Raw genomic sequence first — 144179 nt, forward strand, 5'->3', positions numbered from 1 at the left:
ATAATATGAAATTTAGGAAAAAATAAATGTGTATCTCCCCTCTAAACAACAAAAAGAGCCATTATTTGTTCGGGACAGAACCAATAACCTCCATGTAGCTTCCGTCTCCTGGAAAAGATACAATTACCTCAAGTTTACAAAAGGCAGATTAAAGTTAGGTACAATATGAGTGAAGGCCAGGTTGTTGAAACACAAGAAAGAATCATTGAAATGAGTTTATAACTTTCTCTATTTAAACCCCTTTCATTTAATAAAATGAGACATACTTTCAAACTTTCAAAGGATCATAGACAACAATTAAGATGGGCAAAATTTCTGATTTTTAATAAGGTACAAAAGTGGAATAAATAAATAATAAATACAACTTCATACAAGGCAAATTTCAGAATATACAAACTGGCTAATTAAAATTAATCTTCTGATATATATTATAAATAATTATGAAATTGTTACTAGATAAACCCTGAGGAAGAAAATGGTAAACACTGAGTACACAGGCTTTGTTAAGACTTGGCAGTTCTGGACTGAGTGCTGCTGGAGAAAATTCACAAACCTATATAAATTTGAGCGTTTTCTTCCTCAACCAAATCTTTTCTACTGTTGAAAAGCTGTCTGTGTGTCCCCAGATATGAGATGTACCCCGTCACGAAAGAACACACGTCTCCACATCACTTTTTCCTTTCTAGGTCTCTCTTTCTTATTTATATTTAATAATAATCTAATTTCTTGAAATTTCCTTCTTGCCTACTTTACTTCATTTATTTGTCTTTCTCTTCTCAGGAAAACCTTCTCATTAAAAATTGAAACCGAGCAACTACATGTTTATAAATACCCAGCCTGGCGCATTCTTCCTCTCCCCTATGTAGAAATCAGCTTTAGCTTTTTCCATAGAATTCTCTTTTTGACTCTTTTTTTTTTTTTTTTTTGAGACAGAGTCTCGCTCTGTCGCCCAGGCTGGAGTGCAGTGGCGCCATCTAGGCTCATTGCAAGCTCTGCCTCCCGGGTTCACGCCATTCTCCTGCCTCAGCCTCCCGAGTAGCTGGGACTACAGGTGCCCGCCACCACGCCTGGCTAATTTTTTGTATTTTTAGTAGAGACGGGGTTTCACCGTGTTAGCCAGGATGGTCTCGATCTCCTGACCTCGTGATCCGCCCGCCTCAGCCTCCCAAAGTGCTGGAATTACAGGCGTGAGCCACCGCGCCCGGTCTTGACTCTTAAACTCGAGTAAGAAAGAATGTGTTGGGGCATCTTGTATTACTGTATCAAACCCTTCTTCCTACATGCCATGATAATCTCTTCTCCATAGAGAACAGGTTTGTAGGGAAACCCATTGATGGCTAGTCAATGTTAGTATGTATTTTCTAACTTTCTATATTTTCTCAAGACCAGTTTTCAGCAACTTTAGGAAATTTAAAATAGTAGATCATTTATTATTTTAGAATAGATCCATATATCATTTTCCTAAAGTAGGCTATTGTTCACAAGGTACACCTAAAATAAAATTCCAAGTCTTCAGTATATTAAAAAAGGTAATGTGGGGGATAAAATGACAAATATTACATATATGTTAAACATTAGAACCCCACTTTTGACAACACATATCCAAAGACTTCATAAACAAAGGACATCTAAAATACATTGATAAGTGGCTTGTCACATAGAGACAAATGTTCAGCCTGCAGTAGGAATGTAAATTTTACAAACCAATATAAATTATAAATGAAATTATTTATGTAAAAATTTTGATGGATAGAGCAGTGCATTGTAATTCAAACTTAGTTGTTTTTGCTGTTGTTGTTCCCCTAGTATACACTATAATGGTTTAGGAAAGGAAAAGGGATAGGCTTTTTTTTTTTTTTTTTTTTTTTTTAAGTAACAGCACAGATAGTAGCTATTGCAGTCATCACAGTGATATTATATTATCTCTGCTACAATTTAATTCTGCTGCGTTAGCATGAAAGCAGCCACAAGCAAAATATAAACAGGCTGTCATGGCTGTGTTCAAATAAAACTATTTGCAAAAAGAGGCACATGCTGTATTTGTCACATAAGCCATAGTTTTCCAAACACTGATTTAGGACTGTAAAATGTTTTGGATCTATAAAGAACTATTTATTACTCCTTGGTCATTATTGCACCAAAATAATTGTGTTCTTATAAATGCTGTATTGGGAAATCCTGATATTTTGAAAAAACTTTTTTTTAACAATGATGCTATTCCTAAAATATTAAGTATTATGTTTTTATATATATTTTGTAAAATTAGGACATGTGTATTGCTGTAACTTCTTGATATTTGCCATGATTGTATTAGGGAGTTTCACAATGTTTAGGCTAATTTTGCCATCAAAGGATATTTGTTTTTCCTGGGCTACTTAACATTTTCCAAATATTATAGCATATTCTGGTAAACTTGGTAAGGCTCATTAGCTAGATTTTAAGTTCCTTGAACACAGGAGGGAGTATATATTATAACTCTCTGATATACCACATGGTAACTACTACACAATAATGCTTGATGGAACAATCATTGATTTAAGAGTAATTTTTCCTTTTAGGTCTCTAAAAAAAGCAAGGATCTTCTATTTTGGGGCAGGGGTTTAGTATCGATGTTATTTTTGTATGACAATAAAAAGAAGAATATCCATTTTGAAATTTCAAGCCACATAAATATAATCAGAAAACAGTCAACAACATAATTCTAAGGTAACTATTGAAACAATATTACATTGCCTAATTATGTGTGCCAATTTTTCTGCAATATTCCATCTTTAATTTGTGGCAGAGGTTAATAAAATAACAAAAACGACAACACATTCCCAAGATTTACTGTAAATCATCTCTACCAGAGAAATATTCATATATATTTCATCTAAATTATTGCAGAATACAGATTGCTTTGTTCTCCTATCTGAATTCAGTGTTACAGTTACAATAAGCTTGTCTGTTTTGAAATGCTGAATTGTCCTGATTATTTCTACTCTGGAGTTAAATGCATGTAATGTTCATCCATTAAGAGGTTTACCCCTCAGGCAACTTCTTATTAACTTTGTTTCTGGTGATCTTTTGAAAAATTGCTATACAATCTTTGTGACAACCTTTTAGAATGACTAAAAATTAAGTTCTAAATAGGACTTTAAGGCAATTTTATGCATATGCAAAGAATCATCCTTATGGGCCTTTTATGTTGAGAATACCTGACTTTAGATATCAATTATATTGTATTTATTTACTGCTGTATCTATATGTTGCATATATGTATGTATGCTCATATTTCCTGTGATTAATTTAAGACTGGATATATTGCTATTCTCTAAAATTGTTTTAAAGTAATTGATAATAAATTTGAAGCAATCAAGAATACATTTCCAGTCAGTACTTCAAAAAACATAATGTCTCATCTTTGCTTATTTTATAACAAGTGTGCAAGAAAAACAATATTTGCCTATTTAAATTGGGTGTATTTTTAATTGTGTGACTCATTAGGATAATTTAAATAATTTCTAGTTTTCTCCTCATTATGGTGTACAGATTTAACATCAAATATTTCAGTGAAACAATAATTTAAAGCTCCAAATCAGTTTATTGTTTTATATCTATTTGTGTCAATGCAAATGGGCAGAATATGCCAAAGAGAGAAGCTTAGGCTGACAAAGCTGTAAGTGGTCAGAACTGAGCCACTCTTTCTCCTCTATGCAGCCATAAAAAATGACAAGTTGAGGGGAGGAGCCAAGATGGCCGAATAGGAACAGCTCCGGTCTACAGCTCCCAGCGCCAGCGACGCAGAAGACGGGTGATTTCTGCATTTCCATCTGAGGTACCGTGTTCATCTCACTAGGGAGTGCCAGACAGTGGGCGCAGGTCAGTGGGTGAGTGCACTGTGCGCCAGCCGAAGCAGGGGCGAGGCATTGCCTCACTCGGGAAGGGCAAGGGGTCAGGGAGTTCCCCTTCCAGGGGTGACAGACGGCACCTGGAAAATCGGGCCACTCCCACCCGAATACTGTGCTTTTCCGACGGGCTTAGGAAACGGTGCCCCAGGAGAGTATAGCCCGCACCTGGCTCAGAGGGTCCTACGCCCACGGAGTCTCGCTGATTGCTAGCACAGCAGTCTGAGATCAAACAGCAAGTCGGCAGCGAGGCTGGGGGAGGGGCGCCCGCCATTGCCCAGGCTCGCTTAGGTTAAAAAAGCAGCCTGGAAGCTTGAACTGGGTGGAGCCCACCACAGCTCAAGGAGGCCTGCCTGCCTCTGTAGGCTCCACCTCTGGGGGCAGGACACAGACAAACAAAAAGACAGCAGTAACCTCTGCAGACTTAAATGTCCCTGTCTGACAGCTGTGAGGAGAGCAGTGGTTCTCCCAGCACGCAGCGGGAGATCTGAGAACGGGCTGACTGCCTCCTCAAGTGGGTCCCTGACCCCTGACCCCCGAGCAGCCTAACTGGGAGGCACCCCCCAGCAGGGGCAGACTGACACCTCACACGGCCGGCCAGGTACTCCAACAGACCTGCAGCTGAGGGTCCTGTCTGTTAGAAGGAAAACTAACAGAAAGGACATCCACACCAAAAACCCATCTGTACATCACCATCATCAAAGACCAAAAGTAGTTAAAACCACAAAGATGGGGAAAAAACAGAGCAGAAAAACTGGAAACTCTAAAAAGCAGAGTACCTCTCCTCCTCCAAAGGAACGCAGTTCCTCACCAGCAACAGAACAAAGCTGGACAGAGAATGACTTTGACGAGCTGAGAGAAGAAGGCTTCAGACGATCAAATTACTCCGAGCTACGGGAGGATATTCAAACCAAAGGCAAAGAAGTTGAAAACTTTGAAAAAAATTTAGAAGAATGTATAACTAGAATAACCAATACAGAGAAGTGCTTAAAGGAGCTGATGGAGCTGAAAACCAAGGCTCGAGAACTACGTGAAGAATGCAGAAGCCTCAGGAGCCGATGCGATCAAATGGAAGAAAGGGTATCAGCCCTGGAAGATGAAATGAATGAAATGAAGCGAGAAGGGAAGTTTAGAGAAAAAAGAATAAAAAGAAACGAGCAAAGCCTCCAAGAAATGTGGGACTATGTGAAAAGACCAAATCTACGTCTGATTGGTGTACCTGAAAGTGACGGGGAGAATGGAACCAAGTTGGAAAACACTCTGCAGGATATTATCCAGGAGAACTTCCCCAATCTAGCAAGGCAGGCCAATATTCAGATTCAGGAAATACAGAGAACGCCACAAAGATACTCCTCGAGAAGAGCAACTCCAAGACACATAATTGTCAGATTCACCAAAGTTGAAATGAAGGAAAAAATGTTAAGGGCAGCCAGAGAGAAAGGTCGGGTTACCATCAAAGGGAAGCCCATCAGACTAACAGCGGATCTCTCGGCAGAAACCCTACAAGCCAGAAGAGAGTGGGGGCCAATATTCAACATTCTTAAAGAAAAGAATTTTCAACCCAGAATTTCATATCCTGCCAAACTAAGCTTCATAAGTGAAGGAGAAATAAAATACTTTACAGACAAGCAAATGCTGAGAGATTTTGTCACCACCAGGCCTGCCCTAAAAGAGCTCCTGAAGGAAGCGCTAAACATGGAAAGGCACAACCGGTACCAGCCACTGCAAAATCATACCGAAATGTAAAGAACATCGAGACTAGGAAGAGACTGCATCAACTAACGAGCAAAATATCCAGCTAACATCATAATGACAGGATCAAATTCACACATAACAATATTAACTTTAAATGTAAATGGACTAAATGCTCCAATTAAAAGACACAGACTGGCAAACTGGATAAAGACTCAAGACCCATCAGTGTGCTGTATTCAGGAAACCCATCTCACGTGCAGAGACACACATAGGCTCAAAATAAAAGGATGGAGGAAGATCTACCAAGCAAATGGAAAACAAAAAAAGGCAGGGGTTGCAATCCTAGTCTCTGATAAAACAGACTTTAAACCAACAAAGATCAAAAGAGACAAAGAAGGCCATTACATAATGGTAAAGGGATTAATTCAACAAGAAGAGCTAACTATCCTAAATATATATGCACCCAATACAGGAGCACCCAGATTCATAAAGCAAGTCCTGAGTGACCTACAAAGAGACTTAGACTCCCACACAATAATAATGGGAGACTTTAACACCCCACTATCAACATTAGACAGATCAACGAGACAGAAAGTCAACAAGGATACCCAGGAATTGAACTCAGCTCTGCACCAAGCGGACCTAATAGACATCTACAGAACTCTCCACCCCAAATCAACAGAATATACATTTTTTTCAGCACCACACCACACCTATTCCAAAATTGACCATATACTTGGAAGTAAAGCTCTCCTCAATAAATGTAAAAGAACAGAAATTGTAACAAACTGTCTCTCAGATCACAGTGCAATCAAGCTAGAACTCAGGATTAAGAATCTCACTCAAAACCGCTCAACTACGTGGAAACTGAACAACCTCCTCCTGAATGACTACTGGGTACATAACGAAATGAAGGCAGAAATAAAGATGTTCTTTGAAACCAACGAGAACCAAGACACAACATACCAGAATCTCTGGGATGCATTCAAAGCAGTGTGTAGAGGGAAATTTATAGCACTAAATGCCCACAAGAGAAAGCAGGAAAGATCCAAAATTGACACCCTAACATCACAATTAAAAGAACTAGAAAAGCAAGAGCAAACACATTCAAAAGCTAGCAGAAGGGAAGAAATAACTAAAATCAGAGCAGAACTGAAGGAAATAGAGACACAAAAAACCCTTCAAAAAATAAATGAATCCAGGAGCTGGTTTTTTGAAAGGATCAACAAAATTGATAGACCGCTAGCAAGATTAATAAAGAAAAAAAGAGAGAAGAATCAAATAGATGCAATAAAAAATGATAAAGGGGATATCACCACCGATCCCACAGAAATACAAACTACCATCAGAGAATATTACAAACACCTCTATGCAAATAAACTAGAAAATCTAGAAGAAATGGATAAATTCCTCAACACATACACCCTCCCAAGACTAAACCAGGAAGAAGTTGAATCTCTGAATAGACCAATAACAGGAGCTGAAATTGTGGCAATAATCAATAGCTTACCAACCAAAAAAAGTCCAGGTCCAGATGGATTCACAGCCGAATTCTACCAGAGGTACAAGGAGGAGCTGGTACCATTCCTTCTGAAACTATTCCAATCAATAGAAAAAGAGGGAATCCTCCCTAACTCATTTTATGAGGCCAGCATCATCCTGATACCAAAGCCTGGCAGAGACACAACAAAAAAAGAGAATTTTAGACCAATATCCTTGATGAACATTGATGCAAAAATCCTCAATAAAATACTGGTAAACAGAATCCAGCAGCACATCAAAAAGCTTATCCACCATGATCAAGTGGGCTTCATCCCTGGGATGCAAGGCTGGTTCAATATACGCAAATCAATAAATGTAATCCAGCATATAAACAGAACCAAAGACAAAAACCACATGATTATCTCAATAGATGCAGAAAAGGCCTTTGACAAAATTCAACAACCCTTCATGCTAAAAACTCTCAATAAATTAGGAATTGATGGGACGTATCTCAAAATAATAAGAGCTATTTATGACAAACCCACAGCCAATATCATACTGAATGGGCAAAAACTGGAAGCATTCCCTTTGAAAACTGGCACAAGACAGGGATGCCCTCTCTCACCACTTCTATTCAACATAGTGTTGGAAGTTCTGGCCAGGGCAATTAGGCAGGAGAAGGAAATAAAGGGTATTCAATTAGGAAAAGAGGAAGTCAAATTGTCCCTGTTTGCAGATGACATGATAGTATATCTAGAAAACCCCATTGTCTCAGCCCAAAATCTCCTTAAGCTGATAAGCAACTTCAGCAAAGTCTCAGGATACAAAATCAATGTGCAAAAATCACAAGCATTCTTATACACCAATAACAGACAAACAGAGAGCCAAATCATCAGTGAACTCCCATTCACAATTGCTTCAAAGAGAATAAAATACCTAGGAATCCAACTTACAAGGGATGTGAAAGACCTCTTCAAGGAGAACTACAAACCACTGCTCAAGGAAATAAAAGAGGATACAAACAAATGGAAGAACATTCCATGCTCATGGGTAGGAAGAATCAATATCATGAAAATGGCCATCCTTCCCAAGGTAATTTACAGATTCAATGCCATCCCCATCAAGCTACCAATGACTTTCTTCACAGAATTGGAAAAAACTACTTTAAAGTTCATATGGAACCAAAAAAGAGCCCGCATCACCAAGTCAATCCTAAGCCAAAAGAACAAAGCTGGAGGCGTCACACTACCTGACTTCAAACTATACTACAAGGCTACAGTAACCAAAACAGCATGGTACTGGTACCAAAACAGAGATATAGATCAATGGAACAGAACAGAGCCGTCAGAAATAATGCCACATATCTACAAGTATTTGATCTTTGACAAACCTGACAAAAACAAGAAATGGGGAAAGGATTCCCTATTTAATAAATGGTGCTGGGAAAACTGGCTAGCCATATGTAGAAAGCTGAAACTGGATCCCTTCCTTACACCTTATACAAAAATCAATTCAAGATGGATTAAAGACTTAAATGTTAGACCTAAAACCATAAAAACCCTAGAAGAAAACCTAGGCATTACCATTCAGGACATAGGCACGGGCAAGGACTTCATGTCTAAAACACCAAAAGCAATGGCAACAAAAGCCAAAATTGACAAATGGGATCTAATTAAACTAAAGAGCTTCTGCACAGCAAAAGAAACTACCATCAGAGTGAACAGGCAACCTACAAAATGGGAGAAAATTTTCGCAACCTACTCATCTGACAAAGGGCTAATATCCAGAATCTACAATGAACTCCAACAAATTTACAAGAAAAAAACAAACAACCCCATCAAAAATTGGGCGAAGGACATGAACAGACACTTCTCAAAAGAAGACATTTATGCAGCCAAAAAACACATGAAAAAATGCTCACCATCACTGGCCATCAGAGAAATGCAAATCAAAACCACAATGAGATACCATCTCACACCAGTTAGAATGGCAATCATTAAAAAGTCAGGAAACAACAGGTGCTGGAGAGGATGTGGAGAAATAGGAACACTTTTACACTGTTGGTGGGACTGTAAACTAATTCAACCCTTGTGGAAGTCAGTGTGGCGATTCCTCAGGGATCTAGAACTAGAAATTCCATTTGACCCAGCCATCCCATTACTGGGTATATACCCAAAGGACTATGAATCATGCTGCTATAAAGACACATGCACACGTATGTTTATTGCGGCATTATTCACAATAGCAAAGACTTGGAACCAACCCAAATGTCCAACAATGATAGACTGGATTAAGAAAATGTGGCACATATACACCATGGAATACTATGCAGCCATAAAAAATGATGAGTTCACGTCCTTTGTAGGGACATGGATGAAATTGGAAATTATCATTCTCAGTAAACTATCGCAAGAACAAAAAACCAAACACCGCATATTCTCACTCATAGGTGGGAATTGAACAATGAGAACACATGGACACAGGAAGGGGAACATCACACTCTGGGGACTGTTGTGGGGTGGGGGGAGGGGGGAGGGATAGCACTGGGAGATATACCTAATGCTAGATGACGAGTTGGTGGGTGCAGCGCACCAGCATGGCACATGTATACATATGTAACTTACCTGCACATTGCGCACATGTACCATAAAACCTAAAGTTTAATAATAATAAATAATAATAAAAGAAGAAAAAAAAAAAAAAATGACAAGTTCATGTCCTTTGTAGGGATGTGGATGAAGCTGGAAACCATCATTCTCAGCAAACTATCGCAAGGACAAAAAACTAAACACCGCATGTTCTTACTCACAGGTGGGTATTGAACAATGAGAACACATGGACACAGGAAGGGGAACATCACACACCGGGGCCTGTTGTGGGGTGTGGGGAGGGGGGAGAGGGGAGGAATAGCATTAGGAAATATACCTAATGTAAATGACGAGTTAACGGGTGCAGCACACCAACATGGCACATGTATACATATGTAACAAACCTGCACGTTGTGCACATGTACCCTAGAACTTTAAGTATAATTAAAAAAAAAATAGAGTCCTTGCTTCATAGGAGTGACTGGCAGTTTGGAGGAAGGCCCAAGGTGAATGAAAGAGTTGAGGACAGTTTGGGAGCACAACAACCAGACCACAGGATTATGAAGCCTAAGCAGTCTGAAAGTCTTAGGGGAGGTGAAAAGAAGAGTAAGTGGCAGGAGATAGGGGTTACTTTTAATATATAAGGATCCAAATTCGTTATTGTTCATGTATATATTAAGGTTCATCCTCTATTTGGTTCTGATAACACTCTTTCTAATTGCACTTAATCCTACGTCACAAGTGCTGCTACTGTGTTGAGGAGGATAGATAGCACTGTTCCAACAACTTCAAGATAATTCATTTGTTCATTTGCTTATTCATCAATAGGTTCTGTCGAACATTTCTATAGTCCACGCATGGTGTAAGTACTAGGATGAAGGCTTTGTTTAGTCAGAGAGAGACAGACAGAAAAGAGAAACAACAATTATAATTCAGTTTGCTCAGGACTATAACATGCATACAGAGATGTCTAAATACAGATGAGGTATCTGCTAACTGGCAGGCAGAGAAGGATTCAGAGAAGAGGTGAATTGAATTCTGAAAGATTTATCTGAAAGTACATGTTTAAGGTTGGTTCTTTAAAGTTTCAAAATTAATACAAATTTATCTTTGTATACACCTGCTATATTCAAACTAGCTTTTGTTCTCTATTCCCACAACAAAATGTGTGCAGGGGTACCCACGGTAAAATAATGCACATTCTCTAACTCCACCTTACAAATATACATTAAACCTCTTTTTCCAGGAAAACTCCCTAATTCCAATATTATTAAACTCACATTAATACATAAAAAAAGTTGACTTTCACATAGGATAATCAATCATCTGCCACTAAATTTTCAACAAATTTTACAAGACAACATATAGATTGTAAATAATTCCATAGCTGTACTAGGTATTTCAGAAACAAATTCACCATATACAATATTGAAGAATTTTCTCCTCAATACAGTGTTTATGATACTGATTTAGAAATCCCCCTAATGCCTGAGGCATGCTTTACTGCGTAGAAATGTTCCCACTGATGAGGGAAAGAGAAAGTTATACGTATTAACCTGACAAAGAGAATATTCACAATGACTTTAAGAGTCAACCTAAAAGGTTACATCTTATCTGCCTCCTTATATTTGTAGATACTTGGAGCGAACCTTGAGAAAGATGAGTTTTATGAACTAAAAAGCTGAGCAGTACAAGCAAAAAAAAATTAAAAAATAGTGGGAGGTATTTGCTTAGTTACATCAAACTCAAGTGGATGTTTGTTACAGTAGTTATTACCACATTGTGCCTCTATGACTGCATAATTCATTAAATTTTATTTGTATGTATGATTTGTCTAGAGCCAGTGACATTGTTAATAATTAATTGTAAATAGGTTTGTGTTTATGTTCAAATAATATATATAAGTTAAAATAATATAGAAGCTTATATTAATTTGCATTAATAAAATATCAATATAAAAATAGTTTAAGGCCAGAAAAGATAAATTCAAGTAGTTAGAAAGAGGATATTAAATATTTCTAATCAAAAAATCATAAAAGTTTGAGATGATGAATATGTTAATTGCCCTGATCTGATCACTGTACACAATATCACTATACTCCATAACTGTATAATAATTATGTGTCAGTTAAAAATATAAATTAAAAATACTAGAGCTTACGAACAGGAAATAAATAAGACTACTGGAATTGTTTTATTCATTTTTGAAGAATTAATACATTGTTCAACTTTGAGACATAAAATATTATATCTGTTATCACATTTTATAACAATGTGCCTTCTGAATAAAATTTTGCTCTGACTTAAAAACACTGGATTTACATATCTCCCTTACTACGCAAAAGGGCTGCCATAAAGAACCACACCATCTAGATGGAAACTCGGAGTTTCTTCCTCTCTTTGTTGCCCTTAAATAGAAATTGCTTCATCTTTCTTCCTTCTGTGCTTTTCAGTGCCACAGTCAGTTCTGTTACAAGTCAACAGAGCAGTGAAGATGCTGGTCTATTGTTTAGAAAAAAAATAATCCTCAAACAGTTATTTATCTTCATTATATTTCTTGTTTTGGATAGCAGCAAAAACTTCAACATGGTTGTATACTTTGTACTTAGATCATGGCCAGAAAGGAGACAAGCTGAGAATATTTTATTGTCTTCACAAAGCTAGAGATCATATTGAATAATGAAGAGGTAAGTCAAATCTGAAGAACGACTTAAAATTGTAAGGAACTTTATGTTAGTAACACTACTTATTCTGCAATTATCCAGGATAATTTTAGCAGATGGGAATGATTCCCCGCTCCCCGACTGAAGAACAAGAACATAGGTATTCTTGTATCGTAAAAGTGACCAGTCGTGAGTGTAGTTTGTAATAGTATTTTTAAATGCTTATTACATTTTTAATGATTAAATGTATATGCTGGTGTTCAGTTCCTTTAAAAAATTTTTTAATCCATGCAATCTGACTTTGAGAGCCATCTGCTATATATCCCCTTTCAAATAAACCAAATATTAAATTGAAGAAAATCTCTTTCCGGTAAGATCCAGATTTAACAGAGCAGGTAAACTAGGAATAAAAAAGACAAAATCTTCAAATGGTAGAGGGTGAGAAGGTCAGAGGAAGAAGATCTGAAAAGTAGTGGATCAGCAAAATAAAATATCCAAGAGTAAGCGTGCCTTGGAAGGTAGGAACTGTGGTTCTCTTGGAAACACAGGGCTTGGACAAGTCTCCTTGAAGCTGGCTGAGGGCTGACAGAAAAAGAACAGACTGCCCAGAAAGACCAAATTTAGAGTCCTTTATAACAAGAGGACAGAGCACTTGAGCCATGAACACTGAAACAGGAGGCTCTCTCATTTTCCTTTCTGCCCAGGTAAAGGCACCTAGTAGTGCATGGGAAGAGATAAACAATTGTCATATAACCCTCCTATAGCTGATACAAACATACAAGAAGAATGTGAAACCAAACAGATGAAATGTTTAACTAATTTTACCAAAAAGCTAAGAGAAATGAAAAATAACACAAATAACAAACAAAAACAAAAGGTCTCAGAGTTGAGAAAATCAGACAAGAAGAATTTGTTTAAAGGAAAACTGACATACTCAGAGAAAAATTATAAAATGAAAAATTTCAATATATCATAAGTGGAAACTAAAAGGCATATGAAGATCAAACTTATAGCACAAAAAGTGCAGTAATTAAAAGAGAATAGAAAAGTGGAGGAAATAAACATGAGCAAAAAATAAACGAAAAGCCTTCAGGGTGAAAATCAATGATGTAGAAGATGGCCAAACAAGGTTGTATTGGGACTGGCTACATGATTTGTGGGGCCCAGCAAAAAATGAAAATATGGCACCCTTGTTCACAAAGTAGGAAAAAATTACTGTTAAAGGTAATGTAACATGAAGCTTTTATGATTTCTCTTGACGTCTCTTTCTCAACCAGTGTTGGTGTTTTTTATTTGCTACTTAATGTCATGCTCCCCTGGGCACGCGGGTTCTGGTGAGGTCAGTGCAGACTTTCACAGTGACTGGAAGCCATCAGGCACCTTGTCAATAGTGGTTCATTGGGTGGGATCCCCTGCTTTGTAGCCGCTGAACCAATAAGCTTCCTAGGTAGGCAGGGAAAATCCAATTTGGCATCACTTTTTCCCATAACCAGTCCTTCTAACTGGCAGCAGAGGGGTTAATGCATGAGTATGCTACCTCCTTGCCAGACTCACTGGGTAACTTGGACGGGTTGGCAAGAGGCTTACCCAGCCAGTTGCCTGTCCAATGCCCCATGGTGTTTCTGCTCCTGCCACACTCCGAGATCCAGAGATGCATGTGTCTGATGCTGACTTTCCCTGATTCTGCTCTGTCTGATCAGTCCCCTGCCAAGTGCAGGGACTGCAGCAGTCATTTGTGTGTGGGGAGAGATGGCTGGGCTGTGCAAGGGGAACAGAAAGATGGAGAATCTGATGGCCAAGAACCCATCCCAGGAAGTCAACTGAGGCCTCAAGGGCCCTACACATTCTCCATTGTCTGGTCTGACTTCACTTATTCAATACAAAGTAAAATATAGAGTCATTAAGACATCAAGGACAGCCAAATGCCAAGAATGAGGTCCTTCTAAGCGTGGGTTTCTGTACAATTGCATTCACTGGACACCCACGAAGCTGGTTCTAAATGGGATATTAATAAGTGGAGTCCCCAAAACAGAAAAGCAGAGAAATAGGACACAATATGCCCTTAAGAGAATAATTATCTAAAACTTTACTGAAAATAATTGAGCCTACATACAAGAAGGCAGAAGGTGTAAATGAGAAATCAGCCCATGATATTCAACAGTAAGACACGGACTCAGTAAATCTTCCCAAGTTTCTCCTAAGAGTAAGAAAATCAGATTGTCATCAGATTTCTGACAGCAACATTTTATGCCAGAAAGCAAGAAAACAATATTTACAAAATAGCCAAAGAAACAGAAATGTAAGTCAAGGATTTTAGATTCAGCTAGGCTATCCTTCAATAATAAAGGGCACAATAACATCAGTTATAAATATGCAAAATTTAAAGGAATATTTGTATCTGGCTACAATTCTATGATTTAGAATAAATCAAATAAATATTTCATGACCAGCCAATATGCTAGGCCACACAGGATTTTTAAAATTATCCCTGTCATCTTGTCAATGTTTGCTTTACTTATTTTGAGGCTCTGCTATTAAGTATATAAAAGTTTAGAACTCCATCATCTTTGTACATTTAATATTTTTCATTTCTTTACCAATTTGCTAAGTTGTATCAATTGTTAAAATATAAACATTGAAGTAAACATTTTTTAGACTACTATGGAGCTCTGAGACTTTATGCTATGTCATAATTTTAGATGAACTGTGGTGTTACAGTGAGAATCTTCTTAATAACAGATTCCTACTCATTGGTGGAAACAAAAAATAAAACGATTGAACTCATGGAGATAGAGAAATATTTTTAAATGCTCTGTACTGCAAAAATTTTATATTTTATCATATTTCCATTAAACTTCTGAAGTACAGCATATAAGAAAAACATAATGCAAGTTAAACAATGGGTCTAAATCATAAGCAAAAGTCTCATAAATTATATTTATATTGTTAAATTAAGGGACTTCGTTCTACACGAATTCTCCAAATGTATGTATACTCTCTCTGTATATAGATTTAAAATATTCAAGCATACCATAAATAGATATACACTTTTTAACTTGTATTTGTTTTAGGAAAAATAATTCTGATTACTGTATAGGCTTCAAATACATGACTGAATTTTTAAAAAGAGTTTAAATCAACTAAATTACTCACTAATCATACTTCTAATGATTTCCTCATGGAGTGACATTTATAGAAAATGTCAAAAGTGTTAATTTGCCAAAAGAAAAATTAGTAATGCTTCTTAACTCACTATACATTCATTCTAAATCAAGCTGTTTTATGTTAATAAGAAAACGCCATGTACATTATATTTTAGACATGCAAGTAATTCCATAAGGCAATATGAGATTGGTTCTACAGAGTAAAAATAATGAAAACAAAGGATCAACTTCATAATGTGAGTAACTATTTAACATTATATATTGCAATCTCCATCTTTAATTATAGCCTGAAAATTGTTTTGAAATTCATACTTCTTTCAATTTAAAATAATACATTTTAATAAGCCACTATGTTTAAACTTTTCAATTTAAATAAGAGGGAATATTATATAACACAAAATGTTAAAGTTATTCTGTTTTCATGTTCAGTGAAGTATGGCATTTTTATATTTTCCTTAGTATGATATTTGGAAAAATAAGGAGAAGCTCAGATTTATGAGGAAAATTAAGATATGTTGTTACACAATTTTTATTTTTCTTAGTAAAAACTCTGTCTTGGTGGCTGTATTAGTCCATTTTGTGTTGCTATAAAGGAATATGTAAGGCAGGATTTACACAGTTCTTCGGGCTGTAAAAGAAGCATGGTACCGGCATTTGCTTCTGATGATGGCCCCAGGCTGCTTCCACTCATGGCAGAAGGTGAAGGGAAGCCAGCAGCTGCAGAAATCACATGGTCAGAGAGGGATCAAGAAAGATGGGAGGGGAGCAGTGGCAAGCTCTTTTTAAACAACTAACTCTTGGGAACTAATAGAGTGAAAACTCACTCACCCCCATCCAGGAGGGTATTAATCTCTTCGTGAGAGATTTGTTCCCATGACTCAACCATTAGGCCCCACCTCCAACACTGGGGATCAAATTTCAATATGAGGTTTGGGAAGACAAATATCCAAGCTGTAGGAGTGGCTATATATATATTTTAAACTAAATTGCTACAAAGAAACATATTTTTTAGTAACATGATACAACTTAGAATGTTCCAGTTAATTAAATGTAAGTAGATGTAAAAAGTTTATTGCTTCAATATAATTAATCTTTCCTAAGGTGTTCCAGCCATCAAAATAAGTAGTAAAGCAGTATAGTAGGTGGAGATTTTGTTAATGGAATAAGAAACTAATTCATAAACAATATCATCTGTTTTATTTTAACATAATTATTCCCATCAAATTGAAACCATAACTTTTTCTCCTGATGGAAATTAAATGTTACAGGAAGTGATGTGGACATTACCATCACCCAATATCTGAATCCTTTCCTATGCATGGTCAGCAAACTTATTTGGCTCACTCATTCTTCCAATTATAAAAATAAACACCAGATACTCTTTTTCTTCATAACCCTCAATGTCTAGCCCAGGCCAAATGAGGGGTCAGTGATGTGAAGAAGAAGGAAAGTTGTGAGAACTTCATTTTGGCTAGAGTGCTACAAGCACCACATTTCACGAACAGCAGGCAAGCTTAATGGAGTGGGACTGGTCTGGCTGTGATAGAATCAGGTAATGGCTTTAGATTTTCAAAATACTCTTATGTCTTCTTTTGATAAGAGTCTGTTCATGTCCTTTGCCCATTTTTTACTGGGATTACTTTTTTTTCTTGTTGACTTGTTGGAGTTACTAATTGATTCTAGACATTAGTCCATTGTGAGATACATATTTGCAAATGTTTTCTCCCATTCTGGAGGTTGTTAACTTTTTTACTGTTTGCTTTGTGATGCAAAAGCTCTTCAGTTTAAGTCCCATCTGTCTATTTTTGTTTTGGTTGTATTTGATTTTGAGGTCTTAGTCATAAATTATTTGCCTAGGTCAATGTGCAGAAGAGATTTTCCTATATTTTTTCTAGGATTCTTATAGTTTCAGGTCTTATAGTTACATTTAAGGCTTTCATCCATATTGAGTTAATTTTTATATGGTAGGAGGTAGGGGTTCAGTCTTATTCTTCTGCATATGGCTAGACAGTTTTCCTACCACCACTTATTTAATAGGGAATCTTTTTGTCAATAGTATCAAAGATCAGTTGGTAATATGTATTTGGCTTTATTTCTGGGTTCTCTATTCCATTTCTACTGGGCATCTATTCAAAGGAAAAGAAATCATTTTATCAAAATGAAACCTGAATTTGTATGTTTATTACCAAAGTATTCCTAATAGCAAAATCACGGAATCAAACTGAGTGTACATCAGTGGTTGACTGGATGAAGAAAATGTGATTTATATATATATATATATATACACACACACTATGGATACTATATAGCAATAAGAATAAGTGAAATACTATCCTTCACAGCAACATAGATGGAGCTAGAGGCCATTGCCTTAAGTGAAATAACTCAGAAACAGAAAATCAAATACTGCAGGTTCTTACTTAAAAGTGAGCTAAATGATGGGTAATTATGGGCATAAAGATGGAAATAATATACATTGGGGTCTCCAATGCCGGGGGGTGAAGGGGAAAGTGGCACGGCATAGAGGGTTAATAAATTACCTATGGGATACGATGGTCACAATTTGGATGATGGGTTCACTAGAAGTCCAAACCTCACCATTATGCAATATATTCACGTAACCAACCTGCACATGTACACCCTGAATCTAAAATAAAATTAAAAAACAAAACAGCAAATCAACAATGAAAATTATTCTATGGTTTAACACATTCCCTGCCAGTGACTAGAGAAGATGCAAGGAATGCTCCAGCCCCTAAGAAATGTTCTGTTGGTTTTCAGGACCTCAGTCAAAAATGTTTGAGTACCACTTAGGGCTTCAGTCCTAGCAAAAAAAATTGAGTGAAAATTTATTTTAAAGGTGTTGTTTTGCTTTATATGCCAGACATAAATTAGGAAAGGTTTGAAAATGTCAAATGCCCTTTATAATCACCAAAGCTGTGAAGTACAGAATCATGGAAAATGTATACTTTGGGGTCAATATTTCTTTGAAGCTGAATTTGTACAGAAATAAGTATGCCTATTCCCTCATGGGCATCACTTACAATACTCTATTGTGTGTTCAGAGCCTTTCCTCTATGATTAGTTCTAAGGGAGTATCTCCTAGATCTTTTGCAATTACACATTAATTAACGTATTTCACACATTGCTACAATACAGACCGCAAAACCACTTAAAAGTATTGAACCTCAGATTTCCACACTCCTATAATATTTGGGGGATGCTCCAGTTGAACTTGCAATCTATTCCAACTGAAGAGAATGTGCTGTGTCTTAATGTAAGGAATACAGTCTAGCTTTTCAAATATCTTCCATCTGACAATGTGTGAGATAGATGCATTAATGCATAATTGCAAAAGAACTAGGAGATGCCACTCTGGAACTAATCATAGAGGAGTGGCTCTGAACACACAATAGAGTATTGTGAGTCTAAAGAGATTATTTTACAAATTAGAAATCTAATAGCTGAGGATATTACATTGCTATAATACGGACCACAAAACCACTTAGAAGCACTTCAACCTCAGATTCCTACACTCTTTCTATGGTATTCCCATGATGCTCCAATTGAATTGCAATCTATATGAACTACAGACAATGTGCTATGTCTTATGTAAGGAATACAATCTGGCTTTTCAAATATCTTCCATCTGACAAGAGAGAAATTTGTAAATTTAAAAAACTAAAAAGAAAAGCATGTTATATATGAATGACATAGCTATATTCTTTTTGAAGACATTCCAAAACTAACAGAATAATTAAAGGAAGTAGCTGAGAAGAGTTAACATAATTTATCCAGAAGTAAAGAATGTTTCACATAGTTTTAAAAAATTAAAGCAAAGAATGATCAAGAATGGCTGAAAAGGAGATGGGCATTCCTACTAAAGAAGAAACAATGAGAATGTGTGCCATATCATATATGTATATTCATGTTTTATCTAATGACCTGCTTGCTCTTTCCCTTCACCCATCAGATGCCCTTCCCTACCCTTACCCCTGCCAATACAGCACAAGCATACTAGCAGAGGAACAGGACACTTGATCAATTTTCACTTACTTAGCATATTGAGATGGGTAGGAGTAATTAACTACAATTTGGGTCCTGTCAGGACACCTACTTTAGCTCGGAAACTGCTGCACCCTCACTCTAATTACCTCATTGATCATCATCTCCTTGTATACTTAAACTATGTCGGTAATGAGTGGGCAGCTGTTAAAACCATTAGGCAAAAAATCTGCCTGAAAAATTAGCCTTATTTAAAGCTTCAAATGACATTATGTGCAAATGACATTCTACCAATCCGTAAAGTATACTAACTGCCTCAGATAAAGGTCTTCTCTGGGTAAACGCTCAAAATAAATTTAAAAGGCAAAAGTCATCTTTTCAGTCCTGCTGGGGATGGTGTAATTATAACAGGAACTGTTGGCCAATTTGAAAGTATCATGGATCGAACTACCATCCTTTAGAAACCTCGTACTCATTTCAAGTCAAGGAGAGTTGTGGCCACTGTAACTTAAAAAGGCCAGAATAGTGGGAAGGATTTTCCAAAATGGCCCTAAACCATCAAATGGAGGTCTCTGACCTTACACCACCAAGATCTGCAGACATTCAGCCAAGTATTCAGTACAATTGCTTTAGATGCTAAGAATGGCAGTTAATATTTTATGATAGAGGTTCTCACAACTTTCTGCATGGTAGTGATAACAGCTGGAGGTGTGTATGTCAGCCACGACCCACCCTATCTCAGATCAATCAAATTACATTTTTAGTCATTGGGACCTTCCCGTGACTATTTACTGCATCTCATCTGATGAGCAGCCAGGACTGAGAATATTACTTTAGATTGACTAAAACTAAGCTCAAACACCTTTGGCTAAAATCAGTGACCCCAATGTATTACCTAATAGAAGTCAGGAACAAATATCCCATTAATACCACATATTTTTACTTTCCATCCATTTAGTTTTAAATATTAAAATCTCATTTTCCAGAAGAAAAAAATACATTATCAAGGATAAATCAGAATCTTCATCATAGAGAAGGATTTTTGAATTCACTTTTTGGGTAAGGCAGTTGAAGAAACTGAGTGGTTAGGAGGTCAATAGGTAAAAGAAAATGAAGAGGGAGTAGATTTAGTATTGAATCTACTCAGTAATGTGTGGACTCCTCTCCTCTGCACAAACTAAGTACACACTAATCAAAATCCTATAACCAGCAGTCTCAACACAGCCAGTGTAGAAAATTAGCTTCTGAAGGTTAATGTTCATATTAGGCCAGATATAAGCAGACTAACTGAATAGAGGAATGGCAATGGGGTCATTTTCCTTTTAATTTAAGGGAGCCCGTGTTCGTCACGTTAATGAAGAATTCGCCCAGAGATTAATGTGACCAATCTATTCATGTTTTTCTGGTTATCATTTACATTTCATTTATAAGGAAACCAATTAAAATAACTTTGATAAGATCAAAATCAGAATCTACCCACCATGTTTAGCATTTAAAAAAAAATTCTCCCATTTAGTTGACATACTTAAACACTGAGCAATGTTCTCTTAAAAAACCTATGAACATTTTCCAATTTTCAGCACCACAAAAATAAAAAGTAAATTACAACAAAAACACAATGTTAATTTCAAGCTCCATTAGAAACACAAGGTGGGGAAAATCTACTGTTTTCCAATTGATAATGATAAAATTAGTAGGGAACCAAATCCCATTTAAAGTCTTGAAAGGGGATTGCAAACAAAAGGCAGCAAAGAAAAAAAAATCATCTATGAAAAACTATTTGACTATCATTTTAAGGCACATTATGTCACTTAATGGAAATAGATAGCACTCAATTTCATCAGCTTCCATAAAATGAGGTAATGTGCTGTAAAAGTAAAGCATTTGTAGGGAAAAAAATCACAATTTAAAGTTTGATGCTAACTAAATGCTAAAACCCTGTATAATATCTTTGCTGCATGTTGATGTATTCAATGCTATGTTCCACTGCAAGCCTGAATTACTCAAGAGATAAGGTTTCATGAAAATAAGTAAGTTTAATTGCTCTATTTAATAAGTATCTAAACTTTTTCTTCAGCTTATTTCTTTAATTATCTAGATAAAGTGGAGGATAAAATTTAGTATGAAAGAAATAATTAAACATGAATAACTATGTTACAAAGTGATAGTAATTTATTTTCAACTGACAGTAATTAACATCTATTATAGAGGTCTTTGGTGAAATTTTCATTCTATATCTCATGTACGTTAATCATACACTTCAATGTGCATTTTAAAGATGCACATTCTCTATGTTCAAAAGGCATTCTCAATATACTATTCTTTTTTAAATAAAGTAAAATTTACAATAGTTCAGAGATTAACAATGTTAAACGAAATGATGCTAGGAAACTTACACTTTCTGAACTGAGGATGGAACCATCCAGTGACCTTTATAATCAATGTAATTGGTGAAGTCTCTTAGACAGTGGAAAGATGCTACAGTGCATCAATGTCTTTAGTGCTAGGAAAACTCTACCTTCTCATACAGATTGCAAATATAACCTTTCTTCAAGAAAGTATGCTGATTTAAAATTCTTGCAACTAAAAAAGCTTTATTTAAAAATGGTCATTCATATTTTATTCCACCTTAAATCTAAATATTTAGTTTTTTAGAAAACCTAGTTTCAGATATAAAGAATGTAGCATTGGCTCTTAGGTGATATTGACTTCTTTATATAAACTTATTAAAAGGATGTCAGACTAAAATATATTTTATACTTGTTCCCTATTGCATAAACTTCATGAAAACACAGGTGTTTATTTTATATATATATATATCTTATATATATATTATATATTTTTTTATTATACTTTAAGTTCTAGGGTACATGTGCCCAACGTGCAGGTTTGTTACATATGTATCTTATTTAGTAAATATTCTATTGGTTGATGCAAGTGTCAAGCTTTGGTGAGAAAAGCACCCTCTGATTACTTCTAAGGGAGAAAAACGAAGAATAGTTGATGTAATTTGCTTATTTTATGTCAAAATATTTTCACAGTATTTTCTTTTTTTATTTCTATTTTTATTTATTTATTTATTTTTGAGACAGGGTCGTGCTCTGCCACCCAGGCTTGAGTGCAGTGGTACTATCATGGCTCACTGCTGCCTCAACGTCCCGGGCTCAAGTGATTCTCCTGCCTCAGCCTCCCTAGTAGCTGGGACTACAGGTTGTGCCACCATGTCTGGCTAATTAAAAAAAAAAAAAATTCTAGAAACAAGACCTCCCTATATTGTTCAGGCTAGTATTTTCAATTATGTAAATACTTTATAGATCCTGTATTTCCTGTGGTTTTCATCTTTTTCTTTATTTGTTTGTTTTTTCTGTGTTTTACTTCTTAGAAATCTGAGGTTCTTTTTGGTCCCAATCCTATTAATTAGTGAAGAAAGAAAGCAACAACTAAAACATACGTATTTATTCTAATCAGTCAATTTTGATCAGGTCCAATATTTCCAATGGTCTCTCAAGGTATATATCACTCTTGTTTGAAGGACTTGCATAAATTCTCACTTTTTCAGGTTCCCATATTCTTTAGTGTCTGTCTTTAAGGTGGTGTTCCAAAATACAGGTGTGACTTCAGGGTGAGGAAAAAGCATGTGTCCTCAGCTCATGTTTTCCACTAGCTCCTCATTAGTTGGCTCCATGATCTGGTGACCACCAAGATTTGACTGGATATATAAGACTGTTTTGGGGAGGAAGGTACAATCTTGTGGTACTCACTGCTGGAATTTGCTTTCTCATCAATTGCTACCAATCTCAAAGTTCCCAGACACTGTAGATTCTTCCCAGTTTCATCACTCTACCAGCAGACTGACCTTCTCAGACCCGTAATGCGGTGACTCAGAGGGTGTCAAAATTTTTATATCTTAGGGCACTACGAGTTGGCCACAGGGAATCAGGAAATGCTATGAGTGTTATTCTATTCAACTTCAGTAAACATCTCAGCAACATCATTTCTTTCCTCACTTTTTTAAAGAGGTCTCTGTTTCGTGTTTCTCCTACAGATTTCTTCTGACATGTTCATGAGAGTATGCCATTATTCCACAATTCCCAGACCTCCTTTACACACAATATTTCTAAAACCCATCCATGTTCAGGCCTGGGGGTGGGACTGGGAGTGGTGGGAAAAGCAGGCATTGCTTTCCCTCATTTTTTTTAATTTTCTTCCGTTCATTTAAACCACATTCACCTGGAAGTATCAAAAAAAGAGTATGCCATCAGGAGCAGTATATAAGAATACTGTGAGCTCTTTAGTAACCCACTATAGCTGAAGGTTGAAAAAGCCCTTTCTAGTTATATCATATGGAAACCATGTAGGCAAGATGGGGCCCCACATTCCTCCAAACAGGGCCTAGTGCTCCACCAAACTCCTAAAACTTGGTGAAGTTGCCCCCAAGCTTCCCAGAGTGAAGGTCAAAATATTGTTATGTTTATAGTAATAACTAAAATTTCCTTATTTCATAAGAATAGCACAAATATTGGGGATATCTGGTAGCCCGAATCAAGCTATCTGGTATCAAGCTATCTGGTAGTTAGAGAAATTCATAAAGCACCTTTAAATATCCCTCAGCTCCAGCCCCTCTAATGCCCAGGAAGTCACTGAGGTACAGTCACTTCACACTGGGCTCTTTGCTCTGAGAATAAAAGCCGCAGTTTGGTTTTCCCATGGTGGAAAGTCCCAGAAGTAAAAGCAGAACTGCTTTATTTCTGGTCCTCAGGGTCCTGACCCATGCTGTGTCCTACCTTTATATCCACTATGGGTGGTAGTTCCTTAGTCCTGAAGCAGCTGCTTATGTCCAGTGTTTTACAGAGTTCTAGGCTTCCTCCAACAGATTTTGCCATTTGACTCTGATGAGTGTTCCTTTGTCCAGTCTAAGACAATATCTACTCAATTGCAATCACCTGGCCAGCAAAAATCTCTTAGCCAAAGTATCGCCTTTTGACTCTGCTCACTGGTTCAGTATTTCCAGACATATTTGACTCCAAGTTTTAACTCGATTGGATCAACTATATTGTAATTTGCTATTTTATCCCTGATTGATAATTGTTTCAATATGTTTTATAATTCTACTTAATTGAAAGTAAAAATGTTGAATATCAATTTTTGTAAATATTTAAGAAAGTGGAGTTCTCCAAGTCATAAAATATAAAGGTAGAAAGATGAGTTTTATCCTTAACTGGTGATAATTTCAACATGTTTCTCAAGTCTTCAAATATTTAAGAAACAAAAGTTCTTCAAGTTTTTGCCGAACACACACATACTTAGAATAAGAATGCCAAGACAGTTGGCTTACAGATTGGAAAAAAAGGCATGAAATGATTTTTAAGTGCAATTAGCATGATTGCCTACATAGAAGATCCAGAATAATATACCATAAAATTTCCAGAACAAGGTGAGTCTAGAAAATTTGCAATACACACAACAAATTTCAAAGCAACTGTATTTTACCTATACTATCAATAAATAACTTGGCAACCAAATTTTAAAAGTAACATTATAACATGATCAAAGCACATGGAACTTTCAGGAATAAATCTAACAAAAATGTATGCAAGATTTTGCCTTCTCTCTTTTTCTGAAAGCCATTTATTTCTGGTTTTATTTACAACTATAGGAAAACACTCTATTATAGAATATTGCTTTTTAGCTTAGATATATCTGTTTAAATACAACTACATAAAATAAGTTAGACATTTAATGAAACGTTCTTATAACAAAAGAAAATCAAGCTTATAAGGCGAAACTAAACCTACCTAAAAATATATTCTGTTGGCTGGGCGCGGTGGCTCACACCTGTAATCCCAGCACTTTGGGAGGCCGGATCATGAGGTCAGGAGATTGAGACCATCCTGGCTAACACGGTGAAACCCCCGTCTCTACTAAAAATACAAAAAGGAAAAATCAGCCGGGCGTGGTGGCGGGCGCCTGTAGTCCCAGCTACTCGGGACGCTGAGGCGGGAGAATGGCGTGAACCCGGGAGGCGGAGCTTGCAGTCAGCCGAAATTGCGGCACTGCAATCCAGCCTGGGCGACAGAGCTAGACTCTGAAAAAAAAAAAAAAAAGAAAGAAAGAAAGAAGAAAAACATATTCTGTTGCTTTAATTAATACATTCTAAGTTTATTGAAAACCTCCTTACAAATTTTCTATATATCATGTAAGTTCAAAAAAATAGAGATTTGACCCATTGACATAAAAGCATGGGAATCATATCCAGTGTATCTTCTACAAAATATGAGCTCCTTTGGATAATGAATTATGCCTAATTCATATTTATTTGACCTGAATTCAACACATTTTTTGGACCATGTAAGGCACCTAATAAACCTTACAATAATTCATTGCTTTGCAAATAACATTTTATGTTCAAATATATTCTTTAAAACTTTGAACTTCTCTATAACGTAGTGTTGCACTTGAGGTATTTGGCTATATGTTAGTCATTTGTCATTATCCCCTTTAGCTCTTAGAGTGCCCATGATATGCTTTGAAGATGCATGCTTAACTGATGTCTGTTGACTAAATAATTGAAACAGTGGTTACTTTGGCTAATCATCATTAATAACATTATATGTTTGTATTAATTTGTTTTCACACTTCTATAAAGAACTACCCCCAACTGGGTAATCTATAAAGAATAGAGGTTTAATTGTATCATAGCTCTGCATGGCTGGGGATGCCTCGGGAAACTTACAATCGTGGTGGAAGACAAAGGAGAAGCAAGCACCTTCTCACATGGTGGCAGAAGAGACAGAGCGCAGGGGAAATTGCTGCTTTTAAACCATCAGATCTCCTGAGAACTCGCTCACCATCACAACAGCATGGAGGATACTGCCTCCATGATCCAGTCACCTCCCATCATGTCCCTCCCTTGACACCTGGGAATTAGAATTCCAGAGGAGACTTGGGTGGGGACACAAAGCCAAACCATATAAGTGTTAATCTAGACAGAAAAAATGTCAACAGTTGCTGTGAGCCTCCTTCACAAAAAAACACAATAAAATTAAAAAATAAAAGATAGGGAACATTTCAAGATTGAAGAAACTCTTAGAAACTCTCAATCAATTTTCAAGGGAGACTTGACATGGCAAAGGTCAGGAAGTCAGGGAGGGAGGCAAGATGTCCGAGTCACAAAGAGTAAAATGTCAAGTAGTAGTAGGGCATAGATATTGAGAGCTAAAATCTTATGAGAAAATAAGGTCAAGCAACAAGTTTTGGTAACAGGAAGCAGACAGGTGGAAAAATGTTGACAAAAGTCCAAGTAGAAAGTGTAAGGAAAGTACAAACATCAGGACTACAATAAAGGGGTGGAATGAATTTTTTATAGTGTTTCTCTCTGACTTCTTGGAAGTGCAATGACCAACTTAAGTTAGTAAACATCCCTAAACCTGGAAAATTCAGCCAAGTTGAGAGACACTTTCTCTCATAGTTTATAATGTTAATATATGGAGGAAACAGTGTTTGAGGTTGTTCTTCCCTGCAATTCACTGTTATAAACTATTTTATAAAAATGCCTTAGTTTTGAATAGGTGACAATAAAAACACATAGTGAGAATTTTTCAACTGCAAAGACATGGAGCTGTACATGAGCAAGGAATTTGGTCCTCTAACTGTTAAGAATTTAAAGAGAAAAATATTTTAATAATTATGGGCAAACTCTTATTAAATGTAGAGAACAGTTAGTTAAACCAAGCACTGCTGTGTATGAATTAAATACTAATGTAACTTTTATATTTATAGCTATTGCCAATTTCTGTTGACTTTACCTCAGCAGCATATATCACTATACCTATATATCCCACTTTCAGATTCTTTCAAAAATTATTTTCTACAAGGTTGTTAGACTAATTTTCTGAAGAACAGTATTTTTAAAAATCACTTTTTTGCTAAGAAGCATGTGTGGCTGTACAATGACTAATAGAAGGTGTTCCATGACCTGGCCCTAGCTAATTAATCACAGGTTATTCTCCTATTCATTTCTACTTACTTTATATTCATTACAAATTTCGTGGTTTTCCTTTATTCCCCTTACGTTTCCCAACCTGTGCTTAATGCTCTCTCCTTCCACTGATCATTTTATTATATCCGATTCTCATTTGCCCTTAAATCCCATCTGGAAGCCTCAGTATCCGTAAAATTGATTAAGTATTACCAACATTTAAGGAAACCATATTATGTTTCCTTAAATCTAAAATATCTACGAGTGCTTTATATTTTGTATTTGCTATAAAGCTCATCGCAGAACCTTGCAAATACTGTTCAATGTGAAATTACAGCAAATAAGTGTTTGACTCAAATCATACGGCTTTTAATTTTGTACAACTCTTCATTTAATGTCCTGCTTAATTTCTGTTCATTCTCTTAATAATAGAGTGCTGTCTATTTCAACATGTCTTATCTTAGATTATCTGTTAATGAATGTCATAAAACATTTTGAGTACCTTGAGAACAAGGCTTAGGACTAATATAGGATCGTATCCCAAATCTATCTCACTCTATTCCAATAAGTCCTACAATGTAAGCACTCAGGAAATGCTGAATAACTGCATCAATAAATTTCCTGCCGACAATGTCTCATGAGTAACAACATCATTTCAGAGTACTGGATCCAAAAATAGCCAGGAAGTTCAAAGAGTAACAAAAATTCCTGGCTAAATAATTTAAATCCTTTCAAAATTGGTTTTTAAATTCCCCTGTTGTGGAACATGGGTTCTATAATCTTTATAGATTACCATGCTGTTCCCTTTCCAACCTGGTATAATGGTAATCAGTTATACCTTTACACAGCAGAAATGTTCTTAAGAACATTAGGATTCTCTATTATCTACATAATTTTTCTTTAATATTTGGAAACTACTTATATGTGTCTGATAATCAGTGCTAGTGAATGACAAAACTAATCAACATATAGTGTGTAATAAGTATGAAAAACTTATAAAATAACTCAGTTTAAGTTGATAAATCCCTTCCCTGCTCCTATCAGTTAGAAGTTGTTCTAACTAATTTAGTGATTTATTGTATAAAATAATAGTCTATAGTAATGTTGGAAAATTGGATGAAAAAATTACACATTCCAACCCCTAATTTTATGACATTTAGCAAAAATTATGTAATTCCACAAATGTTTAAAATCTTAAGGGCAAGTCATCTACACAGAATTAAGACTCATTAATGTACATAATTTTTATATCCATTTTTCCCTTTCTTTTTTGATATTGCCATTCTTTGGTTATCAAGACTCAAAATACTAGCATTTTTGTTCTCTCCCCATTTTCCTAACTTATCATCTTTTAAAATTTAACACATTTCTTAGAATTGCTCCTAATTCTTGTACAATCAATTAACTGAATCCATACCTTTCTTAGTTCATAAATAAGATACTGTAAAAACATTCTTAATTTATCTTCATTTTTCTTCAGTTTGTTGTTGGTAAGTTAATAATTCTTAAATTTTGAAAGTGCAAGTACAATTCAAAAACACACAAAACTTACTTTTTGTTCCTATTACTCATATTCTATATACACCTGACATCATATCTGCCTTCAGGCTTATGTTAACATCTTTGTTTTACTCTTTTCCTTGCACTAGTGGTAGGTTTAGCTACAATTGATACAGAATTTAAAGTATCAGTTGTTTGAATAAGGGAAGTATAATTATTTCTCATCTGAAAGTCTAAGTGTTTCTCAGTGGGTAAACCTATCCCCGAAGTTCAAGAAAATTAAGAGGCTGAAGAAAGAGGCTGACATATCCAGTTTTTCAGGTAAAAACAAACACACACACACACACATTTAACTGGGATTTACAAACAGAAGCCATGTCCATGTCCGAGTCTTCGGAGTCAGGGAGACAGGCTGGTGGATCCCCACACCATTACCTTCCAGACCCAGGGCTTACATTTCTAAGAGAAAGAATATACATGATTCAGAAGAGATGTGTAGGGCAATTGAAGTAGGATAACATCAAGATTGTTTTGATCTAAGGGAAGGACTTATGATAAATATATGCCCTTACACAAGGAACAGTAGATAAACTGGAAATCTTAGAGTCTTTTCCAGAACTGGGTTTCATCAGAAGTCAACATGGCGGATTAGCATCCAAGATGGAGTTGCTTTGGATTTCACATTAGGCACACGGCACCCAAAGTTAACATGGTTCTCCATTTTAACTTAGATCCAAGCATGCACGGCATGTCTCTATTCCAACGGGAACACATTGTACTAGTTGGCTGGTTCAGTGCGGGTGTTTATAGCCACGTGTTAGCCAGCATGGAGATTTTAAAAATAGAAAGCAAAAAAGCACCATTTTTTTTTAAGGATATGTCCACAAAATTTCAAAATCCAATTCTACTTATGGCATTTTAATCATCATGGAGTTACCTGGCCACACCAAGTGGCAGAAGAACCTGGGGAAGGTGTCCAGCTAAAAATAGTAGGTGAATTATGATAGAAAAAGGACAAATGTGATACTGGGTTCCATTAGAAATTTCAGCAACATACTTTTATTTGCTCAACATATTTGGTTTTTTTTACTAAAATAAGTTCCATAGCTCTCTGATAGAGATAAATAAGTTGGACATAGAACTGAATTTGATCATTGTCAGATGTTTGTCAAAATACTTTGGCCTGAATTAATTTATCTTAAAAATGGAATTACGTGGCTAAATAATCTTTAAACTAGCCAGTTCTAAAACACCGTGATTCTTCAACTATGTCTATTTCGATACTTCAACAGAGGCTTAACTATTTTATCTGCCTCTCTAAATACTTACATATTTTTAAAAGCTTTTATATTATTTAAAATATGATCATCTTGGTTTTTTCTGAAAATAAAATGTGTTGTTAGTTCAGAAAATTCTACTTTTTATATCTCCTAAATTATCTATTCAATGAAATAATAATATTTGTTAATTCACAAATATATATTGACCATTCAATGGGTTCTAGCCACTTTCGGAAAATACGGAAGTACAAATAAAACAGACTAGTCCTGGCCTTCACAGAAATTACAGTCTAGGTTTAGGCACTCGATATTACATAACTGTGAAGGGAGTGCATGTAATAGATGGCGGTAAGGATGAAGATACTCTGAGAAAGTGATACACAGTTGAACACAGGCCTAAATTAATCAAGGAGATTGTTCAGATGGGTATTTGAAGGAAGATCCATCTGGGCCAAAGGAACAGGAGCTGTCAAGGCTCTGAGCTAAGAGTGGGCCTGCTGGGAATATTATTGGATCAGAGGATTGTGAGGACTATGATCCTGTAAAGCCTTTTAGTTTTGATTTTACTCTGAGAGAGATGAGGAGCCATTGGATGTTTTTAAGGAGAGGAGGAAAGCATTTTGAAATAATCAGTCTGTGTCAGACTGATAAGAAGAGTAGAAAAGCAATGTAATGCAAGACAGGAGCTGCAAAACCCTGGAGACTTTTAGAAAAGAGAGAGGAAAAATAATATTAAGTACACAGCAAATGCAAGAAAAACCTATCTTCTATCTGTAGGTGTTTGAAATCTGAATTTTGGGATAGAAAATAGTATCACCGGAGATGATTACAGGGATCACCATGTCCTTGAGGATAGCCAAGTATTAATAGTGGTAGAAAAAGAGGTTGAGAAAGCAAATCAGGGATTAAAATTTAGGATGTCTTGTTGAGCAACTGACCCACTGTTCCAGCAGACTCCGTGGAATGTCTGGAGATGTAGGAATGCTTGTGAAAGTGGCTCATAGTGAGAGAGGCACTGAGCTATATGGGATAAATGCCTGCATAGATAAGGGATAACCTGGGAGCCTAGGGCTTCTTGGAATGTGGGGCACATCCAGGTAACTTCTTATAGAAGGATCTCTTAGGCAAATTATGACGGCAAACCTAAAACTATATGGTAGAGTGAGTGGAAAGGCAGTGTCTTAGCAGTAACTAACAGAGCTTGAAGAGTCTCTTGGTTGCACTAGTAGTTTCAAGATTGTGGTGCTGGGCTGAGTGCAGCAGCTCATGCTTGTAATTCCAGCACTTAAGGAGGCCAAGATGGGTGAATTGCTTGAGGCTAGGAGTTTGAGACTAGCCTGGAAGACATGATGAAACCTTCTCTCTACTGAAAATACAAAAATTACCTGGGTGTGGTGACATCCGCCTGTGGTCCCAGCTACTTGAGAGGCTGAGGCAGGAGGATTACCTGAGCCTGGGAGGTTGAGGCTGCAGTGCTCTGAGATCACACCACTGCACTCCAGTCTGGGAGACAGAGAAAGACCCTGTCTCAAAAAGAAAAAAAAAAAGATTGTGGTGTTGAGGCTGAGCAGAGGTGCAGTGTCAATAGGACACATATGGTGCTTCCTAAGGGCCACCAAATCCTCTATGACAGATTTTCCTCATAGTCTGTGTTAACCATAACACAGTTATGGTGAGTGTGTTATTAACTAACACACCAAATTAGTCAACCGTAACTTATCAATAGGAAAAAAACATCTTTTAGATTCATAAATAAAATTATACTTTAAATAATTTAAGAGAAAAGGATGCAGAATTTAAAGAAATTCTTCCATTACCATGCAAATTTGATTAATTATAGCCAATTATGAGTACATTTAGCATTATGAGTCATAATAATCCACATTATTAATATTTAATATGACAGCTGCAAAGTTATCAAAGAAAATACAGTATTTTTTTGTCTTTGGTTTATCAGCAAAAGAGGTCAAGGTTTAAATGAGCAGAATAAATTGATTTTAAGCTCCAGCTCTTCCAATAAAAGTGCAACCTAATTAAGTATAACAGCTACAGCTTTAGACAAATGTAAAACATTCAGTAGAAATTTTGACAAAAATGTATTTACCACAAATTGGATGTAGCTGTGATGTGTGAAGATAGAAAGAAATGTAATGAGCTGTTAACAGACATTTTTAACCAAGGAAATATGAATTGCATTTGACCACATTTTCCATCTGTTAAGATGAGTTATGTAAGAGCTGATAAGCAGATGAAGCACCATAGTCTGGCAGGAAGTTAACTTAAATTATGTGCACCAGTGAGGAAAGCTACTCCTAAAATCCAGTGAATCGATTCAGAGATCATTTCTTTTCTTTTTGCGTACTGAATACCAATGGCTTTCCAGAACATAAGCAAAAAAATGTTGCCCCAGACTGAGCCAGGCAATTGCCACTGGCATGCAGACTACAGTGATTTTGGAAATCACAATAGAACAAAAGAAAGTAGCAGACATGAAACCTTTACATTTTCATGGCATATCCTGCATTCAGTGTGTTTATTCTCATTAATAGTAAATTTGGTAAGTCCAGACTTTTCTTCGGATTTAATTTAAGTAATAAACATGCTCCAAATGAGCAGTGGGAGAACTCTTTCAATGCCAATTTTAAGTTCCACTGAGATTTTAACTTTGCTTTTAGAATGGAAATGTATTAATATCTACTTAAACAGCTCTATAAGTTATTTTCACTTTTTATTTTGAAATAATTTCAGAAATAACTATAAAGTGTTTCTGTGTACCCCTTACTCAAATCATCTAACATTAGCTACTTATAAAACCATGGTACAGTGATCAAAACTAAAAAAATTAACATTGATAGAGTACTATTTAATTATTAAACTACAGATTACAGTAGGATTTCACCATTTTTTCTACTTTTTTTAACTCTTTTTTTTGTTTGTTTGTTTGTTTCAGGATCCAATCCAGGGTTCCACATTGCATTTAGTCATTTTTTCTCCTCCAATCTGTAACAGTTTCTGAGTATTTCCTTGTCTTTCATGACCTTTACACTTTGGAGTACTGTTAAGTATAAAGTATAAACAGTACTGGACTGGTATTTTGTAGCTACCCCTTAGTTCGAGTTTGTCTGATATATTCTCATTATTAGATTGAGGTTATGTATTTTGGAGAAGAACACCGCAGAGTTAGTGTGTACTTTCCAGCATACCATATCTAGTGGCACATGAAGCCAATACTTCATTATTACTGGGGATGTCAACCTGGTTCATTGGGATTGAGGTAATGTCTGCCAAGTTTCTCTACTGTAAAGTTACTATTTTCCCTGAGTAATTAATAAATATTTTAATTAATGGATATTTTGAAGCTTTGTCAACATCTATGTCTGCTTAAAATTTTGAAGTAATAGAACAAAATGTACATAAGAACCTATCAAAAATATAATTTCCAGAAAAGAATAAAAAATGAGACAAATTATACATTTTAAAATAATCTCATGGCTAAGATAACATAACCAAGAGTTTTGCACTCTACAGGATAATTTTTATTTTTTATCTCAGCGGATTTAATTTAAACAGTATTCATATTATATGAATTAGCATTTGACAATGGGTATCTCTTAATTAGCAAACTATTTTCCATCAAAATCTGTATTTTAAACTTCCTTTGAAAAAAATGAGAAAATCTTATAATCCTGAGCTCATATTATGTTTTAAGCTTAATTGAGGGATAATTGATCTACAAAAATGCACATATTTAATGTTTATATTTTGATGAGTTTGGATATATGCATCCTTGTGTGTTTTCATTTCTTTCTGTTTCGTGGAAAGAACACTTATGTAGAGATCTACTCCATTAAAATAATTTAAAGTGCACAATACCATATTGCTAATTATAGCTACCATGTTGAACAGCAGATCTTATAACTTATTCATTTGTATAACTGAAACTTCATATCCATTGAGCAATATTGATGAGTCTATATTTTAATAATACCATACTTTTCTATAGTTGAGTTCTGGGTTTTATTCTACATTTTTCCACAATTATATAGCATCAACAAACTGGCTCATTTATTTGTTATCTTTTTCAAATCTCTAGGCATTTGTGTTTCTGGTCCTTGATGCTGAGAATATGAGGGAGGGTAATATTAATCCACTATTATAAACACCATTAAAGGAAGCCACTTGTTTTTTGTTTGTTTTGTTTTGCTTTGTTTTGTATTTAAAAACTCCATGAAAAAGAAGGAAATAAGCTATTTTGTAACTATCATATATCACAGTTACATAGCTGGAATATCACACTAATTTCATTACGCTATTTTCTCACAAAATTCCATTTAAAATAGTTGGCTATTTATTTTTAAGCATTTTATCCAAAAGAGATTTGAACAAAATTTAGCCACTGCTAATGTTTAAAATTCTTGGGTAACTGATAACAAACAAAAGGTTTCATGAATTTACAAAAATTCTAACAGGAAATTGAGGAAGTTTGGGATGCAATTAAAATGGAAACAGCCGCTAACTAAAAATTAGGAGAAGTCCCTCTGTCAGCCAACGCTAATCAACCTCGCCTCCTACAAAATGCTGCCCTAAAGATCAAAGACACTTGATGGAAAGCCATTAATTGAAAAGAAATATGATGTTACAGAAGACAAGTTTAACTTCTTAAAGTAATCCATTTAAAAAATCAAAGTTATAATTAGTGGGTCAAATGCCAAACATCCTAAGTATTATCTCCCTAAAGATGTTAAAGATGACACCATCCCAAAAGCTTTGTAAAAATACACAAAGATATTTTAAGAATCATAAAACAAACTCCGTTTGAAAATTTTTTTACATAATAATAACTATTATAAAATAGATACAGGAGAAAATAGAGAGATGATTTCGGACCAGAAAAGACTTATAGAAAACACATTTTTCAGTATTATAATGGCACTCCATCTATTTCTCATTGATGAAATGGAGATACTAACAGTGTTGTTTTGGGGATTGGATGAGTTAATATTTTAAAGCATTTTCAACAGGATAAGTAGTTATATAAGAACTACACAATTCATGACTAAATTCAAATTTGTTCTGCATTTTTCTAGGCATTAAAGATATAATAGTGAATAAAGCAAAGTCAGACAGATGATAAAGAAAGAAAGGAGGTGATGCATGAACACAGGCATTAATCAAAAAGCAATGAAGTTATGGTAAAGGACAGAGGACCTTTGGCATTGCCATTGTTATTTGTCCAGGGCAGCGGGAAATGTTTAATCATGTAGTGCTTGAAAAGAGATATGCCAGATGTGAGAGGGCCACTCAAATATCTGTTTCGTGAGCTTTTTGGGCAGAGAAAGGGAAATTGGAGCAAGATTGAAGGACTGAAGAATAACAATGAGAGCTGCATGGCTGGAAAATAGCACGATGAGGAAAATCCAAGAGAAATGATGTTATAAATGGACCAAACCACGTGAGGACTTTCATATAATCTAGTTTATAATATGAGTTGATAGGAAGACCATATTCCCACTTTTATCACAAAATTATTATGCAAAACTGAGTAATATTAGTCGATTTATTGTGGGAATTTTGAGATTTAGTTCACTGTAGACAACAACATGACTATGCACTACTATTTAAAAGGTGGAAAAAAAATACCTGGAGCCCTTCCCTCTAGCCTCAGGGACACCCAAAGATTGATTCTTGATTGTATTTTTCTTGCAATAACATAAGGGTCCCTTACCATACCCAACAATCGCTCAATAACTATTGAATTAACAAGAATAGATGAATCGACTCAAAAATAATTTGAGGAAGTTTCTCAACAAGAACCAATAAATAATAAATGAGTTTCTATACATAATAGACTCATAAATATTTATTACCAGACACTTCCAAAACTACTCTTTCTCTGATCTTATTAGATCAAACAGACTTTTGATTAAAAATTGAGCAATCAATATGCATTTAATAAACAGTGGTTCATTATATAGCACCCTAACTAACTACTACAGATGTAAAAAGTTGAGTAATGACTGCCCAAAGAGGTCCACATCCTAATTCCTTGGTAAATATGTTACCTTATGTGGTAAATATGTTACCTTATGTGGTAAATATGTTACCTTATGTGGCTAAAGGGATTTTTGCCTTTAGCAAAATATTTACCACATATTATGTGGTAATATGTTACCTTATGTGGTAAATATGTTACCTTATGTGGCTAAAGGGATTTTTGCAGATAGTATCTAATAAGTATTTTGAGATGTAGAGAATATCCTTGATTATTTTGATGACCCAATGTAATCACAAACATCCTTATAAAGAAAGAAAGGAAGTTCAAAGTCAGAGACAAGGATTAGAAGATACTACACAGCTGGCTGTGAATATGGAGGTTGTGGCCACGAAAAAAGGAATTGTAGGGGGCATCTGGGAGGTCAGAAAGAAAGAAAAAACTATTCCCCTAGAGCCTGGAGAAGAAACAGAGCCTTCCAGAAATTTCAGTTTTAGGATTTCTGACTTCCAAAGCTATAAGATGAAAATCTTGTTTTAATTGACTACATTTTTGGCAATTTGTTAGAGCAGCAATATAAATGTAATATAGCAGTTAAAATAAAAATGTTTAAAGATTGGGCTTTTTCCATTTTTAAGATATAATGGAAGAAATAAAATTACTTATATGGAAAACTGAAAGCAAAACAAAACAAAAATATTAATCCAATTTCCTTATTTATAAATTATGAGGATTGGAATATTTATCTCTACCAACTATAACATTTTATTATTCTAATGTTTGCCTCTTATTTGATAATCCAAAGAAGGGTGACTATTCTGTCTTTTCTCATTTTTCTACAGCTTTCCAAATTTGCCATGTAATTATAAGAACTGTATTGTAATATTTTAATTTTAGTTATTCTTACATATCATCTTCTCATTAAATTTAGGCTTTCAGTAAATATTTCTGAAACAAATCCAAGTGTTACAGTTCACCAGCAAATGAAAGTCATATCCTCAAAACCAAACCCATCTTCTGCTTAACTCATTTGTTTCATCTGGCGTCCTTAATTTCTTACTGTAACTTTCAGTCTCCTAATTTTAAGAAATTATTTATTGCCAAGCATCTATTTCCTACAAATTATTTTTTCAAGTCAAGTAGTAAAAGACTATATTTAATTAGAATTGCCATGTACTTATACTTTATAACCAGCAGTAAATTAAACTGCCTAAGTGAATCAAAGGGAAAATCCTGATAGAGAAAGAAAGGTTAGCTCTTCAAGCCCAAGTTTCACAATAAGCTACCAAAAATAATATTATTTAAACACATCAGTTGTTTTAATCATTATAAATTTTATCATAAAATAATTGTCCACAAAATATTTGGTGTAGATGGAGAATTTTTAGGCAGAAAAGTTATCTGTTAATAGAATTAAATTTTTAACAGAAAGAAAATAAATTATCTGTTCTGAATAAAAATGTTCATTATCAACATAGAATAATTTTTAAATTATTTTCATAGGAAAAAAAACCTGCATATTGAATATAGGATGACAAATAATAATTAGTTTGTTTATCTGATGTACAGTAAAGCCTCTAAAAGTAAGTAATCTTATGGCCTTTCAAGCTCTTAAACTCTTAAAATGGTCTCTTCTTGCTTATTCTATTTCATCTAGTGTCTCCAAGATTTTTGATTACAGATTTTTTTTCAAAGCATACTCATTGACATCATTCAAGAAACAATGTTCTTCAGACTGAAAACTTGGGAATAGGTAGATAATTCTGTGTTTTTCTATAATTACATGTTTAACTTTGTTACACAGATATACACATGTACATGCTATACCCCCAGTCACTGCAAGGAAAAATGCCTAAATTTTACTTCTTAATCCACAGCACCTAATATTGAGCTTAGTGTCCACTCAAAACCTCACTGAATGAATTACAGCTGGGATTTATATTCAGGAGATCTGGGGTTTCATTTTAGTGTATATCAATTTTTTGGGAATTCACTGATTTCTACATAATCCCACTGTATAATGAAATGCAAGAAATCTAAGAGATGAATGAGACTTTGGTAAGTATTTCTTTTTTTTTTTTTTTTTTTTTTTTTTTTTTTTCATGTAGACTTTATGTTATTGAACGAGCAGTTATAAATTATAAAACATCTTTGCTGACTGTGTCAAATATTTTTTTTTTTTTTTTTTTTTTTTTTTTTTTTTTTTTTCCTGTTTATTCACTTTAGGTTTAATTATACAATACCAGAACATATCTGACAACCTGCTTTAGTCAAGTTCTATACATTTAAAATACTATAGGTGATGGATGGAGTTGGGAGTTATTATGAATAAATATATATCTTGACACCTTATTACTCATGCACAATTACTCTATGTTTATTTTCTTTTTTTTTTTTTTTTTTTAAATTTATGAAGTATTTATTGATCGTTCTTGGGTGTTTCTCGGAGAGGGGGATATGGGAGGGTCATAGGATAATAGTGGAGAGAAGGTCAGGAGATAAACACATGAACAAAGGTCTCTGGTTTTCCTAGGCAGAGGTCCCTGCGGCCTTCTGCAGTGTTTGTGCCCCTGGGTACTTGAGATTAGGGAGTGGGATGACTCTTAAAGGGCATGCTGCCTTCAAGCATCTGTTTAACAAAGCACATCTTGCACCGCCCTTAATCCATTTAACCCTAAGTTGACACAGCATATGTTTCAGAGAGCATGGGGCTGGGGGAAAGGCCATAGATCAACAGCACCCCAAGGCAGAAGAATTTCTCCTAGTCAGAACAAAATGGAGTCTCCTATGCCCACCCCATTCTACACAGACACAGCAACAATCTGATCTCTCCTTCCTTTCCCCACACTTCCTCCCCTTCTCTTCAACAAAACCGCCATCGTCCTCATGGCCCGCTCCCGATGGTCGCTGTCTCTTTGGAGCTGTTGGGTACACCTCCCAGACAGGGCAGCCAGGCAGAGGCGCTCCTCACGTCCCAGACAGGGCGGCCGGGCAGAGGCGCTCCTCGCTTCCCAGACGGGGCCGCCCGGGCAGAGGCGCTCCTCTCCTCCCAGACGGGGCGGCCGGGCAGAGGCTCTCCTCACATCCCAGACGATGGGCAGCCGGGTAGAGGCGCTCCTCACATCCCAGACGGGGCGGCCGGGCAGAGGCGCTCCTCACTTCCCCGACGGGGCCGCCCGGGCAGAGGCGCTCCTCGCTTCCCAGAAGGGGCCGCCCGGGCAGAGGCGCTCCTCGCTTCCCAGACGGGGCTGCCCGGGCAGAGGTGCTCCTCACTTCCCAGACGGGGCCGCCCAGGCAGAGGCGCTCCTCACTTCCTCCCAGACCGGGTGGCAGCCGGGCAGAGGTGCTCCTCACCTCCCAGACGGGGCGGCCGGGCAGAGGCGCTCCTCACCTCCCAGACGGGGCGGCCAGGCAGAGGCGCTCCTCACTTCCCAGACGGTGTGGCGGCTGGGCAGAGGCGCTCCTCCCTTCCCAGATGGGGCAGCCAGGCAGAGGCGCTCCCCACTTCCTCCCAGACGGGGTGGCGGCCAGGCAGAGGCGCTCCTCACTTCCCAGAGGGGGCGGCCGGGCAGAGGTGCTCCTCACTTCCTCCCAGACGGGGTGGCAGCCGGGCAGAGGCACTCCTCACCTCCCAGACGGGGCAGCCGGGCAGAGGTGTTCCTCATCTCCCAGACGGGGCGGCCGGGCAGAGGTGCTCCTCATCTCCCAGACGGGGCGGCCGGGCAGAGGTGCTCCACACTTCCTCCCAGACGGGGTGACGGCCGGGCAGAGGCACTCCTCACCTCCCAGACGGGGCGGCCGGGCAGAGGCGCTCCTCACCTCCCAGACGGAGTGGTCAGGCAGAGGCGCTCCTCACTTCCCATATGGGGTGGCGGCCGGGCAGAGGCGCTCCTCACTTCCCAGATGGGGCAGCCAGGCAGAGGCGCTCCTCACTTCCTCCCAGACGGGGTGGCGGCCAGGCAGAGGCGCTCCTCACTTCCCAGACGGGGCGGCCGGGCAGAGGTGCTCCTCACTTCCTCCCAGACGGGGTGGCGGCCGGGCAGAGGTGCTCCTCACCTCCCAGACGGGGCGGCCAGGCAGAGGCGCTCCTCCCTTCCCAGACGGAGTGGCCAGGCAGAGGCGCTCCTCACCTCCCAGAGTGGGCGGCCGGGCAGAGGCGCTCCTCACTTCCCAGAGTGGGCGGCCGGGCAGAGGCGCTCCTCACTTCCCAGAGTGGGCGGCCGGGCAGAGGCGCTCCTCACTTCCTCCCAGACGGGGTGGCGGCCAGGCAGAGGCGCTCCTCACCTCCCAGACGGGGCGGCCGGGCAGAGGCACTCCTCACCTCCCAGAGTGGGCGGCCGGGCAGAGGTGCTCCTCACTTCCCAGATGGGGCAGCTGGGCAGAGATGCTCCTCACTTCCTCCCAGATGGGGTGGCGGCCAGGCAGAGGCGCTCCTCACCTCCCTGACGGGGCGGCCGGGCAGAGGCACTCCTCACCTCCCAGAGTGGGCGGCCGGGCAGAGGCGCTCCTCACTTCCCAGAGTGGGCGGCCGGGCAGAGGCGCTCATCACTTCCCATAGGGGGTGGCAGCCGGGCAGAGGCGCTCCTCACTTCCCAGATGGGGCAGCTGGGCAGAGGTGCTCCTCACTTCCTCCCAGACGGGGTGGTGGCCAGGCAGAGGCGCTCCTCACCTCCCAGGCGGGGCGGCCGGGCAGAGGCGCTCCTCACCTCCCAGGCGGGGCGGCCGGGCAGAGGCGCTCCTCACCTCCCAGAAGGGGCGGCCGGGCAGAGGCGCTCCTCACTTCCCACATGGGGTGGCAGCCGGGCAGAGGCGCTCCTCACCCCCCAGACGGGGTGGCGGCCAGGCAGAGGCGCTCCTCACTTCCCAGATGGGGCAACCGGGCAGAGGCGCTCCTCACTTCCTCCCAGACGGGGTGGAGGCCAGGCAGAGGCGCTCCTCACTTCCCAGACGGGGCGGCCGGGCAGAGGCGCTCCTCACTTCCTCCCAGACGGGGTGGCGGCCGGGCAGAGGCGCTCCTCACCTCCCAGACGGGGCGGCCGGGCAGAGGTGCTCCTCATCTCCCAGACGGGGCAGCCGGGCAGAGGCGCTCCTCACTTCCTCCCAGACGGGGTGGCAGCCGGGCAGAGGCGCTCCTCACCTCCCAGACGATGGGCGGCCGGGCAGAGGCGCTCCTCACTTCCCAGATAGGGTGGCCGGGCAGAGGCGCTCCTCACTTCCCAGATAGGGCGGCCGGGCAGAGGCGCTCCTCACTTCCCAGATGGGGCAGCCGGGCAGAGGCGCTCCTCACCTCCCAGACAGGGCGGCCGGGCAGAGGCGCTCCTCACTTCCCAGATAGGGCGGCCGGGCAGAGGGGCTCCTCACATCCCAGACGATGGGCGGCCAGGCAGAGACGCTCCTCACTTCCTAGACGGGGTGGCGGCGGGGCAGAGGCTGTAATCTTAGCACTTTAAGAGGCCAAGGCAGGAGGCTGGTAGGTGGAGGTTGCAGCGAGCCGAGATCACACCACTGCACTCCAGCCTGAGCACCATTGAGCGCTGAGTTAGCGAGACTCCGTCTGCAATCCCAGCACCTCGGGAGGCTGAGGCGGGCAGATCACTAGAGGCCAGGAGCTGGAGACCAGCCCGGTCAACACGGCGAAACCCCGTCTCCACCAAAAATACAAAAACCATTCAGGCGTGGCGGCGCGCGCCTGCAATCCCAGGCACTCGGCAGGCCGAGGCGGGAGAATCACAGGAGCCCGAGGCAGGGAGGTTGCAGCGAGCCGAGATCACGGCAGTACAGTCCAGCTTCGATAACAGAGGGAGACCGAAAAAAGGGGAGAGGGAGAGGGAGAGGGAGAGGGAGAGGGAGAGGGAGAGGGAGAGGGAGAGGGAGAGGGAGAGGGAGAGGGAGAGGGAGAGGGAGAGGGAGAGGGAGAGGGAGAGGGAGAGGGAGAGGGAGAGGGAGAGCGGGAGCGGTAAGTATTTCTTATAACACCTCCTTAGCAGGTGTATCACCCGATGCCCTGAGATGAAGTGGATTATCTTCATGTCCCAAGGAGAACATGGAGGGAAAAGCTGAAAAGGAACTGTATTATGAAACTACGTTTCATAAACTTGGTGATACTACATTCTACAATATAGGATATAACTACTGCTGATTAACCTGGAAAATGTTCATTTACTTTCCAGAACCAGAAAGTAAATCAAAAATTATAAATAGAGAACAAAATAATAAGTAATTAATCAAGGTCTAGATTTTGCTATATTTATACATTGAGGTAATATCAAAAAAATTAGATTTCACAAACTTTTAATATATTATTTGTAGTATTATAGAGAGTTAAATATTGCCACTTGGCTCACAAACTTTTAATATATTATTTGTAGTATTATAGAGTTAAATATTGCCACTTGGCTTTGCTCATTAATATTTGTTTTATTTTGCTCACAAGCCACTAAATAAAAGAAATATAAACTAAAAAAAAAGACCACAATGATTGTTAAACAAGTAGTAAAATTTTACCCTTATTTTATAAGAAAGAATAATATGCAATTTTTATTTACTTTCAGATTACTGAAATTTATGAGGCTGATAAGAATATTTATTTAAAACATCTTCTCTCTACTTTTTCCTAGGAGACATAATGCATTATGAGCAAGATTAACTAGATGAAAGAGACAGAATCAAATAAATATAGAATGCAACAATGCTAAACTCGTTTTACTTTGATGAGACACATTGTGAACACACTACTTGAAAGTAGAAAATTGACATTAATCTACAGATACACAACGTTACTCAGGAAAACCTAGTTGTAGGAATTCATATTAAATATGACTAATTCAAATTGAGTATGCACATAGCCATGATACAGCGATTACACTCTGGCATAAATATACGAAAGAAAACTCTCACTGGTCCATAAGTGACATGAATACAAATATTTATGCAGTATTACAGTGTACCCTTAAACAACACGGGTTTGCACTGTGCGAGTCCACTTATGCATGAATTTTTTTCAATAAAAGTTGCACCGAGTGTCCCTGCCTCTCTTGCCTCCCCTTCCACCTCTTCCAAATATTCTGCTCGTGCCAGCCCTGAGACAGCAAGACCAACCACTCCTCTTCCTCCTCCTTCTCAACCTACTCAACGTGAAGATGATGAGAATGATGACCTTCATGAGATCCGCTTCCACTTAATGAATAGTCAATGTATTTTATCTTCCTTATGATTTTTTTAAATAACATTTCTTTTTCCTCTAGCTTACGTTATTGTAAGAATATAGTATAACACATAGACATACAAAGGATGTTTCATCAACTGTTCGTTATCAGTAAGGCTTCTCGTCAACAGTACGCTTAGTAGGTAAGTTTTGGGGGAGTCAAAAATAATATGGAAATTTTTGACTGCCTAGAGATTAGCACCCCTTTCCCCTTCATTGTTTAAGGGTCAACTGTATTTTGTTTTGTTTTGTTTTTAGAGACAGAGTCTGGCTGTGTCGCCCAGGCTGGAGTGCAGTGGTGCGATCTCAGCTCACTGCAAGCTCCGCCTCCCGGGTTCATGCCATTCTCCTGCCTCAGCCTCCCGAGTAGCTGGGACTACAGGTGCCCGCCACCACGCCCGTATTTGTATTTTTAGTAGAGATGGGGTTTCACCATGTTAGCCAGGATGGCCTCCATCTCCTCACCTCATGATCTGCCCGCCTCGGCCTCCCAAAATGCTGGGATTACAGGCGTGAGCCACCGTGCCCGGCCAGTTCAACTGTATTTTTCATGGTGCTTAGTTGGAGGCTAGCTATTCATCTGGAAGAGTATATAACTTATATATGACATATTGCTTAGTGAGAAACAAAAATGTATTGAATATACACATGGCAACACGGCTGGAGTTGATATAGTTCGGTGTTAGTGAAAAAGAAACAGAATCCTTATGTGTATGCATATCTATGATCTGATCTTTAAAAATAAATTTAGAAATTATATGATTCTATAAATACTAACACATATATGATTCACTGAAATTAAAGATGCAACACTTCTATAAAAATGCATAAAAACAAAAGATACATATTAAACAAATATATTGTTAATTATATATGCGTGAATAAGTTATTAAATAAAAAGAGAAAGCAATGTTTCAGGGTTGATATAATGTGACAGAAATGTAGGAATGTGATTATTTCCACCACCTCCTACAGTTTTTTATAAAAAATAATTTTCATGTATAAGGAAGGTGGTGTTGATTCATTTATTAAATTTATGTTTATTAAGCTTGCAATGTGTGCTGTGTCTCATTCTACATGCTGGAAATACAACAGCAAATCACAGACAAAAATACCTTTATTGATAGAATATTAGTTACTGAGAACTTAATAAAACTACTAAATACTAATTTATAAATACTTGAAATTTATATTGTATTTTTAAATATTGCTGAACCATTCAAATGGAAAATTTCAGTCTCTTGTTTATAAAATTATTTTTAACGATCAGATCACAGTCATCATGAAAGTAAAGATTTGGCCAACAGAGAATATTAGGGTAGACCTAGAATATGAGCCTTTGGAGACAGGCATTTAATAAATATTTTTTGAGTGATCGATAATTTTACCACTCAACTTTTAACTATAAATGCATAAATAATACATCATTAAAAAGGCCAAATGGGTAAAACTATGATAAACTCTGGAGATTTCAATTTACTAAATGGAATTGTTAAAGCTCAAAGAGGAAAATTTAATTTTAATTGCAGAATGTAGGAATTTAGCTTCATTTTAAAAATCAGTCCAAGTTACTCAAAAGCTAACATCAATTCAAAGAAGACTATTTCACACTGAGAGTCTTGAGCTACTGAGTTGCAAATTCATAAGGAAGACAGTGACCATTTGTAATAGTAAAAGCAATTACGACGTAAAATTAGGTATATCACGAATACTTTTTGCTTTCTACTTACATTTTTGTTCTTCAGAAAGTTTACAGTAAATAAATATTTTAATAGATTATTTATAATAACATAAATAATATGAAAAAGATAAAATCCAGAAGTAGCTTTCTGCATTGCTATAACGATTTGCTGAGCTCAGAGTTATATATTGACTCAATAATTATAAGGTTAATGTTTGTCATTTCAATGCATCTTAAAATTGACAAAATCGTTGATCAATTCAATCACAATTCAAAAGGAACAAGTTTCAATATCCTGTAAGGCTGCATTTCAACAAATCTCTTTAGGCACACTACAGTTTAAGTAAACCAAATGATGACCTAAGGCACAATTGATTAAAGATTATATAAGGAAAATGTTATTTTCTAAAAACTGCATTTTTCATTGTGATTTTTGTTTATGTGAATGGTGCAATTGTGTGTGTGTGTTAGTTATGAATTCAGTACTATGCTTTATTTTATTAATTTGCATTCCATCTTGCAAACAGATACTAACACAAGGCCTTGGGTATAGGTAGCTATTTGGAAGATAATACAAGAGGCCAGAATACAAAGGCGGGAACAGTGCCAGTAAAGCAGATGAAGCCGATAAAGTACTCATCACTGAGTTAGCCAGCAGTGTGGTTATGTCAAGTATTAAGCTAATCTCTCTCAAATCCAAGTCCACTCTTGCATACTATAGTGGGACTCCACTATAATAGTGGACTTGGATAATAATGCCCCTTCAGTAGTCTTATTGGCAGAGGCTAACAAGAAGCAAGCTGACAAAAAAAAAGTGCATACTATAGTGGGACTCCACTATAATAGTGGACAAATCCACATTTATGTTTTGTCAGCTTGTTTCCTGTTAGCCTCTGCCAATAAGACTACTGAAGGGGCATTATAAGGCTGGATGGGGAAGATGGCACAAGAAGCTGTAGTTATACCCTGGAAGCTGTTTCAGTCTGTAACATCTGGTATCTGTAGTTATTCTATGACTTGTAGAACTAGCCTAACTAAACACCCTTCAGACACCGGTACCACCAGAATGTGTTTCCCTAGGATAAGGGGAATACTTTCTATTCAGCAGGTACAGTTAGCTTGATTTCACGATGCTCTTCAAAATTTCAAGACAATCAAAGATCCTGTGGACAATTCTGTCACAAGGAGCAGAAAAGTTACAAATACCCTTGCTGTACTTCCCACAGAAAGGCAAATGATTATTCTATTTTCTGAAGGGATTTGAAAGAATACATTTGCCAACATCAACTTGCATGTCCAGTGCCAGAAGCTGTGCTCATCTCAGTAGGGAAGACGTATCCAGCACCATGACTGCAATTAGAGCAACCACTTGGTTAAGATTACAGCAGTTCATGGATTTATGCCAAAATCCATTTGGTAGTTGCAGGGGTCACACAAGTGGTATAAAAGGAACAATCTATCTTTGAGAGTGTCACTATCTGCAACTCCACTCGGAATGAGGAATTGCTCTGATTTACCATCATGCCTAGGGTTGAGAGGGCAGTTTCTGGGACATCCAACTGGCCTGTTCTATGATGACAGCTCCTTCTCTACATGAAAAGAAATTAACTTAACAGCCCTGCCAGCTGCTAAGTATACTTATCCCAATTATGCACTTGAGTGCCAGAGCAATCATGAGTGTATTGCTGTGAGTCAGGCTCCAGCCAGGACTCCACTCACACATGGGGTCCCTAAGCCTCCACTCCAGCTGGATGGCCATGCTGGCATTTGGGGCCCCTTCTGTCTGTATCAGCTGCCCTCAAAAAAGCCTGGCCTTCCTTTTTCTCCATGTGTACAGCCAAGCTGACAAATAGGCACACATAAATTTAGGTCACATTTCGAGGAGTATCTATCGCTCATATTTAAAATGGTATTTCAGTTTCCTTTTTCAAAAGGAACCACCAAGCCACAATCAGTGATCCACGGATCTAACATCTGAGATAGTCTAGAAACTAGGCAGGGAATCACAATTTTGACATAACTCTTCTACGTAGCAGTAGTTAATTTGTTCTACTTGTACAAGGTAAGGAGCATCCCATTCAGCTGCTCATCCATGTCACCTCTAGGAATACCAAGTTCCATTAGAGATCACCGTGGACCCCTGCAGGCCACACTCATTGCCACTCCAACCTTGTTGACAATGTCAGTAATTATGAACACCATGCCTCTGACAGGTAAGTGCCACCACTTGGACTCTGCTCATTTAGCATTCTTTCATTTTCACCGACCTTAGCAAGCCCAGTTCTATATCAGAATCTGCTACAGTGAAACCCTGGCCTATAGGGGACAACCATCACTGGGCTTCTCAAAGATTCTGGTGCCCCTTGTCAGTACCCTACCTTGCAATTCCCATTTTGTAACATTAGAACCTGTTTAACATGTCTTTTCCAGATTCTTAAATTTCAAGCCACAGGAGAGAGCCTCTGTCGCAATAAATTATTTTCTATTTAGCCTTGTAATGCACTCAGCCCCAACTCTTCCCAATGGCCTCATCTAATAACTTCAACTTCCACTGTAAGCTGAGTAACCCCATTATGTATGGGGAAAATCCTGAAAATCTATCAGTAAATAGTTATTTTATTTTGTATCAATGTTTATATTTCTTGGATGCAGCTATCCATAAACCTTACTCTAGTTATTGGTCTGAAATAATCATGACAGCCAGGCAAGAATCATGAGGAAAACAAGTGTTATCTTGCAAGGAATGCATCTTAGTCTCCAAGAAATGAGACACCCTTTTGGCCCTAGCAGTGCAGAAGGATTTACTTTGGCTTTCTCAGGATTTTAAAGAGCATCTCTGGATTCAACTTTTATCAGATTCATTTCCCAATCTTTTTCCATCTTGATACTGAGGTTTCTTCTCATCTCATATCAGGGCTCTAATTTTTGTGCAGAAGACTTTTGGAGACTGTGCATTTATTCACCCTTGAGGTTCTTCTATCCCTATATTTAAATCCTAGGCTCAGTCTTCATCACTGTTTACTCTCTATCTGCAAGAGTTGAGGGTCTCTATAAATCACTTACATGGAGATCTTGTGGTTTTCACAGTGTCCACAGAGTTGATAGTTATTGGCTTTAACCTGACATTATTGCTTTTCAAGGCTTCTAGGGCCATTGATAAAGAACCCAGCTTCACAATGTTAATAACTACTATGACCTCCATGGCATTCAAGTGCTAGCACTACCACATAAGCCACAGCTTCCTCTTCTACCTATATCTACTCCTGATTCAGCATAGGGAAAAGTCATCACATTTGTGTTGCTAGAGCACGCCAGAGTTTACACCACCTTTGGTACCACAAGTCAATTGTCTTTTTTTGTCTGGCAGGTTCTGAGTCATCTAGGTCCAGAATCTCACCCAATAAATGGCTTTCTTGGGCCAGTTCCATTATAACAATCATATATTTGATTCAACCAGAAACAGAGTGTAAAACAAGGATTTAGTGTCAAGTCTAATATTTGGGAGGTAATTTCAGGAACTGGAGGAGACCATGGGGCAAGTGAAACAGGGAAGGAGGAAAAGATGCTAAAGCATGTTACTGATTTGCCACCACTGCGGGCGAATGGCACCCATTCCTGTGAGGGATCCTCTAAGTATTAATACAAGAGGCATCTTAACACTTTTACTCAGAAAGAGTAGTGATAAGTTTATCCATTAATACCCATTCTATTTAACTGATCATTGCCTCTGGGGGTCTTAATTTTCCCAGGTTTTCAGGTCTGCTTCCTTGTCTGCTTCCTTGTGCTGACCAAAATACTTTCTTTGACTTCAGGCAAAAGAAAAAAAAAGGAGCAGAACTGGCATCAGACACTGCTACTGTGGCACTGAGATCCAATGAGCAGAGGGAGATATGAAATTTGGCGCTAAACTAGTAGATTATAAAAATAACAGCTGAGCAAGATGATATATAAATGAAGAGCCTAGAAAGACACTAAAATTCATGTAAAAATATATTGCATGATGAAAACAATATTTTAATTATATAGACAAAATATATAACTTTCACAAGATAATTCTATAATTAGAAAATCATATATTTGTGACTTGATATTTAACTCTCTCACCACTTTGGAGAAAAGTAGTAAAAGTCACTGCAGTGGTTGTGATATATTAATGATATATGAATTTATTTGATTGTATAGTTTTACGTCACAACTTTGTCCTATACTTGAGTATAACAGTCACTGTCATTTTCACTTATCTCTAAAATAGAAACACTTTAGAACATACACAAACTCAATAACATTATTAACATTATAATAAAATAATTCTAAGATATTATTTTTCCTGAACATTACTATATATAAAATTGATTGAAAGCAGTTTTTTACAATGCTAAGTATTTTTAATGAGGCATGACATTCCTGAACAAAATATTGGTGCCTAATTTGTTTTTTACAAATAAAACAGGTAAAATTATATCTAACTATTTTAAAGTAATGAACCTACAAGTTACAATATAAATGAGAGGAAGGATAAATAGGAAAATCATCAAGAGAAAGATTAGGAAATGTGCCCAAGGTTAAGAGCCTTGGAAGTAGTTCTAATATTTGAAACCACTTCTGACTCTCGAGAAAATTGACTTGTATGCCTGTGAAAGAAAAATATAATCAGAAAGAGCACAGCGGGAAACAGATAAATCTTTTAGAAAAAAAAGCACATAGTCAATATTTAGTAAGACTTTATCTGAAGTCCACAAGAGGAAAGAATGTGGGGATTGAGGATTAAGAAATATTCATACAGCAAAAACACCAAGGAAAATAATATTGACAGACCACTATTGATGTATTTCAAATCCTAGTAAAAGAAAAAGAAAAAAGAAGGGGTCAAAATGTAACAATAGGATAAAACAGGACTGTTATATAGACTGTATTATGCCACATATTATAAGGTAAAACCAGTATAGGCTTCTAATAATAGAAAATATATATATATATATGTTTACACACACACGCACACACACACACACACACACATATGGAATTTGTATTTTACCTATGACTGAACAAAGCCACAAATAGATAAAATGCAGTTGCTATGAGTTTCAGCCTAAATAATGTATTTACTCAGTGACAAATTATAAGAAGGTTTAACTTATCAAAATATAGATCAAGAACTAACATAATAAACAGGCAGAACCTATGCACTAAGAAGTCTTCAGAAAAGAGCTGAGTGAAGAAAGAGATTGTTTAGAAGAAAAAGTTCCAATATTGTTAAAATAACAATTCTTCTTTAATCCAAATTCAATGTACTTCCAATATAATTTTATTTAAATTTGAAAGAATGTCCTAAAGTTTCCCTCCTAAAAAATATTAGGATAGATACAAAATATTTTCAAAACAATTGAGTAATAAGACTTGCTCCACCATAAAAATAATGAATTACAAAATTAACTACTATGCAAGTAGTTTAGTGAGGAGCTTTGACATAAATTCCAGTTTTTTATAAAATTATGTCACATAATGAACACAGATTTTGCGATTAGACAAAACATATTCTATTCAGAATATGATGCTGAGACACTTATATTTTTGTTACAAAAAAGTATGTACTTGTTTTGGTTGTGATTTTGGGGAAATGCTCATTTCTGGCCCAGAGTCTATAAACAAATATTTTTCCTTTGCTTACCAGATTATTTAATAAATTTATTGAAGTCTGTAAAGTTCTGTTATCAGTAAGGTGATGTAAATTTACTAAAGTAAAACAGTTTGGCTTTTTTTTTGAAATGTCAAGTTGAATTTAAGAATGTAATTGATTTTCATGACATAAATTTAAATAATTATCTGCTACTAGTTTCTTCAACTACCAGCTTATAACTGTCTGAATGCTGTTGATATTTTGATATCTGTATTCAGCCCAAGTTTTAAAAATAGTCTAGCTTTGTTACTTGGGCACACTATGATATATCCTATGTAGTGTAAAATTTGTAACATTTAGTTTCCACTGGGTTAGGACACACTTGGACAGAAGTAAAAAGAGTTCACTCTTAGTTCTGCACATGGAAGCAATAGATTAGACTTTAAAGAGGCTAAAATATCTGGTATACTACTTTAGACTCTGTGTGGTTGACCTACAATAAGCTACAAAGTAACCAAAAGTCTATGGAGAATTTGATAGCAACTCAGAGATGTAAACAGCTTAAAAATTGTCAACAGCATACATAAAGCAAGAAAAACCCAGATAAAATAAAAATCAGTGACTTTTCTTGGATTCACCAGAGAACTAAGTTTGCAGGGAAAACCACCACTGGGGATCTAGAAAGACAATTTCAGAAAGATAGAATGAAGATATTCTTAACTAGAGCAGAAGCCAATGAATCTATAAATTAATTGGTAATAACATTAAATAGTAATTTTGACAAATTGCTGAAGGCTGAGTATAAACTAGTAGGAGAGTAAAGACGCAGACTCTGTGAATAGAGAAGTTACGGAAGTCCAAATTCAAGGGAGAACACCAAACACAAGAAGACTAAAGAAATTTGGTCTGGCATCTAGAACTACAAAAATCATGAAACAAAACACAACTCCTAGCCAGATTAAAGTAAATCCTCACATTAGAGGCCTATTTACTCAGAATATTACCCAATATGACATATACAGAACAAGACAACCAAACATACAAGGCACACCACATGCAACAAAAAGCAATCTAGAGAGACAAAACAAGTATCAAAACCAGACGGTGATATGACACAGACATTGGGATTATCAGTGAATTTAAAGTAATTACAAATAATATGTTAAAGTTGTTAATGGAAAAAAAATGGATAAGCCATAAGAACAAATGGGTGAGGTAAGCAAGGAAACAGAAACTCTAAAAACAAATCAAAAGGAAATGCTAAATTAAATATAACAGTATAGATGAACAGAACAGCACTGTCAATCAACTTAATCTAATGACCATTTGTAGGCTAGTACATTCAATATCAGCAACATGTAGATTCTGCTCAAACTTGTATAAAACAATCATCAGGATAGATCCCATTATCAGCATAAAACATATCTTAACAAATATAAAATAACAAAAATTATTAAAAGTAAGTTTTCAGAAAACAATGGAAATGAAATGGAAATTAAAAACAAAAATACAGCTAGATAATACCAAAATACTTGAAAATGAACGACATACTTCTAAATAACACATGGATCAAAGATGTCTCATTTTTTAAATGATGAAATAAATGAAAATAAAAACATAAAAATAAAAATGGTGGGATCCAGTGAAAGGGGTACAGGAAAATTTATAGAATTAAATGTATAGAATACAAACAAAGAATAGCTAAAATCAATAATCTAAACTTCAATCTTATGAAGAAAAGTACTTGACTATCCTCCACAAAATAGAGATGACACAAATTACCAGAATCAGAAATGAAAGACAACCATTGTCTTAGTCCATTTTCATACTGCTGTGAAGAAATCCCTGAGACTGGGTAATTTATAAAGAAGAAGAGGTTTAATGGACTCATGGTTCCACATGGCTGGGGAAGTCTCACAATCGTGGCAGAAATGGAAGGAAGAACAAAGGCAAGTCTTACAGGGTGGCAGGCAAGAGAGTGTGTGCAGGGGAACTGCCCTTTATAAAAACCATCAGATCTCATGAGACTTATTCACTATCACAAGAACAGCATGGGAAAAACCCATCCTCATGATTCAATTACTTCCCACTGGGTCACTCCCATGACCTGTGGGATAATGGGAGCTACAATTCAAGTTGAGATTTGGGTGGGGACACAGCCAAACCATATCAATAATCTCTACTGATCTCAAGGACATTAAAAGGACAACAAGAAAATACTACTAACAACACATGTCAAAAATTTAAATAATTTGGATGAAATAGATTACTTTCTTGAAAGGAAAATGTGAAACTACCAAAACTCACACAAGAGAAATAGATAACTTGAGTAATTATATATTTGTATATAAAATAAATTGAAATAATATTGCCTTTCCAAAAAAAGTATTACCAAATCCAGATTATTTTACTTATAAATTATTCGAAATAGTTCAATAAGAAATTGTTCCAAGTATTAAACTCTACCTGTAAACAGATGCAGAAGAAACATTTTCTAACTAAATTTTTTAGTCTAGAGTTACCCTACAATCAAAACCAAATACATGCAATAAAAGAAAACTACAGACAAATACCTCTCATAAACATAAGTGCAAAAGTCCTTACAAAACATTTATAAAAGTGAATCCAACAACGTATAAAAACATCATGCACCACAAACAAGTGAAATTTATATTCCAGGTATGCAAGGATAGTTCCACATTTGAAAAATTAATCAACGTAATCAGTTATATCAACAGACTAAAAAAGGAAAATAAGATGATCATATTAATTAGTACAGTAAAAGAATAAAACAATCCAAAACTAATTAATGATAAAAACTCCCAACAACTTGAAATAGAAGGAAACATTTTCAATTTGCAAACAAATAAGCAAAACAAAATTAGGGAAACACCATTTATAAAATAATAAAAAACAAACTAAACAACTACAACTCACATTATACTTACTGTTGAGAAATTGGAGAGTTTTTCACTAAAATTGAGTGTTAGGCAAGAAAGAAATAATACTACCTTTGTTTACAGATGACATGCTGGTCCATGTAGAAAATCCCAAATAGATGACAAAAACTCCTGGGAAAAAAAATAAACAGGTATATGAAGGTTGCAAAATACAAGGTTAATATACAACAGTCAATTGTTGATGTGAAGTCTATTATCCCACCCAGAAATCTAAGCTACACTTAAGACTTGCTGGAGAGAAAACGTATGTGATATAGAATTTATAGGTTAACTTGAAAATCCTCTGTGCCTTCTTTCTTATTGCTCTTACCTTGAATTTTCCAAGAAGAAAAGGCCTCCCATAATACATTTTAAACAAGCTATCAAAAAAATAGCATGAGACTATGACTCTGAGAATGCAAAAAAGGGAAGATATTTCACTCTTCCTAAATAAAAGAGAAGACAAATCTTTATAACAGGACAACCAGTATCCATGTTTCAATGGAAATAACTTGTTACTGTAAATCTATGACATAGCCCTTGTTATCTGCAAAACAACTACCATTTTCAGGTCAATAAATGTATATAGTTTGAATTGTAGAAAAAATAAAGAAATTAACAAATTATGTATTTAAGTACCATTGCAATGACAAAAAATAAAATACATAGAGATAAACCTAACAAAATATGTGAAATATTTGCAAGCTGAATACTAGTAAACATTGATAAGAGAAATAACAGTTTATAAATAAATATCCATAGACTGGAAAACACATTACCGTTAAGGTGTTGATTCTACCCAAAGTGATCTACAGATTCAATGTATTTCCAAAGCCCCCACAGGTTTTCTTTGTAGAAGTTGACTTTCTGATGTCAAAATTATAAAGAACAGTAAATAAATATAAAGACTAAAACAAGCTTGGAACACAAGATTAAAACTGCAGAACTTAAACTGCCTCCTGATGTGAAGATTTTTATAAAGCTATGCTAAGACAGCATGGTGGTGCCAAAAGGACGGGCAGGTTGACCGATTTAAGAGAAGAGAGAGTCCAGAAATAAACTTACACATGTAAAGTTAATTTATTTTGACAAAGATGCCAAGACAATTCAATGGATAAAGTCTAGAATAATAATTAAATGGTGCTGGAATAATTGAAAATTCACATGTAAAAAATAAAACAAATTATATTCACACCATAAACAGAAAACTTCAATGGATTATAGACCTAAATGCAAAACCTGATAACTATAAATCTTTTAGGAAAACATATTTTACCCTTAATGTAGACAGAGATTAAAACTACTTTTTTTGTTGCTCAAAATGTTAAACAAAATAAAAAGACTAAAGTACCTCAAGAAAATATTTGCAAATCACATATGTGATAAAGTTAGCCTGCAGTATAGAAAGTACCCTCATAACTCAATAATAAGGAAACAGAAAATACAGTTTAAAATGGGCAAAAGATTTCAACAAACATTTCACCAAAGAAGAAATACAGATAGTAACTAACAACATTGTCATTAAGCAAATGAAACTTAAATGGCAAGACACCACTACAAACCTAAAAGAAGGATTAAAATGTAAAGAAATTAAAAGAAAGCAAGACAAAACACCAGAAAACTGACAATGTTGAGTGCTTTTGAAGATACAGACAAACAGGAACTCTCCCGCCTTGTTGGTTGAAATGCAAAATGTACAGCCTTTTTGGAAAATAACCTGGCAGTTAAAAGTTAATCCTACACTTAATATACAACCAAATAATCCCACTTGTAAGTATTTACCCAAGTGGAATGATAACCCACATTCATACAAAAACTGAACATGAATGTTTACAGACACTTTATTCTTAATCACCAAATATCAAAAATAATAAACGTCCTTCAGCTTGGGAATTGATAAACAAATTGGTACCTTCTCCAGTGGAATACCACTCAACGGTAAAAAGAAACAGACCACAGAGATACACAAAATGTTGATGAACCTCAGGTGTATTCTAAAAAGCCAGACACAAAAGCAAAACCATCAGAAGAAATGTCAGATGAGCAATTACCAGTGACTGAGATTGGGATGGCAGTTTAGTCTTGAAAAGGGGCATGAGGGAACTCTTCAGCGGGAGGGGAGGATAAAATATTATCTATGTTAATTATGGTGGTTATATGACTGTACTTATTGCTCAAAATTCGTAGAATCATACACTGAAAAAAGATAAATTTTACTGTATATACATTTGATCTCAGCCATACTGACATTTAAAAGGCTCACTGACTAGTTTAAAGTGTGCATGAAGGGGTCCTCTTTATTAGAACTGAAGCACCTAAGCACAGTCACCTTTGACAATGTTACTGCATTTGCTGCTCTCCTTGGCAGAAATGTATTCTCTATTCATCAGGTGACATCAACTCAGCTTTGCTTGGCAAACTACTGTAGACATTTGAGATGCTGCCTGTTCCCCTGTGTCCCATTCACTACAATATTTAATTTCTGCTTGGGGCAGGAGTATGGCATTGAATGTTATCTTCATATCCAAATGGAACGCAAGCCTTTATTTTCAGTAATAGGAAATGAGCATGTGATAGTTAATTTTAAGTGTCAACTTGACTGGATTAAGAAATACCTAGAGAACAGGTAGAGCTTTGTTTGGAAGTGTGTTTGTGAGAGTGTTTCCTGAGGACACTGATGTGTGAGTCTGAGTGGACTAAGTACAGAAAGTTCACCCACAATGTGAGTGCTCACCATCCAATAGGCTGGAGTCTCTGATAAAACACAGAATAGTGCAAAGGTGAATTGGTCTCCCTCTTGGAGCTAAGATACACTCTTCTTCTCCTGCCCTTGGAGATCAGAACTCTACAGTCTCTGACCTTTGGACTCCAGGACTTTCACCAGCACCCTCAACATTCCCACTGGGTTCTCAGGACTTTATAGTTGTACTGAGCCATGCCACTGGCATCCTAGGGTCTCCAGCTTGCAGATAGCCTGCCATGGGACTTAATCTTTGTAATAAGGTGAGTCAATTCTGCCAATAAACCTCCTTTCATCTCTATCTATCTATCTATCTATCTATCATCTATCTATCTATCGAATCTATCTACCTACCTACCATATTAGTTCTGTCTCTCTGGAGAAACCTAATACAGACTGAAACTTTCAAAAAAGTGTTTAGTTTGCATTTCAGGTAAGGTCTCAACAGTCCAAGAATCAGTTTGTTAGGGTGGGCTAAAAGTAATTAGGGCTTTCCTAGCACCTGGAGATGCTCCTCAGGCTCCCTGCTGACTCTGGAGTGGGAAAATTTCCCCATTGATGTGGAAGGCCCTACTTCCTTCAATCCTAACTTTAGAAAGAGAAACTTTCTCCTTGTGTCATATGTGTTGACAGCTTGAAAAAACATACACCAGTACATTAAAAATGTATTCAAGGGATAGTATTTTATGTTATTTTATTTTAGCTTATTTGTATTTTCTGTTTTCCCCTATAGTGAACATATATTGCATTTGTAATAACAACAAAAATGAAACAGAGAAAGAATAATTTAGGATAGATATTGTCCAAGTTTTTATGATGATCTAAACACATAATGCTCTGTTTTGTTCTTTACTGGTAATGTTTAAAATTGATATGAAGCAATTAAATGTAGATTCAAATAATTAAATGAAATAATCTTTAGTGTGTAAATAGGTTTATATTTTAATTATCAGAAGCTATTCCCCCATTCAAACTAGCAGAATGAAAAATAATGCAGATGCTTTTGCTGTGTACCAATACATTATTTTTGTTTTAAAGCTATAATTACACCAACTCATACAAAGAAAACACCAACGAAAGCTCAATCAGTACTGACACAACATGCTAAAAGCCACATAGTGACTTGGCTGCCTTTTACTAAACTCCAAAGCATTGTTTGAACCCCAGCAGAACATTCACTGTTAGTGTTCTTAAGTGTTTTTCTCTTAATAACTGAGAAGTTGTGTTCTGCCATAAGTCCACTTCATTAGTATTGGAACATTTTCATTGGTTTCTAAACACTGATTAGAAAATACAGTGCCTACTTGTGCGACATCATTAGCCTTAACAAATTATAAAGACTGCTTGAAATCCTGAAATCTACTGAAACCTTTAGGAAGAGTGTGTGAAGGGAAGCCTTAAACCACCATAAACATGCATGTTGTGTTTGTTAATACTTCCCCAATAGGAACAAAGAAGTGCAAAGTTAATGCCAGTCTTTAGGCTCCTGTTTGAGCCTAGAAAGGGATGAGTAACTATAACAACAACAACAATTAGTCTTTATTAATGCTACTATTATTGATTCTTAACTTGCCGGTTAAAGAGCCATGAATATCCCAGTACTATTTTTTACCAAATTATGAGCAGCTTATGATAACAAGGGACAAGACACCACTTCCACCCACCAATGGGCCACTCTGGATAGAAAAGGAAGGCTGCTTGTATGGTTTTACTTTCTTTTTCTTTTCTTTCATTCTTTTTTTTTTTTTTTTTTTGAGATGGAGTTTCACTCTTGTCGCCCAGGCTGGAGTGCAATGGCGCAATCTCAGCTCATTGCAAACTCTACCTCCCGCGTTCAAGCGATTCCCCTGCCTCAGTCTCTCGAGTAGCTGGGATTACAGGCATGCGCCACCACGCCCGGCTAATTTTTTGTATTTTTAGTAGAGACGGGGCTTCTCCATGTTGATCAGGCTGGTCTCAAACTCCTTACCTCAGGTGATCCGCCCACCTCGGCCTCCCAAAGTGCTGGGATTACAGGCGTGAGCCACCGCGCCCAGCTGCTTATGGCTTTATTTTCTAAAAAAAAGTGATTTCATTTCTGTCATCTATGACTCGTATCATCTCTATTAAATAACTATTATTATAACCACTTCATATCAAAGGCATTCATTCACTCATGTAAGCATTTCAAGGGCAGGAATTATTGTCTATTTGTTGCTCTGTTTTATCTTGAAACTCTAGAGCTGTATATGGAACATAGTTGGCACTCAATAAATGTTGAGTGAGGGAACTTGCATGCCAAGAATCTATGTAATTTACCCAAGATCTCACAGTTATTAACTCATGTGGCAAGAGGCCAAACCAGTTATTTTTAAATTTAAATTTTGAGTCCTTCCTATTATAAAATAAAGCATTACATTCATAAAGAGAATAATTCATAAGGAGACTAATTATATACCCCTGGATTTGAGAAGAATACCATTTCCAAAATCAGAAAAAAAAAAACAAACTGTTTAAAAATATATGGGCTTACATGACAACATTCATTCACAGGACACTATAAACAATGTTAAAATTTATATGGATTGAAAACTATTATTTATTACATAAAAGATGAGCAAAAGGCTCATCGCTGTGATTTGTACAAACCTTAGGTAGAAGAAAATAATAATGTAAACAATTTGATTAAAAAATTAATAGAAGATGCAAATAGGAATCCACCAAAAAGTAAATTGCCATAACCTATAAACATATGAAATAATTATTCATGTTATAAATTGTGTTTTAAAAGAAAATTTAAGCCACACTGAAATATCAATTTTATGTTCAAGATGAGCATAGTAACAACCACGAATAAACAAATAATGGAATCTACTGTTAAAGATGATTTACATACAAAATTGAGAGTAAATGAATTGCTTATATAATCTGGAATTATCTATTATCATTTTAAAAATTATAAATTACATTTGCCTCTGTCTTCCATTATTGGTTTTCTATTGTGTAGAAAAAAATATTAAAGTATATTAATTTAAGAACATGAAGACTAAGATAGAATTTCTATCATTTTAAAATTACGACGTTTAAACTGCTATTACACAAAACTGTTGATAGAGGGTTTCATATTAAAAGTTTTAAATTATTAAAATAATATGAGTGTTCAAACTGTAGTGTACTTAAATTTTTACTTCTATGACATTGGAGAAATTAAGGAGCAATATCAAGTACTTAACTTTAGTTACTCCAATTGGTGAAGGGACATGTTAAGTAAGTGAGATGAACGTTTTCGAAGATGGCCGAATAGGAACAGCTCCGGTCTACAGCTCCCAGCGCGAGCGACGCAGAAGACGGGTGATTTCTGCATTTCCATCTGAGGTACCGTGTTCATCTCACTAGGGAGTGCCAGACAGTGGGCGCAGGTCAGTGGGTGAGTGCACCGTGCGCCAGCCGAAGCAGGGGCGAGGCATTGCCTCACTCGGGAAGCGCAAGGGGTCAGGGAGTTCCCTTTCCAGGGGTGACAGACAGCACCTGGAAAATCGGGCCACTCCCACCCGAATACTGTGCTTTTCCGACGGGCTTAGGAACCGGTGCCCCAGGAGAGTATAGCCCGCACCTGGCTCAGAGGGTCCTACGCCCACGGAGTCTGGCTGATTGCTAGCACAGCAGTCTGAGATCAAACAGCAAGTCGGCAGCGAGGCTGGGGGAGGGGCGCCCGCCATTGCCCAGGCTCGCTTAGGTAAACAAAGCAGCCTGGAAGCTTGAACTGGGTGGAGCCCACCACAGCTCAAGGAGGCCCGCCTGCCTCTGTAGACTCCACCTCTGGGGGCAGGGCACAGACAAACAAAAAGACAGCAGTAACCTCTGCAGACTTAAATGTCCCTGTCTGACAGCTCTGAGGAGAGCAGTGGTTCTCCCAGCATGCAGCTGGAGATCTGAGAACGGGCTGACTGCCTCCTCAAGTGGGTCCCTGACCCCTGACCCCCGAGCAGCCTAACTGGGAGGCACCCCCCCAGCAGGGGCAGACTGACACCTCACACGGCCGGCCAGGTACTCCAACAGACCTGCAGCTGAGGGTCCTGTCTGTTAGAAGGAAAACTAACAGAAAGGACATCCACACCAAAAACCCATCTGTACATCACCATCATCAAAGACCAAAAGTAGATAAAACCACAAAGATGGGGAAAAAGCAGAGCAGAAAAACTGGAAACTCTAAAAAGCAGAGTACCTCTCCTCCTCCAAAGGAACGCAGTTCCTCACCAGCAACGGAACACAGCTGGACGGAGAATGACTTTGACGAGCTGAGAGAAGAAGGCTTCAGACGATCAAATTACTCCGAGCTACGGGAGGATATTCAAACCAAAGGCAAAGAAGTTGAAAACTTTGAAAAAAATTTAGAGAATGTATAACTAGAATAACCAATACAGAGAAGTGCTTAAAGGAGCTGATGGAGCTGAAAACCAAGGCTCGAGAACTACGTGAAGAATGCAGAAGCCTCAGGAGCCGATGTGATCAAATGGAAGAAAGGGTATCAGCCCTGGAAGATGAAATGAATGAAATGAAGCGAGAAGGGAAGTTTAGAGAAAAAAGAATAAAAAGAAATGAGCAAAGCCTCCAAGAAATGTGGGACTATGTGAAAAGACCAAATCTACGTCTGATTGGTGTACCTCAAAGTGACGGGGAGAATGGAAAAAAGTTGGAAAACACTCTGCAGGATATTATCCAGGAGAACTTCCCCAATCTAGCAAGGCAGGCCAACATTCAGATTCAGGAAATACAGAGAACGCAACAAAGATACTCCTCGAGAAGACCAACTCCAAGACACATAATTGGCAGATTCACCAAAGTTGAAATGAAGGAAAAAATATTAAGGGCAGCCAGAGAGAAAGGTCGGGTTACCATCAAAGGGAAGCCCATCAGACTAACAGCGGATCTCTCGGCAGAAACCCTACAAGCCAGAAGAGAGTGGGGGCCAATATTCAACATTCTTAAAGAAAAGAATTTTCAACCCAGAATTTCATGTCCAGCCAAACTAAGCTTCATAAGTGAAGGAGAAATAAAATACTTTACAGACAAGCAAATGCTGAGAGATTTTGTCACCACCAGGCCTGCCCTAAAAGAGCTCCTCAAGGAAGTGCTAAACATGCAAAGGCACAACCGGTACCAGCCACTGCAAAATCATGCCAAAATGTAAAGACCATCGAGACTAGGAAGAGACTGCATCAACTAACCAGCAAAATAACCAGCTAACATCATAATGACAGGATCACATTCACACATAACAATATTAACTTTAAATGTAAATGGTCTAAATGCTCCAATTAAAAGACACAGACTGGCAAATTGGATAAAGACTCAAGACCCATCAGTGTGCTGTATTCAGGAAACCCATCTCACGTGCAGAGACACACATAGGCTCAAAATAAAAGGATGGAGGAAGATCTACCAAGCAAATGGAAAACAAAAAAAGGCAGGGGTTGCAATCCTAGTCTCTGATAAAACAGACTTTAAACCAACAAAGATCAAAAGAGACAAAGAAGGCCATTACATAATGGTAAAGGGATTAATTCAACAAGAAGAGCTAAGTATCCTAAATATATATGCACCCAATACAGGAGCACCCAGATTCATAAAGCAAGTCCTGAGTGACCTACAAAGAGACTTAGACTACCACACATTAATAATGGGAGACTTAACACCCCACTGTCAACATTAGACAGATCAACGAGACAGAAAGTCAACAAGGATACCCAGGAATTGAACTCAGCTCTGCACCAAGTGGACCTAATAGACATCTACAGAACTCTCCACCCCAAATCAACAGAATATACATTTTTTTCAGCACCACACCACACCTATTCCAAAATTGACCACATACTTGGAAGTAAAGCTCTCCTCAATAAATGTAAAAGAACAGAAATTATAACAAACTATCTCTCAGATCACAGTGCAATCAAGCTAGAACTCAGGATTAAGAATCTCACTCAAAACCACTCAACTACATGGAAACTGAACAACCTGCTCCTGAATGAGTACTGGGTACATAACGAAATGAAGGCAGAAATAAAGATGTTCTTTGAAACCAACGAGAACCAAGACACAACATACCAGAATCTCTGGGATGCATTCAAAGCAGTGTGTAGAGGGAAATTTATAGCACTAAATGCCCACAAGAGAAAGCAGGAAAGATCCAAAATTGACACCCTAACATCACAATTAAAAGAACTAGAAAAGCAAGAGCAAACACATTCAAAAGCTAGCAGAAGGCAAGAAATAACTAAAATCAGAGCAGAACTGAAGGAAATGGAGACACAAAAAACCCTTCAAAAAATTAATGAATCCAGGAGCTGGTTTTTTGAAAGGATCAACAAAATTGATAGACCGCTAGCAAGATTAATAAAGAAAAAAAGAAGAATCAAATAGATGCAATAAAAAATGATAAAGGGGATATCACCACCGATCCCACAGAAATACAAACTACCATCAGAGAATATTACAAACACCTCTACGCAAATAAACTAGAAAATCTAGAAGAAATGGATAAATTCCTCAACACATACACCCTCCCAAGACTAAACTAGGAAGAAGTTGAATCTCTGAATAGACCAATAACAGGAGCTGAAATTGTGGCAATAATCAATAGCTTACCAACCAAAAAAAGTCCAGGACCAGATGGGTTCACAGCTGAATTCTACCAGAGGTACAAGGAAGAGCTGGTACCATTCCTTCTGAAACTATTCCAATCAATAGAAAAAGAGGGAATCCTCCCTAACTCATTTTATGAGGCCAGCATCATCCTGATACCAAAGCCTGGCAGAGACACAACAAAAAAAGAGAATTTTAGACCAATATCTTTGATGAACATTGATGCAAAAATCCTCAATAAAATACTGGCAAACAGAATCCAGCAGCACATCAAAAAGCTTATCCACCATGATCAAGTGGGCTTCATCCCTGGGATGCAAGGCTGGTTCAACATATGCAAATCAATAAATGTAATCCAGCATATAAACAGAACCAAAGACAAAAACCACATGATTATCTCAATAGATGCAGAAAAGTCCTTTGACAAAATTCAACAACGCTTCATGCTAAAAACTCTCAATAAATTAGGTATTGATGGGACATAGCTCAAAATAATAAGAGCTATCTATGACAAACCCACAGCCAATATCATATTGAATGGGCAAAAACTGGAAGCATTCCCTTTGACAACTGGCACAAGACAGGGATGCCCTCTCTCACCACTTCTATTCAACATAGTGTTGGAAGTTCTGGCCAGGGCAATTAGGCAGGAGAAGGAAATCAAGGGTATTCAATTAGGAAAAGAGGAAGTCAAATTGTCCCTGTTTGCAGATGACATGATTGTATATCTACAAAACCCCATTGTCTCAGCCCAAAATCTCCTTAAGCTGATAAGCAACTTCAGCAAAGTCTCAGGATACAAAATCAATGTACAAAAATCACAAGCATTCTTATACATCAATAACAGACAAACAGAGAGCCAAATCATGAGTGAACTCCCATTCACAATTGCTTCAAAGAGAATAAAATACCTAGGAATCCAACTTACAAGGGATGTGAAGGACCTCTTCAAGGAGAACTACAAACCACTGCTCAAGGAAATAAAAGAGGATACAAACAAATGGAAGAACATTCCATGCTCATGGGTAGGAAGAATCAATATCGTGAAAATGGCCATCCTTCCCAAGGTAATTTATAGATTCAATGCCATCCCCATCAAGCTACCAATGACTTTCTTCACAGAATTGGAAAAAACTACTTTAAAGTTCATATGGAACCACAAAAGAGCCCGCATCACCAAGTCAATCCTAAGCCAAAAGAACAAACCTGGAGGCATCACACTACCTGACTTCAAACTATACTACAAGGCTACAGTAACCAAAACAGCATGGTACTGGTACCAAAACAGAGATATAGATCAATGGAACAGAACAGAGCCGTCAGAAATAATGCCACATATCTACAACTATCTGATCTTTGACAAACCTGAGAAAAACAAGAAACGGGGAAAGGATTCCCTATTTAATAAATGGTGCTGGGAAAACTGGCTAGCCATATGTAGAAAGCTGAAACTGGATCCCTTCCTTACACCTTATACAAAAATCAATTCAAGATGGATTAAAGACTTAAATGTTAGACCTAAAACCATAAAAACCCTAGAAGAAAACCTAGGCAATACCATTCAGGACATAGGCATGGGCAGGGACTTCATGTCTAAAACACCAAAAGCAATGGCAACAAAAGCCAAAATTGGCAAATGGGATCTAATTAAACTAAAGAGCTTCTGCACAGCAAAGGAAACTACCATCAGAGTGAACAGGCAACCTACAAAATGGGAGAAAATTTTCACAACCTACTCATCTGACAAAGGGCTAATATCCAGAATCTACAATGAACTCCAATAAATTTACAAGAAAAAAACAAACAACCCCATCAAAAAGTGGGCAAAGGACATGAACAGACACTTCTCAAAAGAAGACATTTATGCAGCCAAAAAACACATGAAAAAATGCTCACCATCACTGGCCATCAGAGAAATGCAAATCAAAACCACAATGAGATACCATCTCACACCAGTTAGAATGGCAATCATTAAAAAGTCAGGAAACAGCAGGTGCTGGAGAGGATGTGGAGAAATAGGAACACTTTTACACTGTTGGTGGGACTGTAAACTAGTTCAACCCTTGTGGAAGTCAGTGTGGCAATTCCTCAGGGATCTAGAACTAGAAATTCCATTTGACCCAGCCATCCCATTACTGGGTATATACCCAAAGGACTATAAATCATGCTGCTATAAAGACACATGCACACGTATGTTTATTGCGGCATTATTCACAATAGCAAAGACTTGGAACCAACCCAAATGTCCAACAATGATAGACTAGATTAAGAAAATGTGGCATATATACACCATGTTATACTATGCAGCCATAAAAAATGATGAGTTCATGTCCTTTGTAGGGACATGGATGAAATTGGAAATCATCATTCTCAGTAAACTATCGCAAGAACAAAAAACCAAACACCGCATATTCTCATTCATAGGTGAGAATTGAACAATGAGAACACATGGACACAGGAAGGGGAACATCACACTTTGGGGACTATTGTGGGGTGGGGGGAGGGGGCAGGGATAGCATTGGGAGATATACCTAATGCTAGATGATGAGTTAGTGGGTGTAGCGCACCAGCATAGCACATGTATACATATGTAACTTACCTGCACATTGCGCACATGTACCATAAAACCTAAAGTATAATAATAATAATAATAATAAATAAAAAATAAAAAAAGAACGTTTTCATATATGCTTTGATGGTTTTGATAAGTATATTTAATACACATAATTTAAATTGGCTATCCTTTTATTTCCTCCTATTAGCCAGACATTTCATGTGCTCTGTTTATTCTTTTAACTTTATTCAATCGAGAATTATTAGCCAAGTATTTCAGAGTAAAAATTTTAATTACATTATCTTAAAGATGTTAAACAATGTTTTTCAAGACCACAAAAAAAGAAAGCGTATATAATCACATCCAATTCTATCTCCTCCAAAGTTAACTTTAACAACTATAGCCTATTGTGGTATTAAAATGTACTAGCAATCAGTTCTGAGTAATGTGCCTAGCTGTGGATAAGAGTTTCCAGTTCTGGTTAAAGAATTCAGGTTTCAATTAAGGTGGAGTAAACACCCTCCACTCAATCCTTTCCACTGATTACAAACTAAAAACCCTGGAGAGAGTGCATAAGGCAACTCTCCGAATTCATTGCAAGGTAAATAATAGCTGGTAGATTGGACAGGCAAATCAAAATTCAAATATGACAGGTAAGCCTCTTTTTTCTTTTGTTCTTTCTTTTTTTTTTTTTTCCTTCTCGTGTCTTCCAAGTTAGACTCAGCATAACCCAAATCTGGAAATGTGCATCAGGCAAGTGCAGAAAAAGATGCAAGATAAACTCTCTCTGGACAGATATCTGAGCAGGGGCCCCTGTGCAAAACAGAGAGATTAAAAACCCCGGTGTTTGTTCTGATTTTCTTCTTTTTGTCCTACCCCAATGCAAGCCCCAGTCTTGATGCTCCACTTCTGTGATGGTAGCCGGGCACTGCAACAGTGACTTTGAAGGCACCTGAAACTGAGAGAAAATGAATCCTCCCTGACCAGAGAAACTGGGGAAGCGGACCCCTTGATCTGAAGCGTGTAGGAAGAATCCCTGGTTCTTATTCCCCTCTCCTTTCTCCCACTATTTCGCCCCAAATGCAGGTAAAGTAACCAGATGTTGAAAAGGATGCAGGTTGGCAAAATCTTGGCTTTCTAGCTGTAGAATTAAGGAAAAAGATTGGGGAAAGCCTTGGGAGATGGAAAGTCTGAGGCGAATCATGAATAGGAGGGAGCTCTCGAAAGTGATTCCATAAAGTTGTTTATGAAGTGTCCAGCACCCTCAAGGTATAATGCATGAAAATATCCCCAAATAGCATACCACCAACTTTGAGAACTGAACTGTGATGTAGACCACCACGCAGGTCTCAGACTGGACCCAAGCAGGTGCTAACACTGGCCAAATCAGAGGAGCTCAGAAAAGCTTTGAAAACTTCATCTATAGAATATTAAATGTAAAGTGAAAAACAAAAACAAAAACAAAACAAAACAGAAAAACCTTAGACCAAGATGATTCACTGATGAATTCTACCTAGCAGTAGAAGAAAAAATAATATTCATGACATTCATGACATTGTCCAGAAAATATAAAAGCAAGATTTCTTCCCAATTTATTTTATAAGACCAGGGTTACTCTTATCATAAAACAAGACAAAGGCAATCCAAGGGCTGGGGCACTATTGACTAATAACTTCCATAAACAAAGATGAAACAAATCCTTTAAAAATATTGTTAATTTTAATCTAGCAATACATAAAAATAACACATCATGAATGCAAGGGTGGTTCAATATTTTAAAAATATTATCAATGTAGCTCACCATTTAAATCTTTTAACAACTAAGAAAAAATATACACACATTAACATGTGGATAAAATTGTTCAACAAAATTCACATGCATGATGATAAAAAAAAACCTAGAAAAGAAAGACCCATTCTTGACTTATAAAAGAAGATTTACGAAAAAAATCACAGCTAATATCACACTTAATGATAATATTTTTTTTCTTTTTTTTTTATTTTACTTTAAGTTCTGGGGTAAGTGTCCAGAATGTGCAGTTTTGTTACATAGGTATACACGTGCCATGGTGGTTTGCTGGACCCGTCAACCCATCATCTACATTGGGTATTTCTCCCGAGCCACCCACCCCCAACAGGCCCCAGTGTGTGATGTTCCCCTCCCTGTGTCCATGTGTTCTTATTGTTCAACTCTCATTTATGAGTGAGAACATGCAATGTTTGGCTGTCTATTCTTGTAATAGTTTGCTGAAAATGATGGTTTCCAGCTTCATCCATGTCCCTGGAAAGGACATGAGCTCATCTTTTTTTTGGCTGCATAGTATTCCACAGTGTATATGTGCCACATTTTCTTTATCCAGTCTATCATTGGTGGACATTTGGGTTGGGTCCAAGTCTTTGCTTTTGTGAATAGTGCCACAATAAACATACGTGTGCATGTGCCTTTATAGTAGAATGATTTATAATCCTTTGGGTATATACCCAGTAATGGGATGGCTGGGTCAAATGGTATTTCTAGTTCTAGATCCTTGAGGAATGACCAGTGATGATGAGCATTTTTTCATATGTCTGTTAGCTGCATAAATGTCTTCTTTTGAGAAGTGTCTGTTCATGTCCTTTGCCCACTTTTTGATGGGGTTGTTGTTTTCCTATAAATTTGTGTAAGTGCTTTGAAGATTCTGGATATTAGCCCGTTGTCAGATGGGTAGATTGCAAAAATGTTCTCCCATTCTGTAGGTTGCCTGTTCACTCTGATTATAGTTTCTTTTTTGATTTTTTTTTTTTTTTTGGACTCTCGCTCTGTCGCCCAGGCTGGAGTGCAATGGTGCCATCTCGGCTAACTGCAAGCTCCGCCTCCTGGGTTCACGCCATTCTCCTGCCTCAGCCTCCTGAGTAGCTGGGACTACAGGCACCCACCACCACGACCGGCTAATTTTTTGTGTTTTTTTTCATTATACTTTAAGTTCTAGGGTACATTTGCACAACATGCAGGTTTGTTACATATGTATACATGTGCCATGTTGGTGTGCTGCACCCATTAACTCATCATTTATATTAGGTATATCTCATAATGCTATCCCTCCCCACTCCCCCCACCACATGACAGGCCCTTGTGTGTGATGTTCCCCTTCCTTTGTCCAAGTGTTCTCATTGTTCAATTCCCACCTATTAGCGAGAACACGCAGTGTTTGGTTTTCTGTCCTTGTGATAGTTTGCTCAGAATGATGGTTTCCAGCTTCATCCATGTCCCTACAAAGGACATGAACTCATCCTTTTTTAGGGCTGCATAGTATTCCATGGTGTATATGTGCCACATTTTCTTAATCCAGTCTATCATTGATGGACATTTGGGTTGGTTCCAAGTCTTTGCTATTGTGAATAATGCCGCAATAAACATACGTGTGCATGTGTCTTTATAGCAGCATGATTTATAGTCCTTTGGGTATATACCCAGTAATGGGATGGCTGGGTCGAATGGTATTTCTAGTTCTAGATCCTTGAGGAATCGCCACACTGTCTTCCACAATGGTTGAACTAGTTTACAATCCCACCAACAGTGTAAAAGTGTTCCTATTTCTCCACATCCTCTCTAGCACCTGTCGTTTCCTGACTTTTTAATGATCGCCATTCTAACTGGTGTGAGATGGTATCTCCTCCTGGTTTTGATTTGCACTTCTCTGATGGACAGTGATGATGAACATTTTTTCATGTGTCTATTGGCTGCAAAAGTGTCTTCTTTTGAGAAGTGTCTGTTCATATCCTTCGCCCACTTTGTGATGGGGTTGTTGGTTTTTTTCTTGTAAATTTGTTTGAGTTCTTTGTAGATTCTGGATATTAGCCCTTTGTCAGATGAGTAGATTGCAAAAATTTTCTCCCATTCTGTAGGTTGTCTGTTCACTCTGATGGTAGTTTCTTTTGCTGTGCAAAAGCTCTTTAGTTTAATTAGACCCCATTTGTCAATTTTGGCTTTTGTTGCCATTGCTTTTGGTGTTTTAGACATGAAGTCCCTGCCCATGCCTATGTCCTGAATGGTATTGCCTAGGTTTTCTTCTAGGGTTTTTATGGTTTTAGGACTAACATTTAAGTCTTTAATCTGAAATTATTCCAATCAATAGAAAAAGAGGGAATCCTCTCTAACTCATTTTATGAGGCCAGCATCATCCTGATACCAAAGCCTGGCAGAGGCACAACAAAAAAAGAGAATTTTAGACCAATATCCTTGATGAACATTGATGCAAAAATCCTCAGTAAAATACTGGCAAACAGAATCCAGCAGCACATCAAAAAGCTTATCCACCATGACCAAGTGGGCTTCATCCCTGGGATGCAAGGCTGGTTCAACATATGCAAATCAATAAATGTAATCCAGCATATAAACAGAACCAAAGACAAAAACCACATGATTATCTCAATAGATGCAGAAAAGGCCTTCAACAAAATTCAACAGTCCTTCATACTAAAAACTCTTAATAAATTAGGTATTGATGGGACGTATCCCAAAATAATAAGAGCTATTTATGACAAACCCACAGCCAATGTCATACTGAATGGGCAAAAACTGGAAGCATTCCCTTTGAAAACTGACACAAGACAGGGATGCCCTCTCTCACTACTCCTATTCAACATAGTGTTGGAAGTTCTGGCCAGGGCAATCAGGCAGAAGAAAGAAATAAATGGTATTCAATTAGGAAAAGAGGAAGTCAAATTGTCCCTGTCTGCAGATGACATGATTGTATATTTAGAAAACCCCATCGTCTCAGCTCCAAATCTCCTTAAGCTGATAAGCAACTTCATCAAAGTCTCAGGATACAAAATCAATGTGCAAAAATCACAAGCATTCTTATACACCTATAACAGACAAATAGAGAGCCAAATCATGAGTGAACTCCCATTCACAATTGCTTCAAAGAGAATAAAATACCTAGGAATCCAACTTACAAGGGATGTGAAGGACCTCTTCAAGGAGAACTACAAACCACTGCTCAATGAAATAAAAGAAGACGCAAACAAATGGAAGAACATTCCATGCTCATGGATAGGAAGAATCAATATCATGAAAATGGCCATACTGCCCAAGGTAATTTATAGATTCAATGCCATCCCCATCAAGCTACCAATGACTTTCTTCACAGAATTGGAAAAAACTACTGTAAAGTTCATATGGAACCAAAAAAGGGCCCGCATTGCCAAGACAATCCTAAGCCAAAAGAACAAAGCTGGAGGCATCATGCCACCTGACTTCAAACCATACTACAAGGCTATAGTAACCAAAACAGCATGGTACTGTTACCAAAACAGAGATACAGATGAATGGAACAGTATAGTTTCTTTTGCTGTGCCAAAGCTCTTTAGTTTAATTAGATCCCATTTGTCAACTGTGGCTTTTGTTGCCACTGCTTGTGGTATTTTAGATATGAAGTCTTTGCCCATGCCTATGTCCTGAATGGTATTGCCCAGGTTTTCTTCCAGGATTGTTATGGTCCTAGGTCTTACGTTTAAGTCTTTGATCCATCTTGAGTTGATTTTTGTATAAGGTGTAAGGAAGGAGTTCTTTCAGTTTTCTGCATATGGCTAGCCAGTTTTACTAACACCATTTATTAAATAGGGAATCGTTTCCCCCTTGCTTGTTTGTGTCAGGTTTCTCAAAGATCTAATGGTTGTAGACGTCTGTTGTTATTTCTGAGCCCTCTGTTCTGTTCCATTGGTCTATATATCTGTTTTGGTACCAGTACCATGCTGTTCTGATGTTTTTCCCTTAAAAGCAGAAATAATGCAAGAATACCTTCTGTCAACACCACTATTCAATACTGTACTGAGAGTCTTAGCAACTGGAACAAGACAAGTAAGTGAGTTTATAAAAATTATATACACCAAAAAGAAAAAATAAAATTGTCTTTATATGCAGGTGACAAAATTGTCTCTGTAGAAAATCCCCAAGAATTTACAAAATTACTTTTGAAACTGGTAAGTGAATTTAGCAATGTCCCAGACACAAAGTTCACATAAAAAAGTCAATAGCATTCCTGTATGCCAGTATTAAAAATATATAATCTGACATTTAAAAATAATGTTATTTATATACCCCCAAAATTAAATACTTACGTGTAAATTTAACAGAATATTGTATATATTATGTATGTATATATATGTAGAAACTATATATATATGCAGGTTCTATATATGTAGAATATATGTAGAACCTATATATGCAGAAAATTATAAAACAATGATGAAAAAATCAAAGAAGATCTAAATGAGTGAAGAGATTTGCTGACAGTGTTCATGGATTAGATGAATAAATATCGTTTTTTTTTTATTTTGAGAGAAATGCTCTTGCTCTGTCACTCAGACAGGAGGGCAGTGGTGGGATCAAGGCTCACTGCAACCTCAACCTCCCAGGCTCAAGTGATCCTCTCACCTCAGCCTCCCAGGTAGCTGTGACTACAGGTGCAAGTCACCAGGCCTGGCTAATTTTTTTTTTTTTTTTTTTTTTTGGTAGAGACAGGGTCTCACCATGTTGCTCAGGCTGGTCTTGAACTCTTGGGCTCAAGTGATCCTCCTGCCTCAGCCTCCAAAATTGCTAGGACTAAATATCGTTAAAATGTCAATTCTCCCAAAGTTGATCTATATACTCAACATAATCTCAATCAAAATAACAACAAGCTATTCCAAGATACTAACAACTTGATTTTTTTTTTTTTTTTTTTTGAGACAGAGTCTTGCTCTGTTGCCCAAGCTGGAGTGCAGTGGCTCAGTCTTGGCTCACTGCAAGCTCCGCCTCCCAGGTTCACGTCATTCTCCTGCCTCAGCCTCCTGAGTAGCTGGGACTACAGGTGCCCACCACCACGCCCGGCTAATTTTTTTTTTTTGTATTTTTAGTAGAGACAGGGTTTCACCGTGTTAGCCAGGATGGTCTCGATCTCCTGACCTCGTGATCCACTCACCTCAGCCTCCCAAAGTGCTGGGATTACAGGCGTGAGCCTAACAACTTGATTTTTTAATTTATGTGGAGAGACCAAAATATTTGAACAGCCAAAACAATTTTTTAATTGATACATAATTACTGTATATATTTATAGGGTGCATGTGTTAATCAGAGCACTCATATTAGCTAATTTCAGCTTTTACTATAAAGTTACAGTAATCATAACATCATAGTATTGATGAAGGAATAGATACATAGATCAATGAAGATCAATGTAAATGAATAGAACATCCAAAAATGGATCCACCTAAACATGGCCAATTGACATTTTAAAAATGTGTAAAGAAGACTCAATGGCCTAAAATATTTCTTTTTTCACTAAATAGTGCTGGAAATAATGGACATCAGATGAAAAACAATGAACCTGGAGCTATTTTTCACACCTTATACACAAAGTTAACTCAAGTAGGTAATAGACTTGAATACAAAATGTAAAACTATAAAATACAAAAATAAACAGGAGATGATCTTCACAATGTTGCCTTAGGAAAATAATTCTTCAATATGTCATAAACACGGTCTATAAAATAAATAAATCTATAACTTTCACTTAGGCACATTTAAAAAGTTTGCGTTGTGTCAGACATTGTGATATAATAAAAAGTCAAGCTATACTTGGAATAAAATATGTGCAAATCATAGAGATTTTAATGAACTTGTGTCATATATATATGTTTTTTTTTTCTAGTCATAAAAATGGGAGAATACATGACAATCGAATACTATGCTGTCATAGATTAATGTTTAGCTATTTCACAGAAATTGAAGTCCATCTCCAAGAGTTTTAGATTGCCAAGGATTGTTCTGTGCCTGATTAGTATTTTAAAAGACACAGTCACATGTGATAGCATGTGAGTGTTCTGTTTCGTGTGATACATATAGTCCTGATGAAAGTGCTATTAAAGATCACATCATATGGATTATTAAAAGCAATGATAGTGTGATGACTGCAGCAGTTGCTTAGACCTGGCAATATGAGTGGGAGAAAGCTCTTTCTCTAGGTAACTATTGCTCTCATTCAAACATAGCTGCAGGCTCTTACACTTTGAATCACCTCATAATACATTTTAAACATAATGAGGAATAATAGAAAAGGGAGTTATTGAACTTATAATAATCAAGTCAGAAATGCCTCAAGTAGACTCATTTTAAATTACTTTAAGGAATGTGAGACTATGAGCTTCCTTAACAATATAAAATTTCCTAATCAATGAGTCACTGCTTGAATACAGTAGCTATGTTGCCACATAATCAGATAAGAATGCGTATAAAAATGTTCAGGGTGTGTGATGTACTAGGCATGTTGCATATATATGAAAAATGAGAAGTATAAAGTATATAATACATATTTATATGGAAACAAATCCTCTGCCTTCGAGGTATTCTTAAATATCCATATCTTGTAGTTATAATGTATCTCTTGAAAATCTAAAATTTTATTTTCCTTCAAATTATCCAGACATTTAATCTTCTTTAAATATAAATGTAAGTTAAGAAATTATTCTACAATGTGTAAGTGTGAACAACTACTGATAAGTCAAACACATTATTTTCATTGTGAACAGTTTCTCTAAATGGTCCCTACCTTCTTGCTCCTATTGAAACTCGAATCTCCCCTGAGGATGCTGATTATCCAACAGGCTTCTCAGGGATGCCTGTGCTTTCCTCCCCCACTCCTCATACGCCTAGGCTTGAAAGTGACGGATGTGACTTCTTTGTTCTACATTGCTTTTCCTAGAGCCTTCCCTCTCCGCCTTCAGCTTGGACTTTCATATCATGAGTCAATCTTTTCTTGTTGCCAGTAGCACTGACCGTGGTTTGCTCCTCCTTATTCCTTGAAATCTTATGTCTGTGCTCACTCTATGTCTCTCCAACGCAACTTTTAAATCCTTCATTATTTCACTGTACACCTGTGTGGCCTTTCCAAATCCTGGAATCTATGTTATTTGGCACCTTCAAACTCACCTGAGAAGATTAAACTGAGGAAATAGGAAACAGTCCTCCTTAACTGTCACTTTGATGCCTGTATCTTATACCTCATCACCATTAATGTCAAAACAACTACAGTCCCAGCCACCAAAATCTTTCCCAAATAGTCCTATCGCATAAAAATCGAAAAACTGAAGATCTCACAAGCTCTTACACTCAAATTGATACACTTATATTTGACATTTTTCTATTACTTATGGAAATAGTACTAGGAAAAATGTATAAGTGTACCAAAATTACACTCAATATTGATACACTTATATTTGACATTTTTCCTATTACTCTGAATAAATCGTGAGTAAATCTAGTGAAAATCAACCTCCTATTCATATATTCTGTTTCTGTCTCACATAGTCCATGATAATTCCTAGCAATTATCTTTTCTCTCTCCTTCATCTGTAATATATCTTTCCCTTACATCAACAAACACCTTGTCAGGCCTCCCTAAATAATAATAAAAATAATAACCATAACCTCAATCTCCACTTCTTTTTCCAACAACCATCATATTGCTGTTTCCCTTTACAGAAGAACATCGCAAAATTGTTTTTGTCCTCTGTTTCCAAATTATCTCTTGTGTCTCCCCTAAGGTCACCAGTGTCTTCCATATGTTCAAAACCTGTAGTCAGCCCTCAGTCCTTATTTGCTTAACCTTTCAGCAGTGCTTGATGCCGTTGATCAAATTTTCATTTTTAATATTTTTAGTCTTGATATCCAACTGGTCATATTTTCTGGGAACTGTGTATTATTTTCTTCTTCTAGTTATTGTACACAAATGACTTCTAAGTTATTATTTTGGTCCTGCACTTCTCTGGATTCCCCAGACTATAATATCTGATTTCTACTTTACATTTCTATTTTAAGGCCAAATAGGCATCTCAAACCTAACCTGGGCCATCTCTTTGAGAACCTTCAATATTAGTGTCTTCTATGTGATGCCACTGGCATTCTGGAAGCAACATGAACAGAATGGTGAGTGAGCATCTCAGGGCTAAGGATTATGGTCCTTAATCTCACCATTTCAGCTGGGTACTCACGCCAGCTGAAATGATGGCTAGAATCTCTCAGTTCAGAGATGCTTTCTACCAGTTCTCTCTCTAAACTTTAGAACAGGGGCAGAGGGCAATCCCCAGAAGTTGGTAAAAGGCTGGAGATGTGGAGCTCTAACTCTGCCAAATGATGTGCCCCTGTTCCTCCTTATTCAAGTCATGCCTCTTTACCTTCATTTTACAGAGGTGATAGTTGCCACCAGTTCCTGTGACTTTTGAGTTTTCTGCCATTTAAATACATTTGGTCCTAGTTTCCAAACTTTTTCACTATATGGAAAAGTCATTAATGTCAAAATAACTACAAAGCCAACTAAACTAAAAAGTCAACTAAAAAGTCATTTAGTATTAAGCCAAGTAAATGACCAGTTATTCATCTTCTACCCTATTTCCAGAACTCTGCTGCTGTTGATTTCTTTCTTTCTTCCCTTAATAATATATTTTCTTAATAATATCCTTTCTTAAAATGGAAACAATGAAAACAAAAATAACTTTTAATAGGGTTCCTGGAAAGAAACAAAAATCAAATTGATTAATATGTATTCATTCCACCATCTTAATCCAAAATTGGAATGATCAGTTTTACATTTAGAAAGCTACTAAAAATGATACAACCACTTTAAGACCAAAAAAAAAAAAAAAAAAAAAAAAAAAAAAAAAACTTCCTACTACAATGTATTTGCTGCAGTTCTCATATTAATTATTTCTTAAAACCATGTAATTAAACATTAATTACTGGAGTTGGAAGAAATAATCTCACGTCACACATAACTTTAAGTGAAGACAGATTGTATATCCTAAAAGTCAGAGGGAATTATTAGACAAATTGGACACTTACTGCTTTTCATATAGAAAGAACTGGATAAATATCATCTTGCTAAATTAACTAAAGAATAAAGGAAAAATGTTATTTTGTTGGTGACTTTTTATTATTCATGACTTGAATTGGTATGCATAAGAGCATATTAATTGTGTAAAACAAGATTTTCATAAATTTTTTCTAATATTCACAATTTTGCAAAGTTGGTAACAATTAATCATCTTTTACATAGGAGCAAACCAAAGTTCCTAGAATTCAAATATCTTGCCTAATTTAGTTAAATGGAAACGTTGGAATTCAGACCCACAGTTGTCTAACATCAGGACCTATTCATGCCGCTGAGTTCTCTTTTGGCTTGAAAACATTATGATGTAGAATATATTCTTAGTTAACTTAGGACATGGGTATCTATCAAATGAGCCATTCCATAGCACCATTATCAAACCTTTTCCAAATGAACTGATAGGCTGATCTAATTTATTTTATGATGAAATATTCCCCTTTGTACAATGCAGTTAAGATATTTACATCTAAAATACTTGCATACTTAGTATCAAAATAAATTTCAACCTGTCAAGACATGTAATTCATACTTATTATGTATCCAGCACATACTAACCAACATTACATTTATTTTGTTAAATTCAAGGATATAGTACTGACCAAAGCAGTCTTCATTCATAACTAGAAAGATGAGATGATAAACAAGTAGTTAAAAAGCATCAGAATGCAAGTGTTGTGAAGGAGATAATATGGTGTGCTACATACACACACACACACACACACACACGGAGGGTATATATACATATTTGTGGAGCGTAATCAGGAGAATTCACTTTTACTAGAGGTTAGATGCTTCCCTGAGAAAGTTAGCATAGGCTGAGTCCTGAAGAAAACAGTCCAATAGATAAGGAAATAGTAAAGTGTGAGGAAGAAGGAAGAGCATATGTAGAGAGCATAATGACAGAGAGAACACGAGGAAATGAACTGGGAACCAAGGAAGGAATTTTTTAAAAATGTGTAAAAATGTCCCTATTCCTCTGTTATTCCTTTGTTCCCTGCACAGAGGGGTAGAGGGGATGCAGTTTTTTCGTTAGTTTAGTTTTTTTTCTTTTTTTTTAAACTGACTCCTGTGATTGGTTTCATCATGATAAGATTTTCATTGATTCCAGCCCTCTGTATGTGGAAGAAAATAGTGACTTCCCAAATCACTACCATAATTAACCATTCTGCTAAAATCTGCTACAATCTTTTTCCACCCAGCGTTTTTTAACTAAGATGATGAAGTTATAATCGACGAATATACTCTCTATTTAAGGCATAAAAATGTCTCCCCTGGCTCTCTAAATACCAGCAGAGTATTCATACTAAGAGTTAAAAGTCAAAATTATTTTGTAAGAAAGGACTTCCAATAACAGGTTACAACCCCTAAATCCAGAGAAAAACATTTAGCATCTTAGTAGCACAAAGGTATATGAGTCCAACAATTTGGGGATGTTGGAGATTTGAATTTTATTATGAAAACGTGGTATGGGTCAATTAAATCTTGAATACAATTCTTCAATATGTTGAAACAAATTTTCACATAACAAATATAAAACATATAATTATACTCTGTCAGTGACATCTTAACAAACTAAAGATTAGTATGCTATTAAAGTATATTTGGGTTTTCAAAATAAATGCAATTCACTTGACTTTTATGGTCCATGTAGGGCTAGGAAGAATTCAAATGCCACCCCCATGGTTCTCAAACTATGGTCCCATGATTATTAGCATCAGCATCATCTGGCAACCTGTTAGCAGTGCAAATCTCATATATCCTAAACTCTAGGGTCAGACACTCCATAATCTGTGTACTAACCATCCTTTTGGCAACTAAGAATACAAATATTTCTTGCATAAGCAAGTTTCTAAGTAGCAATTCTGAATCAGCAAGTATATCTTATTAGTAGTCATTTGCTAATGAACTTATATTCCATTTATAACTTATCTGCCTAAACTGGGATTGTTTTCTTATGAGAGAAGTAGAGAATGGTATGCTTTCCAAATTAGGTCAACATAATGTTTTCCATTGGTATTAAATTTAAAATAATATGCATTTAATGAAAAATAATGGAAACTATGTTACGATAAAATTTGGATAATTTAAATAATGTTAAGAATCAAGTATATTTTAATATTACAGATTGTAGCTCAAAGAGGGTCAAAGTTATTTAGATTATAATGGGGCAAATAAAAATAGCCTAATTTTGAAAAACAGTTCTGTGATCCATTGAGGACTTTATCAGTTGATGGCAACGGGTCTTTATTAAATAGAATTTCTTTCCAAAATCTATATTTTAATTTGATCAATTCAGATAGATCCTAAGCATGTTTCATATACATAATCCTAACTAACTTGGTAAACTTTGGCCCATATACAGGATGAAAAGAGAAGACCAAAAGGAAATATTTTTGTGAGGCAAGATAAAGGATGGAGTGGAAACACAATGTTTTTTTTTTAAGTGAAAGTTTGACAAAATTTATGATAAGATCAGGGGAAAAAAATGAAGGAATAAGACCATATGCTAGATCATCTGAAAATGAAGAAAAGCGGTGGTTAAATCATTGCTTCAGACAGTTGTCTGAGCTATCCCTTAGAAACTGTGGCTCTGGAAGAGCTCCTCTGATGATTAACTTGCAGAGCAGAAAATGAGGTGAGAGGGAATGTGAAGGAAATCATCAGTTTGGCTGGACTGAGGAAAAGCGAAGACAGTTGAACGGACCAATTTATATGTATGAGATCCTTTTAATCTGGGCTTTCTTAACTCTGATTGCACCTATATTTAGTAGACATGTCAGAGAATAAGCATCTTCTTATGCTAAGAAGTCATTTTTACTTCTTTAAGGTGATTATACTCCAGTTCAGCTATAGATAAATTGCATTACACTCAGTTGATGACCTCAAGAATTGGATGACATCCAAAAGTGAAAAAACTTTACATAGTGTAAATTATATGTAACTGGTCATCCTAAATTGCTTACTCTGCTTTTAGGGATAAAGCCTGCTCTCTAGAGAGACAGCAGCCAATGGGTTTGTTGTGGTAGTTTCTATCATCATATACTGATATTGCATATTGTTGCTTTATAATAATTTTAAATTCCATAATGCCATATAATTTTCAAATTATTAACCAAAAGTTGACTAAATTTAAAATAAATTATTGACATAACCTCACCCATATCTACCTATTTAGGGACACTCTGTATAATTACTGTGCAGCTTTCTTTGCCCACAGCCCATGTTTAGTATTGTCTCATTCAGGCTCCAAGCCAGTGCTATCCTCTCCCCCACTACGCAATAGTTCCAGAATACTTTATCCCTTGGGCAGCTTTTCTCTAATTAAAATTTACCTCTCATAAAATTAATTTATTCAGTTTGTAAAATATTAGCAAATGTGTATTTTCTAGTCTGGTAATCAATGATAAATTCAATAAAATTCGAAATTCTATCTTTTTGGATATAATATTTTATATCCTTTGGCTGTGTTCCCACCCAAATCTCATTTTGAATTGTGGTTTCCATAATCCCCACGTGTCGTGGAAGCGCCCGGTGGGAGGTAATTGAATCGTGGTGGTTACCTCCATGTTGTTCTTCTGATAGTGAGTTCTCACGAGATCTGATGGTTTTATAAGGGGCTTTAGTCTCACTTCACTCTGTACTTCTTACTGCTGCCATGTGAGGAAGAATGTGTTTGCTTCCTCTTCCGCCATGATTAAGTTTCATGAGGCCACCCCAGCCACGTGGAACTGTGAGTCAATTAAATCTCTTTCTTTATAAATTATAAGTTTCTTTATAAATCTCAGGTATGTATTAGTGGTGTGAGAACAGACTAATACAATATTCTAAATAATTTCCAAAATATGTCAAGATCTATGCAAGGTAATAACAAGCTTTTGAAAGAATTCCTAATTGTAAAGTATGAAACAAGATCAACAAAATTATAATGAAACTAGAAAAAAAATATATATGTTAATGTAGAGAAGCAAAAAGAACAATTTTAAAGTATAAGATGGAGGAGGAATGCAGTGTCCTTTTTTCCTGAGGTTGAAGAGAAACATCATATTCTGTGAAAGATAGAGATAAATTAGCAAGAGAGAATGCTAAAGAAGCACATTCATTTGACATCTTAAGTATTAAATGGAAGGCGGAACAGGTTAAATGGTTTTAAGAAATTCTCCTTAATGGAAGCTTATTTTCTAAAGACTTTATCTAAAGTGGAGTTAAGCAAATGATCAAGGAGTCTAGCTCTTTTTATCCATAGCAGCAAACAGCTCCTCCGTGCTTAATAAGTGAGTATATGACAGCTATGGCAGGAGCTCATTATGGCTACTTGCTTCTAGAAACTTCAATTATTACCGTCACTGTACTTTGTATTCAAAAGGACATTTTGATTCATGTTGCTCTAAAAGGTTTTTTCCCCCACTATGGAAATGTGTTTAGTAGATAATTTTATTTTGTTTCCAGTGAAAATTGTTAGCTTTTAAATCTACAGATAAATACTGCAAAATGCCAATATGATTAAATACATGGGAAACAAAATTGCTTTCCCAAAATTATTTTTTGCTAAGGTTATATATTTAATTCACTTCTCTCTCTAAAATAATGTCCTGAGTAGCTACTATGTGGAAGACAAAATTATTATTTTTAGGCATTATAGAAGGATAAAAGAATAACAATATAGTATTCCTGCCCTAAAAGTATTTATATTCACAAAAGAGAGATAAGTCTTGTACCCAAATATGTGTACTGTGAGGTGAAATGAAATGTGTGTGGGATAGAATATATAAGGTTCCTGTGACCTCACAACACAACCACTCCTTAAAGTAGCACCACAACATAAGGGTGTGGCAGAGTATATGTAAAAGAGAAAAAGCAAAAATATGAACTTTAATACTGTTGGCTAAGCTCCAAGAACAAATGTATTTCTGGTCTCTTCCCCTGATGTATATAATTGGGCCAGGTGAGACACCAAGGATTTATCTTGCTCTTTTAACCAATGCCCAAGAGTAAAAGAAAAGCAAATCCCTTTTTGAGCCGTAGTTCTCAAACGTTAGTGACCATCACAATCACCTGAAACGTTTTTTAAAACACAGATTGGTAGGCATGATAACTTGCATTTCTAGAAAAGGTCGAAAAGGGATACTGATATTCCTGGTTCAGGGACCAGACTTAGAGAACCACTCCTGTAAAGTGTCATTGTGGAATTACCCTCTGAATCATGTTGCATCCAATTCAATTAAAAGAAGAGAGAAAAGGAGAATACGCCCTTGTAAACTTCAAGCCCAGATACAGTCTGCCAAAGTAGATACTCTATATTCTCTTCCTGTGCCTCACAAATGTCAAACATGCTATTTTCATGCCTTCTACCCACATTAGAAATTTGGCTGTAAAATTAAAGGTGGTTTATATGTATGTCTGGGTTGGGGTTTGGGTATTAGAAATAAAGAGCTCTAATAGCATTGAGCCTTCTATAAAGTTTAGAATATGTATACAACTATATACTATCAAGGTGAAGCAGCCTGAAAACTATGTATAGAACCAAACAGATCTAAATTTAATTCTGATCTATTCCACTTAACTGGCTAGATCACCTAGGGCACATGAGATTTTTACATTTTTAAGTTTATTATAGTCTAATGGATTAAATAGTACCCTCTTGTGAATGTGACATTTGGAAATAGAGTCTTTGCAGACTTAATTACATTAAGATAAAATCATATGGATTAGGGTGCAACCTAAATCCAGTAAAACTGGTGTCCTCATAAGAAGACAATATGAAGACACAGGGACACAGACACAGTGAAGACAGCTATGTGGCAATGGAGGCAGAGACTGGAGCGAGGCAGCTACAAGTCAGACAGTGCCAAAGATCGCAGGCAACCACCGGAAGCTAGGAGGAAGTACGGAAATGATCCTCTCTCAGAGCCTCCAGAAGGAACAAACCCTCAAGGCACCTGAATTTCTGTGTAGGGTAACTTTTTTTTCCCCCTCGGCCCATCTGAAAAGATTCCACACAAATCTCTAATTCTAGCAAAATGAAATATTTTCCCTATATAAAATGCCATTCTCTATCAATTTATACCTGGTCATTCAAAATCCAAGTGATTTTTTTTCTATGTTGGGGGTGGGGGGAATGACATTCTTTAATTGTGAAATAGCACATATTTTTAATGATATAGTTTACTGTTCTAAACTCAAATGGAATAGCTCGCAGGACCCCCTTCCCCCTCCCAAGAGTGGTTTCATTCATTCCCTATTCATTCGTGTGTGATTTAACATTGTTATGAGAGAACAGAGGATAAAGGTCTGCCTTTGAAAAAGGCCATGTATTTATTGCCACCTTTTATAGAAGTACTTTCAAGGCTTCCCAGAAATGCATGTGGCAATTTTATTCAGCATCAGAATTTAATTTGTTGAATTCATTTTAGACCTAGGGTCCTCATTTTTGTTTGTGAGCTTCTAGGGTAGGTGGAATTTAAAGTCTAGTAGAATTTGGGAAGTGAAGCAATGTCAGGTTTGCTTTGCTTTTTTTTATTTGCCCTTCCAGCACTCTTATTTCTCCTTTCAGCATCTTGACCCTAGCATTGGGTTTGCTTGTGGGGAATGCCACAGAGCTCTACCCTCCTCAGGAAGTGCCTTACTTTCCTGGATCTACCAGGCTCCTCCTCCTTTAATGGAAGCCTGTCCTTAACTGGTGAGTTGTTGTGGGGGAAAAAAAAAAGTTAGACTACGTGTATGTTTCTTGTAAAATAAAGAAATTGGTCTAGATGATATCCAAGACCCCTCAAAAAATGAATTTTTTTTAAGTGTCAGAGTGAACACAATAAGCCGTGTTGTTCTACATCTAGAAAATGTATTCTTACTTGATGGTCTCTTTATACCTCCTTATTCCAATCCAACTTTGTGTTTTATAGTTTTCAACAAGAGTGTTTGGGCGAGTAGCAGAGGGGCAAGGCAACTTTTGTGCCTTCAGCACCCAACAAAATGCTGTCAGCTAATACTTGCTTAGTCATGTGTATGTGTTTCTTGAAATTTCTCAGCCTTCACCTAAAAATCCACCCTTTAAATATTTACTTTATAATCCAGCTTATGGGTAGTTGGTTCTCGAATAAAATGATATTTTACTGGAAAAAAGGAATTGAATTAATGCAGACTCAATGCTCTATTTTAATGTGAATGGTGTTTTTCATACACTGACTTTCATGGTACTCTCAAGGTTGCAGTATTACATTCCCCTACAAATTTCGTTTTATCATTAAAGCCCAGAATATCTAAATGAGAAAAGTATACTTTTTGCAAGCAGACATTTCAGTTAAAAGTCAATCCAGTGAGTGCAAACATTCACAAAAGGAACTAAACTGTGGAAATATCCAAAATACATGTCAAAGAAAACATGAGGATTATGGACAACCAAAATCAATCTTTTCAAGCACAAAACAGTCCTTCTGAAAAGACTTAGATTCTGTGTGCGGTCGGTCCATAGTTGTAGGCTTGAATAGAATGTTCTTTCAATTTTGGGGCTGCAGTCATTTACTGAAGCATTTATTGATTGAAAAAGCCTTGTGAGAATTCTGATTATCCCAACGTTTTTCACTTGAAGTGAAAGTGGCAGCTTTTTTATTTCATTTTATGCAAAATTACAGTAATTGGTGTCTGACCTTTTTGATATGGACTGTTAAGCATTGCGCTGCTGGATCTCTTCACAGAATCAATTATTTTTAATTATGGCTATGTGGCAAGAAGAATCCAGGACATAAACAAGAAATGAAGATTTAAATAAAATGGAAAACATATTTTTTTCTCCATAATATAAAAGTGCTGTTAACGATAAACTTGACCAATTATGGGATTTTAGCATTTATATTTTAAATCTAATTTTCATTTCAAAATAATTACACTTTCATAGACAAAGACAATTTATTTAATGAGTACACTGAATGAAAACATTGATTCTCTCAAAAAAATAGACAAAGAATAGAAGAAAAAATAAACAATCTAAATACATGACTTAAAAATGCTGTAGAGATGTCAATTCTTTTAGAATGGCATTTTATTGCAAGACTCAGAAAAAGATAAACATTTTAAGAACTACCTTTTATATACCAGTGTAAACCCAGGTCCTTAAGACTGAAAGCTATCTGAAAAAAAATGATAATAAAAATTGTAATGAAATAACTATTATATCAGATACTTTTTCATTTTCAACCAATAGGAATGCCTAGAATCTATTTTTATTAACCCCCTCTTTTTCCAATAAAGCCTTTGAGTTCAGTGGTTGATGCTAGCATATCATACTCAGCTCAATAATCTTAATCTACTCTTCCCATATTTGGGTTTAACACCATCATCTGCAAAACTCTATACAGATGCTACAAAGCTTATGATGGTGTTATATCATTTGACTTACCATATTCTCAATTGATGATAGTTTTATTGGACATTAAACCCTAGCATAGTAAATCAAAGGGAGTATAGACTGCATATCACTTCCACCCCATTGCTAATTCAAAAAATCAAATCATAGGTCAAAGCATTTTAAGTTGGGGATCATCTGTACTTGGACACATATAGACAACTCAAACAGATTTCATCTTCTCTTGAGAGCCCAATTCTACATATGTATTAAAATAATTTACCAAGAGAATTGTGCTTATACACATATAAACACAAAATATGCAGAGATTGGGGGAAAATGATTTTGGTTTTTTAAAGTGATATCTGTTAGCTTGTACAATCATTTCACTTCTAAAATGACCAAATAAGAAAAGAGTCTGAACATTTTGCTTTCGTGTAACAAAAAAAAATCTGAAAAGAACCAGGAGGCAGGATACTCTAAAGGAACTACGTGATCATGATGGTGAACCTCCCGATGTCTCTCTGTCCCCATTGCATTCATTGACCCTGACTCAGTGGTTCAGTGAATGCTACCTGGCTGGTGGTAGGGACAAGCAGGACAGATATGACTAACTGTCTTCAGGAAATGTCTTATAAAACAAGAAACAGACTTAGTTACTGAAACTAATCTGGGAGTCCCGAGGCTTACTAGCCAGCTGAAGGGCCCTGTCAGAGGTGTTGTTAACCTGTGCATTTATAGGAATAGTCCGTGTTGCCCTCATCCCCCAAGAAAAAATTGTAAACATTACCCTTCAGGGAAACTGGAACAATACTTTACGTGTAGAATCGAGATTTTTAACTTGCCTCCCTCCCCAAAAAATAGTGGATTGCACCTTATTAAGGTAACAAGAGACTTTTAAGTGCTTATGAAAACACCACTCGAGATTCATGTAGCTCTCAGATGACTTCAGGGATCTCCCCAAAATAACTCTTCTCTTGGTTACTGTGGGGAGTTACACACAGGGACAACATACCCTGTGCACAGTTATCCCCACAATGGGAATCACCAAATTAGAAATGGTGGTATGGGTTAGGTTCCTGGTTCTATCTGCAATAGTAATGACATCACCTCTGAAAGGCAAAGCACCCAGCCTCCACTCACTGGCCAGTGTCGTTATGGAGGATAGAATCTCCCTAGACTTCTTCTTATGGGACATGGAGGAGTTGTGCAATAACTAATACATCCTGCTATGCATGCATTATGCATTAAATCCTCAGGCAAAACAGAAAGGCCAATTTGGAAAGCTGAGAAAGCCATTTGATTTTCTAAGGTATACTACAGTTGTTAGAGGGATTTGTTCAGCTGTCTGGGTCCAGGGCCCAGGAGGTCACGGTTAAAATCAGTACCCTTGGTTAGCCTCATTCTGTTGCTTGGCATTGTGTTGGTAATAACCTTAATACATTTTATTAAGACAGAATGAACATATCTGGGTTTAGCCTGTTTCAGGCAGTTTAATCAGAGTGACTGACAGAGTGGTGTTTTTTTATGGGAAAATTCACCAGAATCCAAAGCCGTGTATAAACTAGGGATAGATATATTGGGGCGGAACAAGGATCAGTTGAGTTCTTGCATTTCTACATGTCTGGTAAACAGAGACATTGACTGCCTCTTTTCCAAACTGTCTTTTCTAGAATGTTAATACTTGGAAGATAGAGATAATGGTTCCTGCTACAATGAAGTGCAGGTTTGCTGAGAACCAGTGGAAGATAGAACCAGTGTCTTCCTCTAGAGCAAAGTTCATGCTGACTGTCCATCATTAAAGTCTTGGGCTCTTTACACTCAGGATTCTTCTGCAATGCAATCCACTATATTTGCAGGTTTCAAAGGCCGTCTTTGTTTTTTAATTTAAATTCAATTTGTTTAATTGTTTTTAGATAGGGTCTCACTCTGTCACTCGGGCTGAAGTGCAGCAGTGTGATCATGGCTTACTGTAATCTCTACCCACCGGGTTCAAGTGATCCTTCCACCTCAACCTCCCAAGTAGCTGGGAGAATAGGTGCACACTACCACGCCCAGATATTTTTTTCTTATTTTTTATTTTGTGGAGATGAGGTTCCCATTTGTTACCCAACCTGATTTGAACTCATGGGCTCAAGCAATCCTCCTGCCTTGGCCTCCGGAAGTGCTAGGATTACTGGCATGAGCCTACCATGCCTAGCTAACAGGCCCTCTTGTCACACTGTGGTAATTAGTACTTAGGAAAACAGCCCCCAAAATGCTGATACCTTGGTTATTGTTATTCCTGTGAATAATAAAGTCATTTGTGTGTGGTCAAGAGTCTCATGTCTTCTGTCAGCCTCCATAAAATTGTGGCAGGCTAATTTGTTTTCTTGAAATTAAGGTTCATTCTCAGATTCACAATAGTTCTTCAGATATAAATCATGCTTTCTATTTAATCTGATTCAAATATAAATCATGCTTTCTATTTAAATTTCTTTTCAGTTTTATAGGGAAGATGACATTAAAACTCTTATCCATTATTTTTCAAATACCATTTAAATCAGTACATTTAGAGCTACCCATTACTATTTTGTTTATATCATGTATTTTTTCCTGCAACAAATAAAACACTTCATGGAAATGTCCAGGTAAATGATTTGACACTGGAGGAAGGGCTATGTAAAATACTTTTTAGAAACATAAAGAATGTAGCATAAAGAACCTAGAAAATCTATTCTTAGAAGGGTTGCATGCAACTGTAAGCCTTCCTATTGCTACATATCAATATATTTTGCAGTATTCTAAATAAACTAATTTATTCAAACAGAAAATGTGTCTGTCTTTGGGAAGGAAAATTGAATATGTTCATTCACCTATTATATATTCATCATTTAGCTAAATACACAAAAACGTGATCCTTGTTTAAAAAGAACTTGTGCTCAACACACAAGCTTTTACGTATTTTGTTATTCAAGAACAGATGAAACTAACTCATGGTGCTAGAATTAGAGACAGTAGTTGTCTTTGGGTGCACTCGTAAATGGAAGGTGGCATGAGGCAAGCTTCTACAGTGCTGCTAATGTCTTATTTCTCACCCCGAGTGCTGGTCACATGGATTAAAGCTATGCACTTGGTAGTTTTTGTTCTTGTCTTATTCTGTCTGCAAGGTATACTTCAATAACAAAGTTACTTTAAAAATGTGGCATTATGAGGGTGCAGAAAAGGGATGTTTGATCTAGAGGGCAAAAAATCTTCTTAAAGAAAGCAATGTCTGAAGAGTCATAAAGAGTGGAGTTAACATAATATTAATAGAATTGGAACATTAGGAAGTTCATTTGAGGACTGGGGACTGCATGAAGATGTGGAAGGAAAGAGAAGCTGTAATGGTGTTGAAAAAATCGTGCAAGAAACAGCTTGAAAAGATGCCATTGGAGACAGTATAGGGAAAGATTATAAGGACCTTTTTTATACTGTCAAGGAACTTAGGTTTTATAAGCCAATAAAGAGGAAAAGTCTTAATATTTTGAATTGATACATCCTTGTAGTACCCTATTGAGGATTGATTTAAGGGCATCAACATGGAAAATACTCAGCTCCAGTAGCAAAGAGTCAAGGCTATGGATTTGAAATCTACTTAGGGTGCAAATGGAAAGATCGGATAGGTACCTGCTCCCCTGTGTCTATGTGCAAGGTGTGTCTAGAGAGGTGTTCTTTTTCATCAAATTCTATAGAGTTATTAAAGAATAAAACGAATGGCCTCTCAGCTCCAAATTAAGGCTTTGTCAAAAATCTCCCCATTTCTTGGGTGTCTTGCATTCTGTTTCTTGGGTGTGCTGGGTTCTTAAGCTTTGATATGTTGGGGGAAGGGGGAGGAAGAGGACACAAAGGCTCGGTCAGGGTTTTGCTAGTATCTTTATTGAAAAAAAAAAAAATTAACCAAGACAAGATACTAGTAAACTCTATCCAGTGGGGAACTGCCATTGGCACTGTTATAATACTCGAGTTCACATTTGTCTTCAACTTTCCCTTAAGGGCCAGGTGGAGAGGCTCTCTAATTTTAGGTCCATTCACTGGTAAGCATTCTGTCATTTTTTTCTTCAATTGGTATCCAAGGTTTTCATTAATTATGCAGTACAAATCCTTTTAATATTGCACATTTTCATTTTCCTAGGGTTATGATAACAAAACAATACCCTTGAAGGTTGAAAATATATTTCATTCAGCCCAGTTGATTTTTGCATACTGATTACTTTATATCCCAGCAGTTAATCATTAAGCTTGGTGTCATTTCAGTTTCTTAATTTATACTTATCTCAGACCCCAGACACAAAAAACATGCAAATGGAAAAAGAAATGTGAAGCCTGACAATGAGTTTAATTTCTACGGCTCACTTTTCCATCCACTGCAATCATTATAATTGTGAATGGTTCTTTGACATTGAGCTCTTCCACTTACATTTGTCTAATGACTATGCTAAAATCAAAATGAAAATGCTTTTTCTATTAAAGAGTTCACAACATGTAGCATATGAAATATATAATATATAACAATTCAGTATAATTATGCACTAAAATATGTGTATATGTATGTGGGGGTGTGTGTGTGTATATATATGTATATGTAAGTTTACATGGAGAGAGAGACATTCTGCTTCAAAATTCAGAAAGAAATGTTCATATCTATAAGTTCATTAAAATTATTTTATTTGGCCTTTTATCATATTATTTTTCATGAGAAAATATAGACATACTTTGCTACAAATTACACACCATACATTCATCTCAATGGGATGTTTGTTATAACTAATGAACATAGCTTAATTCTGAATATGATCCATGTTTTTAAATGGTCTTTACATTTCAATTTTCTATTTCTCCCTCTCTGATTATCTTGCATGTTATTACCCCATAAAAGTTGGCAAACATTTACTGAATTTATACTATGCTCATTATAAGAATCATTTTTAAAAAATATTCAAAGAGGTGAAAATATAAAATTATAATATTTCAAAATTGTACTAAAACATACAGTATTATATGAGACACAAAACATACATACAAAATATTGTTTGTGTCCAAAAAAAAGGAACATTACCACCTGGAAGAAATAAGAAAGATTCCTGAATGTGGTTACTACTAAGAGACTTGTGAAATTTAAAATGCAGTTAAAATGTCTTTCTTACTAACTTATCCATAATTTTATTTGATGTGGTGCTATGCATAGCTAAAACTAACATCTCAGATGCTATTTTTTCTAGTGGTAATCGTTTAACAAAGTTTTAGCCACGGAAACATAAGTAATAGTCTGTCAGCAATGTCTGTATACATTTTTGTTCACTACATCTTGTTTCTCTGTCTTAATCTTCCTCAATAAAGTGTTCAAATATAATGCCTGAGATTGAGAAACCATCTTGTGACCAGGAGACTAAAGCCACCAGCTAAGGGTTATTTAGGTATGAAAGACATGAGAGGCAGTGACCTTGGTGGCATCCTAGAAAAATTTGGAGCAGACATGAAAGGTCTGCCTTCTGATTTCCTCTCAAGTGTGATTCATAAAACTCTATCAAGTCTTATTAATTGTTTACAACAACACCATGCTACCTGTAGCCAAATGCAACCCCAACTGACACACTTATCCAGACAAAAGACTGAAATTTATGTAGAGAAGGCACATATTCTCTTGCAATTTTCTGACTAAACTGACATGTAATGGTGCCGATTTTTGATCCACTTGTTTGAATGTTGCATTTTTTCACCATAAAGAAGAGGGAAGTAATTTAAAAATGTATTAACTGTACATGTTCTCTTTTACAGATTCACATTAAATCACCACAATGGCACAAAGGTTTGAATTGTCACATCAAACTCATAGAAATCATAGACCATAATGAAAAAAAATTTAATTCATTTACTAATGAATTAAAGGACACAGGCAATTATGGGACACAAATCAGTCTTCCTTTGGAGACATCAAGACTGTCAGAAATAGTTTCCCAGTGTGGTCCTTTATCTCTGGCTTCAAGACGTATTCTGGTTTATGTTCAATCAGGGAGATTTGTTCCAAGAATATATGTTAAATGATTACTGAGATGCGAAGGAATATCTTCACGTTGTATCAAATGAATAACATGGCTCATGCGACTTATCCCATTTCTCCCTTTGTTTACTGTAAATGAACCTAGGATTTGTTGATTTATGGTATAGTAAATAACCTAAATAGACCTGGTATGTCCTGATAAAAGTTTCATGTGTAAAACTCTGTTTTCTTTCCCTTGGTACAAAAACACTCATGTGTTTATTAAAAGATCTGTTTACTAGCATGATTGTAAAAAGATTTGATTAGTATCACTCCTTCCTAAGTTTCTCAGGAATAGGGAAGAAATGAGTTCTCAACTTTTTCTTGCTCACCATCCGCCACCAAACTGGCCTTGCTGTGACTTCAGTCTTCTCCATCCAGAAACAAGTTAGAGTAAGTCCTTGTTTCTCAAGTTATTTTGCATTTGAAAGCCATCAGATTTGGGTTGGCATTTGTGTGAGTGAGAAACAAAATTTTATCATGTTGAGTACTGAGATTTGTGGGCTTTTAAAATTTGGCAGCTAGATATTCTTATTAAAATATTGTTTTTTATCTATAAATGTACATCATTAAGTCTTTTCCGAAACCATTAACAACAACCAGGCAAAAGCATAACACTAGACTACATATTTTTCAAATAGACACACTCATTAATTCATTTCTGCCAAGTTCTATCATCGTAAGATACAACCACATACAACCATTACAGTACCTGTCAGGTTCTATTAACCTCTCTAAATAAAAACCACATGAAGGTATTAATGATAACTTGTTCTTTGGTGTATAAGCTTCAGAAGTCATAAAGGACATACTAAATAATGACTTATTCCCTCTCAAATGAATTATTACTACCTTTTTTGGTTTTGTTTTACATTGTCCTTATTAATTACTAAAATATTTTTTTATTTCTTATAAGTTTTCTTTTACTTACACTCCCTCCTATTCATGTTAATAGTTCATTAGTGAAAATATATCCTTAATCCATGTCTTCCAAACTACAGTCTTGGACTAGCCAAAATAAGAAATCATTTAAATTCATAAACCAGAAAGTTACATGAACAGTTCTGTGTGGCATCTATATTAGTTACATAGATATACTTCTAGATTCCGTCTGTATTATTTATCACAATACTACACGGTTTATCTATTGAAAGCATAACTGAATACTGGTTTAAGCACACTTTCTATTTAGTTTTCACTCATTAAAATTGTCCAAAAATGTTCAAGGAAGTTCAAGGCTTCTCTGCGCATTAAGTGATCCAAATCAGCAGATGCTCTGCTACGTTATACACATCATTTCAAAGATTGTTCTGGATATCAACATCTGGCTAGTAACAAGGCAAGGAGCATGGAAGAGCATGAGTGGGAAAGTTCCATAGCAGGTGTGGAGATTGGAGGAAGTCAATCCTGCTCCATTCTATGGGTGACATCAGGTTTCCAGGCGAGAATAAGAAATGTCATCTAGCTGTACATTCTAGAGAAAAGAGAATGGGTTTTGATGATCATGATCAGTCTCTGCTACTACATCCATAAAGCCGGTTTTGAGATTCCTATTCTTTTTGTGTGAAAGCTCAAAATTTCAGTTCAAAACACGTAAAAATGACAAGGTCTCTTAATAATTTGCTTTTCTGCCTAGACATATTTTAAGAGTGCTAATTATGCCCAATTAATAAGTAGTACATAGCAGTTAGTAGGCTTGGTGAGACAAAGATTTTTCTTCATCATACAAGTGCCTGTCACAAGAGAGACCTCTCTTCCCCATTGGCCAAGTCAACATCCTTTGTTGCCAAATGACTGCTCACAAGCAAAGACTCACCTATCACCATGACACATCCCTTACTTGCTGGTGAAGTATCACAGTATTTTTTTTTTCCTTAAGATTTTTCTAATTTTTTCATGCATGTTGGATACAGTTTCAGAAGATTTAATATTAGACATTTTTATCTCCAAAATGAAAGGACCACTTATTTGCAGTTCTCTCTTTTATTTTTCTTTCTTTATATTCCCTCGGGGTCATATTTTACTTCCTCCTGATTCATGTTGGTGTTGATTCCATTGACCTTATTCAGAATATTTTGTTTCATTTTATACCATTTATTCTATCTTGTATAGAAAGTCCATGTTCTTTCTCTTATGATAGAAAATAGAAAAAAAAATTGCAAAGTTGGTTTGTCACTTTCAGTCCACTCATGAAAATTAGTCTGAATTTGTACATGTAGAGCTGTGCATTAGGAAGTTCTTTTCAGAGGAGAAATAATGAAAAAATATTGCAGACCTGAGCTGTGAAGGTCACTGTGAGAATACTTTTTTAAAAGATGATTAAAGTGAGTCATATTGCTGAGGCAAAAATGCAAAGTGTGAAATAACGCTGGTTAGTGAGAAAAAGGCTGGGAAGGAGAAGTTAAAGATATCTCTGAAGTTTAAGTTTGTATAAAACAACTGGGAAAATAGAAGAAAAAAATTCAAGAATAAATATATGTATTCATTTTTAGGCGTAGGTACCCATATTTAAAGAGAGAGATAATCACACTGACATTTTAAAAAGTAATTTTCTTTAAGAGCATATTTTTGCTCTCAAGCACCTCCTGGAATATATGCTGTAATCATCAGATACTATTAGTGACTATCCTGGATAATTTGTTTATATGAAGGAAATAGGGTTATTTTGCTAACACTCCCGCAGAATACAGACGCGCTGTTCATATATAATACATGCATTCAGTCTCCACTGGAAGAGTCTCCATCTGCAGTGCCAGACTACATGAAGGATGGCGTGTTGAGATGTGAACAACAGTACTTCTGGGACAGCTGACTGTGAGTCTACACCTGCTATTTCACTAACTCTCTATGCAGCCCTGGACAGGCTCCAACATTTTGGAGCTCCATTTAATTTATTGAAAAATGAAAACAACAATAATATAAAGTGTAAGTTAAGCAGACAATAGCTTTGAAAACTTCTCAGCTGAAAGGGAGGCTACAGCAAGAATTAGAAAAAGATTTTTCCCCCTTCTCTTTCTGGTAAATGCCTAAATTCTAAAAGATAAATATAATAAATACACACACATACATATTCAGCTGTCAACCTTGAAAAAGTAATATTGATGATATGTTGACAAAACTAGTGTCCTGAGAGCAGTTGAAAGGGATTAATGTTAATTTTGCTGCACATACATTATATAGCATGCTGTCTGCATTATTTTCTTGTGTTATAAGAACATAAGGAGTATTCAGAAAATATTACTTAAATGTATGATAACTATGGACATAAAAGAAAAAAGGAATACACTCTACTGAGTTGACTTCTATTATTTTAGTTTCATGAAGTTGATTAGGTTTAGAGTTCTGATGTACAGAAAAGGTCATAAATAACCAAAGGGAAGAAAAAAGAAAGGGGAAGAAAGAAAAGAAGATGAACGTATTTGGATATGAGTGGTAATTTTTTACGATTGCATTTTAAAATTTTTAGAAAAAAATGTCTTTTTTTTGGAGGGGGGAAGGGGGGAGGGAGTCTAGCTCTCTAGCCCAAGCTGGAGTGCAATGTTGTAATCTCAGCTCACTGCAACCTCCGCCTCCTGGGTTCAAGCGATTCTCCTGCCTCAGCCTCCCAAGTAGCTGAGATTGCAGGTGCCTGCCACCACCCCCAGCTAATAAAATATCTTTTCAACATATGAACGGATGGAAGGAAAAAAGGAAACTCAAAGAGGGAGAGAAAGCAAAGAAAAGGAAAAGAAAAAGAAAATAAATAAAGCTGGCAAATCCTGACACCTTGTGATTTGCCTACAACAAAGAATGAAAATCATCCAGATAAGAAGCAAACTTCCCTGACTTTTGTTCTTCCAATAGAACAGACAGCTTTTACTGATACAAATGTTAAAAATGGAAGTTGAGGGCTTATTTCTTCTCATTTCTTCTTGAGGGAAAAAAATCATGCCTCAAATTGGTAATGGGTAGACCTATAAGATTAGCTTATAATAAAAGTCTGAAAAAAGATTTGCAGTCCACAAAATAAAAACTCTTCTAGAAGTATCTGCTTATGTTGTTGGAGTTTCTTGAGAGAATGAACATCTTCTAGTAAGGAGAATATTGTTATGATGATGCATCAGTGTGAGCTTACAAGGCCATCAGCCCAGGTGGAGCTTTCTGCAGGTGTCAGTCAATTTGGTATGATTTTAAACTTTTAAAAATTTTATTTAAATCTCAGTATTTCTCCATCAGCCAGGGAGTATTTAAAAATGCAATACCAACTAATCCAACATATTTGATCCCTAGTAAGAGCCTTCTAAAGTATAAGCCTGTTAACTTGGGGTGTTACCTTTTTAAGCCTGTTTGAGCTGTGATCACATTAGTCTTTATAGGCCTTTCAGCAAAGTAAAAGTTTCTAAAAGAATGGACCTCATGTACTCCCGTAAATACATACACTTACTATGTCACCACAAAATTAAAAATTAATAAAAAGAAAAATAGAGTAAGGTGTGAGAAGAAAGATAGAGACAGCTACAGCCAAGTTAGTTTTAGGGTATGGGGTAGTAGAGAGAAGGCAGGGAGACAAGAGGCAGTAAAGAGAATTAGGGCAGACTGGGCAACATAATGAGATCTCATCTCTACAAAAATAAAACCAAAATTAGCCAGGTGTGTTGGTGCATGTCTGTAGTCCTAACTACTTAGAAGGCTGAGGCAGGAGGATTGCTTGAGCCAGGAGGTTGAGGTCATAGTGAACCATGATCAAACCAGTGCACTGCAGCCTGGGCAACAGAGCAAGACCTTGTTTCAAAAGAAACAAAAAGAGAGAGAGAGAATTGGGGTGTGACAACTAGCAACATGTTGGATTCTTTATTAATATTTTATTTACAACTTTCTCAGCCTAAGATTTTTTCATAAATGTTAAATGGTTTCTCATCTGCTTAGCCACACAAGTCATTCTTTGACAAGAAACTAAAAATTTACAGGTCTATTTTCCACTTATTTCTTTCTTCAAGCATTCCCTTTTGTCTATCTCTAATCTCAGTAGTGTTGCTTTATAACTGGATTCTAGTTCTTTGCCTAGCAGTATTGAACCTTCATTTTGAGACCAGATATTTGATTTAAGTTTCTAACCAAATTTTGATTTCAACTTTTGTAAAAAATATTTTTTCAATTTGCCATCTTGGTGCAACGCACTACCCTCATATTCAAGTTAAAGAAATACTTAATCTGAGTCTCATCCCCAGTCTACCAAGGATTTCCAGAAACTGCCCACCTTTCATAGGGTCTCCTCTAAGTTAGGAACTCATTCAATCCCCATTCTCATATGAACTTGTGTACATTTTAGTGTTAAGGCACAAGGTGTGTTACTTATTTAGCTTGTTTTTTTGATTAATGACAATTTTTTTTCTGGACCCCAGGGGTCCTATATTCTTATGTATGATACATCTATGCTTTCAAAGAAATTTCCTTTTAGATTTCCATCTGGAGGTCAGTTTATGAAATTACTGCTAAGGTTATATTCTGATACCTCGATGATATTTGAATTCAAATAGTCCATATGCTTTAAAGAAATATCATGCTTTGCACTAAGGTCAAGAGCAACTTGTAAGTTAACCTATCCCAATGTTTAAACAGGAGAACTAATCAGTGTGACATTTATAGGCTCTGTGTGAGAATGCATAGATTAAATATCACTTGTAGAAGTAGCGAGCAAACTTTCATGGTAAGGTTTTGCATTATGTGTAGGGTACATCATTTTTTAAATAAACACTTTTTTGCAAGTTCTGCTATTTAGATATATATTTTTGCAGCCCTTCAAAAACTCTAGGGGAAAAAATATTTTTCTTTTTAAATGCACAATCTCATTCACATAACATGTTTTAGGAAATTCACTAAGACACAGTTATTAGACTTAATTTGTAAGTATGTAAGTATGGGACTGGAAATAAATATGCACAGAGTTTCAATAAATTCTCAGACCTCCTATGTATTTAATAGGACTATTGAAATTATGACAGAAGGAATAGACTCATGACCATTCTAAAGGAACCTCTTTCCCTTCCCTTTTTGTAACTTATAGCCACTCTTTATCACGTGGCCCAACCTATATTGCCTAGTAGCAATTTATTCACATTTTCACTGATGCTTAATGAAGTAACACATACCTTTTTCAGATCTCTGATTTTATAACAAACTTCACTAATGTTTCTTCCTACTAAATTGCTCTTCTCACAACTCCATAAGTTTTTATTTCACCCATCTTCAAATCTAAAGTCAAGTAACACATATTCTAGTTAGTCTTTTTTGATATCCCCTATAGGCAATAGTCACTAGTCTGAACATAAAAATACTTTCGTCTTTGTTGTAGTGTTAGCACTTAATTGTTTACAAAATTTATTTTGTTCACTAGAATGCAATTTTTTTCTGTGTAGAAGCCAGGTCTAATTCATCTTTCTACTGCCTCAGATGCTGAGCATTCATCAGTTCAACCATTACAGTAAAATGAAAATATATTGAATGAATAAAAGCAACTCTTAAAAAGTGATAATTTCTGGGCTGTATGACAAAGAGAATATCAATGGACAGATATAGTAAAAAAGATGGAATGTAGTTTCTTAGATGTAAGAATGTACACCAACAAATCAGTTACAGATGGAAGAATTCACAATGACTAGCTGTGGTGTGTTTAATTTTAGTTTAAGATATTTGCAGACACTCAACAGCCTAGGCTAATTTACACAGGTTCGAGTTTTAAAGCATAATTCAGTTGCAGTAACCCGAGCAATAGAGAAAAGAGTGTGCTGTGATCACTGAGGTGATGTGATGACACTTATTTACGCATCTCTCCTGGTTGCTGGCAGAATCTAGCTCCGAGTTTCCTAGCAACAGTAATGCACACATGTGAATATGCCCATGTAAATAGCAAATGCAATGAATAAAGTTTCCATTCACTCATTGAACTGTCAGTTTGAATTTCCAGACCTGGTTTGTACTAAACCAGTAGATTTCAAGATTGCTTCAATGAAGCCTAGGTCAGGTGGATGACACTATATGAAGTTTCAAAGAGGAGTCACTGAATTGTACTAAGCTACTGTGCCATGTGCCCAAGTATGGCAACACAGTGTTATTTCATTCTATGTGTTTTGCAGATTTGAGTGGAGCAGAATTTAGGAGGTTTTTGGAAGCTATTTATTTGTCCAAAATACCTAAGATGAGAAAGAAATATATCAACACATAAAAAGTTTGTCTTTCTTTTCATTTTGAAAGAAGCCACTGAAATTTTGTCTTAAAATTGCCTTTTGCCTTGGAGGTTTTCATGGTGTCTTCTGCAACGTTCATTCTATATGAGTTATGTGTGATTACACTTCTGAAGACCACTGGGTTATATCAGCACATGGACTCACAATGATTAGTAACTAAGAGTGCCAAGTGTGATTCTCATGTTTCTACCAATGGGATATTGATTAAACTTTAGTTATGAAGAAGTGTCTATATCTTTATGGCAAAATGTGCATCTATGTTCACACATTAAGATGAAAAGGAAGAAAATAAAGTCATATCCCACCACCTATCCAAAAAATCATTTTGAATAATGAATTACATTACAATGTTGTTGTGAGAAATGACTGTTAGGATGTAATCTAGGGAAGTGTACGAAAACCACATTGGCACTAATGAAACTTGGTACACAATTTAAAAATTTAGTGACAAGGAAACTTAGCCCCTTCTTACCTCAGTTCTTTTGCTCATAAAATGTGTTTGACATAACTAGCTCTGATGTGTGAAGTAAACAGTATTAAAAACTATCTTTTTTTTTCTTTTTTTTTTTTTTTGAGAAGGAGTCTTATTTTGTTGCCCAGGCTGGAGTGCAGTGGTGCATTCTCGGCTCACTGCAACCTCTGCTTCCTGGGTTCAAGCCATTCTCCTGCCTCAGCCTCCCGAGTAGCTGGGATTACAGGTGCCTGCCACCACACCTGGCTAATTTTTTGTATTTTTAGTAGAGACGGGGTTTCACCATGTTGGCCAGGCTGGTCTTAAACTCCTGACCTCGAGTGACCCACCCGCCTCAGCCTCCCCAAATGCTGAGATTACATATGTAAGCCACCGCGCCCGGAAAAAGTCTTTTATAGAGTAAGCATTCAACCAATGTTAGATTGCTGATTCTTACTCTTTCCTCTCACTCTTATTGGGTGAATTATGCAAGATTTTGCAAATTTTTAAATAATGGAAAGGTCTAATGGAGGTAGGGTCATCTATACTTGAATAACTGTCATTTTAGTGTATTCAAGTGCTATTAAAGAATAAAAAGCCCACTATTGTGAAATTAGGCAAATATATTTAGACGTATCTACAAATTTGGAGCTCCACCAAGTTAACGTAGTAAAATTTCGTTATCAATAATGTATATATGTGTGTGTGTGTATGTGTGTGTTAACCATCCATGTGACATAGTAGATGTCACAATAAACTCTTTCCAGTATAAGGCATGGGTGTTTTCCAAATGTAATCATAGAAAATGCAGTGTGATATCACTATTTTTAAAGATTTGTCACTAGGTCAATAGGTGTAATACACGTTCACCTTTATATTTTCTTAGAGAATTCATTAAGACTTTTCCATTAATTCATTCAACCGACACATTTTTAAGAAATCATTTTCTTTGTGGCAGTTTCTGCCATCTGCTCCAGAACAAAGAGAAATAAACGCAGACTGGTGTTTGGAGCTCTAGGCTAACATTGCCTTGTCTAGAACTCAGCTCATCATTTCCTTTGCAAAATTAGACAAGCAGTGTCCACCTCAGATACATCCCCTGCTTGTACTGAGAAAATGCACAGTGGTGAGAGCTATTTTTTAGTTTTAATTTTATTTTATTTTTAATGAAAAATAATAATTTTGTGTACTTATGGAGTATAATGTAATGTTTCAATACATGTGTATATTGTGGAACAATCAAATCAGGCTAATTAGCATACCTGGCACTCCACATGCTTATCATTTATTTGTAGCAAGAACATTTAAAGGCTCTGTTTTACCATTGTTGAAAAATATATTAGTGAGAGCTAGTTTAACAGGAAAAAAAAAATACTATTAAATTTAGTGCTATACTTGTAATCCTAGAGAAAAAATGGAAAGTGCTCTGGGATCAGAGTGGGATTCACAACTATAAAGTGTGTTGCTTAATTTTTCCTCAGTTTTCGGGGTTCATTTTCTAAGAGAATAAGGAAAAATAGTGTAGACAACTGTAAATTGTAAAAATGCAAATGTATAAGGAAAACCAAACTGTGCAACATATTTAAATTTAAATATAAAATATACTTAATGTCAAAAATTGAATGTAATGCTTCTAGATTGTTATTTTTTACATGTGAAATAAAAGTAGTTGAACCTTATTGAGAAATTGTAGATAATGTTAGTGTAGAATCACTTAATAAATAGCTGGTGCTGAGTTTTAAACATGTTCCAGTATTATGTTTTCAGTTTATAAAAAATAAATAAATCAAAGAAATAACTTTTAAAAACAAATTTTCAGGTCTCAAGGTTAACTTACGAAATTAGATTTCCAAAATGAGAGTCCTGGGAATTAATATTTTTATAAATATTTATTCAGTTTCTGTAAGTTTGTAAAAGGAAACCTAACAAAACAAAATGCAGCTTTCAAAATTACTGTAATTAATGATCAAGAGTAGCTTCGTGTGGGTGAGGCAAAAGGGATTCTGCCATTCTAATTGTGCTGTTCCAGTGGCTCATGTAGACAGCAGTACTTTAACTGAAAATGCCCAAGTCTGATCCATCTGCAGGAAGGAAAAATTTGGGTAATTTCACATCATTTGCTACTCCATCAAATTACAACTAGAGCTCTCCTCTCTCCTGGAGCAACACATAATTTCCCATGTCTAGAACTGTAACACCATCGTACTCATCAAATTCAGTTCACTACTGAACTGAAACAACAAACCTCTTCAGATTCTAAATTGACACATGATTTCTTCAAAAATAAATAAAATTCTTTCCAGAAACAAAAAGGACTTTGCAAAATTGTGTTCATCCACTAGAGCAAATGGCCTTGCCTTTAGAGAAAATAATTTGTTTCCCTTATTAGAATAAAATTGTTTTTCCCCTGTGCAGTTACTAACATGAAGCTTGGTGCAGGCACAAAAAAGAAATCAAAGTCTAGAGTAGTGCACTAAAGTCATCACACTCTGTGACTGTGCTCATTGTAAACAAAAAAAAAATCAAATAATTTCTACTTAGATACACTTAAAGCAACATGACATGAAAAATATAGACAACATTCATAGCCAAGTAAAACAAATTCCATCTTACTCAAATTCTACACTTTACACCATATTAAGGAGGCAATATTAAAATGAAACCTTTCATTTATTTCATCCATATACCCCAGTGTGCATTCCAATCTTTAAAAAAAATGAGTATTAACAGTTTGTCGCAGAAAACAAGAAAATTACAAAAGAAAAAAGGAGAAAACCCCTAATATTTTACCATTAAATGCAATTACATTTGGTTATTAGTGTTTCTATTTTCAAGAAAGAATTGTCTTCATTATACATCTTCTTCAACCATATTTTAAAATATAAAACTCTATCTTTAATATTTTCCAAAAGGATATAAATACTATTAGAGACCATTAGTTTTAGCAACTACCTAGTATCTTTTTACTATGGTAAGAACACTTAATATTAGATCTACCATCTTAATAAATATTTCAGTATCTATTCAGTAATGCTAACTATAGCATTATAACTATAGTTATATAGTTGCTATAATACTATAACTATATATAGTTATTATATACATATATACATATTATATACATAACTATTAAGCACAATATTTTACAGCAGATGTCTAGAATGTAATTATCTTGCATAACTGAAACTTTATTCACTTGAGTAGGAAGGTTCCATTTCTCCCACCCCTCAGCCCCTGGTAACCATCATTCTACTCTCTGCTTCTCTATGTTCATTTTATATGTCTTATAGAAGTGGAATTATGCAGCATCTGTCCTGTGTGACTGGCTTATTTCACTTAGCGTAATATCCTCCAGGTTTAACTGTGTTGTTCTTTCTTGTGGTAGAATAATATTCCATTATACTGTTTTACATAGTTGCTGCACCAGTATACATTCCCACCAACACTGTACAAAGGTTTCCTCTTTTTCCACATTCCTGCCAACACTTGCTATCCCTTCTTTTTTTGAAATTAGCCATCCAACAAATTTGAGTTGATAAATAATTGTGACTTCGATTTGCAATTTTCTGATGATTAGTGATATTGAACATCTATTAATATACCTGTTGGCCATTTCTATGTCTTCTTTGGAGAAATGTCTATTCAAGTCCTTGAGCCATTTTTTAATTTGGTTACTTGTGGGTTTGGTTTTGTTTTATTTTCACTATTGAGCTAAAAGTGCTATTTATCTACTTTGGATATAAACGTTTTATCAGATATATGGTTTGTAAATGTTTTATTTTACTCTGTTGGTTGCCTTTGAATTCTTTTAGTTGCTTTCTTTACTGAGCAGAAGCTTTTCCATTTTGATGTAGCCTCACTTGTCTACTTTACATATTGTTGCCTGTGCTTTATGTGTCACATCAAAGAAATCATTGACAAGAACAATGTCATGAAGATTTTTTCCTATGTTTTACTCTAGGAGTTTTACAGTTTCACATTTTATGTTTAAGTTCTTCATCCATGTTGAACTGATTTTTAAAAATATGTTATAGTGTAAGGGTCCAGTTTCATTTTTTTTGTGTTTGGAAACCCAGTTTTCTCATTTGTTGCAAAGATCATTCTTTCTCTATCGTGTATTCTTACCACCTTTGTAAAAATTAATTGATCATATATATGTGGTATGGTTTCTGTTCTATCAATCTATCAGTCTATCTATCTATCTATCTATCTATCTATCTGTCTATCTATCTATGTCTTAATACCAGGACCACACCGTTTTAATTACTATAGCTTTGTAATATATTTTGAAATCAGGAAGTGTGATGTTTCCAGATACATTAGTACTGTTTTAGCAATTCAATGTATTTTTTTACTCTATATAAATTTTAGAATTGCTTTTCTATCTCTTTAAAAAATTTCATAGGGATTGTGTTAGGGATTGCAATGAATCTAGAAATAATTTTAGGTAATATGGATATTTTTAAATAATATTAGCCTTCTAATCTGCTCCTGCATTTGATTTGTTAGTATTTTATTGAAAGAGTTTGCATCTATGATTATCAGAAATATTGATCTCTAGTTTTCTTCTAATGTGAAGTATTTGGCTGGCTTTGGTTTCAGAGTAATGCTTGACATAGAATAAATTTGGAAGTATCCCATTATCATCATTTTTTTTCAAAGAAGTAAATGGATTGAAGTTAATTCTATAAATGCTTGCTAGAATTAACAAGTGAATTCATCCGGTCATTGATTTTTTTTATTTGTTAGGAGGAATTTGATATTTGATTACTGATTCAATCTCCTTACTAGTTGTAGGTTTGTTCAGATTTTCTATTTCTTCTTGATTCGGTTTTTGTAAATATAAGAGAAACATACATAATGAAATTTATTCATTTATTCTATGTTATCCAACTTGTTGGCATGCAATTTTTATAGTAATCTTTTACAATCCATTTAATTTCTGTGATGACATTTGTAATGTTTCCTCATTAATTTCTAATTTTGTCTTCTCTGTCTTTTCTTACAGTTTACCCAATAGTTTGCTATTTCTGTTTATCATTTACAAAATGCAATTCACATTTGTTTTTTCTTTTTTCTATTTTATTTATTTCTGTTCTAATCTTTATTTTCTTCTCTTAACATTAAGCTTACTTCATTTACTTTTCTAGTTCCTTGAAGCATAAAGTTAGGTTGTTTATTTGAGATATATCTTCTTTTTCAATGTAGGCATTTATTGTTATTTACTTTCCTTTTAGTGATGCTTCTGCTATGTTTGTAAATGTTGTTGTTTTCAGTTTCATTTGTCTCAAGATTTCTGCTCATTTCTCTTTGATTTCTAATGGCCTGTCTTTCAGTTTGCTTATCCCGCTTTCTGGTTGATCTAGTCTGCTGTTGAAACTCTGTAATGATTCAGTCCTGCATCATTCACGTTTAGTACTTTTTTCTATATTTTTAAAAATATTTTATTTCCATTCTTGCATTGTGTTGTTTATGCATTGTTCTCCTGACATTAGTAGGTGACTTTGTGACTGTTATTTTGAATTCTGTGTCAGTTAAATCACATATCTCCATAATAGGATCAATATCTGGAGATTTATCTTGTTCTTGTTGTTGTTGTAGTTGAAACATAGTACCCTGTTTCTTCAATTTCCTTGATGTTTTATGTTAGTGTCTGGATATTAAACAAATTAGCCAACACTCCTAGTCTTCAAACATTAGCCTACTACAGGATAAAACCATCAGCTTGACCAGAGATTCTGGGTGTCTCCCAAGACTTCATGTTAGTCTATACACTTTCTTTGTTCTCAGTGCCCCACCACCCCTGCCCAGCATCTATAGTTTTTCCCAATCCCATCAGCTCCTCAAGACAGGTGAGACAGAAGCCAGGGCCTCAAGCAGCCATCAGAGAAACTATAATATTGGACATATGGTCCAGTCCTTTCCTTCTATCTCCAGGGAGGAACTGGAAGCTGGAGGTTTCCTCCTGATTATATGTAGCTCTGTTGGGGTAGGGCTTATGGTGAGAAGGCATCACAACAATTTCTACTGGTTTCAATGTGACTGGATTCTCACTTGAGATACAGGACTCTCTCAACTTGTTCCTGGGTTTTTCACAAAGGAAATGATTCTGTGTGTTGTTATTGAATTGTTGAGTCTATGGAGATAAGGAGGGTCCAGGATTTCCTATTTTTCCATCTTACTTAAGCACCCCCCCTATATAGTATCCTATAATGTGGATTTATTATAACTAGTTATCCTTTGTTGGACATTTTAGCTTTCCTATTTTTTAAATAAATGGTATGGCAAATTTATTTGTCTATGCGTGTGTGTGTATGCGTGTGTGTGTGTGTGTGTAATTTTTTACCTTAAAAAGAAAATTATTTGGCTAAGGGATATAAACATTTTATGAGCTCATGTTACGTGGCCTCAAATTGTATTTTAGAAAGTTTGTGGCAATTTATTTTTCTAGAAGCAATACATGAAAATGCATGTTTCACCACAATTGGTCTATTTCAAATATCCTAATAGAATGAGAAAGTTAAGAAGATGTAGGCAAGTGCTATGTATCACATAGTCTCAGGCAGGGATTTATAACACCATAAAACCCCATGCACATTTCATTTATATGAGTATTTTCCAGATGGAGGAAACAGAAAAGCAAAAGCATGGGGTCCACAGATTTTGTCTTGCTCTAAATTACAGATTACTTTCTCTACCTCTCCTACGACCATCATTTTTACCTGTTATTAAAGATCAGGCGACTACCACTGACCAACGGTGACGGTAGGATCACCGGAGTTCAGGTATTATCTGTGACAAATATTTAAAGGTAATGTAAAAAATACTGATTTAATTTCCACATTGTTTTAGTTGCTACATTAATATAAATTTCTTGTGGAAAAAATGCTAAACAAAAATAAATGATTAAGTTATGTTATCTTTTTACAGATTTTGATAAAAGTGAATACAGTCATTTTCAAAAATGCTATAGAATTCGCACTAGAAACAATATTGCAGTAGTTTGTTTCACATTTTTGCTAACATCATAAGAGGTTATGAATAATTTATAAGAAACTAATTTAGTCTTGAACATAAATTTTCTGGTGGTGGGGCAAAGCTCTTTATTATGCATGTTTTATGACTTAACTTTTTCTCCCGTCCCTATTAAAATGTACGAGTATTACCCTTTCATAGTTTAACTTCTGACTGTATAGATTGTAGACCGGGAGGGAAAACTGGGAACATCTCTAGATACTTGCTTGTTATAGTTTGGAACACTATTTTATTTATAATCCAATAAGAAATTGGATTAACATTTTAAATTTCTCCCTTAGGTGCCTCACTTTCCAATCTAATAAAATTCCGTTCACTTAGTGGACAACATTTTGGAGATGAAGTCTGCAAAGAACATTTTTTTCTTTTAGATTAAAAAATATACTTCCAATAGCAAAATAAAATACTCTGAGCCATATAAAAAATTTTATCGTTTTTGCTTCACTGCAAGATACATCCTTAGCCATGAGACCTTTGCAACCCCACTGGATAGCAATACCACTTTGCATGCTTCTGTTTCTATCACCATAAATTTCTATTGATCAAGGTACTCATCATATCCTAGTCTTGGGTCCCAGCATGACTGTATGACATCATAGGATAGGTCCAACATCAAAGAGAAATTTCTATATCTCAAGGAATATATCCAGCCTACCAGGCTCTGCAGACCCTAGCCCTGTACTTTACTGAACCTTCCTAGATCTGTTATTCATAATTTAAATACTTGTCTTAAAGCAAGTCTTCCTTGTGGAAAAAAACAAATAAGTATAATTTATTTTTCTCCTGATAAGAGACTGTTTATTTCGTGTACGGAGGAAGAGTAGTTTGGAGCATGGAGAATTTCCAGACATTAAGTGGAATTATATAACCAAAAACAAAAACCTTCAACGTTGGGGGACAGAAGCAAGAAATAATCTGTGGCATCATGGATAATCCCTGAGTTAGAAGACATGAGTGTATATATTCACCGTGGCTCTCAGAAGCTTTTTGATCTTGAATGAAACACCGCAGTTTCCATGTCCCCATCTGGAAGGGCGAAAATACCTAACTTGGGATTTTGTTATGATCACTGTATCAACCAATATACGTAAAAATCTTGTGTAAATTACAGAGAAACATACATGCATAAAATATTATTTTGCCAAGTAGGGTGAAGGAAATGCATAACATAATCAATAGAAATCTGATATGTTTTGCCTTTCTCATAATATTGCCTAGTTATTACATTGTTTTTCTGTATAAAAATTGTATTTAATATATATTTCTTATCCTCTTGGAATCAACATATTGAGAGGTGAAAGTCTCCCTACAAGTAGCAAGACAAGCATAAGTTTTCTATAAAAATAATGGTTCTAATTCAGTTATGATCCATGATTTATTTTTCATCAGTTACACTTAATAATTGTTCAGTCAAGGCAAAGGATCAACATCTTTCAGCACTATATTTCTGGGCATCTTTGCAATGCCTTGGCCTAGAAAGCTGGCAGAGTAGACTGGAAATAACGTAGGCATTTCAGTATGAGGCAACATCTGCACGTTATAGGTGCTTAATAAATAGATGCTTGCTGTCTGATTTGCAATTTAAGATATTCAGGCGTAAAAATGAGTGTATAAGTACTTATTCTAAACAAATGCATAATTTATCATCATGCTTAATTTAAATAAATTCATCTTGATTGAAATTGAGGGTTGGATGCCACCATGCCCATTTTGCTTTGATACTGTTTATTTTGCCATGTTGCTAATTGAACCTGTCACAGATTAGAACTACACAAACTATGCTGAAAGTGTGTCTCAGGAGGGATCTACAGGATAGGCAACAGCTGTGGGTATAATTTGTATTTACAGTCAGTTTTTAGAAGTTTCCCCACGCTGGGTTCTTTTCAGTCGCCTGTGGGATGCAGAGGACATGCACAAGTGGAGCTGATTTTGCAGAACCTGCTGCGGACACTCAGTGCATGTTTGTGAAAATCGGGTTTGGCACCTAGTCACTGAAGTGGAGCAGTGTGTCAGGTCAGCTGAAACTGTCTGCTGATTTGTTCTTGCCAAGCAGCTCTAAGGACATGCATAGGAATCGTTAACACCTGACTCTTTCACTTAAATTGACACATGATACTTTTGAAAGGAAACATGACAGACAATTAGCATATCTCATCTATAATATGAAACAAATGAAAAAGAGGACTCCTCTTTTAGTTATTCTCATTCCCAATGCAGGATGTGGGCTGTGTAAAATCATGTTATCCATCAAAGCAGAAGAGCAGACTATCAAAGTTACCAAAAAGAAACAGAGAAAAGGTTCCTAAATTATTCAAGAAGAGAAACAAAGCTCTAGGCAGGAGAGTATCTGAAGTATAAACACAAACCTCATTCAAACTTTGAGTCTTTATATGAGTTCATGTCCCTTCTAAGTCATTCTTTTTTTTTTTCATTTATTTTTTACTTTTTTATTTTACAGCTTTATTCTTTCTTAATTTCTATTGCTTTTTGGGTGTAAGTGTTTTTTGGGGGGATACAATAGCTTTTGGGGTACAAGCGGTTTTTTGGTTACACACATAAATTATTTTCTGGTGAATTCTGATATTTTAGTACACTCATCACCTGAGTGGTGTACATTGTACCAAATATGTAGTTTTCTATCCCTGGCCCCCTCCCACCCATCTACTCTGAGTTTCTACAGTCCATTACATAACTCTGTATGCCTTTGCGTACTCATATTTTATTTCCCACATAAAAACGAGAACATATGTTTTTTGGTTTTCCACTCTTGTGTTACCTCACTTAGAATAATGACCTCCAGCTCCATCCAAGTTGCTGCAAAAGACGATATCTTACTGTTTTAATGGCTGAGTAGTATTCCATGGTGAATATATACCACATTTTCTTTGTCCACTCATTAGTCAATGGGAACATAGGTTAATTCCATGTCTTTACAACTGTGAATTGTGCTGCCATAAACATACATGTGCAAGTATCTTTTTCATATAATGATTTCTTTTACTTTGGTATATTCAGTAGTGGATTACTGGATTGAATGATAGACCTACGTTTAGCTCTTTAAGGTATCTCTATATGTTTTCCATAGAAGTTGTATTAATTTACATACCCATCAACAGTAAATAAGTGTTCCCTTTTCCCCACATCCATGGCAACATCTATTGTTTTTTGACTTTCAAAATTTGATTCAGAGTTGTACGTTTGCATGTATGTGTGTTTAAACTTATCTCAAATAACAGGCTTAATTAGGGCCTTATATATGATTAATACAAATGTAGCCACATGAATTTTTGTCTTTGGAAAAAATTAATTATATGCAATAGTTTTCTAGATACAGAAGGTTATTTCTAAATATCTTCATTGTGAATTCCTGGCTTCTCCTCAAAGCTGTTTTACCATTAGTGTATTCTAGCTTGTATGGACAGGAGTACAATTGATAAAAGATCACAAGATACATACTTCTGTACATCAATTTCTAAGAAGAGATTTCCAAATATTGCTAATAGCCTGTATTTTTTTATTCTCTCCTAAGTACAAATTATAGAGTTAAAAGCTAAATTTTAGATTACACCTGCCAGACGTGTGAGCTTTGTTCTTCTGAATAGGTCTTCATATCATCACTGGTTATCAAATACATATTTAGTACTTATCTTCTGTATTTGTTATCTAGTGTTTCATTACACATTGCCACAAATTCAGTAGCTGAAAACAACAAACATTTATTATTTTACAGCTTCTGTGGGTCAGGAGTGCAAGCATGGCTTAGCTACATCCTCTGCTACAGGGTCTCTCAGAAACCTGCAGTCAAGTTATTGTTCAGCTCAGGTCTCTGCTTCCACGTTCACCAGGTTGGCTAGATCTATTTCCTTCCAGACTGCTGGCCAACCTCCCTCAATCATTTGATATATGAGTGTTTCAATAGGGCAGTTCCCACTGTGGCAGCTCCCTTCCTTGAATCTTGTAGGGGAGAGAGTCTACTGGCAAGAGGAATGTTACATTCTATTAATGTAATCACAGAAATGACATCCTGTCCCCTTTGTCATATTCCATTTATTAGAACTGAGTCACAGATCTCTCCCACAGTCAAAGGAAGGGATTTATACAAGAGCTTGAATGCCATACCTCCTGGTACATAAGGCTACCCTAGAATGGATCCACTGCACCTTCCATGGTCCAAATGTTAAGGGAATATGACTACAGAGATTATGACTCCTTTTTACCCTCACTGATACTCCTTTCTTACAAAATGTTCTGGTTTAGAACTTACTCTCACGTATCTTCTGACTTAAAAAAAAAAAAATGCAGCTTAACGCATGTTTTTGTGATGGTGGTGTAAACAAACCTCCTGTACTTGCAGTCATAGAAGACTGTGTGCAGTGGGTCATGCTCGTAATCCAGTGCTTTGAGAGGCCAAGGCAGGAGGATCACTTGAGGCTGGGAGTTCAAGACCAGCCTGAGCAACACAGACCCCTGTCTACACAAAAAATTTTTAAATTAGCCAAGTGTGATGGTGCATACCTGTAATCCCAGCTACTCAGGAAGCTTAAGTGGGAGGATTGTTTGAGCTCAGGAGTTCAAGACTGCAGTGAGCTATGATGGTGCCATGGCACTCCAGGCTGGGCAAAAGAGCGAGTTCCTATCACTAAAATTTTAAAAAAGGAAATGTAGCACTTACAATTATGCATAGTACATAATACTTGATGATGACTAATATGATTTGGCTCTGTCCTTACTCATATCTCATTTTGAATTGAAATTCTCATAAACCCCACATGTCGTGGGAAGGACCTGGTGGGAAGTAATTGAATCATTGGGGTGGTTACCCCCATACTGTTCTCATGATAGTGAGTGAGTTCTCACAAGATCTAATGATTTTATAAGGGCCTTTTTCCCCTTTGCATGGCAGCTCTCCTTCCTGCCACCAGGTCAAGAGGATGTGTTTGCTTTCCCCTCCACTGTGATTGTAAGTTTCCTGAGGCATCCCCAGCCATGTGGAACTGTGAGTCAATTAAACCTCTTTCCTTTATAAATTAAGCAGTCTTGGATATTTCCTTATAGCAATGTGAGAACAGACTAATACAATCATAAACACAACTATGTTGCTGGTTTACGTATTTATTATACTATTTTTTATTGTTACTTTAGAGCGTACTTCATATGTATATATATTTTAAAATTAACTGCAAAACGTCCTCAGGTAGGTCCTTGAGGAGGTATTCAGAAGGAGGCATTGTTATCATAAGAGATGACTACTCCATGTGTGTTATTGCCCCCGAAGACCTTCCAGGACAAGATGTGGAAGTGGAAAACAGTAATATTGATGATCTTGACGCTGTGTAGATGTAGGCAAGTGTGTGCGTTTATTTTTTAATAACAATGTTTAAAAACTAAAAATAAATAATTTTTAAAATAGGAATAAAAGCTTATAAAATAAGGAAAGAAACTATTTTTGTACAGCTGTACAATGTGTTTGTGTTTTTAGTTGTTTTATTACCAAAGAGTCAAAAAGCTAAAAAAAACTAAATAAGTGTATAAGGTAAAAATGTTATGGTAAGCTAAAGTTCATTTATTATGAATATGAAAAATGTTTTAAATAAACATAGTGTACCCTAAGTTTACAGTGTTTATAAAGCTTACAGAAGGGCACAGCAATGCCCTAGGCCTTTACATTCACTCATCACTCACTCACTGACTCAACCAGAGCAAGTTCCCATCCTGCAAGCTCCATTCATGGTAAGTAAGTGCCCTAGACAGGTGTATCACTTTGTATGTTTTCTAGCACATTTTCCTGTAACTTTTCTATGTTTATGCACACACACACTTACCATTGTATTACAAGTGCCTACTGTATTCAGTGCAATCACATGCTGCATAGGTTTGTAGATTAGGAAGAGTAGATGACATCATATAGCCTAGGTATGTAGTAGGCTATACCATCAAGGTTTGCAAAAGTATATTCTATAAAGTTTGCACAGGAACAAAATCACCTAACAACACATTTCTCAGAACGTATCCCTGTTGTTAAGTAACACAAGACTGTATATCGTTCACTTAGAGAATTGCACATGTTTAGAAGAAAAATATACTAATTGAATGTTTAACTGTATTTAATTATGCTAGAAAATGGGAAAAAAAAAGATACAATTGCATGTTTGGTGGATACCTGAGTAAAGAAATGCCTAAGACAGGAACCCAGAATTTGGTTTGTGTCTCCCATTTGGCTCTCTGTTTGATCTCAGGCAAGTGACTTAATTTCTCCCAACATTTCTTGTCTCAGCTGTAAAAGGAACGGCTGAGGCTGGGGATTCCCCAGGATCCCTCCTAGTATTAAGCTCCATGAGTTTATGGTCTCTGTTCTGGTTGTTGTGTGGCTCCAGCATGATGCAGTGACAACAGCCTGTCCAGGTCCCTCAACCCAGGTGTATGCCATCATCTACACCTCCCTATAGTGCAGGTGTGGGTGAGTTGGACTTCACAGAGAGACTGCAGACACTTTTTAGAGTACAGTCACTAACTGACTCATCGTATAACTAACTGTGGTCTTGAATTTAACAATTTATGTAGTTTCAGTGGCACTGGAAGGCCAATCTTTTGACTATCTTATCAGTCAGTCTGCAAATATTGTCATTTCTTTGGCTGTGATGTCTCCCAAAAATGTTATTTACGTATTATAAATCCACTTTGTGATGAAAAGGGCTTTCTAATATTTTCAAAATGGGATGAGCTATTGGCACTTCATCTTTAAGTTTTGTTTTGTTCTGTTTCCCTGATGGCTTATTTTGAAAGACTTTTTGGGAAAGAGTTGTGGGGAAATAAGACAAGAAGGATGTTATCAAATAGAACACAGTGATGTATTTTAGGACTCTATGCTAAGTTTGAGTTATTTTGCTATTTTTTCTTCAACTCTAAACAAAAGAGAAAAGTAATTTTAGAACCTCCTACATACACTTTAAAAATAATGTTAACGTTATTCTTAAAATACTCTTTCAAAGGTAGAGTTCAAACATTAGAACACGGTATTTTTGTTCTCTGTATCTTCTCTGATCTCTAAAACATCATCTCTGATAAAATCAAAATAAAATAAAATTGTAGTTAAAGTGATGAAAAATGTATAATATATGTACTTATAATGATTTACAAAAAAAGAAATTCCAGGGTATAAAAGACACTGCAAATAAGGTTCATTTAAAACAATATTCCTGGAAATAAATTGGAGGCAAGAGTTCATTTAGAAATCTCTTTTGATTGATAAGAAAGTAACTTTAATAAAATAATTTTATTTTCCTCTTTTCAAATCACTGATCATTTAGTTTTATAATAGTTATCTACTGAATTTAAAAGTTGTATACAGTTATAAGCAAAGATATTAATAAATCCTGCCTGAAAATGGCTACCCAAATAATTCATTGCATCAATGACCTAAGTCTTTCATAAGTTGTTTGTCTACATACAGAAATCCTCTACACACACACACACACACACTCACAGAGAGAGAGAGAGAGAGAGAGAGAGAGAGAGAGAACCTCACAAAATTTGCCATCTAGGTTCAGTATATCATGTATACTAATGTCCTAAGCCTTCACATTCACTCACCACTAACTCAGCCATGAATAATGGCAGTGAAGCCTGACTAGAGACAACACAGCATTTCTGCTAGAAGGAATATCCACATAGTTGTTTTGTGAAATAGGCTCTTGCGAGGGCCTGAAAAATTAAATTTGGTGGTAGTTCCATAGCTTCATTTTTAACGCCAAAAAGTGACATAAAATGGCTATCATGGAATATTTTTATGACTTTTTGCAAGAAAATGACACTCATAACTTAGATTTAAATGTTTAGGACACTTTTAGTTTTAAATACATTATCAAATCCGAACTTAATTAAATAAATGGAGATTCTTCTGCAGGTTTGTGTTGTGTTTTTTCTCAAGACAACTCTCCTCTGGATGACTTGGTTTTCTGAAGGGCTGCTTCACAAGGCAAGTCCACAGCTATCCCCTCTTACAGAAATGTGGTGTTCTCTCTGTCGCATTCAGTGCCACTACGAAGATTATTTATAGTACTTTTGTCTAAAAGTCACAACCTCTGAAACTAATAGGAAAGAAGACAGAAGACAGATTACAGGACAGAACTGCTACCCCACAAATCAGTATGTAGGTGTGACAGTTAATTCAGTTGATGTTATGAATTGTATCTATTCATCAGGCTACATTTAGGACTTAGGACCCCTAATATAAATAGTGAGAATTTTACGAGACAATGAGCAGAAGCAGTGGAGCAAGGACCTAAGATTAGTTTGAATGAACTATATTTGTTATACAAGCGACATTCTAGAAGGCTCTTTTTAAGAGACAATTGAGTTTTTTATTCTCTTCCTTAACATGATGTTACTGTACTTGTCACTGTTTTAGATTAGCAATTATTTTATAAGGAATTGAAAAAAAGACTACATTATTTAATACAATGCATAACCTTCAGCAGATGAAGCAAGGTGAATATAATGTAAAACTAAAAGCATAGTCTTTTTTAAATTTTTGCCTTAAGATCAACATAAGCATTATAATGGAGTCCACTAATTATGCATGAACTTTTTCATAATGCAGTAATTGTTTCCATGCTTTGCTGTGCTGCAGTGTTTTAAGCTGCAGATGATATTATCTGATGGATAAATGCAGGAACTAATGAAAGAAAGGTGTGACTGTGTCAGTACCTTGAATAAAAAATCAGAAAGGTGCTGATTTGGATAATTGTTAAAAATAAGAATATCGAACTGAAAGGTTTGAGCTAAATTTAGCCTAATAATGACAGGAAATAGGTCCACAAGTTACTTAATGACTAAGGTTTAAAATTACTACAAAATACAGTATACAAAAGGGCAGTAATTCGATTTTAATTAAGTTCTACTTCAACCATAGGTCTACACTGATAAAATGATGTGAAGAACTGAAATAGCTTTATAGTTTTATTAAATATCTTGTGTAGGAAAGTTATTTTAATAGCTCTGTCATTTTTTCCCTTCAATCATGCTAGTAGTAGGAACAGGATTTAATTTAATGTGTATATTCATACCACATAGGGATTAGGAAATGTTTGAATCTTCACAAGTGTCAAGAATTCTACCTGGTACTTCATAAATTATCTCTTTCAGTCAGATTACAGTGCTAGAAGGTATGTACTATGATTCCCATTTTATAGATAAGAAGCTAAGATTTCATGAAATGAGACAGCTTATCCAAGGCCCACACTAGAGTTCTCAGAGCCACCAAGTTCCGAAAAGGGTGCGTTTTCCATGGTAACCCAGTGCCTCACACATTTCAACTTCTTTTTTCTCAACAAATGCTCCTTCTATAAAATTATCCTTTTATGTGAAAATGTATTTTTAATTTTTGAGACTTATTAAGAAAATCCATAAAGACTTTTGCTTTATTCTGGTCTTCACACCTAACATTCCTGTGTTTTCATTTATTTAATTATATGTAGTAGTGTTTAGACTTTGTATTAAATTATCATTTATAATATTAAATATATACAAAGGAGATTAGAGTTTTGGGACTTTACAAAAACAAGGACTTGAGATTACTGGAATGTTGTTTATTTTATGATAGTGAGAGAGCTAAGTCAAAACTGCACAACTACATGGAAACTGAACAACCTGCTCCTGAATGACTACTGGGTAAATAACGAAATGAAGGCAGAAATAAAGATGTTCTTTGAAACCAATGAGAACAACGACACAACATACCAGCATCTCTGGGACACATTTAAAGCAGTGTGTAGAGGGAAATTTATAGCACTAAGTGCCCACAAGAGAAAGCAGGAAAGATCTAAAATCGACACCCTAACAGCACAATTAAAAGAACTAGAGAAGCAAGAGCAAACACATTCAAAAGCTAGCAGAAGGCAAGAAATAACTAAAATCAGAGCAGAACTGAAGGAAATAGAGACACAAGAAAATTTCAAAAAATTAATGAATCCAGGAGCCAGTTTTTTGAAACGATCAAAAAAATAGATCACTAGCAAGACTAATAAAGAAGAAAAGAGAGGAGAATCAAACAGACACAATAAAAAATAATGAAGGGGATATCACCACCAATCCCACAGAAATACAAACTACCATCAGAGAATACTATAAACACCTCTATGCAAATAAACTAGAAAATCTAGAAGAAATGGATAAATTCCTGGACACATACACCCTCCCAAGACTAAACCAGGAAGAAACTGCGTCCCTGAATATAACAATAATAGGCTCTGAAATTGAGGCAATAATTTATAGCCTATCAACCAAAAAAAGTCCAGGACCAGACAGATTCGCAGCCGAATTCTACCAGAGGTACAAAGAGGAGCTGGTACCATTCCTTCTGAAACTATTCCAATCAATAAAAAAAGAGGGAAACCTCCCTAACTCATTTTATGAGGCCAGCATCATCCTGGTGATGAGGCCTGCCATCATTAAAGCCGGGCAGAGAGACAGAACAAAAAAAAAAAGAGAAATTTAGACAAATATTCCTGATGAACATCAATGCAAAAATCCTCAATAAAATACTGGCAAACCGAATCCAGCAGCACATCAAAAAGCTTATCCACCACGATCAAGCTGGTTTCATCCCGGGGATGTAAGGCTGGTTCAACATATGCAAATCAATAAATGTGATCCATCATATAAACAGAACCAAAGACAAAAACCACATGATTATCTCAATAGATGCAGAAAAGGCCTTCGACAAAATTCAACAGCCCTTCATGCTAAAAACTCTCAATAAACTAGGTATTGATGGAATGTATCTCAAAATAATAAGACCTATTTATGACAACCGCACAGCCAATACCATACTGAATGGGCAAAAACTGCAAGCATTCCCTTTGAAAACTTGCACAAGACAGAGATGCCCTTTCTCACCACTCCTATTCAATATAGTGTTGGATGTTCTGGCCAGAGCAATCAGGCAGCAGACAGAAATAAAGCGTATTCAATTAGGAAGAGAGGAATTCAAGTTGTCCCTGTTTGCAGATGACATGATTGTATATTTAGAAAACCCTATTGTCTCAGCCCAAAATCTCCTTAAGCTGATAAGCAACTTCAGCAAAGTCTCAGGATACAAAATCGATGTGCAAAAATTACAAGCATTCCTATACACCAATAACAGACAAACAGAGAGCCAAATCATGAGTGAACTCCCATTCACAATTGCTTCGAAGAGGATAAAATACCTAGGAATCCAACTTACAAGGGATGTGAAGGACCTCTTCAAGGAGAACTACAAAACACTGCTCAATGAAATAAAAGAGGACACAAACAAATGGAAGAACATTCCATGCTCATGGATAGGAAGAATCAATATCGTGAAAATGGCCATACTGCCCAAGGTTATTTATAGATTCAATGCCATCCCCATCAAGCTACCAATGACTTTCTTCACAGAATTGGAAAAAACTACTTTAAAGTTATCATGGAACCACAAAAGAGCCCACATTGCCAAGACAATCTTATGCCTAAAGAACAAAGCTGGAGGCATCACGCTACCTGACTTCAAACTATACTACAAGGCTACAGTAACCAGAACAGCATGGTACCGGTACCAAAACAGAGATATAGGCCAATGGAACAGAACGGAGTCCTCAGAAATAATACCACACATCTAAAACCATCAGATCTTTGACAAACCTGACAGAAGCAAGAAATGGGGAAAGGATTCCCTATTTAATAAATGGTGTGGGGAAAACTGGCTAGCCATAAGTAGAAAGCTGAAACTGAATCCCTTCATTACAACTTGTACAAAAATTAATTAAAGATCGATGAGGGACTTAAATGTTAGACCTAAAACCATAAAAACCCTAGAAAAAAAACCTAGGCAATACCATTCAGGACATAGGCATGGGCAAGGACTTCATGTCTAAAACACCAAAAGCAATGGCAACAAAAGCCAAAATTGACAAATGGATCTAATTAAACTAAAGAGCTTCTACACATCACAAGAAACTACCATCAGAGTGAACAGGCAATCTACAGAATGGGAGAAAATTTTTGCAATCTACCCATCTGACAAAGGGCTAATGTCCAGAATCTACAAAGAACTTAAACAAATTTACAAGAAAAAATCAAACAACCCAATTCAAAAAGTGGGCAAAATATATGAACAGACATTTCTCAAAAGAGGACATTTATGCAACCAAAAGACACATGAAACAACGCTCATCATCACTGGCCATCCGAGAAATCAAACCACAATGAGATATCATCTTACACCAGTTAGAATGGCAATCATTAAACAGTCAGGAGACAACAGGTGCTGCAGAGGATATGGAGAAATAGGAACACTTTTACACTGTTGGCAGGAGTGTAAGCTAGTTCAACCATTGTGGAAGACAGTGTGGCAATTCCTCAAGGATCTAGAACTAGAAATACCATTTGACCCAGCCATCCCATTACTGGGTATATACCCAAAGGATTATAAATCATGCTGCTATAAAGACACATGCACACGTATGTTTATTGCAGCATTATTCACAATAGCAAAGACTTGGAGCCAACCCAAATGTCCAACAATGATAGACTAGATTAAGAAAATGTGGCATGTGTACACCATGGAACACTATGCAGCACTAAAAAAGGATGAGTTCATGTCCTTTGTAGGGACATGGATGAAGCTGGAAACCATCATCCTGAGCAAACTATCACAAGGACAGAAAACCAAACACCGCATATTCTCACTCATAGATGGGAATTGAACAATGAGAACACTTGGACACTGGGTAGGGAACATCACACTCTGGGGCCTGTTGTGGGGTGGGGGGAGGTGGGAGGGATAGCATTAGGAGAAATACCTAATGTAAATGACGAGTTAATGGGTGCAACACACCAACATGGCACTGTATACATATGTAACAAACTTGCATGTTGTGCACATGTACGCTAGAACTTAAAGTATAATAAAATTAATTAATTAATTTTTAAAAAAGTAATATGAAAGTACAAAATAGCTTATCATTAGACTTCCTAAATGCTTACATTAAAACATGTTCCACCCAATATGACAGACCAAAAACTGTGTATATAAGATTTAAAATGAAGAGAATGTATCAGAGAAAAAGTTCAGAACTGAATTATTAACACTCAAGGGTTATGTCACAATGCCTGTAAAGCCCAAGCTAGTGATAGTTTGCATATGTGAAAGTCATAACACATTCCTTTAGCAAATGTATTTGCATTTGAATTAACATCTCCTCTTTCCATGAACATAGCTACATTTATTTCCAGAAAACATGTTGATTTGCCCTGTTTCAGTTTAACAGAGAAGTAGATTTGAAGATTTTACTATCTCCTTTATCCAAGATAATTCTCACCCAAAATTGGATGATGTAAAAGTTTGTCACAATAAGATGTACAGAGTAAAATCTAAAAGCCATCTAAAGTGCTAATATCCTTTCTCAAAAATATTAAGTATGTTAAAGAATATGAAAAATAATGAATTTATCTTCTTAAGAAACACTACCTTCAAAGACTCTTTTGCATTTATTCTGTGCTACTTTCAAAAACACTGAAATATTGCCTATAAGTATAGATTGTTGCTTTTCACTGCTTTGCTATTAGTTCTAATTTAAGATAATCTTGTATGACTAAGTCACATTTTAGTGAATTTTGAAACTATGCTTCATAGTTTCCTTTATTCTTATTCTAAGCTACCTGACTTTTTTTCTTTCCTACCTAAGATTCGTGCTTTTGGCAATCACTCAACCGCAAATGAATGCTAACTTACTTTAACCCCCTTTATTGTAGCCTTAAAAAAGTAGTGTCTAGAATTTTTTCTTTAAATAATTAAATCATTAATAAACTTGCATTTAATATTTTATGTATATTTTTCCCCCTAAGTCAAAAAATTAAGCAGGAAAAAAACTAGTGAAGTATTTTATAAAAGGCTGATTAATTTTTCTCTATCTCCATCCTTTTATACTGATATGGCCATATCAATGTTATGTGTGCTATAACAAAATGTATTCATTTCCTGCAAACAGACGAACTTACAAATACTAATGAAAACTTACAAGTCATGATGTTCAGGAAGTCACCCAGCCTCCCTCAGTGAAACTCAATGAGGATGGTAATCCTTGAATTAAAGTGAAAATGAGGATGGTAATCCCTGAACACGTCATCAAATGATTGTGCATGAATGTCGATGTAATGCATATTGAAATCCTAGTAACACAAAAATCTTCTAACTATATATCTATTAAAACAATCCCCCATATATTAATTTATCTTGAGGACAGTATCTTATGTTCTCCAGCATTTTTTTCTGCTGTTTTGCATAGCGCTTAGTGCAATAAATAACTTTGTCAATGACAATTTCATTTTTGTATGGGCTTTATCATTTGCATGTCATGCTCTTTTTCCCCATCTCTTGATTTGATTTGGCTCAACTCTTACTTATCTGGGAACTCAGCTTAAATTTCAGTCCTTTTGACAACCTCCTTGAGTTCTCAGACTAGATTAGGTCCCACTGGTGTGCAGTGTCATAATACTCTGTAAATATTCTTATGGTACTTATCAGAGTGGGAATCAGTAAATTAATTGTGTATATATTTTAACATTTTCTTGAACTCTCACATGTGAAGTTTATAGCACACCTTATAACTGCCATCTCTACAGCTCTAATTTCTAATAAAATAATGATTCAATATATATTGTTTGGCCTGATGAATGAGTAAATGACATGTTATTCAGCAAAAGAAGAAAGAAAAATGTTGAGCCTAATATTTTAATGGTGTATTTATTACAAACAACTTAATCCACTCGAGTTAATTTCAGCATAGATGGATTTATTTAGGGTTATTAAATAGCTGACCAAAGTAGTGAGAGGTCTAGAGAAATGGGGCTGGAGATTTCAGGAACAATCTCACCCACCAAATATTTAGAACTGGCTGGAGCTGCTTCCATGTACCACCAGCACCTAAGCCATGCTGTTGAACTGTCCTCATTAGAAATATGCCACTGCATCCCACCAGAGAACCACAACACCCATTCTAGCCTTGAGGGCGACAGTTCCTTCACACGGTATTCTTCTTTAGTTGAAATAGTATGTATTCTATGTTGGTAAAGGACTTTGCTCATGCTCAAAGCTGAATATAACACTTCTGTCTTAGAGTTGATTGTTGTTGAGCCAGCAGACTTTACAAGACTGTGGGTTTGATGAAACCCATGATGAGATGACTTGACCACATGTCCCATAGTCAGGTGCTCATTTCTAATCAGTCTGAGTGGCATGTCAGACATGTTTGGCATTCTCTACTGCACATGGCATTGCCTTGCTTTAAAACCTATACTTCTAGATTCTGATTGTATTTTGCAAAAATTGCCCAATATTCACATAGCAAAATTTCCCTCCAAAGGTACCGCTGAAGACATAGGTTCTAACGTCATGAGCTGGGTTATATGGTATAAGCAGACAGCTACAGCAGAAAGCTCTCCTGCTGCAATACTTCTTTATCTCCCATTAGATGTGTAGTAGGAGAAGTTACCAGATCCTAAAGAAGCATAAAGACACTGTGTTTATTCTTAGTGGTGAAAGGGGGTGAGATGTAATAATTCATCCTTCATTTGAAGGAGATGTTCTGGCATAACCAAGAGCACTGGGCTTCACTTACATTGCAGATCCCTAAATCAGTAATGAGTTAATCTTCCAACCTTCTATATTTCATGTGTCTAACCAAAGCCTCCAATTCATTTGCCATTTCATAATCAACAGGTCCCGTAAACATGATGTCACTGATAGAGTTGGCAATGAGATATTTTCTGGACTATATAGGTGATCCAGGTCCCTTTAAATTATTGATATGAACTAAATGTGTCCTTCTCTCAAAATCCCCAAATTCATAGGTTTAAATACCAACCCCCAATATAATGGCATTTGGAGGTAAAGCCTTTGAGAAGTAATTAGGGTTACATGAGATCATTTAGTGGGGCCCTCATGATAAGATTAACGCCCATATAAACACAGGAGGAAACACAGACAGGATCTCGATTTCTCTCTCTCCTCTGCTATGTGAGGTTACAATGAGAAGATGACCATTTATAAACCAGAAAGAAGACCCTCACCATGTACTGAATCTGCCAATATCTTGATCTTAAACTTTCCAGCCTCTAGTACTGAGACATAATTTTTTTTTTTTTTTTTTTTTAAATAACACGGAGTGTCACCCTGTTGCCTAGGCTGGAGTGCAGTGGTGCAATCTTGGCTCACCACAACCTCCGCCTCCCGGGTTCAAGCAATTCTCCTGCCTCAGCCTCCCAAGTAGCTGGGATTACAGGCACCTGCCACCACGCCCGACTAATTTTTTTTTATTTTTAGTAGCAATGGGGTTTCACCACGTTGGCCAGGCTGGTCTTGAATTCCTGACCTTGTGATCCGCCCTCCTTGGCCTCCCAAAGTTCTGGGATTACATGCATCAGCCACCACACCCGGCCTTATACGTTCTTAAGCGCCCAGTTTTCTTAAGCACCCAGTCTATATTATGTTTTTATAGCAGCCCAAAATGACAATTGTATCAAGACAGCAGACAGGAGAGTGACAGCACTTGGGCTAAGATCATAAATATATACTATTGTCTACATTTGTCCAATGTGAAAGAACTGTTTCTGGTCCTCCTTCCTTACAAGGATAGAAAAATAAATATATTTGCTAGATGAGCAATCTCAAACTATGTACTTGAGGATGTATTAATCTGTGCTAGAAAATATATTACATCTAGAAGAATGGCTGAAATGTGGGTGAATTTTGGATAGTTTATTGTCAACTTCTGAGATCTGCCTGGTTTTTGTAGGGGCCGGACTGATGTTTTAATGGGATATAGTGGATCCACCTCTGCATGTTTAGGTCTTTAAGTGTGTAATCAATCTTGGCCACTCACCCTAGGTTGTAATACTGCTTTGGCTTAATATCTTAATCAGGAGTTGGGGTGGGGAGGTTTCAGAACCTTTGCCTGGGGCTTCTCCCACTACAATTGCTATTAACTCAACTCTTTGGAAGGCCCATTCCAAGTACACCTTGAGGCATCTGAGAAAACCCCACTGTGAGTCATACCTAGGTTAGGATCCCATTTATTTCCTGCCCCCAATCTGCTCCACTGAAACCAAACACCTCCATAAAGATTTGGGTTTCCAAGTATCAACTTGAACCCTGTGTGAAACAGCCTTTGAAATATTTTGATATGCTCCCTTTCTTCAGCATAATGCCACCTAAAGAAATGGTGTTGGTGTAGGATCTTTGCGGGGAAGGTCTGGAGAGCCCACTACGGTCCTCAACTGCTAAGGTGTTGCTGAGTGATTCCCACTGGAAACCCAGTTTGTCCTTTACTCAGAAGATTCAGGTATCAGTGTTGACTCAAGTCCGGAAACTGGGCAAAAGACTGAGACTTTCTATTTTTGTGGCCATTTCCAGCCTCATAATTATCTATTTTTATTTCTTTCAATTGTATAGATTAATGAATACCTTGTTGGCTGTCCATATTGCTTACTTTGGAAATTACAAATCATCAGCTTGTTGAGGCCTGTCCTGATGGCTCATTATGACATCTGCACTTCTCTGGTTTCTGAGAGTTGAACACTACCCCCCGACATCTCTTATCTTAGAGTCCTATCAAGCTCACTGCTATCAGAAAACCAAGCTGTGTAATAGAATCTCCTACTGACAGTCATTAGGGACAGCATCCATCTTAACAAAGCTGATTCTGTTCTTGTCTACACTTTCTTTTCCCCTAAGGTACAAAGAAAGGTAGGTGTCGTACCTTTGAGGTGTCCCCTAAGCCCTCTCAGAGACCATAGTCAGCTGATGGGGCCTCTCATCTTATGTAGACTATCTACTCTACCACACTCACTTTGTACCTTTTAATTCCTTTGGTGTTCTTTTCCTTAGCAGTCTGCCATTTTTAATTCACTTAGTACAAGCCAATGTTTTTTCTATCTTCAAAGAGCAAATTTAAAGTTTGATAACATTATATCTCTGATTTATTGCCAGAGCATTAAATGCTGTGTTATAGAAAATTTCTCCTTTGTCAATCAATTTCCCCTTATTCAACATTGAGTACTCTCAGGATCCAGTTCCATACCTCCTCTTCTGGCTCCTACTGTTACATGTATAGGCTGTCCTGAAGCTCCTTTGGTGTATAATCCCTTTTATCCCTTAGCAGGCTCAGAACTTCCCTGGTGAGGTTATGTTATGGCTTAACCCTAGTTTTTGGTCTGGAGGAGAGAAGGAAGTAGGTATTGCAGTAGGATGGGATGTGTTCTCATGTAAGGTATAAGGAAGCAGCCAGGTGCGGTGGCTTACACCTGTAATCCTAGCACTTTGGGAGGCTGAGGCGGGTGGATCACCTGAGGTCAGGAGTTCAAGACCAGCCTGGCCAACATGGCGAAACCCCCGTCTCTACTAAAAATACAAAAATTAGCCAGGCGTGGTGGCAGGAACCTGTAATCCCAGTTACTCAGGAGGCTGAGGTAGGAGAATCACTTGAACCTGGGGGGTGGAGGTTGCAGTGAGCTGAAATTGTGCCACTTCACTCCAGCCTAGGCATAAGGGCGAAACTCCAGCTCGGGGGGGGGGGGGGGAAAAAGGAAGCCGAGGAGAATGCTAAGCTACTTCTTCAGCATTGTTTTATTTAAGAGTAAGCTTCCTGAGACCACTCTTGGTACCAAATTTCATTTATTAGGTTTCCTGAGAAATAGACTGTAAGATCTGAGATCTGCATGTAGGAATTTTATCAAGTCATGCTCCTTAAAACAACACAGTCGAGTGTTTAAAGAAACAAGCATGAGCAGACAGAGAAGTTAAACTGAGAAGCCATGCAACGGAAGCCTCAGCTATTTCCATAGGAAGTCCCTGGAACTAGAAAGGTCCTTCGGAATTGCCCCAGGAAGTAAGGGTACCTGGCTATCCCTACATCAGTCATTGGATGCAGCCTGCCCTGGAAAAAGGCTTAAGACAAAACCTTGTGTGAGGCAGCTCACTTTAGCTGAAGTTAATTTCTAAAGTAGGATTTATCTGTGAGCTATCAGAAGTCATCTGTCTGGCAGCTGGAGTAATGAGCTCTTCTGTCCAGAAGGGAGACCTAGAGCCCCAGCATTCACTGGAGTTCATATGTTCATGTGTTTCACTTGGAAATTATATGAAATTTTTCATATAATATTGAGTTTAAAATATTGACCAATGTATTTCCCTTAGTGAATGAATAAACTGGCCATAGTTTGATTTCCAAGCTTTGATCCTCAGTTAGAATACTCGGCAACAAGTACCTCGGTAGTTTCCTGTTTTACAGACAATGAATAACTACTACTTCATTTAAAATAATAAATTAAAATCTTTCAGTAAAAGGGCAGGTTATAAAATAATATACATCATGTAATACGATCAGGAAATAAAGCAATATCTTTCAACATAAATATTTCTGTTATAACATTGTGACTAGAGAAAATAAGACTGGTTAAAAAAGTGGAACTCATTAAACTTAAGATGGTGAAAGAAAGATATTTTAGGTTGTGAAGAATAAGGAAAAATATTAGAAGGTTATATGTGCTTTGAAATGCTGGTATCTAGAGCTTTTTGCCTATTTAAGGCAACAGTTCAATACTCAGATAATGTGGACAGCAATAAAGAACTATTTGTATTTGAAATAATGAAACAATGGAGAATAAAGCCTCTGATGAATGCACGGATGCAAAGAGTTCATGAAAAATGCCAACAGCGACATGCAACATGGTTTTATTATCATATTATCTTATTTTTTTCTGATTAGTGATCCATTTTTATGACATTATATGGGTGTATGTTTTTTTTGTGTGTGTATACACACATTATAGAGATACATAAAATGGAAACGTAAAGGGTTATTATCCTAGAATTCAAATATAAGTACATTTTTCTTCATGTTTTTCTTCTTTTTACATATAGTAATGTGCATTAATAGTTGTACTATACAACAAACATCATCACAAAGGAAGATGGAAAATTTAACTTGTAAAAAAATGCCAAAAAACCAACTTAAAATGGAAAAACATATGTATTGTTCAAAATACTGGGCTAGGGACAGATTGCCTGGGTTGAAGTCCAGGCCCCAATTACTAGCAACTCTTATTACTCAAGACGAGTTACATAACTTCATATTACTTTATGTAAATTAGTAAAATAATTGTAGACACCTCATTAGTTTGACATGATGGATAACTAAAGTACTAATGTACAGCATCTGAACATGGTAACACTTAAGTAAATTGTATTATTGTTAGTATTGTCATTATTAAAATTAGTGAAATATAACGGAGTCTGCTAATCAGTTTAGAACAAAGACACAACAAAAACTACCAGTAAGAAAGAGGACAATGGATAAAGACAGAGAATTCACTGAAGAAATAAAAACAGAGAATGAAAGTATCAAAAATGATGAATCTCAGTAGTTATCAAAGATCTAAAATTAAAAATAGTATATTTCATTTATGTATTTATTTATTATTATTTATTATTATTATTATTATTATTATTTTGAGACAGAGTCTTGCTCTGTCACCCAGGCTGGAATGCAGTGGCGCAATCTTGGCTCACTGCAACATCCATCTCCCGGGTTCAAGGGATTCTCTTGCCTCAGCCTCCTGAGTAGCTGGGATTACAGGCACGCACCACCACGCCCGGCTAATTTTTGTATTTTTAGTAGAGATGGGGTTTCACCATATTGGTCAGGCTGGTCTCGAACTCCTGACCTCGTGATCCACCCACCTCAGCCTCCCAAAGTGCTGGGATTACAGGCGTGAGCCACTGCGCCCAGCCCATTTCTTTTATTTTTAATGACACACAACTCATATATCCAGAGTAGGTGAGCCTGTGAGAAAAAAATGTTCACTTTCTTTCTAAGTTTTAGGCACAGTAGTCCCCCTTTTTCAGTGGTTTTGATTCTCATGGTTTCAGTTACCTGCAGTCTGAAAATAAATGGAAAATTCCAGAAATAAACAATCCATAAGTTTTAAATTATGCACCCTTCTGAGTAGTGTAATAAAATCTCCCGCCATCCTGCCTGGGACATGAATCATTCTTTGTCCAGCGTGTCCACTCTCTGCACACTACCTGCCCATTAGTTACTTTGAAGCCAGCTCAGTTATCAGATCACAAGTAAAAAGAGGGTGAAAGCAGTTACAAGACAATATTTTGAGAGAGAGAGACAGAGAGACCACATTCACATAATTTTTGTTCCAGTATGTTGTTATACTCGTTCTATTTTTATTACTTATTGTTAATTTCTTACTATGCCTAATTTATACTTGAAATTTTGTCATAGCAAAAAACATGGTATATATAGGGTTTTGTACTATTCAAAGTTTTCAGCATTCACTGGAGGTCTTGGGACGTAACCCCTACAGCCACAGATAAGGGGAGACTAGACTACTGTATTTCAATTGGTACAACAGAGCAAAGGATACTGAGAATATTCAAGAAGAGCGAGCAGACAGACACTGACCAATCAAAGCAGAAAAAGGTGTTGCACTGCAGCAGGGCCCTTAGCTAATAGGCTTTCTCCTCAGGTCAGTGTTGAACCTTTAGTTTTTAGTTCATGAGGACTTGCAAGGGTCTCTGGGAAGAAACGGGGCAGGTAGAAGGTTGCGGGGGTTGCATCGGAAAACAGAGCTGTTGGTGTGATGACTCTATCAATAGCTAGGATTCTATTTCAGCATCTTAATAATGTTGTGCCCGAACCAGATATCAGCCCTAGGTGGGAACAACTTTTACTGAAGACAATTTAAAAATATGTATTTGAATTAAAAGTGCTTCTATCCCTTGGTCTAGTAATTCCACTCATTCACATATTCTATGAATATTACTTTAGCGTACTATATCTCAAGCCCTGCCTAGTTACAGGGGATAAAAATAGGAGCAAACCAAACATGGCTGGAGGGATCATGGAGTTTAGACTGTTAGGAATTTATCTTAAAGAATGGCTTCAAATATGTGAATCCATAGATTGCCAAGGACGATCAGTGCAGCACTACGGCAAATTGCAAATGATAAATAATAAAAACAAAAGAAAGGAAAAAAGAAATAAAATGAAATAACAGGAATGCCTCCTCAAAGATGGATGGCTATATAACTTTGATGTGTTAAAACAACTGACTATGGTGTGGCCATTGAAAAGAATTTGAATTAATATGTACTGACTGACATGGAAATGTCAAAAATATACGAAGTGTGCCAACCCCATTCATTTGCTAATAGAAGTATTAAAAAATTACTTTACATACAGTGAAATGGATATATTTTTTGGTGGACAACTTGATTTGTTTTAACAAATGCAAATACAAGCACACATGTAAACCCATACTTCTATCAAGGTGTGAAATATTACCATCACACCAGAAAGGACCCTTGGGCCTCTTTGCAGTCAATCCCAGAAACATCCACTGATCTAATATCTAGGGCAAGGGATTACCTTTTATTATTCTACAACTTCACATAAATGGAATCATATAGTATGTTATCTTTTGTGTCTCACTATTTTCACTCAGTATATTGTTTTTGAGTTTCATTCATGTTGTTACATGCATCAGCAGTGCAAGTCTGTTTATTGCTAAGTAATAGTGTATCCAATTCTGTATTCATTTATTTTTGTAACACAGCTTTACTACAAATTCTTCTTGCTCATTGAAACTCCCCACTTCTGTTTCACTTTAATACTTCCACTTAATAATTACATCTTTCTAGCTTCTTTCACACTCTCTAAATCATAATTTCAGATACTATCTCATTACGTAAATTTATTAATTTGAGAAAAATATAAGAAACATCACATTTTGCTAAGAAAACAATTTTAAAATTATAAACCATTTATCCATTCTTACATTTTAATAAACTGCATTTTATAAATCATTATAAAATATAATACCAAAATTAAAAAGGGAAAAAGTACAATTACTAAAGTAATTACTTTGAATAAGTTCCCATTCCATGTGCCCTAAACATTCTCTTTTCTAGAAACCCACATGTAGCATTGTCTGCTTAGCTGACCTGAAGTTATTGTGACCTCAGCTTTGTTTGATCTTACATGTCATTTACATTTTCCCTTCAGATAATCCACCACAGTTTAAAAATTTTTTTTAAATCTGTTTATTTTGAATTTTATTTGAGTAGTAACAGAAAATAAAGCAAGTATATTGTCAGTAACAGGTTGGTCAGAATCACAACTTACCAGAGAACCCTTCTGATACCTCAGTCTAAGAAGGTGCATCCTGCAAAGCTGGTAAGTGCACAGCAGTGGTACAAAGCGCACGGATGGGATTCAGAGGAAATGAAAGTAAAGCTTCCTGGAATGTGGTGTCTCTGTTCTGAACAAGTTATACTCATGGGAGAGCAAAACCTTTTTTTCCCACACCTTATAAACCAATCATCTTTAAAATAAGTGACTCTAGGACCTTTTAAAACATCACCCATATTGTCTCTGGTAGATTTGTATCAAGCAAGAGTAGCAATGGTAAATAATAAACACATTTGACACAAAACTAAAATTGCTCATATTAGACCACTGCAAGCGAATCTGTGCAAAATGACTTTAAGGAGTAACTAATCAGATCTTAAGGCCTAGCAGATTTCTACCACTGAAAACAAAAACAATAGGGACAGCAACAAAACTCTTGACGTTCTCTGACAATATGACTGATTCTGCACAGGTCATTTATCTTTAAAAGAGTAAATTGTCTGAATGGCCTTCATCTGAGCGTCAGAAGTAGTGAAAAACACCCAATGTTATCAAGGAGGAAAAATATAAGGAACACCATGTTTTGCTCAGAAAAGAATTTTAAAATTCTAAACCATTTATCCGTTATTGCATTGTAATAAATCTGTATTTTATAAACCATTACATAATACTAAAATTAAAAAAGGAGAAAAGTAGAATTACTTAAGTAATATTCAAAATAATTTAATATCCACAAGGAGAATAAAATGATAATAGATCCTTCAGCACACAAAACCTCTCACAGAGCTTAGACGGCACTACATATGATCCTGAAAATATTATACAAGAAAATAATCTGAGTGTTAGGTTTCTACTCTTATAAAACAATATACATTCAGTGTCTTTCTTTAGTGAAATAGAGATCCCCTAAACTAACTGTGTTATTGAGGATTAAGCCAGGAAAACAGAAGCCATTCTGCATACTCTCAGAAAAAACAAATGTTTTAATGCATGAAATGGAACCTTAGAAAATCACTGAATGCTTCAGGAGCAGAGGCCTCTGATGACTGCCTCAGCTGTCCAGAGAAACAGAGATTCTGCCGCCACAAATCATAGCCGCTGCTTCTGTTATTTCTCCCAAATTTTGTGTAAATATCTGTCATTGGCAGAGTCTAATTCAAAACCATATAGGAAAAATATTTTTTGAGATGCAAAGAAAAGTGCAGGATAACGTGGCAACAATTCTATGTTAGTATGAGACAATACTGTAAAATGTTAATTGGCTATATCATCACGTATACATTAACTCAACATAATTATGAAATAATACCAATATGGCCTAGAGGGTTTATGTTTTCCATTCATTTAGCATCTGCCATGTGTCAGTCCTGGGTTTGATTCTGGGCATCAATATTGACAATACACAATGCCATTGTTGTAATAGAGAGGAATCTAACGTTATTTCATAATCACACAAATAAATGGAAGCTCGTAATTGTGGTACCATCCTGCAAATGAGAGAATTTGAAATGATAGCCAAATATCAGAAGAGTCAAGGAAGACAAATTCAACCACAGAGATTAATAGTCAATTAGTGATATCACAGATTTGAAAGAAGTTTAAATAATATAAAATTAAACCTAACAAGCCAACATAGAAGAGATAAACCTCCTAAAAGTACAGTAGAATGATTTTATAAATTAAGCACATTTTCCAATAATATGTGATATAATGAGCAAATTGCTAACATTTCAGTAAAAGTTTAGAATTTTCAATGTACTACACGTCAACACTTTCCTATCCTACCATTCAACACATTTCTTTTTAACACAGCTCACAATGCTAACTTTGTACACGTATGTCCTTGAGATGTCTGCCTCACTCATGTGTGCGAAGGTCTTTGAGTTGACATTTCAAGTTGTCTCAATGGAATCACTCTTAAGTGTCTTTGGCCTCTCTCTTTTTTTTTTATTTTTCTACTCTCTATAAAAATGTCTTTAGTGTAGCAGTAGAAATGATAATGGTAATATTTACTGACTGTTAGCAACAAGTCAGGGAATCTAAGTGCATCAATTCACAAAATCTTTGCAACCGCTTTTTGAGATAGGAATAAATAGAAGAGATCGGATCTGAATGCCAGCAGCTTGCCTTTGAGCCCAGACGCATCACACTCATGTTGTGCTGCCTCTCAGCTGGGAGCAGGGGAACGGAAATCATGTGGCTTTCAAAAGGTGAGGACTGTGGCCCGCCGTGATTCCATAATATAGGCAGTTAACTATCTTTAGGGTTTGCTGTACCAAGTATAATAGCTATCTTTATGCCTTGGCATTTGGAATGTGATAACTACTATATTTATTGCAGCATTATTTACAATAACAAAGCCTTGGAACCAACCCAAATGCCCATCAGTGATAGACTGGATTAAGAAAATGTGGCACATATGCACCATGGAATACTATGCAGCCATAAAAAAGAATGAGTTCATGTCCTTTGCAGGGACATGGATGAAGCTGGAAACCATCATTCTCAACAAACTAACACAGGAACAGAAAACCAAACACCGCATGTTCTCACTCATAAGTGGGAGTTGAACAATGAGAACACACAGACACAGGGAGGAGAACATAACACCCTGGGGCCTGTCAGGGGGTGGGGGGAAAGGGGAGGGAGGGCATTAGGACAAATACCTAATGCACGTGGGGCTTAAAACCTAGATGATGGGTTCATAGGTGCAGCAAACCACCATGGCACATGTATACCTATGTAACAAACCTTCACGTTCTGCACATGTATCCCAGAACTTAAAGTAAAATAAAAATGAATAGTTTACTAAAAATAGTTTAACTACTAAATATTTTAACTACTAAACTAATAGTTTAACTACTAAAAATAGCCAAAAACAATTTTTATAGAGGTTTTACGTCTCTCTCATTTAATCCTTAAGAATTCACCAGGTGAGAGAGAATTATGAAAATGGTTGTTTTATAGATTAAAAATACCAAGAGTCAATGATGCTAAGTTAGCCATCTAAGATCAATGGCAGACATGGAATTCAGAATCATGACTAACTGGTCCCAAAACTGGTTCCTAAGAGTCAAGAGAAAATAAAGGTCTCTATACAGAAATGGTCACCCGAAAAATTGGTAAAATTTTGCTGCAGGACACATATAGAATTTAAAATTAACTGTGAAACATCAAAAGAAAATATTCTCAGCAAAACAAATCCACGTAAAAGGTGAAAGGTCAGTTAGCACCGCTTTCCTGTTGCTCCAACTTTCTGCAAGGAATAGCTTGGCTGCCTGGCCTGGGGATTCACCTCTGGAGGCCCAGACTCTTCAGGTTGTGAGAGATCCAAGCATGGTTTGTATGAGTTCCTTATTGCTGCTGCAACAAACTGTCACACATCTATTGGCTTAAAAGAACATGCATTCATCCTCTTACAGTTACAGAGGTCAGAAGCCCAAAATAGGTCCCTCTAGGCTAAAGTATAGGTTTGTGCAGAGCTGGTTTCTTCTGGAGGTTCTATGGGAGAATTCGTTTCCTTGCCTTTTCCAACTTCTAGAGGCCACCTGTGTTCATTCCTTAGCCCATGGGCCATTTTTCACATCACTACAACCTCTTGCTTCTTTCATAATGTCTCCTAATACTGACTCATCTTATGTCCTGCCTCCATCTTATAGGGATTCTTGAATTACATCAAATTCAGATAATGCAAGATAATCTCCTTACCTCAAAACTTAATCACATCTGCAAAGTCTCTTTTCTCACTTAAGGCAAGATTCATAGGTACCAGAGATTAGGATTTGAGACCCTTTGGGGGCCATTTGTCAGTCTACCACAGGCTACTAATCCTCTCAGATGCTCAATTTTGTCAATTAAGGCCCATCTAAGTTTAATTCCTCACTACACTTCCAGAACCATACTGCTCTAATATTCGTTTGTTTGTTTTTCCCTAGGGATTACTAAACATCACACATTCAGGTATCATTGCACCTGTGTGACAATAACCAATCTGAGACTGGTAATAGCTATCACCTACAAGGCCTGGCAGAATGTTTCAGGCAATGCTCAAAGTGTTTTTGCATCTTTTTTTTTTTTTATAAATTCCAAGGAATCTCTTACTGTTTACTGATTTTATTTACAAAGTCCTGAGTTCCCTGAAGAATTAGATATGGGACCTCTGTTAAGAAATTTCCAGTTGCATTTGACCAGGCACGTGGTTTTTAAATGAAATATTCATACATAAAAAGCATAAATGCATATATGTAGATATATTTCAAGATATAAGAATAATAACTCTTTCAATATTATTGATCCCTCTATGTCTCTCTCCTGAGACATCAGACCAATTCCAAGTCTGAAAAATACATTGGCTGAGTGCTCCTAAAGCCTCCAAATGCTCCCAAACTTATTACTCTGTTTAGCTCTGTCCTGTTATTGCCAATTATAGTTAGGTTAAAAAAAAAAAAAAAAAGTATGGCTTTGTAATGATAGTTTGCTTCATTGTTATTTATTTTGCTGATTAAAGACATAATGGGGTCTCGGCTCAGTTAGATTAATATTGGATTAAAGTTGTCATGATACATTGTAAGACAATAGCCTTCTAAGGAATGTTTGTCTCCACTTAGGAGCCACCTGTCGGGTGGGGAGGAGGTGGAACCTTTCCCATACTTAGATCTAAACATACTTAGAAGTCTGATGAGTTGCAGGGTAGAGTTGCAGTTGGCACGTTGTGACAGGAAAGGATGCTGGAGCCCCTGAATTAGATTCACCCTAAAGAAAATATATAAGAGAAAATATATAAAAATATATTTTAATTCATGCAGAAAGAAAAGAGTCTGTCCAGGAGGCCAGGCTCAGCGATGGAACCTCAAATTTGGAAGAGAGTGGTCATTTGAGTCTTTCTGGTTTCAGATTTTCAAACCAGTCCTGAGAATACTCCAGGGGCTTTCATTTGCCCTAGGGAGAAAAATATTTGTGTGGAATCAAAGTCATCTTTCTGGAGTCTGGAACACTATAGGGTGAAAGCACCCCGTTATGGGCAACCTCCCGAGGAGCACCGTCCAGATTCAGGAATGGTGATGATTCTTCATGATATATGATAAGACAGTAGTCCTCTAATAAATGTTTTCTCTAAGGAGGACTCAAAATTCTGAGCAATCTCTTACTGTGTACTGATTGCATTTGCAAAGCTCTGGGTTCTCTGATGATTCTAAGTCCTCCTTAGAGACAAAGGTTCCTTAGAGGACTATTATCTTATAATGTATCATGACAACTTTAATCCAATATTATTCAAACTCAGTTGAGACCCCATTATGTCTTCAATCAGCAAAATAAATAATAATGAAGCAAACTATCATTACAAAAGCATAGTTTTTCTCATTTGTTTTGTTTTTACCTTTCTTTATCTTCACAATAAGAAGAAGAGTGAGAGCATCTTTGGGGCAAAATGGCAGAAATCTGCCCCTTTCTAGAAGCAGAAAAATGCATGGAGTAATGAGGCCCAGGCTGTGTATCGCCTGACAGTGAGGGGCACCAGCAGAGACAGGGCAGTCAGGCATCCACAGCAGGGCAACCTGCCCAGTGCGGACTTCCCCAGGATAGACTAGAGGGCTTCCAGAGGTGCATAGGTCCAAGTGGAAAATTACAAAGAGCAGTTCGTCTGTTTCAAAAAGGTAAGGCTTACATCTAATACAACACAGATTAAAAAGAATGCAACCTAAATCCTACCCTCAATTTATCCTCTCCAGAGGCATTAGGGATACACAATGATTTGTAAAGCCATAAACGCAAGATTATCTTCATTCCTGTCTATTTCATCGTGTCACTCAGAAGAGTTTTTTCACAAGACGTATTTGTTCAAAAGCATGTGAAAACAAAGTAAACAATTGGAGAGTACATTGGAGGTTAAAAAAAGCTAGTGGAATTTCCAAAACCTCTGTCAGATAAACTGTTGTACTCTATTATGCATGCATTAACGCAGAAAACAAAATTTGTAGCATGAACGAGTTATTTATTCTTTCAGATTTCAAAAATCCATAAATTACCGGAGCCTAGAATGTTTCTCAACAGCAGCACTATTGAAATTTTGGACCATATAATTCTTTCTTCTGGGATATATCTGTGTATTCTAAAATGCTTAGCAGCATCTCTGGGCTCTACCCACTGGAGGTCAACAGCAAGCCCCCAGCTCGGACAATCCAAAATGTCTCTGGACACTTATTTACTACCCATTGTCAAATGTCCCTGGAGGGAAAGATTACCCCCACTTTCTGGTTGAGAAATATTCCTTTCAGGCAATGAGCATTAAGCCCAAGTTTGAAGTTACGAATTAATTTCCAAATGATGTGCAGTAAATAATGCAAGTAAAGATATTATGCTCTATAACTTCCTAAGGTAAATTATTTATATTTTAGAGATAAATCCAGATTAATATGTAAATATTAAAAACAGCATTGATTGTTTTATGATACATTTAACAATTATATTTAGAAAATTTTATTAAAAGCAGAAGGATCACGCAAGCTTTCTTAAGGCCCAAATATAAAAATGTAGCTTTGACCCTATATAAAATATTTGTTATTATTATTATTATTATTTTAATCCCACAAAAAGTAGAGAGAGTCAGACAGGAAAATAATATTTGGAAAGTTTTTTCTTATTCTTTTATATTGTAGTAATAAAGAGTTTTCTCATCATTTGTGGTTCTTTGTTCCAAAATGAGGTAGATAACATGGAAAAGCAATTTGATTATTTTAAATAACACCTTTAGGAAAAAAAAATAGCAGTGTTTTGTACTTGCAGAATATGTACTTCAAATTACCCACACAGAAACATTTCAAAACAGATGAAACTACAAAAATTGAGACATTATAAATGATAAACTGATAAGCCTTTTCTCTGTTGAATTATGGAAGAAACTTACCAGAGAACAGTAAAAAGAATTTAGTGTAGAGACACATGATTTTATTTCTTCTGCAGAAAAAGAAGGCATAAAAGTGAATTCACCTCTACAGTCATAAAGATGAATTTAAAAACCAATAAAACCCATGGGTACAATCTGCAAAACTGAAGGGAAACATGGCTACCGCAGTTTCATTCAACATTTACCAATATATCTATATATTAGGATTTTTTTTATTTATTCACTCAAGACATTTCTCTATAACAGTAAACCTTAGAGAACAGTCCATGAAAATACTGCCTGAAAGAAACACACATTAAAAGTTTAAAGCGGTGATTTCATAGCATTGCTCAGATTAAGTTTTTTATCTCCAGTATTACTGCATGATAAAGAAAATCAAATAAATTTCACTCATGAGGTTTTTCCCCAGAGCTCCTGATTGACAGTGAAAATGTCAGGAGAAGATAAATGCACATATATTGCTGTTGCTTTGTGTCTCATAACTAACCATTGAACTCCTACAGCAATAGAAAAAAATCGTAACACAGACTTGAGAAAGAACACAGTAGAGCACCCTAGAAATAGACAAGTCTGGACTAAAGCCCTGGCCAAAACTCAGTGTCCTTGTGGAGCTTACTGTAATATACTGGCAAAAAGGTGAAATAGCTACTGTTACAAAATGGCAATAAATAAAAATATATTTTAATTAATGCAGATGTGAACTCATTGTTATTTATTTTATTTAACTTCTTTTTGAGATAAGATCTCACTGTCAGCCAGGCAGGAGTGCAGTGGTGCAAACATGGCTCACTGTGATCCTCCTACCTTAGCCTCCTGAATAGCTGCCCAGGCTCTGGATTCTGGAGTGCAGTGGCCAGGTCAGGGCTCACTGCAGTCTCCTCCCCAGCTCAGGTGATCCTCCCACCTGAGTTTCTGTAGTAGCTAGGACTACAAGTGTATGCTACCACGCCCAGCTAATTTTTGTATTTTTTGTAGAGACAGGGTTTTGCTAGGTTGCCCAAGCTGGTCTTGAGCTGCTGAGCTCAAGCAATACAACTGCCTCAGCCTCCCAAAGTGCTGGGATAACAGGCATGAGCCACCACACCCGACCAATTTTTAATTTTATTTTTTATTTTTTGTGGAGATAGTGTCTCACCATGTTGCCTATGCTGCTCTCGAGCTCCTGAGCTATGCAGTCCTTCCACCTTGGCCTCCCAAAGTGTTGGGATTAGAGGCATGAGCCACTATGCCTAGCCAGATGTAAGTTTTAAAAAGGATATTCTAGCCCAAACAAGGTACAGTACACACACATTTTCTCTTTTCTTTCCACCAGATCCAGCTAAAATCACTGAACATTATATAAAATACTATGAAAGGTGGAAGGGAGAAAACAGATGGGCTAGGGACCCTCAAACCCAAGGAACCGCGCAATAGTAAGTTTGTAGGTTTTCTTTTAGCCTCCTTTATATCCTGGAGAAACTGGCAGCTGGGAAACTACACATCAGGAAAAGACTGCTTTCTTTAGCCAAAGGGTTAAGAAAGGATGATCAAGAAAAACAACAATTTTAGCAATAATTGCCCTGCTATAGTCAAATACAATGGTGGAAAAGCGTAGCCTCCTGCCACCCACCAGCAAAGAATTCAGCTCCTGCTGGCCAGAAATTGACAAATTCCAGCAGCAGCAACTCCTCTCCTAGTTGTTAGAAAGAACGTACTGCCTGCTAAACAAATAAATAAATAAATAAGATGCAATCCTGTTTCATAAATAACTTTTTGTATTTCTTTATCACTCCTCAAATTTTAATTAGGTCCTATCAATGCCCATGAAGTAGACAAAGCAAAATTAATGTGTTCATTTCACTTTTTTTTCTGCCTTACTCTATGAACCAAGTCATTGAATGCGTCACCTATTCATTCCTTCATCTACCTTGATAACAACTTTTCATCTTTCAAATCTCAAAAGATGCCATAAAGATACCATTTCCAAAAAGCCAAATTCCTTGAATGAATCCTCTACCTGTATCTGGGTTTCCATGAGTTCTGTAGCACCTTGAAATTTTTTTGTTTGGTTGGTTTTTGCTTTTGGAGACAGGGTCTCACTCTGTCACCCAGTGGCACCATCATAGCTCATTGCAAGCTCCCACTCGTTGACTCAAGCCGTTGTTTGAACTCAGCCTCCAAAAGCTCTGGGATTACAGGTGTGAGCCACTGTGTCCAGCTTAAGGTATTTTTAATCGCCCATTTCAAGATGAGAATACTAATTCTCAGGGAGGCCTGGCCATATTTTTGCAGCATGGAGTCCAAATACCATCTTTGCAAAGTGTGTACTCTGGAACCTAGAGGACATGGCTGTAGCCTGAACCCTTCTGTTATATTTCATGCTCAGATTGTATGGGATATACATGCAAATCATGTCCCAGAAACAACCCTGATATCTATATACTCTCCAGGGTATATAAATTCTGCTGTGTTTGATAAAGCTTTAGACAAAATCCTTAATTGATTTTCATAAGGCAAAGTAATAATCTATTCTTGGCAGGCGTGCTCATTCTTTCAGAAAACAAACACAATTCTTGATAGGGAAGGGTTAGACAGGGAAATCCATTGCAACGAGACTTGCATTTTCAAGATAAAAATATCACAGCTTTAGTATCATTTGAGAGTTTGTAGATAATTTAGAGTTTATTACTAACTCCATTATCTCAATAAGGAATAGAGTTTCCGCATTCCTCTGACAGAATATACTCAGCTTTCAGGAGCCTTTTATCCAGAATAGAGTTCTCTTTTAAAACTGCCTTTGTCCTCCTTTACAAACTACTCATCTCAGCAAAGTATATTATATAGTCATGCATTTAATAAACTTAATTTAAGAAATACATTATAAAATGTTATTTCCTTTTCCCTGCATTTAAAAGCAACCACATAGTCTGTATAGATTAAATAAAATATACTCCTTTTAAGATTATTGTTATTCTTACATTAGAAAAGAGAGCATCAAGTTGCTTGCTCCTGGCTGGAGCAGAAATAAAAGAATATAGAGGGTTATGGCTGCCCATCTGAGACCTCTAGCCACATGAGTTTTGTCTCTTTTCCTCATTATCTCTGCGTTGCTTAGTTAAAAATAAGGTGCTAGAAATCCAATATTCTGCTGACCTTTCTTTACCTTGACATAGAACAAAGGACAAAGACCTAAACACTAACAGGTAAGTAAACACTACATGTAAATATCACCCTCCTAGCACTGGAAAAATAACTTATATTTTTCTCTCTTGCTTACAAAAAAATATGCTTTTTTTTTTTTTTTTTTGATGGAGTCTCGCTCTGTCCCCAGACTGGAGTGCAGTGGCGGTGGATCTCGGCTCGCTGCAACCTCCATCTCCCGGGTTCAAGAGATTCTCCTGCCTCAGCCTCCCGAGTAGCTGGGACAACAGGCATGTGCCACCACACCCAGCTAACTTTTGTATTTTTAGTAGAGATAGGGTTTCACCATGTTGGCCAAGATGGACTTGATCTCTTGACCTCGTGATCTGCCGGCCTCCCAAAGTGCTGGGATTACAGGCATGAGCCCCTGTGCCCGGCTGCTCTTTTTAAATCAATTTACAAGATATTGCTGAAGCAAAGGGGAAAAAATTACAAAAATATACATAAAACTTAACTTTTTAGCAATAGGAAGTATTTCATCTTTTATGGAAGATATCTTTTATGAAAGTTTTTCAAAAACCAAATTTGATAAGCTTTTATATTCTTTCCTTCTTTTAAAGTATCTATTTCACGGGAAATAGAGAGGGCGTATATGGGAGAACATAGAAGCCATGAAATTTTAAATTGGCTTAAATAAACTTTGTTTTGCATGAACATTTGAAAAATAGTTTTTTTTTTTACATGTTGTGTATCCAGTTAGGAAATAAAAATAAAATTTGGATCTGAAATTACATAAGCAAATGTATTTAATATGCCTTCAAATGCTTTTCCAAATTTATGTCATGATAGAGATATGTTCTACTCCTTTATACTCCATGTCTTTGATGGGAACTTCACCATAAATGGTATTTTCTTCTCTATTTGTGCAACTTAAAATTCTACCCATATGTCTAGGAAGCTCATCTCAATATCGTCTTGTCATGCTAGTTTCTACTACTTCCCAACTAACTCGAGGTTATCCTTTGTTCTCTTAAACCCCACAGAATGTTGTAGAACACTGGAATACTCACTTTAAGTCATTTGTTGGCAGCGTCACTGCAGTAGCCATACATTAAAGATTCAAATATGGGCACCTGGGAAGAGAGAAGAATATGACAGTGAGCAAAACAGATAGAGTCAAATACATACATAGATACATACATAGATACATACATAAAACAAACAAACAAAAAGCAGATAAACAAAGACATAGCTCCTTATTTAAATAAGTCAGTCAGTGAGTATAAGCCCAACTGGAATGTGAGAGGGAGAACAGCTATCTGCTTTTCACGGGAACCTTTTTTTTTTTTTTTTTTTTGAGATGGAGTTTCGCTCTTGTTGCCCAGGCTGGAGTGCAATGGAGGAGCTCACCGCAACCTCCGCCTCCCGGGTTCAAGCGATTCTCTTGCATCAGCCTCCCGAGTAGCTGGGATCACAGGCATGCGCCACCACACCCGGCTAATTTTGTATTTTCAGTAGAGACGGGGCTTTTCCATGTTAGTGAGGCTGGTCTTGAACTCCCGATCTCAGGTGATTCATCCACCTCCACCTCCCAAAGTGCTGGGATTACAGGAGTGAGCCACTGCACCCAGCCAAATCTTTTTGATTTCTATAATGCTTATGATAGCGGAAACTCATCATTCTGAGATTGATTCAATCAGAGAAATATTTGTTTCAATGCTGGAGGATTGCCTTAGGTTTAGGTTTACTCCTCTTTGACAATTTCCTTAGGGTTTTTCAAGGGTGATTCTGCCAATATGTGTTTTTCAACTTATAGGGTGATTCTAGAATCCAACAGACTTGGCAGATGCCACAGGAATAGTGTTTTTAAGACTCTCCTGTGAATAAGAATTGTAAACCCCTGTTGACAAGAATCATGTACCCTTGCAGTTGTTATCACAGAACCGGACACATAGTTTATATTCAATAGTCTAAAACACAGAACTGGTTAATTGAGATCTCAGATTAGTTGTTTCCATGGTAATTTCTACCTGTACTCATGAATATTTACAATCTGATAGGCAAGTTAATAATACAAAGAGGAGCAAAAAAAATCCAAATTATTTTATTTTAGCAGTTGAATCATGGTCATATACAGAGTGCAACAGTGACCATAGAACTCTAACATATATTCATCTAAAATGTTAATATTTTTTTCTCGATACAACAAACAGTGATATTTGGAACTTTGAAATTTACAACAAAGTCTATGGCAAGTCTTTGAAAATAGTAGTCACATGACTTCTTTTCTGGCATTTGTCAATCATATAAGAACATATATTTTCATTTTGGACGAAGAAGACAAAAGCATTTGACAGAGATAAACTGTTGTTGGATTTGCTCATTTTGTAGTAACAGATTTCTGAACAGATTTTTATAGCAGGTGTTGCCCATATCCCCATGTAAAAGGAGTCTATGGGGCCTGTGTTGATGAATTGATATATTTAAAAGAACACTTTCTCTCTCACACACACACACACAAATACACACTGCATAATTGCCTCCACTACAACCCAATTACATGATATATTCTGTAATTGCAGAATTGTTAAACCTGGTCCTTTATTGATGCATTATTTCTAATTTAGAACTCATTCTTTAACCTTATTTTCAAAAGTATACCACCAATAATTGTTTATTAAAAGATCAGTGTTATTGGCTGGGCGTGATGGCTCACACCTGTAATCCTAGCACTTTGGGAGGCCGAGGCGAGTGAATCACCTGAGCTTGGGAGTTATTAAATCACATGTAAAAAACAATTCTCTAAGCATAATAATATAAAAAGTATATTTTCCTTAAAATATGAATATACTTCAAATGTCGTCATAAATTTTAAATCCTACCATTATTCAATACACTAGAATTTGATCTTCAAAAGAGCAATATAGAGTTATTTATGCATTCACATGAAAAATATACATATTCACTAAACATTTTATGTACGGAAATGAACAACAGTATCTAGTTTTCATTTCATTTTAATAGATGTTTAATGGTGTAAATATTGCTTAGATTTTTATTCATGGAAGCCAGCCACCAAATAATTTGTACTTCATTATGTAGTTTTCTCATATTTCCTTTTTTACCTTTTAATTAGAGAAATTGTAATGTCCATAATCTTGACCAGCAGGCAGATAACTTACAACACTTTTGCTGATTAAGAGTATCTCAACTTGCAAACTCTCCTCATTCATCATATTTTTTTTTCTTTCTTTTTCTTTTTCAGATGGAGTCTTGCTCTGTCACTCAGGCTGGAGTGTAGTGATGCTATCTCAGCTCACTGCAACCTACGCCTGCTGGGTTCAAGCAATTCTCCTGCCTCAGCCTCCCATGTATCTGGGATTACAGGCATGCACCACCATGCCTGGCTAATTTTTGTATTCTTAGTAGAGACGGGTTTTCAACATGTTGGCCAGGGTGGTCTCAAACTCCTAGCCTCAAGTTATCCACCCGCCTCAGCCTCCCATAATGCTGGGATTACAGGCATGAGCCACCACTCCCGGCCTCCTTATTCATCATCTAACTTTGATAACAAAGTTAACTGATAGCTTAATACTGTTAATGAAACATAAGCCAGAGCCTCCCATCTGCCAACATTGGCTGAGTTGTTATCAAGGAAATCTTTCTGCTCTGTCCACCAAAAATCTAAAAACAAAACAAAACAAACAAACCAAAAAAACAAACAAAAAAAACACCATGATGATTAATAGTTATAAATCAACTATATGTTAGTGTATAAATTTTAGTAAATCCATCCCTGCTATTGGAAAAAACTCAAAACATTTGGTATTGCAGTAGCATCATCTAACCACATGGAAATATGTTAAAACTATGTATATAAACTAAATAATACAGCAAATTCCATAATTACATGTTCAATCAGATGATTAGTTCAGAGACCTTCATCTGACCTCATGATATGCTTATATACATGTTAAATATGAGATCTATTTTTAAAATGTATTTGAGATATTTAAAAACACGTGGACACATAAAGGGGAAGAATACACACAGGGGTCTTTTGGAAAGTGGAGGGTGGAGGATGGGAGGGAAGGTAGGATCAGGAAAAATAACCAACGGGTACTAGGTTTAATACCTTAGTGATGAAATAATCTGTACAACAAACCTTCATGACGAAAGTTTACCTATGTAACAAACCTGCACTGTACCCCTGAATTTAAAATAAGTTAATAAATAAATAAAAATCTAACAGATTTTTAAAAATTCTCTACTTATCCTAATAGTTTATAGTAAGTATGACTAAAATTTGACAAGTGTAATTCAAATATGAAAAATAATACCCTGGACATCTTTGTCCCACCTGCTGTACTTGAAAAGTTTCTTTTAATATAAAAAGAACATTAGTTCTATTTTCTTTTACATCATTTATCAGGCGAATTTATTCCTTGAACTTTGCTAGATTTGCTCATTGTCTGATTTCATGAATGAAGTGAGCAATATCAGTACATTTGTTCATAGCTATAAATTAATGCATTATTAATTTATAGTCATTTTGGAGTATGGTAAGATAGTGCATTTAACCATGGCAGACAGACAAACCAAGGCCATTTCATGGGATCAAAGAATTTGTGAAATTAAAATCTTGCTAGAAATAAAATTTAGGGGAATAAAAAGAACCTTCCTAAGAAAACTTACGGCTCATAAAACGATTCTTTACGTGAATGGTTAAACTGGTTCACACACCGAACTTAAAATTTCCAGGTCATTTTTAAAACTTACTTATTTAATGAATTACAGGCATTCAAACTGAAACCTAATATGTGACTCAAGCAAATGGCTCATTACTAATATGGAGGTCAATGGAATCCCTTATATGAAGAGTGACACATTTACTAGCAGTGATTTTGTCTATTCATCTAATTCCATCTATTGACCTTCTAAAGAGATAGTTTCAAATTTTCATGGCTTACCTGGTCTTTCAGAAAGTCAGAAAGGCTCTCAAGAGCCTTCTAATTAAATATTTCCTCAATGCAGTTTCTTCTACATCAAGTTGCCAGCTTTTCTCTTAGTCTAACCTCAATTACTTTGATCCAATTTCCATCTAAACAAATAAAAATTTCACAGTGCACATGGTCTCCCCTTGCCTCACTTACAGAAGTGAATGGGGAACTAAATATGGCATTTTCTAAGTTGTAGTATGTGGCATCAAAACTAATTGCAAACCAGTTCAATTAGGACCATATTCCCCAAGAGGAAACTCTGAAGCCTGCCAGTCACCAAAACCAAATCCCCATTTCATGCTATCTTCTCTTATGCCATTCCAGCAAGACCTAAGCCTGA

The sequence above is a fragment of the Pongo pygmaeus genome, chromosome 17, assembly GCF_028885625.2.
Source record: "Pongo pygmaeus isolate AG05252 chromosome 17, NHGRI_mPonPyg2-v2.0_pri, whole genome shotgun sequence".
Taxonomy (NCBI): Eukaryota; Metazoa; Chordata; class Mammalia; order Primates; family Hominidae; genus Pongo; species Pongo pygmaeus.